Source organism: Xenopus laevis, chromosome 2S (genome assembly GCF_017654675.1).
Source record: "Xenopus laevis strain J_2021 chromosome 2S, Xenopus_laevis_v10.1, whole genome shotgun sequence".
In the NCBI taxonomy this organism is placed as follows: Eukaryota; Metazoa; Chordata; class Amphibia; order Anura; family Pipidae; genus Xenopus; species Xenopus laevis.
Genome location: NC_054374.1, coordinates 105,393,095 through 105,529,678, shown reverse-complemented (window position 1 = coordinate 105,529,678; position 136,584 = coordinate 105,393,095). Strand labels below are relative to the sequence as shown.

Here is a 136,584-nt window from a genome sequence, read left to right as displayed (position 1 = left end):
TGTTAGGAGAGTACTGTTAAGAGGTAATGCTCTCTTGAGTTGGTAGGATAACTTGCTAAGTCCTCCTGAGCCACCAGTCCAATACCTTCAGTGCAGGGCACAGTAAAGGCTCCCAGTAGCGAACAGATACCGATATAAACCATTATGTTTCTATGCCATTGGATTGGAGCTATCCAGAATATCAGAAGAAAAAGCATCAGAAGTACAATACAGAGGTAGCTCATAAATACTGAAAGAGAGAATGAGAGAATGTTACTACATGGCAGCACAGAAACCAGTGCAATTAGCATCATAGTTTAATAATCAGCCTTGTAGCATCAGCTTATATTACAGGCCAACCTAATTTTCTGCTTGATAATTTGCTACGACCCCTAAGCTTAGCTTCTCAACAGCTGCCCAGAGCCCACTGAGCATGTGAGTGTCGCAGAAACTTTCCAAGATGGTGACCCCCTGTGACAAGTTTGAAGTCCTGGATCATTGCTGCTATTGAGAAGCTGAAACTTTAGGCTGGTGCAATAAGTTCAGTATATAATATATGCCATTTTTAGCTATATTCTTTTTTTGTTTTTAGTTCTCCTTTAAAGTTGCTGAAACCATTTTGCTGTGTTATAGATTGTATTATCTAAACATTTTACAGAGTTGGAAGGTATAAATATTTTTTTTGCATAATAGTATCACTAAAGGCAATAACAAAAAATTTATTCCATACTTACCGTAATTTTTGTTTCCTGGTTACTATGGGCAGCACTCACACCTCTGGGTTATTCCCCGCCCTCGCTCTCAATAGGACAGAAACAATTAAGTTAATTAACCATGATTATATCTACACCCCCTTACCCTCAATCAGTGTCTTGTAAGTCCGAGCTCTTAACCTTTGGGAGGGTTTGGTGTGAGTGCTGCCCATAGTAACCAGGAAACAAAAATTACGGTAAGTATGGAATACATTTTTTGTTTTCCCTGGTCACTATGGCAGCACTCACACCTCTGGGTCTGTACCCAAGCAATAAGACAGGGTGGGAAATAAAGACAAACTACACAACCTCTAGACAGGCAGTATTTATTTTGCAGTCTTTACTGCTTCCAACACTTTCTTGCCAACTAAAGCCTCACTTGAGGAAAACAAATTAACATGATAATGTCTCAAAAAAGTCTTCGCTGAAGACCAAGATGCAGATTTGCAAATCTGCTCCAATGTTGCTTCTGCCTGCAACGCCCAAGAAGCACTCAGCGCTCTAGTGGAGTGTGCCTTTATCCCTTTTGGAATCTGACACCCCGTCGATTGGTAAGCCATGTGAATGCATTTTACTATCCATCTGCTCAGTGTAACCACCGAAGCTGCCTGTCCCCTTCTGTTACCTTCAGGGACTACAAATAGTCTCTTAGTTTTTCTCCATCTCTTTGACCTCTTCAGATACTCTGATATGCACCTCACCAGATCCAGAGTGTTCCACACTCTTTCCTGTTCTGAAGTAGGCTCTGGAAAAAATGCAGGTAATATTGATTCCTGATTTATATGAAAAGTAGATACTACCTTAGGTAGATATTCCGGAACCGGCCTCAAAATCACCTGATGTGGCTGAATGACTGTAAATGGAGGTTCAGTTGAAAAGGCCTGCAAATCACTTACTCTTTTTGAGGACGTTATTGCTGTAAGAAAAAGAGTCTTTACCGTAAGATTGATATCCGATATCTCCTGTATGGGTTCAAAAGGCCTTCTAGTAAGAGCCTGCAACACTAACGGTAAATCCCATGTAGCAGAAAAGACCCTCTTTGGAGGCCTTAAATGCATAACTCCTGACATAAATTTTATTATGTTCTCCTCCTTAGCCCATTGCCTTCCTGTTAGTGCTGATATAGCGGAAACTTGTAACTTTAGTGTTCTGAGACTTAGTCCCTTCTCAAACCCTAATTGAAGAAATTCTAAGATCTGAGCAATCGTAACTTGTTCCACATTTACTTCTCTTGAGGAAAGCCAAAGTGAAAATATCTGCCAAACTCTGTTATAAGTTCTGTTTGTTGACAATTTTCTAGCTGACATCATAGTCTCCACTACTGAGTCTGGAAATCCTTCCCTACTCAATCTACTCCTTTCAATCTCCAAGCCCTCAGGCATAACCTTTGTGGACATGGATGTTTGACCGGTCCCTGCACCAATAAGTCTTCTCTCTGAGGAAGTTGAAGAGGTTCCTCTATCATCAGTGACCTCAATAATGGGTACCATGGCCTTCTCGGCCAGTCCGGAATGATGGCTATCACATCCGCCTTGTCCGTTCTGATCTTCCTCAGTATTCGAGGAATTAGAGGTATGGGAGGAAAGATGTATAGGAGACCTCTGCTCCAGGACTGATGGAAAGCATCCACTGCTACTGCTTGAGGACACCGGTACCTCGAGAAGAATTTGTCTACCTTCTGATTGGCTGGGCTGGCCATTAAATCTACCTTTGGCCTTCCCCATCTCCTCACGATCTGAGTAAATATCTCCGGATGTAGTCCCCACTCGTGTTTGTCTACTACTGAACGGCTGAGGAAATCCGCTACCACATTCATCTTCCCTGGTAGATGTAGAGCTGAAATCTCCTTCAAATTCTCTTCCGCCCAACACATGATGGGGTACAGCTCTGTCATGAGGCTGTGGCTCCGAGTACCTCCTTGTCTCCTTATATAAGCAACTGCCGCCACATTGTCCATCCTTATCATCAATGACGTTCCTCTTACTAAGCATTCGCACTTCTGAATTGCTTTCCACACAGCCCTCAACTCCAATATGTTTGCTGGCAGTATCTGTTCCTCCTCTGACCATCGACCTTGGAAATACACATTGTCTATGTGTGCTCCCCACCCAAAAGGGCTGGAATCTGTGGTCAGAACTTTCCAAGTGATTTCCGTCAACACTTGCCCTCTTGCCAAATTTTCTCTTCTTAACCACCACTTCATCTCTTTCATTACTTGAGCGTGAATCCATATTCTCTGATTCCAATCTTGAAATCTTGGATCCCATTGACTTAAAAACATCCTTTGTAGGGGCCTTACATGCCACCTCGCCCATTTCAGCATCGGAAATGTTGAGATTAAAAGGCCCAATGCACTGCTTATCTCTCTGGCTGAACACGACTTTCTTTTTATTAGATCTTTTAGTGTACGCTCTATCTTTTCCTTCTTTTCTTCTGGCAAGACTACAACCCCTTGCCTTGTACGAAACCTGGCACCGAGATACACTAGATCCTGCGTGGGAACTAGTTGACTTTTCTGCACATTGAAAACCCAACCATGATCCTGCAGAAAATGAATAACATAGTCTCTTTCTCGCAGTAGACTGTCGGGATCCTGTGATCTCATTAGAATATCGTCTAGATAATGAAATATGTGAATTCCCTTCCTTCTGATTTCCGCTATAAGAGACTGAAGGATCTTCGAAAAGACTCGAGGCGATGTTGCCAGTCCAAATGGGAGGCACACAAATTGGTAATGCCTGTCCTGATCTATCGCAAATCTTAGGAACCTGTGATGAGAAGCAGCTATCGGAATATGGAAATAGGCATCTTTCAAATCTAAAGATAGGAGCCAATCCCCTCTTCGGATCTCCTTTATGATCGAAAAAATTGACTCCATCTTGAATCTCTCCACCTTCAAGAATCCATTTATTGGTCTTAGATCCAACACTGGTCGAAAGTCTCCTGTCTTCTTGCGTAGCATGAATAGTGCTGAATAAATCCCTTGTCCTTGAAACTGCCGAGGAACTGGCTGGATAGCTCCGTCTTGCAACAACTGCTGCACATACCTGCTTAATATTTCCCTTTGTTCCCTCATCTTGGGAATCTTTGACATTATAAATTGATTGTGAATCGGAGTAGTACTGAACTCCAGGTAGTATCCCCGACTGATGGTCTGTAATACCCATTGATCTGTTATAGACCTTGCCCAAACTTCTGCAAAATGTATCAATCTTCTGGGTATCTTTGAAGTTTGGACTGCCAAACCTTCAAAATTTTCTAGATGCCTTTGGTTCCATCCCTCTACCTCTCTGATTTTTAAAGAGAGAGTATTGTCCTCCTCTCCAATAGGATGATTGTCCTCCTCCTCTAGATGGTTTCGTCTGCCTCTGTTCCATCTTAGTGTCCTTGTCTCGAAAGGAAGATCTCCCAAATCCAAAGCCTGATGATCTAAAAGGCTTCTTTTCTTGTGGCAAAAAGACACTCTTTCCGCCAGTAACCTTTTTAATTATCTCATCTAGTTTTGCCCCAAATAACATCTCACCTTCAAAGGGCAAATTACATAGATTCATCTTTGAAGCTTTGTCTGCACTCCAAGCTCTTAACCACAAAGCTCTTCTTGCCGCCACTGATAAGGCCATTGCCCTAGAGGAGGATCTGACCAGGTCCACTGAAGCCTCAGATATGAAATCAGTTGATAATTTCAATTCCGCTAGAGCTTCAATAATATCTCTTCTATCCACTCCTTCCTTTAAAGCTGTCTCCAAATTCTGTATCCACATCTGCATTGCTCTTGATACCGACGTCAAAGCTATAGCTGGTCTACAAGTAGCTCCTAAAGCCAAATATGTCTTCTTTAAAGATGCTTCCATCTTTCTATCCATGGGATTTAGAAAAGATATCACATCCTCTACAGGTAATAGGGTCTTTCTCGATAACCTTGAAACTGCCGCATCCACCTTAGGTGGTTTATCCCAGATTACTTCTTCCTCTGCCGAGAAAGGATAAAGCTTCTGGAGCTTTGGAGGGATAGGAAACTTTGTATCGGTCTTACTCCACTCCTTAACCACAATCTCCTTTATTACCTGATGCAAGGGAAAAGTTGATTTCTCTCTCTTCAAGAATTTAAAAGGGTTTGAGGATGATACTTGTTGTTCTGGTTTCTCTGGAAGCTCCAACTGTTCTCTCACTGCCCTTATTAACGGTTCCACTAACGTGAACTGAAAAGATGAACCTTCTATTTCCTCTATAACATCTTCCTCCTCAGAATCCACAGGTGATTGACATCCACTATGGGAATAACTTGTGGACGGCCCATGTGATGAATAAACCATCTCCTCTCTGACCTTTCTAGTGGCTAAGTTTACTCCTTCCGTTACGGCCTCTCTGATCCACTTCATCACTTCTGCTGTATCTGCAGCAGCGTCGCCTGCCAATCTTCTGGTGCATCTGTCACATAACTTTGAATGCTTAAGGGCTTGATTATCACATGCCACACATATCCTGTGCTTCTCTTTAGAGACCGCTTTCCTTGGGATTGGCACACTGAAAATAACATGTAATCCCAAAGTTAGAAAATATGCACTCTTTTAGAACCGACAAAACTTACCTAATAGTGGCTCACCTCCTATTATCATTGGCAGCATTTTCTGGGCTACTAGGCACATCACGTAGAGATGTCATCTCTAAGAACAAAGATATTCATTTACTACACAGTAACGCCAAATAAACACTGCCCAAACAAAGAACAGCATTACCTGAAAAAAATTCGCTCTCTCACAAAGCTGCAGTCTGAACCGAAGCTGTAAAGTTAGAATCCTTCTGCCTGAATTAGCGTTTTCGCCAAACACCCTCCGCCAGTGACGTCACCGGCTGCTTCTTATTAGCTGTGGAACGCAAATCCACCAATACGCCTAACTTCCTGCTTCGCGCACATGCGCACATGCGCACATGCGTCCTCAGTGGAACGCAAACTCCTGCGATGCGATCGCTTCCTGTTCCGCCCCTCACATGCGAACCTGCGCACATGAGTCCAAAGTGGAACGCAGGACGTTTAACCTGCGCCACGCTGTAACTACCGAAAGAAATCCTCCTTCAATACAGTGCCGCCCCAAAGACCTGGTCTTCAGACACAGGTATAAGAACCTCCTAATGAACCCCGGGCTGCCTAATAACGGGGTATCGGCTAGCCGGTCTCCTCTGGGAGGAAACACTCTGCATAGCCCAACCAGGAAGAGAGGCAAACTTCCCAGGATATGGTCCCAAATCTGGGTCCTCGTGAGCCACAAAAGAAAAATACAACCCACAAAAAGGGCTTCTCTAAAAAGCGAGGACAGAAAAAAGACACTGATTGAGGGTAAGGGGGTGTAGATATAATCATGGTTAATTAACTTAATTGTTTCTGTCCTATTGAGAGCGAGGGCGGGGAATAACCCAGAGGTGTGAGTGCTGCCATAGTGACCAGGGAAAAGATGTTTTTTCCCAACGCTCCTCTTCATGCCCATTGTTTTCAGACAAATGATCAGCTGGTTATGACAAACGCTGCAAACATGTAACCCTTGAACACTTCCTATTTAGTGGCAATGTGGGCATGGGACCTTAACAATAAATAGCATGTATTCAAGATGCAAAGATAAACGGTAACTGAAACTCTGAAAGAAAGGAAAAACAAAGCATTTATACTATATGAACAAACCAAACATGAACAGAGCAAACATGTACATAAAACAAAGCAAGCCAATAAAAACAATCTGAAAGAATGTTGTCTCCATCGTTACAGGCTGTTTTTACTAGCTTTACTGAATGTTTAATGTTTGTGCTTTAAAGTCTCTCTCAATAAATATTGCCTTTATTTAACTGCATCAGACAATGATACCACATTCTTGAAGTGGCAACGCTTTTGCAACAACCTGTTCCCCAATACAACTTTAGGCGCTTGCATTCACACCTTAAAGGGCCTGGAATGTTGGAATGGCAGCGCGGCACTCAGTTATTGGGCTGAAGTATATTCAGTATTGCCTGTTCACCCACTTGCTAAAATTCAGGACAGTGGCAGAATCCTTCAGCAAAGGTGTCAGGGAGTTGCTATCTAGTTTGCTGGCCTTTGTTCTATTAATAGGCTGCTGATGAGCTGCTGGGGGGAGAGGAGGGAAGGGGATGATATCACTCTTGCAGTACAGCAGTAAAGTGTGACTGAAGTTTATCAGAGCACACAGCACATAACCTAAGGGCACCTGGGATACTGACATGATCAATAAACAACATTTTATGGTATATGGTGTTAAGTTGCTTCTCACTAAAAAATGGTTACATTTTATTTTTTCTGGGCAGCTATGAACATTCACAGTGGTTTGGACATTCTCAAGGGGTGTTTTCTTTGTTTGGATGCGTGTCTTGGAAAACCCAATGAGGGGAAGAAGGAAGCACTTGGCAGCACTTACAAACTAATTATACTAATTTACAGGGGTGGAGCTGTAAATGGGGGTTGGTTTTATAAGGTGTGTTTCTAAGGGCTCTTACACACGGCCGTTCCGACCTGCGCTCCCCTGCGTTCCGTTTTTTGGCGTTCAGCCGCAGGGGAGCGCAGGAATAGACGCAAGTCATTATTTGAAATGGGGCTGTACTCACTCAGGCGCGTGTAGGCGCCGAACGCAGGTTCAGACGCAACATGCTGCATTTTTCCTGCGTTCGGCGCCTACACGCGCCTGAGTGAGTACAGCCCCATTTCAAATAATGATTCCTGCGCTCCCCTGCGGCTGAACGCCAAAAAACGGAACGCAGGGGAGCGCAGGTCGGAACGGCCGTGTGTAAGAGCCCTTATTTTGTATTTCACTTGATAAAGGATCCTTGGGGTCCGAAACATGTTGTGATGCAATAAAGAATGTTTTGCGGCAGAGACTGCGTTTGATGTGCTCCATCCATACCTTTGTTTATTGAATTTGCCTTTGGGCTTCCTGGTGTGGCCTGACTGGAGAGTGAGCACGACTGCACAGGTGAAGGTGTTTGAACAAACCCGCTGAAAGATACTGACATGATATCTAGCCCCATTCCAAATTTCAAAATTACATATAAATAAATACAGTGGTGTGAAAAACTATTTGCCCCCTTCCTGATTTCTTATTCTTTTGCATGTTTGTCACACTTAAATGTTTCTGCTCATCAAAAACCGTTAACTATTAGTCAAAGATAACATAATTGAACACAAAATGCAGTTTTTAAATGAAGGTTTACGTTATTAAGGGAGAAAAAAAACTCCAAATCTACATGGGCCTGTGTGAAAAAGTGATTGCCCCCCTTGTTAAAAAATAACTTAACTGTGGTTTATCACACCTGAGTTCAATTTCAAAGGTTATAAAGCCATTTCTAAAGCTTTGGGACTCCAGCGAACCACAGTGAGAGCCATTATCCACAAATGGCAAAAACATGGAACAGTGGTGAACCTTCCCAGGAGTGGCCGGCCGACCAAAATTACCCCAAGAGCGCAGAGAAAACTCATCCGAGAGGCCACAAAAGACCCCAGGACAACATCTAAAGAACTGCAGGCCTCACTTGACTCAATTAAGGTCAGTGTTCACGACTCCACCATAAGAAAGAGACTGGGCAAAAACGGCCTGCATGGCAGATTTCCAAGGCGCAAACCACTTTTAAGCAAAAAGAACATTAAGGCTCGTCTCAATTTTGCTAAAAAAACATCTCAATGATTGCCAAGACTTTTGGGAAAATACCTTGTGGACCGACGAGACAAAAGTTGAACTTTTTGGAAGGTGCGCGTCCCGTTACATCTGGCGTAAAAGTAACACAGCATTTCAGAAAAAGAACATCAAACCAACAGTAAAATATGGTGGTGGTAGTGTGATGGTCTGGGGTTGTTTTGCTGCTTCAGGACCTGGAAGACTTGCTGTGATAGATGGAACCATGAATTCTACTGTCTACCAAAAAATCCTGAAGGAGAATGTCCGGCCATCTGTTCGTCAACTCAAGCTGAAGCGATCTTGGGTGCTGCAGCAGGACAATGACCCAAAACACACCAGCAAATCCACCTCTGAATGGCTGAAGAAAAACAAAATGAAGACTTTGGAGTGGCCTAGTCAAAGTCCTGACCTGAATCCTATTGAGATGTTGTGGCATGACCTTAAAAAGGCGGTTCATGCTAGAAAACCCTCAAATAAAGCTGAATTACAACAATTCTGCAAAGTTGAGTGGGCCAAAATTCCTCCAGAGCGCTGTAAAAGACTCGTTGCAAGTTATCGCAAACGCTTGATTGCAGTTATTGCTGCTAAGGGTGGCCCAACCAGTTATTAGGTTCAGGGGGCAATTACTTTTTCACACAGGTTTGGATTTCTTTTCTCCCTAAATAATAAAAACCCTTATTTAAAAACTGCATTTTGTGTTTACTTGTGTTATCTTTGACTAATAGTTAAATGTGTTCAGAATGATCAGAAACATTTTGTGTGACAAACATGCAAAAGAATAAGAAATCAGGAAGGGGGCAAATAGTTTTTCACACCACTGTATGTTTGCTCATTTGAAAAACTGATTTCAGTGCATAATTCTGCTGGAGCAGCACTATTAACTGATATGTTTTGGGAGTTTTTCCACAACAGCATCCCTTTAAAATCAGGGTACTTAAAATTGAGGTTTCACTGTATTAGACCATGGAGTGTCCCTGGCGAATTACCTCAGCATGACTGCAGGTGGCAGCCATGGTGGATAGATTTAGAATTTTAAGGCACATTTTCAAAGTGCTTCATGGTTTTATTAAATTATACTCAGTCTGAACATCTCTATATTTGGCTTCAAAAAGACTAAATACACACATAAAGGGTTTGTTCACCTTTAAAATAACTTTTAAGATGTTACTTGACATTTCTAAGAAACTTTTATATTTGTCTTCAATTTTACTGTTATTGTTACTTTTTTACTTATTTTTCTTTACATGTCCTCTTCTATTCAGATTTCTGTCTTTTCATTCAAACAATTCCCTGGTTACTAAAGTAATTTGAACCCTAGAAAAAAATTCCAGACTTAAGAGTTGCTTAAAAAATTTAAATAATTGTCTTTGAATAATATTCTTTAAATCATAGAAAAAGTTAACTCAAAGGTAAACAACCCCCTCTGGCCACACGGGCAGATTCGGGAAGATTAGTCGCCAGGCGACAAATCTGCTCTTCATCGCGCTGACTAATCTCCCCGATCTGCCTTCCTCTGCCTTCCGCAGGCTAAAATGAAAATTGCCTTGCTTCGTTGTGCAGCGTCTGCATCCGACAGTTGTGTTGCGTCGGATCAACGCTGCGACTTCATCCGACATTTCTATCTCTTACCTTATTTCTGTTGCATGCAACTTGTCGCAGGCGTTTTGACGCAGCTTGTCGGATCGCGCCGAAAACGGCCATGTAGTCCTACCCTTATATATAACATGCCTTATGGAAACAGTAGTATTTCAACAGTGACATAAAATTTATTTGATTAACAGAAAATATGCAACATGTATCATAACAAAATTAAACAGGTGCATACATTTGGGCACCCCAACAGAGATATTCACAATACTTAGCTGAGCCTCATTTCCAAATGAAACAGCCTCTAGAAGCCTCCTATAGCCTTTGATGAGTGTCTGGATGGCAGTATTTTTGACCATTCGTCCATACAAAATCTCTCCAGTTCAGTTAAATTTGACGGCTGCCGAGCATTGACAACCTACTTCAAATCATCCCATAGATTTTCAATGATATTCAAGTCGGGGGACATTCCAGAATATTGTACTTCTCCCTCTGCATAAATGTCTTTGTAGCTTTCCAAGTGTTTTTAGGGTCATTGTCTTGTTGGAATATCCAACCCTTGCATAACTTCAACTTTGTGACTGATGCTTGAACATTATCCTGAAGAATTTGCCGATATTGGGTTGAATTCATCCGACCCTCGACTTTAACAAGTGCCCCAATTCCTCAACTAGCCACACAGTCCCACAGCATGATGGAACCTCCACCTAATTTGACAGTAGGTAGCAGGTGTTTTTCTTGGAATGCGGTGTTCTTCTTCTGCCAAGCAAACCGCTTTTTGTTATGACCAAATAACTACATTTTTGTCCCATCAGTCCAAAGCACTTTGTTCCAAATTGACTGTGGCTTGTCTAAATGAGCTTTTGCATACAACAAATGACTCTGTTTGTGGCGTGAGTGCAGAAAGGGCTTCTTTCTCATCACCCTGCCATACAGATGTTTTTTGTGCAAATTGCACTGAATTGAAGAACAGATACACCATCTGCAGCGAGATGTTCTTGCAGGTCTTTGGAGGTGATCTTTGGATTGTCTGTAACCATTCTCACAATCCTCCACATATGCCGCTCCTGTATTTTTCTTGGCCTGCCAGACCTGGGTTTTACAGCAACTGTGCCTGTGGCCTTCCATTTCCTGATTACATTCCTTACAGTTGAAACAGGCAGTTTAAACCTCTGAGATAGCTTTTTGTAGCCTTCCCCTAAACCATAATACTAAACAGTCTTTGTTTTCAGATCTTTTGAGAGTTGCTTTGAGGATCCCATGCTGTCACTCTTCAGAGGAGAGTCAAACAGAAGCACACCTTGCAATTGGCCACCTTAAATACCCTTTCTCATGATTGGACACACCTGCCTATGAAGTTTAAAGGACAAGGAAAGGCAAAAAAATAAAATCCCATTTTTACTTTCTTTAATGAAAAAGAAACCTATCTCCAATATACTTTAATTAAAAAACATGTACCGTTTTTATAAGAAACCATACTGTATGCAGTGAAATTCTCTCTTCATTTACTGCTGTGGACAGAAATTGTCAGACGGTCCCTAACTGCTGAGCAGGGAAACAATCATACTTATGAACAGCAGGGGGAGCCCCCGCCTTACTTACCAGCTGTGCAGAATTCAAGCAGCTTTGTTTATGACGATCCCTAAGCAGCCCAGACCACACTGAGCATGTGCAGGGTCAGGGTCAGGCAAAGATGTTTAACAAAGTTCAAGATGGTGACCCCCTGTGGCCAACTTTGAAAGCATAAATCATTTGTTTGATTAGGCTTGTGGTGCAGTAAGTTCATGCTTATGTTTAGTATACAAAATACAGCATTTCTAGCCATATTCTATTTTAGACTTTCCTTGTCCTTTAAGGCTTAACGAGCTAATCCAACCAATTTGGTGTTGCCAGTAATCAGTATTGAGCAGTTACATGCATTCAAATTAGCAAAATTACAAGGGTACCCAAATTTTTGCACAGCCAGTTTTTCACATTTGATTTAATTTCTTACAACCGAATACTGTTTCACTAAAAATCTTTGTTCAGAAAACATCCCAGTACTCAGATGTTCCTGGGAAATGAAAGACATACCACCATTATCTTTTTTGTTGAAAGTGGAGTAAATTATTATGGAAGCTGAAAGGGGTTCCCAAACTTTTTCATATGACTGTGGGCCCCTAGGCAATAACCTAGGGTACTCACACACTCTCTGTCATTGCTGTATAGCGCTGTTCAAAGCATTATCGGAGTCTGGCTTGTTAGTATCAAATAAATGGCTTTATTCAACTCTGATGAAGTGTCAGGTTTACTGACACGAAACGCGTTAGATGTGAATCCCCCTCCTCAGCTATGTTAAAGCGCTCAATAAAGCCATTTATTTGATACTAACAAGCCAGACTCCGATAATGCTTTGAACAGCGCTATACAGCGATGACAGAGAGTGTGTGAGTAGAAGCCGGCTGGAAGGAGCCGATTCATCGCGAGAGCAGCAGTTCAGCAGGAGCTGGCGTGCAAGGGCAGAGCTCCGCCATTAGTCACATCGTATTTCTTCGTTTGTAAAATAACCTAGGGTAGCCTATTCATTAATCCTCCAGTTTTAAAAAAATATTTGCACATGATCTTGATGAGTGTGGCACTCTGTCCTGCTATTATGATGATTTGGTAGAGTTAGCAGAAATACAGAGCTGTCAACTGGCCTTAAAGTTTTGGGAGTCTTCCAACTCTAGTGAAATTCCCCTGGTCGCTTACTGTCAGATGACTAGCCATCTGTGAACTAAGGCAAATGTCCATTTTGCCGCTGTCAGTGCAATGTAAATGGGCCACACGGGCCTCTCTGCACAGCCTGCTGTCCCCATACTGTAGATTTAATGAGGCTGCTGTTGCTGACAAACGCCACTAGATGTCGCTTATTTTGTCTAGTGACTGCAGCTTCTCTGCAGTTCTTCAAAGTAACCACTAGATTTTTTTTTCTTTGAAAGCCCTGACCACCAATGTTTTTTTTTAAATTTCATTTTTTTAAAAAAATGTTAATTTTTTTTTTAAAATTGTAAAAGAAAATTTGTGTGGGTGGGGAAGCTATTGGTCGCCAATGTCACACATGTATACAGGTATGGGACCTGTTATTCAGAATGCTCGAGACCTGAGGTTTTCCTGATAATGGATCTTTCCAAAATTTGGATCTTTATACTTTGTCTAATAGAAAATCATGTAAACATTAAGGGGCAGATGAATTTTCAAATGAAAAAAAAAATTTGAATTTCAAGCTATTTTTTGTGTACTTCGACTAAGGAATAGTCCAAATTCGATCCGAATTTGAAAAAAATTCAAAAATTCGAATATCGAAATTGATCAAATTCAACTTCGACCATTCGCCATCTAAAACCTGCCGAATTGCTGTTTTAGCCCATGGGGGACTTCTAGAACCTATTTGGAGTTAATTGCTTTCAAAGTTTTTTTTGGGGGGAAAAACTTCTAATCTAATTCGATCGAATGCGCTATTCCTTTGATTTGTACGATTTGAATATGGACCTATTTGATCGAAAACGGACCTATTCGACCAAAAAAAAAACTTCGACTTAATTTCGGTTGTCTTTTTGAATTTGAATTTCGAAGTTTTTTCAATTTGAAATTCAACCCTTGATAAATATGCCCCCTAATGTCCAATAACTGACAAAGGACACTGGGAATCGTATTTCAATGAAATATGACAAACTGCAGTGTAATGTTGCCCCAAATAAGCTGTTTTGCCACAGTTCCGACACCTCTAAGGACAGGCTTGTGTGAATATGCAAATCCCTCTAATTCTGTTTCTGAGTCATATATGTCCAAGAGGAATTACATTTTTGTTACAATGTATTACATCACTTATTAACCACTGTTTAACTAGAGTTGCAAGTACATGGTTGGAAAACCCTGAGGCCAAGGAACGCACTATGCTCCCTAGAGAGTTATCCGAAACCCCTGAAGGCTCTTAACTGCCTAATGGGTATTATTTCAGTAAGGGCTAATTGATGAAGCCTAATGGCAGATGGCTGGCAGCTGGTGCTCACACTACCTTTCCTGTGAGCTCTGAGGATGCCTTTCCTTTGTAGTACAAAAGTTGATCCATTCAATAAACTAGATAAGACAGCAACACTCAGTCCTAGAACAGGCACATCAGCTTCCACCTCCGTCCTGTCTGCCCATCCTCTGAACATTGTCACACCGCTGTCCCTTCCCTTCCCACCAATACAATCCGCTTCCTGTCTTTTTACATCTGCCCACACATACACACAGAAAGGACTTTGACTGATAAAGACTTTTTTGAAATGAAAACTTTAGTGGGTGTACCCTACCTATGGGACACGTTATCATGTTCAAAGTAACAAAACAATTATATTTGCCACTTGTATCTGTGCCACTTGTCACTTGCTACTTTGTATTCGTCAGTAAAATGCAAGCTAAGACCAGTATTAAGACTTTACTATTGGTGTCAATGCCAGTAGATTTAGATACTTGTTATACTACTAATCTTCCTAGTTACTCCCTTGATTTAGCCCAATTTCTGCTGTCTTTACAGCCAGCTTCTCCATATCCACACAGATCTTCCCTAATCCTACCCCATTTCCTTTATGTTCCCATCCACTTTATGTTACCGTGTCCATTTTACAAAATTTGGCAGGTTATTAAAGTTTGAACACATTTCTGTGGTTTTTATGTGTTTGGCTATTGAAGGTGAATTGCCCTTTAAGTTATGAGTCTAAGTTCTCCCAAGAGCCCTTCTTATCTTAAACGGTTACAAAAGTATTTATTCTGGGCTCTCCTCTAAAAGCCAATTAAGTTAGAAACTTTGTATCTTTTTTGGGAAAGTTGGGACACGTCAGTAACAAACCCGGAACTGCTGGTTGAGCAAAATCGGGACTGTCCTGTGAAAAACTGGATTCTTGGGAGGTATGTACTATGTTCAGTGTGAGGAAGAGGGCCCAGACTAGAGGTAAGTCGATGGAAGAGGAACATGCCTGGTGCCCCCTTCACCTTTGCACCCTAAGCATGTGCCTCTTCTGCTACCCCTGGTTCCATCAATGGGCATGTTTACTAACAACTGGAGATGCCCAATCAGCAATTAGATTTCAACAGTCAACATTGAAAACATTGAATCATTGAAGTCAACAAGAACATTGTTGGTGGAATTAGCTTCCACTTAAGATACTTCTCTGACAGCCAGAGAACACTAGAGGGTGCTGCTGTTCCAAATTCAAAACAGTTAATATCTTTGAAACAACAAACAAATGAACTCAATATTATATTCATTTGTTTCAGTGTGTCTAGCTCACCTTTAATTTTGTTCGGGGCTAGTCACTGACCCACTAGTAGTCAAACTGTTTGTTATACATCACAGGTCAATTCCCTTTACCATTAATTGGAAAATCCACCATGCAGAATCACTGATAGGACACAGGATAGTTTTTAATATCAGGGTCAGACTGGAGCATTGGGGGCCCACCGTGTAACAAACTTCTGGGGCCCCAACTTACGAATGTGCAAGTGCCCCCCCACCACATTGCTTTCTTTTGGGGGCCAGCAGTTCATGGAAGCTATATCCACTTTCCATTGGATTTGGTGCACTGAGCTGTGGCCTAATGAGTGGAAGAAATTAGGCCTAAATTGTTTCCCATTGTAGCCACCCTAGATCTATGGAAAGATGAGCCCTTTACTCCTGTGCTCCTTGCTACATTTATTCTCTTTCCTCCACTCCTCTCTGAGCCACTGTCTTTTTACACCATCCATACCCACTGTCATGTCATCTTAAACTTATCTTGCTGCTTCTTACCTATGGAATTTCATCCCTAAATGTCCACATTTTTCAGCACTAGAACATTATTAAATCTAGTCCTGGAATTTGAGGGACAAAGTCCAAAGCTTGTGCAATTTTCAGAATCCTGAAGAAAGAATGACAACGTTTTTATAGATTTTTCATGGTCATGGTCATGTTACTTTGTAGTTCTGAACTCAAGGACATGGTTAAAGGAGAAGCTTGACTAAAGTAGGGCAGAAGTGTTGTACATTATGTTTTGGGCAGAAGTGTTGTTCAATATGTTTTGGGCAGAAGTGTTGTACATTATGTTTTGGGCTTATATACCAACCCAGGGCATCCACAGCTCTTTAGCAGAACGGCTCAATCTTCCACATGTAGCAGCTGCCTTTGACCTCAGGAGGAGCCCTCAGCTAGTCAGATGCCGCCAGGTCTTACCTTCAGAGGAGCAAAGCAGATGTTCTGAATGACCAAAGCGGCACATGTGTTTCCAAGGTTTTGGACGGAAGGCAACAGTTCACGGCATAGACAAAAAGCATAGTTAGGCAGGCTGGGGTCAGTACAGGCGGAGTTCAAGCAAGGTCAATCTGGCTGGTGTCGGTACAGGCAGCGTTCAAAGAGTAGTCAGGCAGACAAGGGTCAATACTGGTAGAGAATCATCAGGCAGGCAAGGATCAGGATTAACAGAGTTCAGAATAGTCCGGCAGGCAAGGGTCAGGATTGGCAGAGTTCAGAATAGTCAGGAAGGCAAGAATCAAACAGACAGAATTCGCACCCATATACTAAAGAAGTTAGATCTAACAACGGCCCATGAGTTTGGCAGCAAAGGCCCTTTAAATATTTGTATTATTCGAGGTATGCAATGATGTCATGGGTGCAGGACAATGACATTTGGGTAGGGCAGTGACGTTGCATGGGCAGGCCGGTGAGCGGAGCAATGTTGTGGTGATTGCCGATTGTCGCATCAATCTTACGGAATCCTGCCCGGTTTTCCAAATTAGGAAAACCGCCAGGCAGTTTTGACCTGAACAGTCCTCCTTAAAAACGGGCTGTCTGGGTCAAATCCAGACAGGTGCCAACTGTTTAGTGAGTTTGCAATTGATTGTAACCCGTAGTTCAGATTCAAAAGCAAACAGTTATGACCCATATGCCCCCTCAGGTCAATGATTGGTTATTGCCTTGTAACCAATCAGTGGAAACCAAGAGAGCTGCAAAGCAGGAAGTAGTTTTCTGGCTATTATGTTACACATCCAGTCACTCCTGCCTTTATACCTTACATATGTGGATAAATAACTATATTTGAAAAAAAAAAAAAAAAGTATTTTACACAGCCTATCTATTTACCGTTTTTATTTTTATATTAAACAATTCCTTTAAAACTGAACGACCCTTTTAATCAAGTATTGGAATCTGAATCAGCAGATGGCATAGTTAGTAGGCATCACAAAAACATTATTGTCGCTTACAAAAGGGGTAGCTGCGAGTAGAAAAAATAAAGAAAAATATAAATGCAGGTGCCCACAGCTTAATATAACCTCCACACCGTCTCTAAAGAGTAGAACTTTAATTTGCAGCCTATCTTATGCTTGCAGTCCACTGACAAAACTCTGTTTATATTTATTATTCCCCTCCCAGTACGTGTGACGTCACGGCGTTTATTGACGTTGTGTCGTGACGTCACAGTCTCGCGAGAAGAGATTTGTGATACCTGGCTTAGCTGTCCGGCTGAAGCCAAGGAGCTGGACTTTAACGGGGCTGCGGGACCTTTAAACAGAGATCGGGGACTGTGGGCTGTCTTTAGAAAACGGGACTGTCCCGCGACTATAGGGCGGTATGTATGTTGCTTGTTTGTGGATTGAGCTTTATGTACAGACACACATCCTTGCAGGCATATGCTCCTGTTTATTAATTCATGACTTGACATCACATATATTGGCCGGATATACATGCGAGAATGTATGGGAATATAGCCTGACTCTGTTTGGGCTGTACTGAGTGTATGTAAATGTGCTAGGTCAGGTTGGCACGGTGGGTCAGCTCAGCATTTGTTTATGTGTTTGTGATCTCTGCCCCAGGGGGGTTTGTGGTGTTTAACATAAGAGCAGCAGCAGGCTGGTGACACTTTTCCTAATATTTAATGATGTAATACACAAAAGCCATGAATATCTTGTAAATTATATCCTTACAAAAGGTGAGTTGTGATGTCATCAGTTATAAACGGTGAGTTCTGATGTCATTTCTGTCACATGACTCACTGAAATTTGTGTATTATAATAAATAAAGTGCCCCCTCTTGTAAAATATAAGGATATTAGAGGGGCCTTCGGCCTCGTTTTTTTATATGGTCATGAAAAGGAGGTGGTACTTTATTCACTAAATAATATAATGTGTATAGCTAAAGAAAACATAAAGTTTCATGATGTCAGATGTCTATATCTATACAATGAATACATTCTGTTTTAAGAATACAGTTGATGCAATTTAGTTGAAGGAGATTAAAAATACGCATAAATCGCATTTAAAGCACAGTGTTATTTACATTTTTCCCACTTGACTATTTGGCTTTCCACAGACTATGCTATGAAGGAAGGCGGGCAACACTGGGCAATTGGCATTGCAGGATGTTAGCCATTTTGTGTCTTGTGCCCTGCCAAACCTCAAAGGAAACTGCAAGATATCTTACCCTGTGTGAAGTTGTGATTGGATAAAGGGCAAAACACCCAAGATCCTACAGTGCTTCTGTGTTGCAAGTGACAGGTGGGCATGTCCTAAATCTCATTCCTTGAAACCTGTAATGTTTATATAAATGATTTTGCAAACACATTCATTTTTGCCTCTAAAACAAAACCGTACATAAAGTAGTAATAATTATTTTGGTGGCAACACTGTACAGTGAGTGCACCTAGAAAGTGACCACAAAGCATTGTGGTTGGACTGGTATTGTCAGTGTCAAAGGTGATGTAAACGCCTCTGATTTCCCAAAGAAATAAAATAATATCCTCTTTCATGTATACATTAAGTATAGATTTGTAATTTTTTTTTAAAGGGGATCTCCACCCAAAGAGTGTTTGTTGCATAATAATTGAAATGAATTTAGTGCAACTGTTCAAAACAACAGAAGTCCGCTCACCTACAAGTCTTTTAAAGGAACAGTAACACCAAAAAAGAGAAAATGTTTCAAGTAATTAAAATATAATATACTATACTGTTGCCCTGCACTGGTTACGCTGTTATTTTTGCTTCACTGCTATGGTTATGTAGTAGTATATAAATAAGTCCCTGTGTAGCCATGGGGGCAGCCATTCAAATGAGAAAATACTTGGGTTATATTGCAGATAAGCATTGTAGAATATAATGGTGTTCTACAGAGCTTACCTGTTATCTGCTATTCAACCTGTGTGCCAGGTTCTTTCATTTGCCTGCATTGCTACCCGACTATACTAGTATTTCTGCTGTTTTACTGGTGCAGGGGACTGTCCTGGACTGTACATCATATATTTAATTACTTTAAAACGTGTTCATTTTTTGGTGATACTGTTTCTTTTTATTTTTCTATATAGGCTTTTAGGTACTGTTTCTTTATTGAGCTGACTTCTGCTACATTCTTTGAGGAGCCCAAAGTGTACAGAATATAAAGAGACAGATACTGATTTCAACAGAAGTTACATTTACAAATATATTTAAATCATTAGAATTATCACTTAATATAGATTTGAATATTGAATAGAATAGCATTTTCTTTCATTGTGCAAAAAATGTTTGGGTGGAGAAGAACCCCCTTTTAAAGTTATTTCTATGCAATTGAAATCAGCATCTGTCTTTAGCCTCTGTTCTCTGCACTCATTGCTGCCTTTGACTATTGATGCAATGAATCGGAAGCCTGATCTCCAGCTAAGACTGCTTTTTTTTCCAGGCACAGCTCCAGCCCACACAATATCTTTCATACTGCTTCCTCATAAGTGTGTTTAAATAGTCATTACCACCAATGCAAATAATAGCACTGCAAGGGGCAGACAGACAATGCTTTGAATAGCAATTGCATTTACAATAACTGAAATCATTATAACTTTTAAATGAGCGTGTTGCTTCAAATTACTTTAGATTTCTCCCCTTTAAACTGTGGCACTTTCATTTTGGATTGTAGTGTCGCCACAAATAATGAGAACACAGCAATAAAATTGATAGTGCTTGTTCAGTTGATAATGTCCAGAAAAAATTCGAGATATATTTTGCATTGTCATGATGGGTGTTGTGTGGCAAAAAAAGCAGCCATATATAGATATGCTAAGTGGCATTCTAGAGCAAATTGCTATTGTTGTTTGGTTTATTTTCTTTCTGGTTAATTAATGTTTTACCTTTTTGTTTATAAGCTCTCCTGTTTATTACTGTATCTGTTTGCTAGGTCCCACTTACAATAGCAACTAAGCAACAATGACAGGAAGTGAGGATAAGTAAAACAATACTTTTAAAGGGCAGTATCCCAATACCCAAAATTACCAATAACAATAGAGCCTGGATATCTGTCAGTTTTTGCAGACCAGCCTACACACAAAGATAATCACACAAAACTTTCTTTGGACAAATACATTCTGAGAAGATTTGCTGCTGGTATTTATTTATTTTTTACTTCTTATTTTTGTGACTTTTTAACTATTTGCCTTTTTGTTTTTGCTTTCCTGCAACCTGACATCTGATTACTCCATTTGAAAAGTAGTATAATCCTTTGGCTAGTTTTTATTGTTATTTGATATTCCTTATCAGGCCCTCTCATGTTTATTGTTCAGTTTCAAACCACTGCACAGGTTACAAGGGTAAATGGCACCTTAGCAACCAGATACTTGTTCAATTTCCAAATCAAAAAGAAGCGGAGCAGAAAGTAAATGAAAAGCAAGAAAATTGGATCTTTGAAAGGGTGCCGTAGATTTTTAGAACAGTAATTTCCATGCATTAGTAGTAGCAAGAAGTATATTTGCTTCTCACTGGAAAATATTTAGATTTAGCAGGATCCTAAATCCCCCCAAAAATATCCGACTGAATACCAAGCCAAACCCAATTCTTTATCTTCATATTCAATTTGAAAAAAAAAACAAACAGGTTTACATTGATGAAAATGCATGGATATATGGAAATGCCAAAAAAAATTGGCAGCCGGGAAAAAAAAAACTATTTACTTGCCATCCCTGCCTCTCCTGTCTTTTTGGAACGGTTTTTACAGAAGCTGGTAGGACTGTATGCTTCTTCAGCTTTCACACACAGTCCCAATACAGCACCCAAGGTAGGGGCCGCAGGGGAACTGGGGCTGCGGAATGTCGGCGATCTGCCAGGCAAAAAGGGCCTGAGGAGAATAGTGCATATGCTAAAGCATTTATGTCAAGTTGAGCTTGTACAAAACAGGACAAATAAAAGTCCCTCATATCTGGTTTTGACCCAGTTTTTGGAAGGGATGTTAAGGTCAAAACTGCCAGGCTGATTTTCAAATTCATGCAATTCAGACAGGACTCTCCTTAAACTCATGAGGCAATCTTCCAATCTTTGATTGACGCAACAATCAGCCAATTACTTCCCCTATCATGCTATCACTACCCCACTCTCTGTGACATCACCACCCTCCTCCTGTCTGGAGTGTAACTAACAGAAAGGTAGCAACCCTAATGACAAGGTAATATAAAGCTGTATTCTGTGTCTGCAAGGACTTCCAAAAAGTATCCCCCCAACTCCCTTAACCATTTGTATGCTTATCCTTTTTTTGGTTATGTTGGGTAAAAATCAATAAAAATATTAAACATAGCAAACAATGAATAAAAAAACAAATACTAACATTTATATTAAATATGATTTATATTAAAAAATAATTTACTGTCTAATTGCAGTGGTCATTGGTAGCTGAGGGCTTATCTTGCTTAGCGTTAGATTTAATTTATTTGCTATCCTGGTTATTCCTGGAATCCCAATCTGAAAGCCAGAGTGAGATTTAAGAAGAGTACTAATTTGCTGTTCAGGATATTCTTGGAACTAGGGATGGGCAGAACGTCACCTCAGAAAGTTTAAACACAGCTCCTAGTCCTGGAGGGCTTTGGAGTTTGAGGATCTGAACCTGCTCAATGTTTTACTTTAAAATGTTGTTTCTCTTGTGCTAACTGCAAATGTTCACCTAGATGTAGTGGTACTAAATGCATTTAATTGCCAGCGTGCTTTAGGTGATGCCAAAATTATGCTATACCATTAAAGGAATTGTTCAGCATAAAAATAGAAACTTGGAAAATAAATAGTATGTGCAAAAGAAAAATTAATCTTATATAGTTAGCCAAAAATGTAATGTAAGTGACTAGATGTGTAACATAATAGCCAGAATACACTTCCCGTATGCAGCTCTCTTGGTTTCCACTGATTGGTTACCAGTCAGTAACCAATCAGTGACTTGAGGGGAGGTCACATGGGCTATTGCTATTGAATCTTAGCTGCATGCTTAGGATCAATTGCAAACTCACTGAACAGTTATGTCCCATGTGTCCTCCCCTTTGTTGGGTTCTGTTAGTTCTGTTATGTTAGACACTTGCTCACTCTAGCTTTTATACATTACATTTTTGGCTAACTATTCTATATTAGAATCAGCCTATCCTTTTACCCAGTTTTTTTTTTTATACAAAGCTGTTCCTTTAAATGCCAACAGGACTGGGGTTAACCCTGTTTGTTATGCTTAGCAACATTGTATCGTGTGTCTTATTTTTAAGAACATAGATGGCGTAAAAAATTGGTGTGTACACAGCCTTAAACCATTTTGAAAATTGCAGCTGTCAGTCCACATTATGTTATGGTCTTACTGTATGCTGATCTAATTATGCAAAAATATTTAAAGGTATTTTTAAAGGGGTAATTCATATTAAATTCATATTTTTTGTTGTGCAGCTGTCGGGTAATGCCTTCTAACTTTTATATGAATGCTAAGGCTTAACTAACATAGCAACCAACAGTTGGAAGCCTGAACTGAAAAATAATACACTTGATAGATCGATAAGCCATGAAAATAATACATAATAATACTGGTATGGGACCAGTTATCTGAAAACCCAGTATCCAGAAATATACAAATTATGGTAAGATCATCTCCCATAGACTCCATTTTATTCAAATAATCCAAAGTTTTCAACATTATTTCCTTTTTCTCTGTAAAAATAAAACCACACCTTGTACTTGATCCAAACTAAGATACTTAAAGGGATACTGTCATGGGAAAAATTTTTTTTTTCAAAATGAATCAGTTAATAGTGCTGCTCCAGCAGAATTCTGCACTGAAATCCATTTCTCAAAAGAGCAAACAGATTTTTTTATATTCAATTTTGAAATCTGACACGGGGCTAGACATTTTGTCAATTTCCCAGCTGCCCCATGTCATGTGACTTGTGCCTGCACTTCAGGAGAGTAATGCTTTTTGGCAGGCTGCTGTTTCTCCTTCTCAATGTAACTGAAGGAGTCTCAGTGGGACATGGGTTTTTACGATTGAGTGTTGTTCTTAGATCTACCAGGCAGCTGTTATCTTGTGTTAGGGAGCTGTTATCTGGTTACCTTCCCATTGTTCTTTTGTTTGGCTGCTGGGGGGGAAAAGGGAGGGGGTGATATCACTCCAACTTGCAGTACAGCAGTAAAGAGTGATTGAAGTTTATCAGAGCACAAGTCACGTGACATGGGGCAGCTGGGAAATTGACAAAATGTCTAGCCCCATGTCAGATTTCAAAATTGAATATAAAAAAATCTGTTTGCTCTTTTGAGAAATGGATTTCAGTGCAGAATTCTGCTGGAGCAGCACTATTAACTGATTCATTTTGAAAAATTTTTTTTTCCCATGACAGTATCCCTTTAATTAATCCTTATTGGAAGCAGAACCAGCCTATTCGTTTTATTAAATGTTTACTTGTTTTCTAGTCGACTTAAGGTATGAAGATCAATGTTACGAAATGATTCATTATCCGGAAAACCCCAGCACCCGAGCATTCTGGATAACCGGTCCCATAACTGTACAATAAAGCAGAAGCCTAGTATTTAGTGACTGCAACTACCACATAGCACTTTCAGTAGCATGCAAGAAAAAGGTAGAATAGAAATATTCTCTATAACGTTATAATATTTAATAAATTAAATGTGGACATTTAATAAATTAAATGTGGACTTCCCCTTTACCAAACACCATATTGTGATTATATAATGCTTAATAATGGTCATGGCAGAAGTCACACTTTTGCAAAACCATACAGTATTAATGGAACAGTAACACAAAAAATTAATATAATGTATATATAAATGATATATCTGCAGGAATAGCGACACTCACGGGACTCTTCTGAAGCTTAATAAATGTGATACTTTATTGGAGACTCAACGTTTTGATCCCCCACAGAACTTTGTTCTGTATTCTCCTGACAAAGATCCCTGTGGGGGATCGAAACGTTGAGCTCCAATAAAGTATCACATTTGTTAAGCTTCAGAAGATTCCAGTGAGTGTCGCTATTCCTGCATATATATCATTACACGTTTGCTGGCACCCGGGCATTTACACAGGAAACAGAGTGCAGCTTTGGGACTTGTTTATATATATATATATATATATATATATATATATATATATATATATATATATATATATATATATATATATATATATATATATATATATATATATATATATATATATATATATATGTAAACAAACAAAAAATCCCACATCAGTCTGTGCAGATCCCTATGTGATTCAACCCTTTCCTCGCTTTTGTGAAGTGATCCATTCGGGTCTCGCTGGTTTTCAGAGAACATGTGCAACACTTGCTATAAAAATCAAAGGCATTTTTAAGTTCTAGAATCCTTCAGTTAACAATGAATTGGATTACATTGTGAGGTCTATTCATCATGCTGTGTAAAAAGCGAAGTGAAGCGATGATGTTGCTCATAACAATCAGAACTTTGCTTTTGTTTTCTAACTGTTGAAATCTGATTGGTTGCTATTGGCAACATCACCAATAATGGTCTACTCCACTTTTTACACAGTATGATAAATAGACCCCTATGTGTTGGGGAAACATTAGATCAGTGATGCCCAAAAAGTATATCAGGATCTACCAGTAGACCTTTAGCTCTGACGATCAGTAGATCGCAAGACACTGCCAACAAATAGCTTGACTAAGTTACCCTCCTTTTTCACTCTTCATTCAGATATTTATTCATAGTTGTGTGGTAAATATGGCTTTATACATTTTCTCAAAAATCAATACAATATTGAAGTAATGTGTTCCATGAAACAGAATGATAATGATTTTATGGATGTAGATCATAATTGGACAACATCACTTAAAGTAGACCCCGCATTAGTAAAGTGTGGGCACTCCTGCACTAGTGGGAAGGTACATATCTTCCATAATGATTCTATGAGAATAATTATGGAGCTAAATTACAGAGGGAGGATGCAATCAGCAGGTAATTAACTGCTGAAGGGATGTCACCTCCTGTGGGAAGTGGAGGGAAGCAGGAAATAGGAAGTCTGCGGGGCTTGCTGAGTGCGTGGTACTTTCTAAAGCAGAGTTGAAAACCCTTGTGGAGAACCAGGTCTGGTAAAGACTTTACTAAAGGACTATAGAAAAAACTATGGTGAAGACTAGGCTATAGTTTTACTAAGGAGCAAGTATGCAGCCATCAAGGGAGCCAGCTTGTATGGTTAGCGGAGATTAACTTGTGAGTTTCTATTTGCGCTATGTACTCTTTCACTGTTACAAAAGCTCTGTTGTGAATTTAGCACAGATTTATGGTTTAAAGTTCACCTGGATTCCTTTTACTTTCAGTAGTTATTATCAAGTCTGTCATTTCAGTGAATCCCCACAACTGTCGGCTTAAAGAGCGCTGATCAGAGTAACATGGCTTCCTTTAAACCTATATATAGGATATATATATAAGTTTAGAGAGTGAGTGTAGGTATACTGTCACAACATAAGCCTTACTGAATGAGCTTATGTCAAAAAGATGGGTTGATTTTCTCCCTAGAATTACTTTTTTCCTCCCTCACTCTCTCCAGGATTTCACTGTACCAGTGTGAGGGTGCTAGATTGCTAGAGGAAAACAATAGGGAAGCACCATCAAACCTCTGGTATAAGACAGGATATATGAGAAAAAAAGGTCTGCCATTTTCAACGGGGCAACAGTGGGGTGCTTTATTTTAAAATGTTGGATCTGGTTCTAAACTGACCAAACACTTCAAAACATGTTGCCATATATTTTTGAGAGCTTGAAGTTACTTGAAAAACTCATTCTTATAGCTCTTAAAGGAGAACTAAACCCCCCTTTAGGCAAAAGTCCCCACTGGCCCCCCCTCCGTGCCTACTCTGCACAGTTACCCCTGAATTGTGTCCCCTCTTTGAAATACTGACCGCAAATGCAGAGTCAGCACAGCGGAGCTCACGGACGCCATCTTCTTTGCTTCAGTATTCTTTGTTACATGAGCACCGTATTGGTGCATGCGCATTTGGAACAATGTTCTGGTTCGTTACAATTGTGCATGTGCTGAAAGTAACAGAAATTTCCAAAGGGAACTAAGAAGCCACGAATGATACCAAAGCACCGGAAGATGGAGCCCGTGAGCTCCGCTGCACTGACTCTGCATGTGAGGTCAGTATTTCTAGAGGGGACACAATTCAGCGGTGCAGGGAGGGGACCAGCGGAGGGGGGCCATGGAGACTTTTGCCTAAGGGGGGTTTAGTTTTCCTTTAAAGGGCCTCAAACTGATGGTCATAAATAAGGAGGACATGAACAAATAATATAGGTTAATATATGTGTAGCTAGTTTAAAACCCATTTAGTTAAAGTGATTGCACCAAAACTCAAATGTGCAAATATGTTTTTATATGGTATGAACTGCCTTTTAACATAATGCATGTCCATTTAGTTTATAACCAGTGAAACCATGGACCAGCACTGGACTGTATTAGATGCGCTCTCTGAGAGTAATGGTCTAAAATTGTTTTTTAAAATATATAAAAATCTTTTTTTTTTTTTTTTTAAAAATACCATCATTTTTTATTCATAGGCTAAGTTCGACCAAGATGTCTTCTGAATGTTTCATCTTAGTTGCACAATCAAGGTTTGATTCCAAATGGCTGAAGACAGACTTGCAGGTAAAGTATCTTAATGGAAATGATTTTCATACCATTATTTTGTGCATGAAGCTGTGCAGCTGAGCTCGTTCCAAACTCCAGTCCCAGCAACCTTTGTGTAAAACCTACACATTCTGAAGTTGCCCAATGTTTCCTTGAGAGGCAACTTCAAGCGACTTCGTTTTTACCACTAGCAATTTCATTTATTGCTATGGGAGAAGCATTTTTGGGAGACGCTCACAGTTATGCATTTTTATCGTGGGCGACAAGTCTCCCCGCCAGCCATCCCCCTAATGGCGAATCTTAATTTCAAAGAAATCTATAATTGCACAGTAAAGGCACTCTTAACATCCGCTTACAAGTAACTGTAAGTAAAAACATTAAGGAACCAATATATGTCATGTGATGACCATTGATATCGGTTTTGTCTTTAACTATGCATATTTCCTCACAGCAGGCATATCAGTTCACACAGATTTTTTTGGAAGTCATCCCTTCACAGTAGAAATCTAGTTAACTGCTCCCTATAATTCTGCAATTGAACAGCACTGAAAACACTGCCAAATTAGAAAAAAAAACAGGCAGTTGGACAGAACTGGGGGGCAGGTCCAAGGTGTAACAGGGCATGGCCAAAGTCTGATTAGCAGGGCTAGAGTTTGAACTTGGTAACAATTGGTACATTCCATCTGAACTACTTAATGGAAGCAGCTTCATACTGATCCAAATCAGAAATTTGATTTATTTTCCCTGGTTATCTCATTTCCTATAATTATAAGGACTAACTATAACTTTTTTTTCTTTTAGCTTGCATTTACAAGGGATGGATTTTGTAGCCTGTGGAATGAAATGGTGAAAGATGGAGAAATAGTTTACACTGGAGCAGATGCTACACAAAGTGGAGACCTTCCATCAAGAAAAGGTATTTTGTTCACCTTACACCATTCTATATTGTCTGCACGATATACTGTTTTTTCTTGTAGGTGATAAATTAAAGAAGAAAATTTACAGGGTGCTTGCTAAAATATTTAAGTATTTGTTGTTTCCTATGCCTTTGCTCATTTTAGGAAAAAAAAAAAGGTGCATTGGCAATGGTGAAAAGAAGCGCAGACCCATGCTGTTTTTTTAACTTTTTCCGGGCAACTTGCGCATGTGCAGTAGCTTAAACCCAAATATGTAATTGTATAGCTGTTCAAGTCTGATGAAGGACAGCTGGTAAAAAGGTTGGCTGAGCAACAGTCTTTTCCTTGCTTTGTTTCAGTGAATGTTTGTTGTGGCTTCTTCCCTTGTGCATCTCAATCAGGTATTCAGGTGTCTTTGAAATATGATATATGCATGCAATGGCTACGATAGGAAATGAATCCTGATTGGCAGGAGTAATAGAAAAGCCTCATGGCTACCTGGTCATTGCCTGAAGATTAGTTGGTATTAAAACAAATTGCCAGCCCAGAAAAATAACCTATCTGTATTATGAGCTGATTATTCTTCAATCCTTGCAAAGATTGCAACTTGGGAGTTTGTTTATACTGAGCTCATTATGTCCCTTAAAACAGGGAAAACCCCCAAACTATTTTCCTTAACTACTTTATAGTATCAAAAAGACTTATGTTGGAAATGCATTTTGCCATTTATTCAACATTCACAGAAAGGAAGATTGCAGCCTCCAGCAGTCATTCTTTTAAAGTCATAATAGCAGACAAATTATGTCTAATGGGAACATTGTTGTCAATATTATTCAGTTCTATTAAAATAACATTTTCAGATGTTTCTAAATAGACCCCCCCCCCCCGTCTAAATTCCAGGTATAAAAGTGAAGCGGAAAACTAGTAGATGCATTTAGATCAAAATCTAAATGCCCTCCTACATGAAGACAAACAAAAAAAGTAAAGCTTTTTCAAATTGTATAATTTAATTTTCAAAACCATTTAACAACATATTTGAATTAAGCTTTATTACTATTAGAATGGGTTTACATGTTGCAGCAGCAGCGGCTAAATCTCCACGAATATGCCCATGTGCCCTTAGTCATTCTCTTTTCTGAATGTTTATTTCAATGATTCCTTTCATTTTTGTGTAATCGCTTTCAAGCAATTGTCACATTGTAGTGGAAAACTCAAATGCTCTGCAGTTCTCTGTAGTTAGGAAAATGCTATGAGGAGTGACGTAGATTACAGCTATCCTAAGTTTATTGTTAAAATTTGTAAGGTTTTGTGGATGAAAAATAAATATTTTCCCAGATGAAATCAATGAAGCCCAGAGCAGCTCCAAGAAAGAGGATCAGAATGATAAAGAGAAAAAAGAAGATGATGAAATTCTAGCTCCAAATTACAAGGCCAAAACTATTATGGAGAGTTGGGTGTGGGGCAGGCAACCAGGTAAACATCCTTTTTTTTCTTTGTTTCTCAGATTAATTATTTTTCAACTCTGGCAAAGATGCATTTAAAAAGTAAAATACTTTTGATGTGTCTGTGCACGTTAAATGCCCTTGTGAATTCCTTTTTTTCATTACTTTTGTATTAAAGGTGCTGTCCACCTTTAAATTAACTTGTAGTAAGATACATATTTATATTCTGAGACAATTTGCAACCGGTTTTCATTTTTTATTATTTGTGGTTTTTGCTTTAAGTAGATTTTTATTCAGAACTATTAAATTTTCAATTTCAGTAATCTAGTTGCTAAGGTCCAAATTACCCTAGCAACCATGCATTGATTTGAATACGAAAGTGAAATATAAATAGGAGAGGGCCTGAATAGAAAGATTAGTAATACAAAACAACAATATTTTTTTTAGCCTTATAGATAGCATGTGTTTTGAGATGGGGTCCGTGACCCCCATTTGAAAGCTATAAAGTGTCAGAAAAAAAGGCAAATCAGAAACTGTAAAAAAGAAAAAATGAAGGCCCATTAAAAACTCAATTATAATGATCCATTCTAAAACATACTAAAAGGTGAACCATCACTTTAATATAAAATATATATCAATAAGAAATGGTGCACTCAAGGTGCTTAAAAATAATGCAAGTCAGTGTCTCAGTCCTCTCTGGGACCTTTCTCAAAACAAATATGTTGTGAATAATGTACCCTCTATTTTAAAATATAAGGGTATTATAAGTTACCAATGAGTTCTGTGACCATATAAAGGCACAAGGCCAAACTCAAAGGTGACTTCTTATATCCTTATATTTAATAACAGAGGGGCACATTATTTATTACAATACGCAAGTTTCAGTGAGTCATGTGACAGAAATTGCAATGACCTCACCAGGCACCATTTCTAAGTATATCATTTTAGAGGATATATATGGCTTTTGTGTAAATTAGAAATGCAAGTTATTATTTGTTGCCATGTAAAGCTATCCTTGACTCCCCCATGGTGACAACATGAATAAGCATGAAAAATCTAATTACTCTGCATAAAAGAAAATGGATATTAAAAATCAATAACATTTCTGTCTTATGCAAGTTTCAGTCAAAGTTTTTGTATGTTGATGGACTGAGATTTAGGTTTTCTTCATTACTTCCTTCCAGACTGGTAGCAAATATGATACATAAACACTTAGGGGCAGATTTATCAAGGGTCGAATTTCGAGGGTTAAAAAACCCTCAAATTCGAACCCTCGAAGTAAAATCGTTTGAATATCGAATTTAAAGGATTTTAGCGCAAAAGGTTCAATCGAACGATCGAATAAAAATCGTTATCAAGCGATCGATCAAATGATTTTTATTCGATCAAAAAAAAACTTAGAAAAGTGCCCTGGAAGGTCCCCATAGGCTAACATTGCACTTCGGTAGTATGAAGTTGAAGTTTTTTTTTAAAGAGACAGTGCTTCGATTATCGAAAGGTCGAATAGTTGAACGATTTTTACTTCGAATCGTTCGAATCATTCAGTTCGATCAAATTTGACCAATTCGATGGTCGAAGTACCGAAAAAATTACTTCAAAATTAGAATATTTTTGCATTCGAACTATTCACTCGAGCTTAGTAAATTTGCCCCTTAATCTCAGCGTAGCAAAGCTAGTCTATGGATTGGCTTTACTGGAAAGACACCCTGGATATATCATGTACCATTTTCCTACTCGACTGTTATTGCCATTACTTTAGAAATGATAAACAATTATAAACAAGTCATAGAACAACAAGGACATGTTGTAAAGACATTTATTTAAAGGAATATTATCTATCTATCTATCTATCTATATGACAGATCTGGCTGAGTAGCCATGTGGGCAGTCATTCAAAGCCGTAAAAGGAGAAAAGGCACAGGATACCCAGCAGATAACAGATGAGCTCTGTAGTATACAATGGGATTCTTCAGAACTTATCTAATGTGTATCCTGTGCTTGAATGGCTGCCACATGGCTTCACAGCAGCTTGTTTATATAAACTATAGTAGAGTTTCTGCAGAAAACACACCATTTTTACCAGTGTAGGGCAACACGACAATATATTGTCATTCCTTTAAAACACTTTTATTTCTAGGTGTTACTGTTCCTTTAACTGATTTGTGGGGTTATTCAAGTTCAGAACAAAGTAGTCTACTTTTACCTCTACTTTTTAACACTAAATTATCCCAACATCTTCTCATATTCTTTAGGTGCATAATGTTCTATCAATCATGGAGCATTATAGATTGCAGCTAAAGGGAACATCATACTTTAGGCAACTAAATGAGAAATTACATTTCTAAAAAGGAAGTTCTTGTAGTGTTTGATTTATTAGATAGAACAGAGACTTACTGCCTCAGTTAAGTGGTTTAGAACAAAGCTCTTTTGAAAGATTGTACTTTTGGATGTATTTATGCTTATTTATGATATAATGAAAACAAATGCTTTGAATGTTTTTACTTTAAGCCAGCTTCATGCAGAGGTGCAAAAATAGCTAACCATTTTTTTTTTTAAATTTCTGAACCTTTCTTTTAAAATATTATAAAGTTAATTTCTCTTGCAGAGATCTGTGGGCTAGAGGGACCATGGGTTAAGTACCATGTACACCTTGGGCTCCCCATCCAACTCTTCCCCAACTTACATTTCCTCCATTTCCCCTGGCAGTGCTTCTTTATGGCCTCCACTGCTCTTATTTTACTTTCAAAAAATTCTGACTGGACTCCCCAGGCAGCATGCCTTCATCTGCTTTATTTACTTTTCTCCGGGACAACAGTCTCTACCTTCTGCTTCCACTCTCCATCTGGGGCCCATTTTTACCTGCACTCCCCATCTGAATAGGCCATAGCAATCCAGGGACATCTATCTTGACCTAAAAATTACATTTAGCATCACTAACGCATGGAAGGGACCAGGGGACAGCCCATTCTGCTGGGGTTAGTGTAACCTGTTAGGCTGTTGTGCAACTGTATAGATACTTTACATAGATCCTATTTGTTGAAAGCAATTTGGATGCTACCGCACACACAAACCAAGCTAAAATATTTGAAGTGCTGCAAAAGCATGCCCTCAGGGTGCAATCACCCATTGTTTTACTCGTGTACAAAACTTTCCACTTTCTTCTTGCCAAGCTCAGGAACGTGCTGGTTCTTCTTCCACAGAACGATCCAGGGGTGGAAAGCATCTCTGAATGCTGCCCAAGTCATTAGCACTTCTAATCGACATAGGGTGCACCGTCTTAACTTATTGTTAGGGCAATGACACAGAGCTACTAGTAGCCAGCTACTTGTCTCGGCTTTAAAATAGACAATACTGAACATTGTCTATAATTCTCTTCACTGTCTATCGCAGGATATTTTTTTGGCATTTTGTAGCCACAACAAGCTGTTACTAGTAACTCCGTATGAAATAGCCCATAGCAGACTTATAATCAAAGAGGGTGCTTACCACCCATATATTTAAGAGCAAACTGCTGTTTGTACAAGAAATGGGAAAAATTAGCCAGACAACAGGGGGCAAGAACAATTTTCTCTGACAAAGCAGACCCCTAGAATCGTTTTGTAGTGTTGGAAATTGTCCTCCACCACTCTTCCTCCATGCTTCTTCTTTCTCGCTTTCCCAAGGATCCACAAAAGCATGAAGTCTTCCTCTTGGGGGTACACCTACTTTATAAGCAGGTGATTTTATTCAAACCTCTTTATTGTTTCCAAAAAGGATGATTCTTATTGGCCCGTGCTGGACTTACAACGTCTCAACCCCTTGTGAGTTGTTCCCTTTTCAGATGGAATCCCTGAGATCGGTCATAGCCAAATCTAATCCAGGGGTCTTCTTCATTGCCTTAGACATCAATGAGACAGACACACTTGCACATCCCCATTTTCCGTCACCACCAGAAATTCATGAGCTTTTCCTTCAACAACTGCTTTTCAAGGCACCCTTGTTCCAGGAAGCAGAAAAACAGCTTTCATTGGCAGCGACCACCTAGTTAATCTGGACTGGAAAGTTAACTGGGTGAAATCTTGCCTTATTCCAAAGCAGCAGATGCCATTCCTTTGCATGTTATTCAACACTAAGGGGGTGATCTATCAAGGTTCGAATTGAACAATTTGAGGTATTCCAGTTTTTTGTCATGATTGTATTCAATCATGTTTTTCACATGTTTTTTATTTTCAATGAAAAAAAAAACCTCACAAATGTCCAAAAATGTTTTTTTTGATAAATAAGCTCATAAGTCTCATAAAGACACTTATACATCAGATTGTGGAAACGCTACCTCTGTCTACCAAGTTTGCAATGAGGATACTCTATACCAGTGGTCCCCAACCAGTAGCTCGTGAGCAACATGTTGCTCTCCAACCCCTTGGATGTTGCTCCCAGTGGCCTCAAAGCAGGTGCTTATTTTTGAATTCCAGGCTTGGAGGCAAGTTTTGGTTGTATAAAAACAAGTGTACTGCCAAACAGAGCCTCAATGTAGGTTGACAATCTACATAGGGGCTGCCAAATGGCCAATCACAGCCCTCATTTGGCAACCCAAGAATATTTTTCATGCTAGTGTTGCTCCCCAACTCCTTTTGCTTATGAATGTTGCTCTCGGGTTCAAAAGGTTGGGGATCCCTGCTCTATACCAATTATACCATAATTTTCTGTACATGCCATCAGCTTCAATGCTCTGATTTGGACAAGCAGAACTGCACCAAATCCTTTTTCTTTGAGATTCGGCCAAACATTTAAAGCAGGAATTGGCCAAGCCCTAATGAAACCTAATGAGCACTATGTAACATCCCTAAAAGTAATTTTGCCTGACAATATTGTGTGTACATAATTATGTTTCATCTTCAGTTCCCGAACAGGCGCATTTGTATAAAATCGCATGAACACTGAGCTGATGACCAGAGCAATAGCAAATACCGGCTGGAGACATCACTGCGTGAGGCTGGATCGTAAATTGAATTTGATATTACTCTTGCTGTCATCTTGGATCAGATAAGGTGTTTGTGATTTTATACAAGTGCTGCTGTGTAGGAATCTGGATTTAAACTTAATTAAATACCCACATTATTCTCTGGCTTTTTATAGGGGCCTGCTGTTTGAAATTGGGTTCAGCCAGGCACTTGGATTTTGCCGAATAAGAAACCTGCTGAAAAAGCTCAGATTCGGCTGAATCCCAAACATAATCCCTGGTTTGGAGCCTACTGACAAGCTTCATACTTTTGCAATCAGACAGCACAGGTTACTAAGTCTGATATTTACGTTATTTGATTTAGCTCTATAGTTACTGATGGATAGATTTCTTTGTAACAGTTGAATTTCCTCAACAGCTATACCCCAGATACAGTATATTCATGCATGGTCCTGAACGCGGATATTATGTTAATAAAATAAAGGGTAAAATAGTTGAAGTACTGCTGGTATCCCAACTTTATAGATAGGCAGTTTTAGGGATTGCACACAGATGTGCTAAGGGACAATTGGTAGTGTATAAAATTATATAAGTATGTGCCAGAGGTTCTTTTGGCCTAGGGTGTCTGGAGTTGATATGTGATACTGGAGATATTGGCTTCATAGGGACATTGTATACACAGGGTGTGTATTTTGTCCCTAGTCAGATTTTATAGCACCTTTGCCTTCACTTAGTATGACTATAATTGGTCCTGTTTTTGAAATCCTTTTTATTTTGTATTAAGTGAGATCTGAAATGTTATACTTGTTTCCCAATAATTTTCTGTAATATTTTTGGTCTGACATTGTCAGGACATATTGTGCTTCCATTGTAACGCCTGTGTTATGCCTTGGCACATTTTTTTAAAGCTGCCAATATTGTTTCCAGCTTGGTGAAATTTTATATGCTATTTATTTTAAGGCAACTGCCCAATTTTATGTTTTGTATTTCAAGGAACCGTGAAAAGACTTTATATGGACATTAGTTATTTGTCCATTATCTATTTGATTTCAGTAGTGCCGTGGGCTACCCTTAGAAGACTCTGTGGTAGATTAGATTGAATTTGACCACTTTTAATTTAATTATTGTCATCACTTGGCAGTTTTTGTAGGCTGCCAGCTCTGTTCCTACCTTAAAGTCTACCCCAGCCTCTCCTGCCTTAAAGGGGTTGAAAACACTTGTTTTTTTTTTTAGATAGTCTACCATAAATAAAGACTTTTTCCAAACACTTTTTTTTCTATTTGTTACTGTTTTTTCTAATATTGAAGTGTAAAGTTTACTTTTTCACATTATTTTGTCTTTCTAAAGCAGTTCTGGCAGGGGGGGACATTGCTCCAAAAAGTGTTGGAAGGTGAATAACCCCTATTAGTGGAAAACTGTTACAGAAGCTAGTTGGACTGCTTGCTTTTGCAAATTCATTACATGCTGTAATTGCAGAAGCAAATAGTGTCATGCATGGCAAACCCAAACTGTGGAGTGACTGGATTCCTTTCTAGGTGTGCTCATCTGCCATCTTTGGCTTTAGGCCTGGCCCTCAGCTACTCGGGTGCCTCTAGAACTTACCGCATGAGAATCCAGTACTCCCACAGGGCCAGGCAAGGGAGCCAAATGTATACTTTGGGAAGGAGCTTGTAAGGAAGGAGCTGTCATAGTCAGATGTGCAGAAACGGAAAACACAAGGAACCATGCCTACCAGGAAATTCAAGGATACCAGCAACAGTGAGGCAGGACATTAGCTTCTGTATAGAGCACAGATATAGGATACTGCATAGCAATCAGCAGGTCGCTGGTTCGAGTCCAGGCAAAATGTTACAGATAGTAATACCAGTTTCTGTAAAAATTATACAGTTGTAGCATTGAGGGGGGTGGTCAAGCTTTGTGGTAGGATCAGAGATTGGTGGCTTAAAAATAAATGCTGGGAGATGCACCTGGCTAAAAGGGTTAGAGAAACACCAAGGGGCAGATTTATCAAGGGTTGAATTGAAAATTAGAATTTTCTAATTTTTTTATGGTCAAAACTGTCAAATTCGACCAGGGAGTTATCCAAATCTGATTAGCGTTTTTAAATAAAATTCGAATTCTATTTCCGAGATTTATCATACTCTGGCCCTTTACGAATTCAAATTCAACTATTCCACACTTAAAACCTGCCGAATTACGTTTAAGTCAATGGGAGAGGTGCAGAGATCAATTTGGAGATGTTTGCAGCCTTCCTGACATTCAAGTTTTTTTTCGGAGAAAAAACTTCAATCAAGTTTGATCAAAATCGAAAGCCTTTATCCTGGAAGAGAATAATGGGAAGAACTGTTTTTTAACCTAAGAATGCAAATAGTGCTACAACAGGTAAAACATTACTGCAATAATTAATGAGACAAATTGCTGACAGGAAAACTTCATAATAGAGCAGGCACAATTCATTAAATATTTTTGCAAAAGCAAATAATGTCAACAAGTCTGTCAACAAGCCTATTTATCATGCTGTGTAAAGCACTGGAAAAAAAAAAACAACAGTGATATTGCCCATAGCTAGCCACAACTTAGAAAACAAAAGTAAAAATCTGATAAATAGGCCTCTTTTTTTCATAGAGTGCTAGAAACTTTTCTCCAAGCATACAGATTAGATTTGCAATGCTTCTATATATGTGTGGGTCGTTTGTTAGCACATATTTTTAATTTGCTCCAGTCAGTATTGAGGTTGCAGTTTCCCAGTTCCACTCTATTTCTATAATAGACATTGACATGAATACTGGCTTCCCATTTCTTTATGTCTCCAAGTTGGTTCTCATCCCTGACAATGAATTTACTCCCCTTCATTCAGCTTATTCTTAACCCTATTTCTTAGAGTTCTTCCACATTCTTTCAATCCTTTGAAATCCATTTTTAATATTGCCCCTTCCCTACTGCTTTAGTTTCACCCTCATATTCCAAGTTATCATGTGTCCTACACCCTCTTTCTTTATGCAGCATGAATTTGCGCCTCCTTTTTTCATTGACGTTTGCTCACACACTTTTTACTGTTGCCAGATATGGCATATGGCATATCCTGTATGCATCATGGGGATTGGGTCCGTTTGCAAGATTCCATATCTTATGATCATAAAGTGTGAAGAGCTTTCACTCGTTCCCTTTATCAGGATCATGTGTTTTCTTATAATCTGTTGTGCATTAGGACTTTTCCCTCACGTACATTACTTACTTTTGTTTCCAGTTATGCCACCTTTGTTGGTGATACTTTGATACAGGCTAACGGCTCTTTGTAGGAGAGGTACCAAATTAAAACGTCTGATCTCATTGTTTTTCCAAATGCTAAATCAGTTGCAGGCAATCTCATGTCTACTTTCTCCCTTATAAATCGCTCCTAAAACTGTCACATTCCTATAAAAATCATAGGAACGCGTCAGTATCAAGTATGTGCTGCACCCGGAATAGTTCCCCTCAAAGCCCCAATCAAAGCCGCCCCCGTCCGTGAACCTTTGTGCAACAGTCCCGCTGACACTACTAACGGAGTAACTGTTTTATAAATGTGATGTTTTTCTCTCTTAACTCTTCTAGATGTGAATGAGTTGAAGGAATGCCTCTATACTCTTGTCAAGGAACAACAATTGCTAGCAGCTCAGACTGCCAAAACCACACTTTCTGCCATAAGGCTAAAACAGAGACTTGTGATTCTGGAACGATACTTCATTGCACTCAACAGGACTGCTTTTCAGGATACTGTCAAAGTGAAGTGGAAAAGTTGCAGTATACCTCAGCCTGCTGCTGAAAAGAAAAGGTAACTGACATATATTGATGTTGTACAGTTCCCTTGTAGCTTTTTTTGTGTGTTTTGACTTCCATGTTTGGTTTTTGTGAATTAGATGATTAGATTACAGTCTATATCCCTCTTCCATTCACTCTTGTGCCTGATTTTTGTTTTTTTAGCAGGAGTCCATTATACAGGGATACAGGGGGATTATCTGTGAATTTGTAATCTAATCACCTTACAAATAACAAACATTTGGTAGCTTGTTTCCCTGATTGACCTGTTTAGTTTAAGAACTAAACCATAAAAAATTTTTGTGACACAAGAGGCAAAAAGTATATTCAGCACAAGCCCATTCAATGAGCTTCTGTCATCAGAACTGACGCCAGGCAAAAATATTCTGTGCAACTGCCTCTGGTTTGTGACTAGGATTGCCACCTTTTCCTAAATTTTTTACCGGCTGGTGGGGAGGGCCGTGATGTAAAAGGGGGCAGACCGCAGCGAAGAGCAGAAGGAGAACAAAAGTTACGTTTGCAGCGGATTGGGGGCAGGCCAAGGGGTTTTGTTAAGAGTATTACAAATTTACCTGCAGCTTCATTGCTGGTAAATTTGTAATACTGGCCCCAGCCTTGGCAGGTGTTTTACCGGCTGGGTGGCAACCCTATTTGTGACGAAGTGCAGTTGTGCCCATGAATCTGATGCATTTGTTTTGGATGCAGTGCAGCTGAGTGAGACACAACTCAATTGCATTTGATTTGACACCCACAGTGTTAGGATTCTGTGAAAAAAGCAGTACTTTTTCATGATTGCACTTAAAATTGCTCTTTGCAAACAGCATCAAGGTAAGTGAATGTGCCCTTGTATATAAACATGATACAGGAACCGCCACTTTGTCTGAGCCCAAGCTCATTTAAGATGGACTGAGGGGAAGTGAAAACCATAAACATTCAAAGGCAGTATCCGTTATGATATCCGGGAAGGAACTTTCGATGCTAAATAATATATACAGGTTTTGGAACAACATATGCGAGCATCTAGACAACACATTTTTGTGGAAAGCTTTGCTGTATATATTGCACTTATTTCAACAGCATGGCTCCAAAAATTTGAGCAGCTGAAATCCTACAATCCTATCAGACAAGAATGAGACAACAATTCACTTTCAAAACTACAGCAATTGGTCTCATTAGTTCCCAAATATTACAACATTAACAATATTGAAAAAAGAGGTGATGCAGCACAGTGGTAAACATGCCCCTTTCCCAAATTTGCTGAAACATCATCCCTCTCCACTTAAATCATTCTTAATTTATTTTACAGTGTCACAATTTATTTCGACATTGGTGGAATTTGAAAGAAATGTTTGGAAAGAGTAATTAGGTTTCGGTTTACCGACCGAATGTGCAAGGAGAAATGAAGAAAAGTACATTATGACAGTTTCAGCTGATAAACTGTGAGGCAATTTCGAGCGACTTTGAAAAACGTATCGCCGCGTGTGAATAGGCGCAGGCGACTTTAGCGCTAGCGGGTGCAAGATACCAGCAAGCCATTCAGGGAGATTAGTCGCCTCAAAGACGCAGCGATTAGTCGCCAGGCGACCAATCTCCCTGAATCTTCCCGTGTGGCCCTAGCCTTAACTGAATACATGTGAATAGTTATGTGAATGGAAACCGTCATAATGTACTTTTCTTAGTTTCTCCTGGTACATAGGTTCAGTACTATTTATATGTGGATGGCAACATTTATCATAGTACATTTGTAAAGATAATGTAGCAAAATATATATATATATATGAAAGATTGACAACACTAGTATCTCTAAATGTTCCCATAGCACATCTATTTGGTTTTAATTTACACCATAGCGCAGCTGTTAACAGGTTTCCATGGTTACACACTGGCACCCGTTTCATTTGAAATCTGGATGGGGCCTGTGTACACACTTTGTTTGCTTCTCTTGAGCAAAGGTCACGCGGATATTAGATACTCCCTAATCTGCATATAAACACAAATAAAATGCATTGTCTAGAAAAAAGGCAATTTAGGAGACTCTAAACCAGGTATCACCAACCTCTTTTTACCTGTGAGCCACATTCAAATATTGAAAAAAAGTTGGAGAGCAACACAAGTATGCAAAAAGTTCTAGGGGTGTCAATTATAAACTGTGGTCAACTACTGGTCACCCCTATGTGCCTGCAGAAGGCTCTGTTTGGCAGTGACCTATGGTTTTTATGCAACCATAACTTGTTTCTAAGCCATGAAAAAAAATAAGCACCTGCTTGGAGGCCACTGTTGGAAAGCAACATGTCTCTCGCAGGTCATTGGTTGAGGATCAATGCTCTAAACCATAAAAATACTTTACATTCATACACAGTGGGGATTGTCACCCTCTGTTATACTGACAAAATAGAAAGTTACCCGAGGATCTCTGTAGTTAAAAATTGATTGTGTCACTTATAATCAGATGCAGATGTACTTGTAAATTGGAAGCCAAATTTAAAGGGATACTGTCATGGGAAAAAAATTTTTTCAAAATGAATCCGTTAATATTGCTGCTCCAGTAGAATTCTGCACTGAAATCCATTTCTCAAAAGAGCAAACAGATTTCTTTATATTCAATTTTGAAATCTGACATGGGGCTAGACATATTGTCAATTTCCCAGCTGCCCCAAGTCATGTGACTTGTGCTCTGATAAACTTCAATCACTCTTTACTGCTGTACTGCAAATTAGAGTGATATCGCCCCCTCCCCTTTTCCCCCCTGCAGCCAAACAAAAAAACAATGGGAAGGTAACCGAATAACAGCTGCCTAACACAAGATAACAGCTGCCTGGTAGATATAAGAACAACACTCAATAGTAAAAACCCATGTCCCACTGAGACACATTCAGTTACATTGAGAAGGAAAAACAGCAGCCTGCCAGAAAGCATTTCTCTCCTAAAGTGCAGGCACAAGTCACATGACTGGAGGCAGCTGGGAAATTGACAAAATGTCTAGCCCCATGTCAGATTTCAAAATTGAATATAAAAAAATCTGTTTGCTCTTTTGAGAAATGGATTTCAGTGCAGAATTCTGCTGGAGTAGCACTATTAACTGATGCGTTTTGAAAAAAGCATGTTTTCCGATGACAGGATCCCTTTAACAGCATGCTTCCATACAAATAGTTGCTTTCATGTTTCTGTGTAGCTCTCCAGGAGACTGTACTGTCTGCTTTGCTACATATTACACTATTAATTGGTTTCTTTAAATAGATGTTCCCGCCAGTGGTTTTAGCATGTGTCACTTCATAGCAGAGCTATGGCTGTTTTCGGAGTCTACAAACTGGTGTACTATTACATTGTTTATTTACAAGTCACTCATTTATTACGCTTGTGAAATGCCAGGGAGAGTTTATTAAAGTGTTAAAGAAGAAGATAAATATGTATGTTATCTTCCTTATTTGCCTTCTTCGTCTGATACTCTCCAGCTTTCAAATGGGGATTATTGATCCCATCTAAAAATGCTCTGTAAGGCTACCGATGTTTTGTTTTTGCCAATTTTTATTTCTCCTCTTTCTATTTAGGCCTTCTCTTATCCAGATTCCAAATGCAAGCCACAGGAAATTCCCTTAGTAGCTAATGGAAAGCTGTGAGCTTTTGGCCAGATTTAGGGTAAAAAAAAAGTCCTTGGAAGTTAAGTCTTGTGGGGCTTTATTTTGACAGCCCTAATCTGCAAATTTATTTATCTGCTGATTTTGTTACAAATGTAAACTTTGTTTTGTGCCTCTGTTGCTACAATGCACTCATACTTTTTCATTTGTTTGTTGTCTAAAATTAGCGACTTCATCCCTTGCAGTGAGGACATTTTTCATGTGCACAGTTCCCGTCCTGTTGGCCAGGGGGTGGAAGGACTTGCCAGGGTTGGCTCCAGAGCTGCACTATCATTTGCATTTGCTTTTCTGCGTAGAGCATGGAGATCTGGTAAGCATTAAACTTCACTGCATAGAGTTACTATAATTTAAGTCAGTTGGTTATGGAGGGCATTGAAGATGGAGTTTTTGCGAAGAACTTGTTGATACAGTAGAAACAGTTTGTACACCGAATGCATCAGCCACCCTTCACTTATTTGCCAAGAACTCTGACAGCTCACCCCCTCCAACTCCCTTTTAATTACTAGTATAGTAAAACACACAGGAATGGAGGTAGAAAATATATTTTCCACTTGTTATGCATCGACATGTTGGCTCCTTGTTAGACCCTATGGGGCAAATTCACTAACCATCAGAGTTGCGCCAGCGAAGGCTTCGCCGCACTTTGCCTGGTGAATTTTTGCCAGCGCTCCGCAAATCTACTAAAATGCAAAGTTGCACTCAGCGAAGCAAAAGGTAGCGAAGTTGTACTAGCAAATGAAGGGGAATTTGCATGGAAGTTTGAATGGACGTATATGTTAAAGCAAATACATAAAACTACACAAGCCTAGGGAGCCTTATTAAATGCAAATAGAGATGTTTTATTGCTTTACACATGTGTCCAGAGTATAGTTTATGTGCCATATGTTATGAAAAGTAGGGGGGAAGCAGGGTACCCAAAAAAAATTTTTTTTGGGACTTAAAATAAATTTGACTTTTTTTTTTTTTGAAGTCTTATCTACTCTATTGCACTTCGCCAGGTCTGAGCTGGCGAAGGCAAGATTGGCGTAAGAGGTAACGTTTAGTAAAATCAACTTCTTAGTGAATTTGTTTAGTAACGATCTTTAGCCCTGGCGAAAATTCGCCTGGTATTAGAGTGTGAAGTTGCGCTAGAGCAGGGGTAGGCAACCTGCGGCTCCGGAGCCTCATGCGGCTCTTCATCCTGCTTGCTGTGGCTCGGTCTTGCTGCTTTGCCTGTGACGTTTTGCCTATCACGTTCTTGAGTGTGCGACCGCAGTAAGCTAATGGTTAGCTTACCGTGGTCGCACACTCAGGAAGCCACCAGCAGGTGCTGTATAGACATCCCAGGAGTGACAGGCAAGACTGAGCCGCAGCAAGATGATTCATCATGGTCCTTACAGCGGTCACACACTCAAGACAAGACAAGGAAGATCAGCATGGAGCTTCAGAAACAGAAGTCACATTAAACAGATGAGAACACTAGCATTTAATAGGGCTATTTAGTGTTTAATTTATTTCAAAGTAGGTCTGCACATATACACTGCACTTTTGTTTGTATTGTGTTATGTGTGTTATGTTTTGCGGCTCCAGACTATTTTTCTTTAGTGAAAGATGGGGAAAAATGGCTCTTTTGATATTAAAGGTTGCTGACCCCTGCACTAGAGTCTATCTCCTTCGCTAGCGTATTTTCACCAGCGCCCATTAGTAAATAGGCGAAGTATCGAACTTAACGCTGGCGAGTTTTCGCCAGTGTTCACTTCGCAACTTAGTGAATTTCCCCCTATATCTGCTTATTCAACTTTATGATACACCAAAAAACACACACACACACATATATATATATATATATATAAATAAAACTTTGTTCTTCTTTTGTGAAACATGACCAAATGCACATTTGCACCTCTTTCTTTTTTAGGTGAGGATGCAGACCTTTGTAGTGAATTGTTACAGGAATCCCTTGATGCACTTCGAGCACTTCCAGAGGCCACGCTCTTTGATGAAGGCACTGTATCTTCTGTGTGGCTCGAAGTTGTGGAAAGGGCTACCAAATTTTTAAGGTCTGTTACAGGGTGAGTTGTCTTTGTGTTTTTTTCAATAAATAGATTTTTTTTTTAAATTAAACCTAACTTTATTGCTTATGGTACTCATAAACCTGGACATTTCACTACTGTTGCCAGTCGTACCTACCCGTCATGCACCTTTGTGACACCTTTGTAACCGAACAGTTCTGTGGTTTTGTTTCTTTTAAACTCCTACTGTGTACCTCTGTCCCCCTGCAGCCTCGTTTTTTGCTTCTTCTTCTTGTAGTTGAATATTATAGCAATATGTTAGAATATATGAAAGTGTATACAGAGCATAAACCTGTGTTCCTGTTTTTCTCTTGGGAACCTCATCTGCCTCATCATTTATTCACTGTATATGTTACTTAATCTACCAGTGTTTGAATTTCTACACTGCCTGATTTGTTATCAGAGTACAAAAACAGAAAAATATCTTATGCAAATTGAATCCCGTTTGAGAATTTCTATAGGAGGTGTTTAAGCGCTGCATTAGTGAAACCTTCTCAGAGGCGTGGATGAACAAAGAAATGGACAATAAATATACATATTACTTTTAATAAACCATAGAAGAAATGAAAAGGAAGAAATTATTGCCCTTTTAAATCACAAATATTTGCTTAATTGTCTTAATTACTGTATTTAACTACCGTATATACTCGCGTATAAGCCGAGATTTTCAGCACCCAAAATGTGCTTGAAAATCCTACCTCGGCTTATACGCGGGTCAGCTGCCTTACCTGTAAATTTGTAGCGATGAATCCCCCTCCCAGCCGCGAAGAGCAACAGCGCAAGTGTCATCTAGGCGTACGTGCCCCACGTGACAGCTTTGTTGAACTGCGCTTGCGCGTCTCCTACTCCATTCCGTGATTCGCGAGTGCACGTCTTCTCGAGTCCCGTGAGTGCGCGTCTTCTCTAGTTTCTGTTTTTTAGCAGGATGAGGTAGAAAACGGATTATTGAACTGCAAATATGGAAGTAGAGATGTGGCATTTCTAACAAAGAGGTGCAGATTTGTGAACCTTTCTTCATGGAATTTAGGCATCTAATTATTATCTTTATTCAGAAATTATGCCGGTGCATTCAAAACTGATGTAAAGCAACAATTCTCTTGAGGCATCTCAAGTGCCCCAATGTTTGTATAACCACTGGCCCTCCTGCACAGTCCCTTGCCCCCTCCCTAATCTCATTAAATGGGTTGTTGGCTAACATGTTCTGCCATGTCATGCATGACTTCAATGGAATGGGCACTCTTTTTCTGTATTCTCTTTGATACGCTCACTCACATTCACACTGCTATATTGTAGCTAGATTCCGGTTAGAACAAGCAGCATCTGACCACATAGCTATAAACGAACAAACGCATGTACACTTGCTCATAGCATTCACGGCTCTTGCATGTTGTAGTGAGACATCCCAGCCGCGAAGAAAGAACAACATATATAACATAGTTGTGTCTAGGCTTATACGCGAGTCAATACGTTTTTCTGGTTTTCATAGGTAAAATTAGGTACCTCGGCTTATACGCGGGTCGGCTTATACACGAGTATATACGGTATGTTGTTTTAGGGTTTGTTCGATGGACTAGTGAAAATGCAAAATGTGAACATGACTTAAAAAAATGTAAAATTGCCAAGACTTCACTATTACTTTTTTTGCAGGGATGTACATGGTACCCAGAGCCCCAGAAGTCCAGGCAACATTCCACTGCAAGACCAGCACCTGGCACTTGCGATTTTGCTAGAGCTGGCTATACAGAGGGGAACCCTAAGGTATGCATGTTAACCATCATTTTCATGTGGATTTAAAGGGGAGCTTCAGCCCTAAGATACCTTAGCCCACTTTGTCTTTCAGATGATGATCAATAAAATACAGTACTCTTATAAAATCGTGCTTTTTAGATAACTTTCAAATACCAATATGCTGTAGACTGTTAGGATATTGAATAAGTCATTTAAAGAGGTTGTTCCATTTCAACACTTGTTTTCAGTTTACTTATTTTCAGGTTGTTTGCCATAAATAAAGGTTTTTTTTCTACAGTAGCTTTCCATGTTTTGTTTGACCATTTTTCCAAAAATTAAGTTTAAAGTTTCATGTGCGTATGTCTTGTGTTTCAGTCTGGCAGCTCGGCAATCCTGGTTCAGATTCTTAACTGTTAAAATTTGCTGCATTAATTGATACATTTCTCAGCAGAATGTTGTGGTATGTTAGCAACTATTGTATCATTAATAAAAGCTGCATTTAATGAACCTCAGCAGGGCAAAAGATAAGAAATGTATCCACACCTATCAATTTAGAACAGTTTACAAAAGGGGCGACTCCCCTTTCAGATAAACATTAGAAAAATTATACTTTAAACTTTAATATTCGGAAAAACATTGACAAATAGAAAGTAATTGAAAAGGTTTTTATATCTGATGAACTATTTGAAAATAACCAAAATGGCAAAAGTATTGGAAAGGGTAGAACCCCTTTGAGTTGTACATTGTTTTAATGCTATAAACATATTATGCAAATGGTTTTAAAGTTCTTAATAAAATAAATATTTTTATTTTATTTTGCCAGCCAAATGCTATCTGCTGTTATGCTTCTGTTGCAACTGTGGGAAAATGGCACAAAAGAAACTGATAACGAGAGATCTGCGCAGGGAACAAGTGCACCTCTCCTTCCTTTATTACAAAGGTTTCAGAGTATTGTCTGTAATAAAGAAATCCATAACATGGAGAAAGAAATGCAGGTATCTGTTGGTTGCAAATTACGTTCTGTACACCTATGAAATCCTTTCTTGTACAATGTTGGACTGTTGCTGCTAAGATATATTTAATTTTGGTTACAATGCTAAAATAAGGTTGCTTTAAGGTGCCAATAGATGTTACAATTACAATATTCACAGGAAAGATTGTTCCTTATCAATACTAACTGTTAAAGAGCGGAATTGTCAGATATATAGGTAGAAACAATAGAATTCTACCTGTATCTGACAATTCAGCATTAATAACAGTGGCCGCTGTTCGGGTGCTTTCAAAAGTGGGCAATCAACATTTTTTGGCCAGGCCGATCAACGAGCCAAACAATATCCAAGTCTTCTTCCGATATCGGCCGGGTCGTCTCCCAACAAATATTGTGCGTCTGATATTATCGGTGCGTCTAGGACCACCTTTATTGTTTTCTGAATTGTGCATTACTGTCTAATGGTATTTGTGTCTTAAAGGTGGTGGTTTACCTTGGTTGTTTTCATTATTTTTCTTTTTAAGTTTAATTATTTGGCTCTCTCTTTTGCCTCTTTCCAACTTTCAAATGGGGGTCACTGACCCCGGCTGCCCAAAACATATTGCTGAGGCTAAAATGTTATTGTTATTATTAGTCTTTATTACTTAACTTCCTGTTCATCCCCTTTCCTATTCCACTGCCTGGTTGCTAGAGTAAATAAGCCTAAGACCCTAGCAACTTTATAGCTGCTCAAATAACAAACTGGAGAGTTGTTGAACATACTAAAAAGAAAAAAAAACACTAATGTCAATTTCACATTGTTTCAGAATATCAATGACTATTTATTTTAAGGTGAATTGCAAGAACCTTAAGTAAATATATTTTCCCAATATTTCTTTTTCAGATTCTTTCTTGTCAGCTGAGTCCAAATGAAAACTTTCTTAGATACCTGATCTTGCCTCAGGACAATGAATTAGCTATTGATCTCCAGCAAACGGCTGTAGTGATCATGGCTCACCTCGACCGTTTAGCTGCACCATGCATGCCTCCTCAGTGCAGTTCACCAACCTCACTTAAGGTATCTTACTCCTGAATGTACTTCATTGCCATTTGATTTAGGGTTGCTTTATAGCTTGGATGTAATGAATGCCTGCCTTACATATTTACAATGTCCATTTTTAATCGTACATTTCTATGTATAAACCGGTGTCATTTTCCCCCCCTTTTTTTACTAATAAGTTGTCTCTTTGATTTTTCTGATAAGTGTGCAAGTTAAAGGGGTGGTTCACTTTCAAGTTACCTTAAAATTGGTCTTTATTATTTATTTATTTTTTAGAATTATTTGCCTTTTTATGCTGACTCTTTCCAGCTTTCAAATGGAGGTCACTGACCCCATCTAAAAAACAAATTCTCTGTAAGGCTGCAAATGTGTTGTTGTTGCTACTTTGTATTACTCATCTTTCTATTCAGACTTTCTTCTATTCATATTCCAGTCTCTTATTCAATTTAATGCAAGATTGCTAGGGTAACTTGGACCCTAGCAAACAGCTGAAATTCCAAACTGGAGAGCAGAGAAATTAAATGCTAAATAACTCAAAAACCACAAATAATAAAAAATGGAAACCAATTGCAAATTGTCTCAGAATACTACTCTCTACATCGTACTAAAAGTCACAGATTAACAAGCCTGTAATATACAGTTATTTGTTATGCTTGGGACCTGGATTTTTCAGTAATTCACCATAACTGTGTAGTAAAAAATTGTTAATAGGATTGTATTGCCACCAATATGGATTTGCTCTACCACTTATACTATTAGGTGCAAGGTACTGTTTTATTACAGAAAAAAAGAAATTTAAAAACATTAATTCGTTTCTAAAAAGACTTTAGGTGGTCTTCCTTTAATTCAGATCTTTATTCATATCAGGTTTCCAGATCCAATATCAGCTTTTATAGACTGTATGTACAATTCTTTGAATGCATTCTAAAAAATTTAATTAACTGGCTAATCTGTCCAAACATATATATAAACCTACAATGTTTATGTGCATAATGTGGTAAAATAATTTCTGTATTAGCAAAATGAAATCATATCCCTCTTTTGGTTTTATTTATCCTTTAATGTGGTTGTAAAGCTGTATTATAGTTATCCAGGATTTGTTTTTATTAAAACCGGTTAAAAATATTATTATTGGTCTCTCCCCAAGGGTGCACTGCAGGAGGTTATCAGCTGGGGTTTGCTAGGATGGAAGTATTATGCTAATGTAAGTGGTCCCATTCAATGTGAAGCTCTTGCTAATCTTGGAGTTACACAGATTGCATGTGCAGAAAAATGCTTCCTATTACTCTCCAGAAATGGCAAAGTATACATGCAAGCTTACAACAACAATACACTGGTAAGTTGTTCTTCTGAGTAACATTTTCTTTGTATAAAATACTAAAAGGGAAGTGTGCCTCCCTTGGTGTTTGGTTGAAAGTGTATAAGATAATTATTATTAACATATTATTTTAGATTAGAAAATGTAATTGCTGTTGAAAGTAGTAGCTGCCTGTCCCTGTTTTCTGCAAGTGCTGGTTTTGACTCTTGACTCAAGGTAGTAGAATTCAGATGCTAGATTGTTTTAAGAGTCAGAACCAGCAGTACAGGTTCAAACACGTTCTGCTTTTCAGTTGTATTGGCAAATTACTTTAAAATTCTTCAAAATGTTAAACTAATGTTTAATGAAAATATTTGGGTGGGTTTTCCCTTTTAAAGGAACTCTTTTCTCCTGTCAACTGAAAAAAACTGTAAACTTTTGACTATGTTTAACTTTTATTGATCTTGGAACATTGCTTAGAAGTACCTTTTATGTAAAATAAATGTTTTTGGATGGATATCTTTTTTTGATCTTGGGGTTCAGCAACCCCAAGTGGAATCTTTTTTTAATTAAGTGTTTCTTACTTCAATTAGAATTTAGAACGGATAATATATTAAAGGGCACCATTTTAAAGAGCACCATGTGATATAGATCACATGGACACATTTATAGGAATTGATCTACCTTTTAAAGGTGTGTTTTAAGTTGACTATTTGTATACTGTAGAATGCCCTATTCTTAACAACTTTACAATGATTATTATTATTAAAATGTATTTTTAGAGCGCCAACACATTGCACATCGCTGAATGATGCTTTATTATGTATTTTTTTTATAGTTTTATAATTATTTGCCTTCTTTTCCTGGCTCTTTTCTTTTCCAAACTGACTCCTGAACACAAAGCTAAATAAATAAACCACAAATAGCAATAACACAAGTATCTACATCCTACTATACATTAATTTAAAGGTTAACTACCCATTATGGAATCATGGAGGATGCTTTCCCATTAACTTTGTTTGATTTATTTTGTATGTGTTCCTGTTTCTTAGGGACCACAGCTGGTACAGGGTCTTACATCTCGAAATATTGTGAATATTGCAGCACACCCTGATGGGCAACATTATTTGGCCTTATCTGCAACTGGTGAACTTTTTTCATGGGGTTGTGGTGATGGCGGGCGATTAGGCCATGGCGACACTGTGTAAGTTCTATTTTATTTTGCTGCTTAAGAATATTAAACTTAATATAATTAGATTCCAGCTTATTCGAAAATGGTAGGTGGTTTTTAGTTCATTGTTTAAATAAGGCATATAAAAATGGAAGTAGGGCCTCTTGTTGAAAAGTGGTTGAAAATGAGGCTGAAAAGTGTAATGTTATAATTTCCTTTCAGTTGTGGTATTTATTTCTTTCTTTTTATGTGTGGATACAGAATAGTCACTATGATTTTTATTTGCAAAGACTCTGGTATCCCATGTTAATATTAATCATCTTGTAGATCCAGACAGTTATGAGTGGGAGGGATAATTTTGGTGAAAGATTTGGTGCAGTGGGGGCACCACAGTGAAAACTTTTACTCTGTCCCACAGGCCTGCAATAAAAATCAGAACAGGGGTCCCCTGGTTCCTATGCCGAGGTGCTGACTAAATCTTTTATATTTTCTACTTTACTGAAATACACCTTTGTGTCCTTATTAGATCTCTGGAAGAACCAAAGCTAGTATCTGCTTTGAGTGGTAAGCAGACTGGAAAGCAAGTGATTCTTATTGCATGTGGCAGCACTTACAGTGCAGCTATCACAGCTGATGGAGAACTGTATACATGGGGTCGTGGCAACTATGGAAGGCTAGGGCATGGTATGTATGTCTTAGTTTTTCAGTGTAGATTTCTTTCTGTAAAGTATTTTTTAAATAATTTAAGGGAGTAATTAAATGAAAATGAATATCTGAAAAATTTCTGTTCCCATGTGAATATTATCTTGGGGAGTGAAATGTTACATCCAAATCTAATGTCATTAAAGGTGATTTTGTTTTTCCTTTATATACTGGGTAGGTTCTAGTGAGGATCAGACAGTTCCAATGTTGGTGACAGGATTGAAGGGTCTAAAAGTGGTTGATGTGTCCTGTGGTAGTGGAGATGCGCAAACTGTTTCAGTGACAGAGAATGGTAAGAAAATAATGCTATTTATGAGGATAAATCTGCATTGTGTGTTTTATATATTTGTATGTAATTGTGTGTTTGTGTGTGTGTGTGTACGTATATATATATATATATATATATATATATATATATATATATATGTGTGTGTGTATTATACTTTATATATAATGTGTGTGTGTGTGTGTGTGTGTATATATATATATATATATATATATATATATATATATATATATATATATATATATATAATTTTTTTTTATTATATATATTATTTTTTCAGGTCAGGTATGGTCTTGGGGTGATGGAGACTATGGAAAGTTAGGAAGAGGAGGCAGTGATGGCTGCAAAACACCTAAACTAATTGAAAAGCTTCAGGACCTTGATATTGTAAAGGTGCGCTGTGGCAGTCAGTTCTCCATAGCAATCACCAAGGATGGCCAAGTTTATTCTTGGGGTAAAGGAGACAATCAGAGGCTGGGGCATGGAACAGAAGAGCATGTTCGATATCCCAAGATCATGAATGGTTTACAGGGTATGTACTCTTGCGGTTTACAGACTCTGCTTATCAACAGTGCCTGTTTAATATCTGAGAAATCAACATAGTTACCCTGGTGTCTGGTTTTATAAACTTTCACTCACTTTCAATGATTATAGTTCATCGTCACCATCTGCCAGGTTGTGGCAGATGGCAAAGGATTTTATGGACATATATTCAGGGGTATGTTTGTCCTAAATTTAGATGGGTGTTTGGGGGGCTGTGAAAACAATATTGTATATTATTATTTAGAATATAAGTATATACAATATATTGTATATGCAATATAACTATACATTCAAATGTTGTATACTGAATGTTTTTTTCATCTTTCTTTTCAACAATTCCTACCTGTGTGTAAGTTCAACTGCATTGCATTAAGTATAATATTTCTGTTAGTAAGGGTTTCAATGAAAAAGTAAGAAAAGAAAAGAAATCTACCTAATGTGAATCTTTTTATACTTTAAGATATACACAGTGCTTTTTCCTGTATCATGTGGCCTGAATGATTTTTTTTAAAGCTCTCCTCTCTGTGACACTGCTGTGCAAAAATATAACAAATGACTAAGGCTCCAGCAGGAGTGCCCATACTTTACTAATGCTTGGTCTACTATTAGTGATGTTGTCCCATTAGGATCTACATCCATAAAAGCATTGTTAGCGTTTGGTTCCCTGGAAAATGTTACTTAAATATTGATAAAATGTATATTGATATATTTAACAAGCAACTATTTCTTATGTCACCTTAATGTAATAAATATCTGAATGAAAAGCATGAAATAGGAGGGTGATTAAGACAAGAGGTTTGCTAACAGTGTCTTGAAATCTACTGATCATCAGCTAACGTTCTATGGGTAGATCCCCTTTTGGACACCCCTGGGCTACAGCATAAAATATAAGCTCCTTGCAAAGAGCTGCATCACTTTGCAGAAAGTTCTCAAGTATAAGATTAACATTGATGTCTTTTTAAAGAGAAAATATAGACTTTATATATGGTTCTTTTACCATGGCCTCTCTCTTGATTGCCCTGTGTTTATGGTTATTGGAGGTTTTCTTATGTTAGGACTTAGGCTTTCTCTCGCTCCATTTCTTCTCCAGTACAATGAATATTTTTTTTATTTTTTTGGGGATGTATCCATTGAACATATAATTATATTTTATTTTCCTGGTTACTGAACTATGACAGAATATTTTTAAATGTTTTATGGTCTCTTTCTTTAGTAAATGCACTGTTAAACAGGAGCATTTCTGTCCTCAAGTCCTGCTGTCCACACTGAAAAAGCCAGATTTCCAGTTAATAAATGGAAAATAGTTCTTAATCATGGCTTGTAAAGTGCCGTCTGTGGCATGTTCATGACAAAAGTGTCTGTGCAGTTGAGTAACTGTAAAAAATTAAATCTTTTTTAATTTAAACTGTTAAAACCTATAAGAGTTTATGTCAACCATGGGTTTTGTTCTTTGTGTAATCTTTAAAAGAGTGATTCATTTTTGTATGTGTCTTTGTAAAAATTTAGTAGACTATAGAAAACTATTAGTAATTGTTTCTGCCATTGTATTTTTGTGCTTGCTCCACTTTAATACTGAGTAAAGATCTTGTTTTTTTGACAGGTAAAAAAGTAGTGGACGTTGCAGTAGGCTCCACACATTGTTTGGCTTTGACTGAATCTGGTGAAGTGTATAGTTGGGGGAGCAATGATCAATGCCAGCATTTTGACACTTTGCGTATTGCCAAACCTGTACCCTCTATACTTCCAGGACTGGACTCTAAACACATAGTTGGGATTTCTTGTGGTCCTGCTCAGGTATGTCTTCTGGAATACATAATTTGTGTTATTAGTTGTCCTGGCTGTAAATGAAAATACCTGCCAAATAAAGGCATATGAAGAGCATAGTGTGTGCACATTTTAGACAGATTTGTGCCTCATTGTGAGAAATTGAAAATAAAGAAACAAGGTTTACTCACTGTGTTTAATAAATGTTTTTCTTATGTGTTTGTACAGAGTTTTGCATGGTCATCCTGCTCTGAATGGTCTGTTGGTCTCCGTGTTCCTTTTGTGGTAGATGTCTGTCCTTTGACATTTGAACAGCTTGACCTCCTGCTACGACAAGTTAGTGAAGGAATGGATGGGACATCAGACTGGCCACCTCCTCAAGAGAAGGAGTGCATGGCAGTGGCCACACTTAATCTGCTACGATTACAGGTACTACAATGACTGTATGGATTACAGTTATTATAGTTATTTGTTTATCCTCCATGAACAAGATTTCAGTTTTTATCATGTGCTGACTGTCCAAAAAGCCTTACTTACTGATTGCATTTTTAAAGTGTTATTATACCTTCAGTTTTTTTGCAGTCTTTTTTTTTTTCCTTCTTAACACTGCAATACTAATCATGTAATATTACAGGAATTAAATCTGTTATCCAGAAAACCATTATACATAAAGCTCTGATATATGGTAATGGTATTTCCCATATATTGGAGTAAACCATTCTTAACAAGGTGTCAAAGTCCTTGTGGCATAAATAGAGAGTTGTACGATCAAAGTCCATTTTCTTAGTTTCATTTGATGTAGTCTAGTAATATAATCTCTGGTCCTAATAATATGTAACACTAGTAGATATTGGATAGTTTTGAAGAGAGGTTAAGAATTGATTTAGAGCAAACCTAAAAACTACACAGCCAAGCACCACCTACAGCCACGTTTGCTTGGGGTCTTAAAATGATTCTGTCAAGGGAAAACATGTTTTTGTTTTTTTTTCAAAACGCATCAGTTAATAGTGCTGTTTAATCAGGAGTCTGCACTGAAATAGTTATTTCAAAAGAACAAACAGATTTTTACATTTAATTTTAACATCTGATATGGCTAGACATGACTTCTCTAGTTAAAAATCTTGCTAAAGAGCCGGGACAGGCTTAAAACTTTGCTGTGACTATTGCCCTGCTAATGAGAATAAAGGCTTTTTAATGAAATTGTGGCGTGCTGCGCATTTCAGATCTCTACAAATCATTCCAAGTGTGGAAGGATATTGAGCGAGGTGTACCCAAATCATTAATCGTTGTTTGAAATTGATAGACACAACTCCTCCAGTTACACTGAATAGGAGAAACAACAGAATTTTTGAAAGCAGAGAAAGAGCAATAGTGCTGGCTCTTTCTGGAAGCACAGGATAAGGCAAAATGACCAAATATGGCTCCCTACACACCAATTTTAAAGCTAGAAAATACATTTGTTGGTTCAGGAATAAACATTTTATATGGTAGAGTGAATTATTTGTAATACAAACTGTGTTCTTCAGAAAGAAACACTACACTTTAAAAATCATGACAGAATCCCTTTAAATCAGCTTTCTTAATTTGATGTGTGATGTAGTTATGTTATGTTATGTAGTTATCTGGGAAATTGTCTCAGCATGGTTTAATATTAGTCTGGGTCCTGGTAGGTATTTATCTATAAATGCTTTGTAGTGTACTAAGATCTCTTCCTTTCAGTACATTTTTGTTATTTTTTTGCCTAATTTTATTTAGCTTGAGCCACCATTTTGTGATGGTCCGTGTGCTCCCTTGGAGACCAACCTACACGAAATCAGACCGTGTACCATTAAGAAATGTGGGAATGAAAGACATACATGTAACCTAGCATGTATGCGTGCCCTTGGTTTGTTTATGTGCCCGGTGAATGGTACAATCCAGGAGATGTCCCTCAGTACTTAATATTTTATAGTACCCAACAACCATTAAAGTAAATCTTGTCAAATTGAGCAAAAATGCCTCCTGTGTAACTGCTATTGTATCCCGAATGCCTGCTCACCATCTGTAAATGAACACATAGATGCCTTTTAATTAAAGGTCCCATTGAGTTCTATGGGACCTCAACTTGGCATTTACTTGGCACAGTTTTTAATATAAAAAAAACACCACAAATTTTTAGACAAAATACGACGTGAAAAAAAATTAAAAATGTTGGTAAATTGGTCTCATAATGTAAGACTTTCATATCACCACCAAAATCTGGCACCCACCCTAAATTTGCCTTACAGTCAACTGTACTCTTACCTTCTTAATCCACATTTAATCCCTTAATCCCTAGTTAGAACATGCAACCTTTTTTTGGCTTCTGATGAAGTGACCTTGTAGTCACGAAACGCGTTGAGCCATGCTCTCCCCTGCCCTGCTCATCCGGACTCTTGTGATTTTAACCAAGTTTGATCAATAAAGGAAGATTTTATACAGTTCTTTCATATAGTGTCTTCAGTATAGTACCCACCCTAAATTTGCCTTACAATCAACTGTACTCTTACCTTCTCAATCCACATTTAATCCCTAGTTAGAACATGCAACCTTTTTTTAAGTATAAAAGTATATCCTTTTTTTGTACCCATCTACAGCTGTTCTTGTTTGGTTCTATGCTATATTTTACACCTGCTACTGACCAGGTGGTAATTACATGCTTACCCATGCTCATAGCACCCACACACAACTGATTCAAAATTTTGTGCTGACTTTTAGATTGCAGAATTATACTATAATTATGAGCCAAAAATGCTGCATTGTGGGAAAATCATTGTAGAATTACACTGATGTTTTTTCAGATTTTTTCTGGCCATATAATACAAAGACTCAATATGACTTTAGAAAAAATGTTATAATTCTTCAGCCAAACTTATATTGCTTCATCTTGTCTTTCATACAGCTTCATGCTGCAATAAGCCATCAAGCTGATCCAGAATGTTTGGGCCTTGGTCTAGGCAGTGTTTTGTTGAACAGTTTGAAGCAAACAGTTGTTACGCTGGCTAGCAATGCAGGGGTACTAAACACTGTGCAATCAGCAGCCCAAGCAGTCTTACAGAGTGGATGGTCCGTTCTCTTGCCAACAGCTGAGGAGAGAGCAAGGGCACTTTCAGCTCTCCTACCAAATGCAGGTATGTTTCAACTGATTAAACTATCATGCATGTATGTATGTTAGTAGCAACTGAGGGAAAATCAGAAAGCATATCTGGTACAGAAATGAGCCATAGTAGCTGGGTAGAAGAATATGCAGTTAGCTTATTTGTCACTTATCCAAGTCAGAGCAAATAAGATTTTAATGTGGCACTGCATTTGCCTGATGGATAGGAATATTGTTTTATAATATCTTTTATACTTGAGTAACTGCTTTGTACAAGGTCTAAGGATCTATTACAGAACCAGACTTGGATCTTTCTTATCTAGAACAAGAGCTTGTAAATTTCTCTTCCAGAGGTCTATGGGACACAGGGACTACGGGGAATACCTTTTACCATCAGGAGGCAGGACACTAGTAAGAAGAAGCTGACTCCTTCCCCCTCCTGCTATACCCCTGTAGAACTATAGGGAAGCTCAGTTTTTCTTATGTCCTCAAGGAGAAAGGACACATATCATTGACAGGAAAATTCTGCAGGTAGACTTAAAGTTATTGGCACCAGGTTTTGTCATCGAGTTTTCCATTAGGTGAATCTCCCTTTAGGCTTTCCCTGTCATGGTACACCTGCTCTGGGGCAAGTAAGTCTCCCTGCGAGCGAGCCATACAACACTACTAGGCTTCATGACAACATGAGCCATGGATGTCCTGAATTAATATGGACTGAGTTAATTACATCTCGAGGGGGCAGGCACCAAGGGGCATCAATCACTCAATCTCCAAGGTGAAATATCTAGCATGCTCCAATTGATGCAAATACCTCCCTGCTAGTTGCAAAAACCCGCATTGTGTTAGCTGAACACCTGCTTCTTTGGCTGAGTCCCCTCTACTGGCTCAGGAATTTCAGGATTTCGTTACTGCAGTGGTCCCTCTAGATGAACCTCTCCCACAGGCAACTACGGCTGTAGTCTCACAGCCATATATTTCCCATGGGTGGTCCAATTATCCTCAGACATACCCAAGCTGGCTGCCTTGGGTATGTCTGATTTCTAGATATAATGGGCCTAAGGTGTTGTAGAATCTAGGAACCAAATCCACAAAAGCCAAGCTCCTTCTTCTTTTGGAGCTAAGCCACATCCATGGTTAACTCTCCAAGTAGGGGCAACCATTCACCATTCACTTAGTAAAGGAGAAATTTCAACAAGGAGGACACCTAGGACTTGTCCACACCACCTTCGGAGTCTCTAGATAGATAAATCTCCTTAGTTCTCAAATGTTTGGATCTCAAGGAGTCAGAGGTTACCTCTGCCTTTTGACATTCATTGTTTAAACGCCAGAAGAAATCCTTTTTATCTCCAACGTAACAAAATTATTCTGTCGGAGTGGGTTCTCCCTGAAAGGAGATTTCAGACTAACCATAGCTTTCAAATGCTGCACTCTTTCCCTAAAGAAAATAGACAAATGAGTTTCTCCCCTTGAGTGGGCCCTCTGCTATCCCGGATGTCCAAAAACACGGCTCTACCAGTTCCAGATGCAATTTCAATCAAGGATTCAACAGTAGAAGGCCTACAGTATTTCATGTTCAACTCCTTGGGGGAATCTGTACGACCCATCGTTGCATCCGCAAGTGGGTCTCCTCACTTGTGGATGGTATTTCTACAGATCAAAGATGCATCTGATTACATCTGTGAAGCATCCTTAGATGCTGCCCAGGTGCTGGGTCGCAACTTGGCTCTGTCAGTGGCAGCATGCAGATCTCTGTGGCTAAAACTCTGACCAATCTTCAAAAAAAAAAAAAAAAATTCCCATACCACACTTCCCTTCAAAGGAAGACTTCTCTTTGGGCTGGACTTAGACAAAATTATTAGCCAAGCTATTGGCGACACTCGGCTTCCTCAGAATACACCACATTCCCGTTTTCTCCGGGGATGCTTTTACTGTGTAAGGGAGAATTACCTTCCGCATCCACGCCGACGCTGCTCTGCTATTCAAGATGGCGGCGCCCAGTCCTTCCACGAGGTTATTCCCGGGCGCGACGCTGTGACGCCAGCACGTTTTCGCCGGCGCATGAATGGACACCAGCGTCGGAACGCCTGCACAATAACGCCAGCGCAGTGACGTCATCACGTCCTTCTTTTGGCGCCAAAGGAGGCCTATTTAATGAGCCTGAAGGTCTGCAAACATCGCCCAATTATAGGTTCTACTTCGTGTGTTCCTGGGTGTGTTAGTGTGTATTGATTCCTGTTCTTTATCTTGACCCATTGCCTGTTTATCGTTATTGAACTCTTGCCGCCTGAACTGACCTATTTGCCTGGACCTTGACCATTCTTTTGCCTAATCCTATTGTACCGTGATCTGTGCTGGACTTCAGCTTCCTCTTTGGTCCGCTACTCCAGTTTGAGCCTTCCGGCCCTTACATACTGGTCCCCAAGGACTACCAAAAGTGAGAATTCTAGAGACTTCCCGTAACCGTTTTCTGGAACCAAGAACCAGTTCCAAGGTACATTCAAGAACAACTGGCAAAGCAGACATTACCAATACAAACCTTCAGACTAGTTTTCTTCAGCCTGACTACCAAAGCACTCAATCAGTCCGTAGTTTCTGGTTGGGGGCAGACTGCTACACTTTCAAGAGGTTTGGCCAAGAACCACACAGGATTCTTGGGTTAAAAAAAATGTATCCCTCGGTTATCATCTGGCGTTCGGCTCTATCCCGCCTTCTCGTTTTTCACATCCAGGGTTCCCTCCAAACTTCAAAAGGAGAGGCATTTCACTCTGTGATTCACAGCCTACTCAGAGAAAAGGGCATAGCTCCAGTTCACCCGAAAGAAAGATTTCAGGGGTTCTTTTCAAACCTCTTTATCGAGCCCAAAAAGGACAGGACCTTCAGACCAGTATTAGATCTCAAAAAGCTCAATACTTTTATTTGACCAGCCACTTCAAGATGGAAGCCTTATGCTCGAGCATGACAATGAATGAATATGTTGCTCCGCTTGATATCAGGGATGATTAACTTCACATATCCATTTTCCGACCCCATCAAAAATACTTGATGTTTGCCTACCTAGTACACCACTTCCAATTCATCACTTTGCTGTTCTTTGTAACCTGAGAGCCTTGGGTTTTCACCAAGGTCATGATGGCATCGGCCATCATGCCCTATCTGGATGACATCCTTCTGAAGGCACCATCTCAGCAAGAAGCCCAAACCAACCTGACTCATGTGTTGCACTCACTTACCAACCTTGGTTGGGTCGTCAACACAGCAAAGTCAAAACTAACCCCCAGTAAACGGTTAACGTTCCTGGGCATGATCTTCTATACACAAAAAGTTTTTCTGCTCCCCCGACAAGATAGCCAACATCCAATCCCTGGTATGAATACCAATAAGTCACAAACTTAGTGTACACAGTCCAACAATTCATCAGGTTCTCTTGTACCTCCAAAAGTTCAGTTTCATAAAGAGGATTGCTGTGTCCCTCAAAAGAGGTTTTGGGGTAAAAACAGAAAATATATATAGTGCAGCAATTTGGATATAATCCAAACACACACCTTTAGTGCTTAAATCACATTTTTAAATCAGTGTTATAAAAAAACGTTCACCTTCTAACAACATTAGCGTTAAGCTGTTTACCATAAATCAATTTCAGTGAATGGTGAAAAGAGATTAAGGGTAGAATTTACACCAACACTTAAAGATGCAGTTGTCCTAATGATACATTATACTCACAAACACAGGAAATATTTCTGCATTTCTCAAATGCAAAAGTAGAAGTCACCAGCTTCCAAGGTTACTTTTTCTTTATGGGCAATAAAGAGTGGCATGTGCAGAAGTGCTAAATAATTAAAAACACACACAAACAATTCTACATATAATCATTTTTTCTAAAAACAGTGCAAGCTCCCACGGCAGCAGCCAAGTCTCTCAGCATCTCCCGGACCTCACTGTGCAAATCCCCACTTGGTGTCTGCACACTTCCCCACTACCTTGTCACCACTGATGCGTTTCACCTGTTAGGCTTTTCCCAAGAGCGATGATGTCTCTAAAAGCAGTCACTCTTTATTGTCCCACATGATTTGAAACTCAAAACTTACTCAGGTCATATTTGTAACATCAAAACTCCACCGATATCCAATTTTAAGTTACAATCTTAATGCCTTTTCCATACTTCTCAATTCCCAATTCACATTGTCCAGCAAAAACAATACAATTATTCTAAAAAGGCTCTAAGATTATCATCCATATTAAGACCATGGGGAGACAGAGATTTAAATTTATATATCCACCAACTTTTCTGTCGCAAATTCACCAGATTACCCCCCTCCAATTAGCTTTAACTATTTCAATTTTAAACCAACACAGAACTGTTGAGCAATATAAGTCTGATTAGTAATTAATACAGATAATTACTACATGGCAGCACAGGAACTAATGCTACTAGCATGATAATTTAATAATCAGCCTTGTAGCATCAGCTTATATTACAGGCCAAGCTAATTTTCTATGACGACCACTAAGCTTAGCTCAGAGCCCACTGAGCATGTGAGTGTCGCAGACACTTTCCAAGATGGTGACCCCCTGTGACAAGTTTGAAGTCTTGGATCATTGCTGTTCATGTGATATTACAGTTCTTTGTTATTTAAAATTGAGCTCCCCTACGGTTCTATGGTGGTATAGCAGGAAGGGAAGGAGTCAGCTTCTTCTTACTAGTGTCCTGCCTCCTGATGGTAGAAGCTTCACCCCATTGTCCCTGTGTCCAGACTGTTTAAGGCAAAATGATTTAACAGTGAGTTTCACAAAATCTCCTTTGTGTGAAGTCTTCACTGTTCCCATTGCAATGTAGACAGCCACAATTAGCCTGTATTATGAAGCATTGTTGCCTATAAGTAACCACAGTGTTGTTGTGATTGCTGGCATTACACAGATATCCAACATTTGAACCATCAGGAGTTAGAAGTGTAAACAGTACAGGACTAAATTGCACCGCAGTATTTCATGTTTACAGAGTATTATCACAGGGCAGTTTTTAACAACACTGGGACTTTTGCAATAAAATAAACTGTCCATATAATGTGTATTGGCCTCTGCTCATGTGCAGTTGGATGGGTTGCATTTGAAGCTAGATGGCATCCCAGGGAATGATAAAGTAGTGATCTTCTATTTATGCATTTTTATTATGTAAATATTTTAGCTTCTGGAAATGAAATGACTATAAGTCCTGGGCGACGCTTTATGATTGATTTGTTGGTGAGCAGTTTAATGGCTGATGGAGGCTTGGAATGTGCACTGAACACAGCAATAACAGCAGAAATTCAGGTAAACAATGAAATTAACCCAGTGTCAGTGTGAAAAATAATTAATCTTTTCATGCCATTTACATCTATTCATAAGCCAAGGCAATTTTTACGCTCTGTGCGGTTTCACATCGAAAACTTTGTTTTGGTCTCATAATTACATATCTTGTGCCTTTATGTCTTATTGTGTCCATTTTAGAAGCCATTTACCTGTCTAATATATAAAATAGGATCTATTAACTGTCACAGTCTTCTAAAGTCAGAGTATTAAAAGGATTACAATGGGTATTTTATACAGCAGTGGTTATACTTAATCCTCAATATTTATTATTTCTATTTAAAGTGCACTATTTTCATTTACTTCTTCTGTAAAAAATCTTTTCACCCTAGTGGCCTGCCATTTTGGAATTTCAGTTTTAACAGTTCTAGATAGAAAGAAGTCTACTGCAGTAATGTCTTTGTATCATGCAAACAAACTATTACAGGTTATTTGTTGACCACAGTTGTATTGAAACCCAACTATATTTAGCTTTACAGTATATTGCATCACAAGCTATATTTTGTAAGTAAAGATTACCTTTCATCTATTGACTTTGTTTTTGTTTTAAACTTGTAGGATATAGAAGCCAAAAAAGAAGCCCAGAAAGAGAAAGAAATTGATGAGCAGGAAGCCAATGCTTCATTGCTTCACATAAGCAGTACACCACTGGATAAAGATCTAATCAATGCAGGAATCTATGAGTCTGCTGGAAAGCAAACCTTGCCTCTGGTGCAACTTATACAGCAATTACTAAGGTAAGGGTGTTTTTTCTGTTTTCTACTTTTCAAGTGACATTAAAAGTATATATACAGTATATATTGGGTTTTATATATTACTGTAACTTGTTAAATGTGGTAGCTTTTAAACGGGTCACTTCATTACCCTTATAACCTTATTCTAGGCTGCATGTTCACTATTCTGTATGGTTGATCTATGCTTTGGACGGGCTCAGGCTGCAGATTGCAAATTTAATGCATCATTTAGGCATTGTAGCTTGTGGTAAGCAAGTGTCTCTGGTATGACTTGTCTGGCTACAATCATAGTTAGGCTGGGAACCTTGAACAAACTAAATGTAGCTTTGCACTGGCTGATCCTTTACTAAATCTGCATGCTTTTCAGGGATTGATACTTTATGCAGGTCCCTATATGATATTTCCACCTGTCTTATTTTTCTTTTCTCTGAATCTGACTCAAAACTATTTTAGTTCTTATACAGGTTTTTTAATCTGCTTTAAATCATCTGGGCTGGAATATTGTTTCAGAATTCAGAGCCAAGAATGCAGAGGTCCTAATAAACCACTTGTAAAACCATTTGTTTTTAATGTAAATGGGCAGAGTTGCTTAGAATTACATTTTTTGCTCTTGCTCCATGTTTGTTATACGATTTTCTTGTAGGAGCCAGAAACTCCAGCTCTGCTGGCCAGGTAAATTACATTTTTAAAACAACTGTATTTTCAGTGTTGCATAAATGTAATAGTTATGTATAGATAATTTCTTTATGCCTCTTGCCTGGCTCTGGAATTAGATGAGATAGAAACTCCCTGATTATACATGAATCTATAGATAAAGTGACTTATTAAAGTAATGCTTTGTTTTTGTTTTTATTTTCCCCACTTGTAATCGGTTGATATTTTCTCAGAAACATAGCTTCCCAAACAATATCCAAGTTGAAGGATATGGCACGACACATTTCATCTTCCTTAGAACAGGAGCATTACAGTAAGGAGAGGTCAGCTTCCATGGACCTTCTTTTACGTTTCCAAAGACTACTTATCAGCAAGCTATACCCTGGGAATAATGTGGACCAAACAGTAAATACTCATGGTACCTAACCTCAAATTCTGTCTTTAAGTATTGTCTCATTGTCTGGAACAACTTTTTTGACCGTTTCCTTTTATTGTTTTTTTTTTCACTGCCCATCTCACCTATATAGCACCTGAACTTTTAGGAGTTGGTTCTTTGTTGAAAAAATACACAGCTCTGCTATGCACCCATATTGGAGACATACTTTCTGTTGCAACCAATATTGCATCGGTGTCTCACAGGCATTTTGCTGAGGTATCTCGTATTGTGGCAGGAGATCTTACAGGTACTTTAAATATGCATACTGCCAATCCACTAAAAATCTAGATTTATATAATGTAGTTAAAAATGTTATGTTGTGTTGTTAACTGTGCAACTGAATAAAGCAAACAAGGTAGTGGTCCTGAGGGTTGGGGTTGGGGGTGCATGAGAAAATTAGTTTACTTTCGTTATTTATTTTACACTGTCCCTTCCACAAAAATAATCTGCTAGAGCCTTGTTCTTCATACATAGGTTTTAAAAATGGAAGGAGGAAAAATGTAACTTATACAGACTGCTTAAAACCCATTGCTGAATACTGATATTTATAACAAAAACACTGATAAAAAGAAAGATTGTGGTTAAAGTCATTTTGGTTCCATTTCAATTGATTCAGGTGTTCTACTCCCAGAGCTTGTGGTATCCACAGTGCTGCTACTCTGTAAAAATACTTGGCTTATGCAAGAGTCTGGTGCTATCCCTCTTCTTGCAAGTCTTCTGGAACCATTAGATAAGTTCAACCATCTGGCACCAGGAAAGGAGAGAGATGACAATGAGGACTTGGCTTGGCCAGGCATAATGGGTAAAGTCTTTGATACTGCTAGGAATGTCTTTAGAGGTTTTTTGTTTTTCATATATATCCAACCCTTTATTTTGTTTTCCAAAAAGGGTCATTTTTTAATGGGCAGAACTCAAGAAACAATGAGGAGGTGACACTGATCCGGAAGGCTGATTTGGAGAATCACAATAAGGATGGAGGCTTTTGGACAGTCATTGATGGAAAAGTATATGACATCAAGGACTTTCAAGCTCAGTCACTACAAGCAAATACTATCCTTGGTATGAAGTTTTACAACCCTTAATTTGTGTATATATATATATATATATATATATATATATATATATATATATATATATATATATATATATATATATATATATATATATATATATATATATATATATATATATATATATATATATATATATATATATATATATATATATAAAGTGTTTAGACAGAGAGAGATAAATATGCCTTTTTTCCTGTAGCACACTTTGCTGGGGAGGACCCTGTAGTTGCCCTTGAAGCTGCTTTGCAGTTTGAAGACATGAGAGAGTCAATGCAGGCCTTCTGCGTGGGCCATTACATGGAAGTGAGTTACCTCATGTACTGAAAAAAAAAATACACAAATATATATATATATATATATATATATATATATATATATATATATATATATATATATATATATAATAAATTCAATTTGCTGAGCGCACTCTTACCGGATTTCTTAAATGGTGGGTGCGTTGGTCAAGTTTTTGCATACACAGTAGTAAATGGACCCGCACTCCAATATTCTAGTGAAGAAAAGTAATGTGCTTTATTCACAGATGCATATCCAACGTTGGACCGAAACGTTGGATATGCATCTGTGAATAAAGCACATTACTTTTCTTCACTAGAATATTGGAGTGCGGGTCCATTTACTACTGTGTATGCAAAAACTTGACCAACGCACCCACCATTTAAGATATATATATATATATATATATATATATATACATACATACATACATACATACATACATACATACATACATACATACATACACATATATATATATATATATATATATATATATATATATATATCTCTTTTCCAAACATGTTGTTATTATAGTGCATGTAATTTTGCTTAACATGAATGATACTCAGCATTTTGGAACATTTAATAATTTTGTACTGTGTATAGGCAAGTTTTAATATTAAATGCCTGTATCCTTAAACAGCCAGATCAAGAAGTTATTGCAGCACCAGACCTCAGCAGTTTGTCTTCCCCTCTCATTGATATGGAGAGAAATTTGGGTCTGCTTCTTGGACTTCATGCATCGTACCTCTCATTAAGTACCCCACTGTCACCTGTGGAAGTTGAATGTGCAAGTAAGTAAGCACTATACTGTACATTAAGCCAACCACGGAATGTCAATGTAAAAGTAAACAAATCTGATTTTAAAAGTCCTGCAATAAATATGAAGAAGCTGATGGTGGTGACAAAAGGCTGTTTTTTTTGGTGTGTTTTGATGTACACAACATTTAGTAGCATGGCAGGTGGTAGCTGAATACAAAACAACTTTGCACCAGTTCACTTCTGTTACAATTGCCTGAAAGCAATAGTTAAGAAAAGTTTTTTTCTCCATTTGTACTTGTTGTTATTGTCTTTTAGAATCTGTTTTCTAAACTGTTTCCTAATTTTGTATAGAGTGGCTAAGATCTTCTATATTCTCTGGAGGCCTACAAACCAGTCAGATTCATTACAGTTACAATGAAGAGAAAGATGAAGACCATAGCAATTCTGGAAATACAGCTTCCAACAAAGCCAAAATGTATGCACATAAACTCTCTATGAGTGATCATTCGCAACCCTTCCTTCAGGCTATTGCTGATAACAATACTCAAGATCACAATGTTAAGGTGGGTCACGAGCTCTCTGCAAAGAATAATTTGACTTAAAAATCTTCTTTGGATCAGGTTATATTGCTAAAACTAATACAAATGTATTTTCAAATAACTTATAGGGTTTTTTTTTTTTTTTTTTTTTGTAATTGTCCTTTACAAATAATGTTGAGACAGAAACATGGTTCATAGGCAGAAGCTCCAGAAATTCACATCATATCTATCTGGAATGTGGGTCGATTGGTCTGATAACACAATGGTTGGTACATGGATGGCCACCTTAAGGCATTTTCATATAGCTACTAAGTTGAAAGAAAAATTTAAATACTACAAAAGGGAATCAACAAAAAACTTGGAATGAAGATATAAGGCACAGCGAAGTGTGCACGAGTGGAGTGAATGTGGAAGCTGCAAGTTTCAACAAGTTCTGCAATTGAGCCTAGTTTATCTTGTACAGGCAGAGAACAAGAAATTACAAGTTCATGATTGAAAAATATATACCAGATATTGTAGCCATTGTAGACTATACTTCAGACAAAGTTTAACTGGTATATCACTTATATTTATGGAAGCTAGAACATCAATTTTAATATCTATTGTGTCTTTCAAAAATACACCTACACCTAAGGTTTGTTGTTCCCTTCCCTTTGTAAAATGCAAATCTTTGTTTTTGTTTTTTAGGAATTCCTCTGTCAGATAGAAAGATATTGTAAACAGTGTCACTTGACCACACCAATTACATTTCCTCCAGAGCATCCTGTGGAAGAAGTAGGCCGCTTGTTGCTGTGTTGTCTGCTGAAACATGAAGATTTAGGTAAACATTTATCTTTAAATGCTTGACAGTTACTTGCAGGATTATTATTTAAACATCTCCCATCTTTTCAGGCACTGTAGCTTTGTCTCTCGTTCATCATGGAGCCCTTAGTGTGGAACAAGTCAAACACAAGACATTACCCAAGTCTGTTGTAGATGTCTGTCGTGTTGTTTACCAGGCTAAGTGCTCCCTTATAAAGGTAAGTTCTGAATATGCATTTCATGAGCTGCTCATGATCTATAGTATACCTTTTTTTCTAATTAACCTACCTTTTTTTTTCTTGCAGACACATCAGGAACAAGGCCGATCTTACAAAGAAGTTTGTGCTCCAGTCATTGAGCGCCTAAGGTTCTTGTTCAATGAACTTCGGCCTGCAGTATGCAACGATCTTTCCATTGTTTCAAAGCTTAAACTTCTAAGTTCTGTTCCCCGTTGGAAAAGAATAGTTCAAAAGATTATACGTGAAAAAAGGAAAAAGAAAGGTATCATTTATAATGCAAAACTGCCCCATTTTGCACCTCACTGTTTTTTTATGCCATCATTTGTGTAATCATTTGTTATATGTAAAGTAAATATAACTTATTAGTCACGTCTCCTTATTTTGTTTTATAGTGCCAAAAAAATCAGAGTCAGCTGATGTGGATGACACAAAGCTTGGAAATGAAGACGGGGAAATGGAGGAATCATATGTTGTCCCTTCTAGTCCTGTATCTGTGGATAAGAAGACTATACCTTTAAAATCACCAAAGGTAAACAGCAAAGTGTTTTTATTTCTGTGTACAAATCTTTTAAATGAGTTGTACATCAATGGATCTGGTCAGCTGGCCCCATAACCCTTAAGCAGGGAGTCATTAGTTAAAGGAAAACTATACCCCCAAAATGAATACTTAAGCAACAGTTTATATCATATTAGGTGGCATATTAAAAAATCGTACCAAACTGCAATATGTAATTTACATAAGTAAATATTGCCCTTTTACATCTCTTGCCTTGACCCACCATTTCCTGATGGTCTGTGTGCTGCCTCAGAGATCACCTGACCAGAAATACAACAACTCTTAACTATAACAGGAAGAAGTTTTGAAGCAAAAGACACAACTCTGTCTGTTAATTGGCTCATGTGACCTAACAAGTATGGTTTGTTGGTATGTTTGTGTGCACAGTGAATCGTATGATCCCAGGGGGCGGCCCTTATTTTTTAAAATGGCAATTTTCTATTTATGATTACCCAATGGCACATACTACTAGAAAAGTATATTATTATGAAAATGCTTTATTTACATAAAGCAGGGTTTTACATATGTGCTGTTTTATGCAATGTTTTTTAATAGAGACCTACATTGTTTGGGGGGCATAGTTTTCCTTTACTAGTATTGTGCAAAAAAGTTTGACTACTAAAAGGTAACGTATGTTTGATGCTGCATTAGGGCAGTCTTTTCCTATGCTTGTTCTAAACTGTGAAGACACAGGAACCAGAGAAACCAGTCATTGGCAGTCTATAGAAATTATAAAAATCTACATCATTGAAAAAATATATTGACCACTTTTTATTTGAATGCTGCAAGGTGAGCAATTGTCTTTCTGCTCAATATAACACTGTACAACACTTCCTGCAGGAATTAAAGATTTATTATAAAATAAAAATGTTGGTATTTGACCAATTGTACATATGCTTCTTAGAGTGGTTAATTTATTTCTTAAAAGACTAATAATAAATATATAATCTTACTGTTCTTGTAGTATTTGTTTTGTCATTAAAAATTGTATCTTTATTTCCAGGATAAATGGCAACCCATATTAAACACGGTAGCTGGCGTTCACAAATACAAGTGGTTCAAACATAATGTGCAGGGGACATACCTTCAGTCAGCGCTGCTGGGCACTATTGTTGAATTTGTTCTAAAGGAAGAGCCAGTGGATGTTGAAAAAATGAGAAAGTGTTTGTTAAAGCAGGTGAGTTGTGTAGTTGACTCCATGTCTTTGTATATGTAAGGGTCCACACAATACGTCCATGTGTTGAATATTGAATAATTTACTAGAAAAAAATGTCTTTGATGTAAAGGTTTATTTTTTTTTTTTGGTATTAAGGTCAGTCCAGTCTTTTTTGTATGTCAGGTACATGTCACATAACAACAAACACATCAAGAAGGCCAAAGGGTGTTAAAGGACATTTAACAATAATGAAAATTTGCCCAATGTCCTTTAATTTTAGGCTGTTTCTGTGCCAGCGTGGAAACAATAAAAATCGATTGCAAGCTAATCCACTACTTTGTACAGCCAGTGCACATTTTGGCACAACAATGCGTACATTCGCATTTTCTCACTGTAAATTGTTCCCTGATGATGATAAATGCATCTGCTGCCCTTGCTTTTTGAGTTGGCAGTTTTTGTTAGTATCTATTGTTACTGTGGTGAATATAGGCAGTTTTCTGCATTTGCGTTAAGAAAGCATGGGGGGACTAGAATAATATTTCAGTTGTGTAAGAAACATTATTATAAAAAACAAACCTGCTTTTTGTTTGCATTATTAGTTGGAGAGAGCAGAGGTCCGTCTAGAAGGAATAGAGACCATGTTAAAACTTGCAGCAAAAACATTTTTACTCCCTTCTGTACAGTGTGCCATGTTTTGTGGTTGGCAAAGACTTGTTCCTGAGGGAACCAACTTAAGGTGAGCCATTCTCAGCTTCATTGTGTCTGATATTGTTGGGTGGGAAATAGGGAAAACAGGGGTAATTGTGTTAATATATTTGCTTATGGTAGTTGATATACAGGAAGAAAGTGCTGAAAATTTAACGTGGGTGGAAAGAAGGGAAATGAGTGATTAAACAGCAAACATTTTAGCTTTATTCGACAGCTCCCTGAATCTGTCATCACATAATTTCCCCTTCCCCTGTTTAATGCTTTATACAGCAATATAGGTATTTAAAGGTGTGGTTCACCTTTAAACAACTAGTTGTTTCCAGATAGATCACCAGAAATAATTACTTTTCCCAATGACTTTCTATTTTTTATGTGTGACTGTTTTTCTAATATTGAAGTGTAAAGTGTCATTTTCACCTTCTGAAGCAGCCCTGGGAGGGGGGGGGGCGTCAACCTGTAAACTGTTCTAAATAGATACATTTAGTTGATACATTTCTTATCTTTGTCCCTGCTGAGCAGAATCCCTGGGTTTCATTACAGGCAGCTGTTAGAATTGATACAATAGTTGCTAATACTCCAGAGATGCTGCTGAGAAATGTATCAATGTTGCAAAATTGTAACGGTTCAGAATCTGCACCTGAATTACTGATCTGCCAGACTCAAACACCAGAGACATGAACATTCAACTTTAACCTTAGATTTTGGAAAAACTGTAAAAAATAAATAATGGAAAGTAATTGAAAAAAGTCTTTATTTCTGGGGAACAATCTGAAACAACTGAATTGAAAAAAGTGTTTGGAAGGTGAACAACCCCTTAAAGCCTGTATGAATAACGAAATAGGATTATGAAAGTAAATATTCCAAAACATTCAACTTGCCATCTTAGCTAGCATAGCATACAGTTACTCTGATCAACAAGTTGACACCAAGCACTTGGAATATTTCCAGAGTAACAGCTGCTTGCTTTAGTATTTTATAATGCAATATAATCACCTGTTAAATTTTTAAGTCAAAGCAATGGTGGAAGATGAAGGTAGTTAATTATTCTTTCCAGTGATAAAATACAGCAGTTAAGAGAAGAGAGGGATTACCTCATCCTGTCTTCCTTAAATCTCAGTCTTGATCTATATAACAATGACCCAAGCTAAAGTTCTTACTTATCCAAGCACCCCTCCCAACTGGAACACTGTAAACATGTAAATCGCAAGTAAGGCGTCAGTCAGATTCAGGCCTTGATTATTACTGCTTTACCTTTAATCTTTTTTTATTTATCCTATTCTACTCTCTTCCCCTCCCACTTTTCACTCTTTTTCTCGCAATAATGAGACATTGGAAATTGTCAGAACTGATGTAAGCTTTATTGTAGGTTTTGCAAAACTGTGTAAGATTATTATTTTGCAATGCACCTCTGCCATGTAACCTGCTATCGTTAATAAAAATCTTGTCAAAAAAATACTAAAAAATAATGACAAAAAAAAAAGGAGAGGCCTTCATCTCTACAATGCTTTTCATTCAATTACTTATATTATACGTTATTATACTTTTAAATTAAAAGCATAGGCAAACACTTTTTCAGTATGTTGGATATAGTGATATACTGCCCCTTCAAAAGTTCTTGGTGGTATACATTCAGGTATTGAAAGATTTAAGTAATTTGTCAGCAGAGTGTTCAATGTAATGAGCTGTGCAATGGCACTGCTATCTTGTATCTGTGGTACTAATTTCAATTCTAGCCAATTCACTCTACACTGCAAACTGCAAGTAGTTTGTTCTGTCTATGATTGAGTGAGTTTTCTCTGGTTACTCTGGTTTCCTTCCACACTCAAAATACATACAAGCAGGTTTATTGGTTGTCTGCTACTCATTCCAGTCAATTCTATTCTTTGTTGTAGTGAGCCACTGACTGACTGCTTAAAGGATGTTGACCTTATTCCCCCCTTTAACCGAATGCTGCTGGAGGTGACCTTTGGGAAACTATATGCTTGGGCTGTCCAAAACATAAGGAATATATTGATGGATGCCAGCAGCCGTTTTAAAGAAATGGGTGAGTAGTGTGTCATGGAGTTATAAGTGTTTAAAGGAAAACTATATCCTTCAAATAATGTAGGTCTCAATAAAAAGATATTGCATAAAACAGCTCTTGTAACCCTGCTTCAAGTAAATAAACACTTTTCATAACAATATACTTTTTTTTAGTAGTATGTGCCATTGGGTAATCTTGCAGAAAATTGCCATTTTTAAAAATTAAGGGCCGCCCCTGGGATCGTAATATTCACGGTGCACCCAAACAAACCATACATGTTTGATCACATGAACCAATTAACAGACAGAGTTTAACTTCTACGCTTCTTCCTGTTACAGTTAGGGTTGGAGTTTTTCTGGTCAGGTGATCTCTGAGGCAGCAGAAAGACCATCACAAAATGGTGGTTCAAGGCAAGAGATGTAAAAGGACAATATTTATATAGTCCAGTTTGGAAAGATTCGTTAATATGTCACTTAATATGATATAAACTATCTGTTGCTTAAATATTCGTTTTGGATGTAAAGTTTTCCTTTTACTGGTTATAGCTCTTACTTTTTACATGAATTAAATTTGATTCACTGCTGTTCTTGATTTGTTTTTTTTCTAGGTGTTCAGCCTGTTCCCCTACAGACAATCACTAATGAAAATCCTTCTGGACCAAGTTTAGGTACTATTCCTCAAGCACGTTTTATGCTGGTAATGTTAAATATGCTTACATGCCAGCATGGAGCAAAGAGCCTTAACCTTCTTCTTAACTCTGGAATGCTAGCACTTACACAGACCATTTTGCGACTGATTGGTAAGTAGTAAACCTATACTATCCCTCTTTCTGTTAGTCTGTCTAACTGTAACTGTGAATCTTACTTATAGCACTGAAAAACAAAATGTTAGAATTAAATAGTTGCATTAATACTCCATCAGAATTTCTACTTTCTCACCAATTTGCCTTGACCAGTATTTCTTTATTTTAAAAGGTCCAAGCTGTGATAACAGTGAGGATGATACTAGTGTGTGCATCATGGGTGCCTCAGCCACTGTACTGGAAGAGTCCAGAAAGGAGACCACAACAGTGCAACTCCCTGCGTCTGGGCCAGAACTAGCTGCCATGATGAAAATTGGTACTAGAGTTATGAAGGGTGTGGATTGGAAATGGGGGGACCAGGTAAGCCGAGATAAAGTAATAAACATCCAAGATTGATTGAATCGCTTTAACTGTAACCTGATAGAAGCAAATGTACCTGTTAATTTCAAACAATAAAGGAGATATGAAGCAAAAAATACAATGACAGAAAATGTCATTCTGATTACTTTAATTATTAATTTTCAGTGGTTTTAACATTATTTGTAAAGCTGAAGCTGCTATGGAAATCAGTAGTCTGCCCCTTACTGCACTGCTTGTCCTGACTAATAAAGGATGTGTAAACCTCCCCTCCCACAAAAATGTAATCAGTGAACAGCCTCTTTAAAATTATTATATACCTGCCACTCTGCTTGTTAAAAGTTTAACAGTAAGGCTGCAGCATCCCCATAATGACTTAGAATTCCTTCTACTCCTCTAACCCACTCTGCCACCTCCCTCAGGAATTTGCTTTGGCTATTGGCTCATGAGCATGCTCAGTTCTTCTCAGTTTAGATTAATAAACACACCCTCCAGTCTAGCAGCCAATGAAGAGAGAGCATTGCTGGATCCCAAAGAAATTCTAGCTGTCTGATCCAATTTTTTTCTCCTAACCACTCCTGAGTTCAGCTTAACCATTGCAGTGCTCAACCCCAGCAGAACTTTTTATCAGAGTATGTTGTGCCTGTGCAAACCAGCACAGCATTGTATGAACAACAGCATACATAGCATACATGTCATGCATGTCCTGTTTGCAGATGTCAATGTTACTTATGATGTGTCAGAGGGAAAATGGCAGCCGGGTGAAAGCTGCTATTTGTTTTAGGAAAATGTGATGGCACTGGCAAATGGAGGGAGTTGATGTGGCTTGGGTGGGGAACATATGCCCAACTTATACATGGTAGGAAAATGTAGGCTTTACATGTCCTTTAAAACAATATAGTAGAAGTTAGCCTAGTGATTGGCAAGCTTCTTCACAGGTCTCTTAATTAACTGGCTTTTGTTAGGTGGGCAGTTGCTTCAAATTACATTTTCTTTTATCAGGCAAATTTTATTTTTGGGTTTACCTCCCGACTGATTGGGCCAGCTATTTAATGATTTCATTATGGGGTTTTTATTAATCGCAACCGTCTATTTTTAATATTTAACTATGGAAAAGAAATAAATAAATAAGTGGAACGTTTCACAAACAAATGATCACCCTTATGAGAGCAATGTATATTTAGTGTTACTGGTACTTTACAGATTCTGTTACTTTTGCCACAGTTTTATTTTCCAACAGTCTTTGTGACCACCCTGTAATTCTGTCTGTAGATTCTTTAATTTATATTTCTGATTGCAAAGATTATCCTACAGTGCTAACCCTTGCTTACAATTAGGATTGGCATGTATGATATTGATGGATCCAGTAAAGTATAGCATTACTTTATGTATTTTCCTTTAAAAAATAAAGTGTTTCCTTGGTTGCAACTATGTTTATTCTTTATTCACCTAGGATGGTCCCCCTCCTGGATTGGGTCGTGTGATTGGGGAACTGGGAGAAGATGGCTGGATAAGAGTTCAGTGGGATACAGGCAGCACAAATTCATACAGAATGGGGAAAGAAGGGAAATATGATCTAAAACTGACAGAGCCACCACCAGCTACTCATACTGTAGCAGATGAGTCTGACACAGAGGATGATTCAGGTTTGCAATGGATATTCTTGTTATTTTATACTTTATTAATGTTGTGGGTATTGTCATACCTAGCGAAACATTTTTTTATACACTGTTTAATCTCTGTGTGTTCTTCAAGAAATTGCAGAACTTCCACTTAACTATCTTGCTTTAATGTCTAATGCAGATTGGTTAGCATTAAGTGCGTTGTATTTGTGATTTCAGAAGGAGAGCAAGTGGACAGAAATCTGCACCCAACATCTCTGATGCTAATGAGCACAGTAAATCTGCTCCAGGGTCTATGCCTTTCAGCAGGAGTCAATGCTGAGGTCATGCAGCCTGAAGCAACTAGGACCCTATGTGGTTTGCTGCGCATACTGGTAGAAAGCGGAACCATAGACAAAACAAGTGAGTGTTTTTTTATGTATTATAATAGTGTAAGAATCTGCAGTTTCTAACTCTGTGAGCACTATTTTGTGCCTTACTGCAGTATTCACTCAAATTTCAGTTGTGCTGCTGATTGGGAGGAAAAACAAAATTAGTTGGTATACCTTATATAAGAATATCATAATTTTCTTCCACACACACACCAATACTGACTTTACTCATTATTTTATTTATTTATTTTTAATCAGGTCAGGATTTGATTTGATTGCATCTTTGCCCTTGTGTGTTTGTGGGAAACCATTCTCTGAATTATCTACTACATCAATTCATATGTATTATTGGAAGGTGCAATCAAATATATAAATCGCCCTACCTCCCTACCTCCCACCATGTACGGAGTGGCCAAATTATGGTTTTTTTTTTAATTTTAACCATTCGTGTTTTGAATTTCCATACAATCAGTGCTCAATAAACTCAGTGCCTAGTAGCAATCAATGAGTTATCAATAAAGAAAAGGAAAAGAAAAAAAGGTGCACAGAAAATAAACACCTAATAGCATAGTAAAAATAACTAACATTACCTGTGAATTTTGCTTCAATGTTTTTCACCTTATTTCAGAAATTTATCTCTGCATTATTAGTCTTGGAAGGCATAATCAAGCCTTAAAGGGGTTGTTCACCTTCCATCTTGTTCACCTTCCTGTGCATTTGGTTTAAGATAGTTCACCAGACAAAAAGACACTTTGCAATAACTTTCTATTTTTTTATTTGTGTTTTTCTAATATTGAACTGTATAGTTTCATTTTTCACCTTCTTATGTCATTCTAAAGCGGCTTGGGGAAGCGGCACCAACTATGTAAACTGTTCTAAATTGATACATTTAGTTAATACATTTCTTATTTTTGGCCCTGATGAGACCTTGAGCTGCTATAATTGAAACAATAGTTGCCAGTATTGCACAGATGCTGTTGAGAAATGTATCAACTAAAAGTAGAAAATTGTAAAAGTTTGGAATCTGCGCTTGGATCTCTAAACTGCCAGACTGAAACACCAGAGACCGGAACATCTTTAACCTTACATTTTGGAAAAACAGCGAAAAGTAAAAGATGGAAAGAAATTGAATAAAAGTTGTTTCGTTGAGCAGACAGAAAAAAAGTGTTTGGAAGATGAAAAACCCCTTTAAAGGAACAGTAACAACAACAACAAAAAAAGAGTTTTAAAGTGATCTCATATCCTGTTCCTCTGCACTTGTAAAACTGGTGTGATTGCTTCAGCAACACCACTAGAGTTTATACAGCAGCTGTGTTGCCATGGGAGCAGCCATCCAAAGCTGAAAAAGAAGAAAAGGCACAGGATACTCGGCAGAAAACAAATAAGCTCTGTAGTATATAATGGTATTCGTCAGAACTTTTATGTTATCTACTGTATATCCGGTGCTTGAATGGCTGCCCCCATGGCTACAGAGCTGTTTGTTTATGTAAGCTATAGTAGTATTTCTGAACACACCAGTTTTATCAGTGCAGGACAACACTAAATTATATTGTCATTCCTTTAAAACACTTTCATATTTTGGTGTTGCTTTTCCTTTACGTGAACACATATAGGTTTCTTCCTCAATGCTTTAATTGTCCTTTATGAGAAGGGTAGGAATCCGTTACTTACTGTACATGATGTATTGTAATTTTTTTGTAGGCAGCCAGTCTAATAAGCTAGTATATAAAGAGCAGAACCGAAATTGGTGCACACTGGGGTTTATTAGGAGCATTGCCCTAATGCCACAAATGTGTAGTACACTCAGCATGCCACAGTGGATATCACTACTCATGAAAATTGTTGAGGGACCAGAATCCTTTTCTGCTGCTTCACTGCAACGACAGGTAATTGTACAGTCCTTGTTATACTTACCTGCATAATAAACATGAACATGAATGCTTTCTGATATCTTTCAAATGACCTTTTGGTACTTAAATGTTTTTATAAGCAAACAAGCTCGGCCTTTTCAAATGGTTTGTTCCCATATCAATTATCCACTGTATTTGATTGTCTGCAGTGATACTTTATACAATGTGTTTTTGAAATGTGTTTTTGGGTAAAGCCTGAATCATTGCCAGTGGCACTTCATTAAAAGTTTTTCTACTTTTTTCAAAAATTACAGATGTGTAGCATTTTTTTTTTTTACTGATTGATACAATGTGTTTAATTTTTTTTTATGTTAAAGAAACGTGCTTGTGGTCGAGTATACCATTACAACAAATCAGCAGCTAGCATTCACTGGACAGTTGTTTGAAAACAAACATCTTATAGCAATCATCTTTACTCTAGAATTGTGATTTGACAGAAATATAGAACTTAATTTTTAATAGGTTTTTTTGTCTTTTTTTTTTCTTGACTAGATTCTTGCTGTAAGACTTTTGCAAGCAGTACTTCCATCATGGGACAAAAATGAAAGATCATGTGAAATGAAAAACCTTGTTGAAAGACTTTTCAGCTTCCTGGGAAGCTTGCTGAGCACGTGTTCTTCTGATATTCCTCTCCTTCGTGGTAAATAACTTTACCTTATTTAGTAAGCTAAAACAAATTTGCTAGAACACTGACTAATGTCTACATTTCTTTGTTATAAATGTTGAGAAGTCAGCTGCTGACCATGTTGAATTGGCATTAGTTGGCCATACATGAGCTAAACTATTAAATAATTGCAAGTTTGAATATATAGCCGGTGAAGCAGTACTCTTTTCTCAAAGTGCATGTATTTGCCTATGTTTTTTTGCTGTCCATTTTTTCCCATCCATGTAGATATGCTGATATCACTGATTCGCTTATTAGGAAGCAAATACAGAGCCACACTCCATACTATATAATATTATAATGCATCATATATACACTTGGGTAGTGGTATGCAGCAGATTGAATGGAAAAGCATACAAAAGACTGTGATAAGTCAGTTATTCATTTGCTACAAATGTGGTTGTTAGGAAAGTTACAGCAAAACAATTCAATTCAAATTTGTGATTTTTGTGGAATAAAACCTGACACGGCAGTCCAAAGTTACTTAAAAAGAACAAAACTATTTTCATAATGGTCAGTAAAATAATTAGGTCTTTCTTTTATCTTTTCTTATGATTCTGTCTTTGTAGAATCTACTTTGCAGAGAAGGAGGGTGCGGCCACAGGCGTCTTTGACTGCTACCCATAGCAGTACCTTGGCAGAGGAAATTGTAGCATTACTTCGCACCCTTCATTCACTGAATCAGTGGAATAGCCTAATAAACAAATACATAAACTCACAGCTCAACTCCGTCACCAGTATTTTTGAAGGAAAACATTTTGACATGGTAAGAAACTTACATATTAAGGCCAGTTTATAAGGCCAGTTCAGCCAAGTACTGCCGAAATAGGTGGAACTGTAAAGCTTCCTAGAAATTGTTCAAACCTGAACTTAAAACACAATGGGATTTTGAAGAGAGAGAATAGTTGTTTGTGTATATTATGTAGATGTAGAATGTAGATATTGGTATTAATTGAAAGTTAAAGCAAGCATTTCACCAATTTTTTGTTGGCATAAGAAAAACCAACATAATTATTTACCCTACAGACTGTAAGACATCTGGGAAATATAGATCCTCAGACAGCCTGACCCTACAGGTCTAAATAAATAAATAAAATAATAATTGCCGTTAATAATAATCAAAATTGTATTGCCTGCAATTCTTTTATTCTTTAAAGGATGATTATATATTTTAAAAGAGAATGCACTCAATAGATGAATTATATCTTAAAAATTACATCTTTTACCATGGGCCGTCATAAACCTTATTTATGTTTACATTACACTTTACTAATTTACAAAGTGATATTTTTCTAGACTGTTTTAGAAGATTATTTTCCTGACTCAGAGGGTCCTGAAGTGGGCAGTCTTATGGCAGTACTTGCAGTTATTGGTGGCATCGACAGTCGCCTACGCCTGGGAGGACAGGTTGTCCAAGATGAGTTTGGAGAAGGCACTGTGACTAAAATTACTCCCAAGGGAAAAATCACAGTACAGTTTCATGACGTGCGGACAAGCCGTATTTGTCCTCTAAATCAGCTCAATCCAGTAAGTAAATGGTATTTGGTAGAGCTTCGGTATAAAGAGAGCCTGTTTTTCTCCCCATGCCCACTCCATATGAATATAGTGCTGTTAAATGCAGGTAGTGCTGTATTTATTGGTGGGTGGGGGACATTGCCCTCCATTTTGGAGGTCACAAACCTGTGGCTGTAGGCTGTCATCTGTGGTACAGGGGGCAAAGTGTGAAAACTTGCTGACTTGTGCCTGTTTTTGCACTTTGCATGACAAATTTGCTTCACTGTATTTCACTTGATACTTTCTTTTCTGTGTTCAGAAAACAAATATTAAATATTCATGTCCACAAATAACGAATGTTTCTTTCCCCAATAGATGCCTGTAGTGCCATTTAATGTGAACAACTTACCCTTCACTGATTCAATGCTTTTAGTGTGGGCCCAGCTTGTGAACTTGGCAGGATGTAAGCTAGAAAAGCACAGGCTAAAGAAGTCTCTGAGGCAGGGCCTCACAGGTATTGTCTCGTGTTATCTTCATTAAACGTTTTCTTTCACCACTTTACTGTCCATTTTAGAGCTGTTCTTTCATAGTCACTATAGACCACTTCCATCAGCATTAAAAGCACTCTCGGCAGAAACCAGGAAAGGCTTACACTGATAAAGTGTGATTATGACACATAATTGCCAAAGCTAATGTAATCACAGAAAGAACTATATTTAAGTCTATTCAATAAGCTTTTAAACAAATGCAGTTTTTATGGTACCACATAATTGTTTATTTTATAAATATTGATCAGGTATTAACAGTAAAGATTTTTGCATTCTTTGCAGTGTTCATGTAGCCTCAATATGCCACTTTTCATAAAGAAATATGTTATAATAGATTTTATATTGTTACTTGTCACACTGGCCAAGAATGTTGATCTTAAGCCCTCTTACAGGTGTTAAGAATGAGGAACAGAGTACTGCTGAATTAAAGGTTACCTATTCTTATCAAATGCTTGCTTAATGCCACTTTTACAAATGATCCATCTATTTAGACAAAAATAAACCTAGCCGTTTAAATCAAGACTTTTAAAAATGTCCATGTGCTTTGTATGTAGTGTTAATTTAAGACAACAGATTTATTTACCTATCCGTTCATCAGACTTTAAGTATAAATTAACTCTGGCAGTTTAATACCCTGATGGTCCATGGTGTGGGATTCTGACTAATTTAATGTATTAAGTAAATGCATACATAAACCTAGACTCCTACATAACACTAGCTACACATATTTAAAAGGGGACACAAAAATGAAACTTTAATTTGAGCCTTATGCAATCCATAAGCTTTTACATGTAATCAATGGCAAATTCAGTGTTATTTCTGAATAAAATAGTTGCCTGGAGCAGCATAGTAACGCTTTCCAGGCTTCTATCACCTTACAAGCACTGGTACGAATACTTGCTTTGCTATATTCCTTAAAGTCTCTGACAGACTGCTTCAAGCACTTGGAACATTTCAGACTACTAAAAAATGTGGCCCTAAAGTGGCCCAAACTAGCCTTAGGTACCATTTCCCTTAAAAGCAATACTATCCAACCTTTTGTATGTAGTGGGCAAATTCTGATTTTTATTTTTGAAATCATGTCTTTTGAAGAAGTTTAAGGACAACTTACTATTGGCATTAGTGATTCTATCAGCAGAAAACGTCACGGGGGTTCTTTACAGTAAACACCACAGAGCGACTCTCTTTCTGTTTCCTCTTTCTTCACATGGGTGTGCATGCACAATAGAGAGAAAAGCCTAACTTTAACAAAAAAAACTGGCCTTTTCACTCTACTGCGCATGTGCCGACCCGGGATTTTTAAGAAAGAAGAAGTCGAAAAAGATGATCACTGAGAGGAACCCTGGGCTGGGTCAGTTTTCTGTCATTAGCAGCACCGCCTTGGGGGTGCCTAACTGTTTAAAACCCACTTTTATTTCCACCACAAATATTATGATTGTTTTTTGTTTGTTTTTTTAGACCAAGTGGACTTGGACCGGTTAAGATGCCAGCAGTTAAAGCTATACATATTAAAAGCTGGACGGGCTCTTCTTTCTCACCAAGACAGATTACGCCAAATACTATGTCAGCCTTCTGTTCAGGAGCCAGGATTGACTGCAGCTGGTACTCAATGTTAAGATAATTTGTGTAGATGGGAGAATAATAGTCCTTTTTCTGTTGTTGAAATAGTGTATTTCACTCTATGCCAGTTTTTTTTTTGCTATGTTTTTGGATGCTTAGAAATGTCCATTCTCGATCTCCCTGATACAGACAGACTAAAACATTTTCTCTTAACAATCCCTATCTAAACTCTAGTGCCCAACAATAGCACGTTGTTCTTATACTGGGTACTATAACAACCTGGATTGTATCTTGCAGATGAGGCAGCTGCTGCTTCTCCTGAAATGGTCGATATGTCTCCAGAAGGACCTCAGCCACCCATGATACTTTTGCAGCAGTTATTGACAGCTGCCACACAGCCTTCTCCAGTAAAAGCTATATTTGACAAGCAAGAACTAGAGGTAATATATTATCTTTCATTCTGGTATGGTGCTAGCTATACAAGATGTATAAAGGTTTCATTTAAGGGTACTATCATAAAAAAACACTTAAATAAAGCATCAGCTCATATTATCTAAATATAATAAAATACCCGTTGTATACTGCTTGTGAAATATGGACAAAGTCCATTAAGTTCATCCCCCTCCAAATGCAACCCAGCATTCATACCTACACACACCCACGGAAACTATATATACCAATATCTATATTAATTGTAGATTTTAGTATCACTATAGCCTTGGATGCTTGTCCAAGAAATCATCCAATCCTCTCTTAAAGGTATTAACAGAATAGGCCCTCTCAACATCATCCGGCAGTGCATTCTACATTAATAATTGCTTGACCTAGTTGTGAAGCCGCCTCCATTTGTAATAGTAGTTGGTCCTCAAACTCATCACTTATTCAAGTTGGTTTGTAGTATACACCAATGAAAATTTTCTTTGTAGCTTTTTGCCCAGTCAGAATCTCAATACAAAGGGATTAGACACACTCCCCAGTGTCATCCATGGTTCAAAGCATGGCTTTAATTCAGGTTTTACATAAAGACAAATTCCACTCTTTTTAATCCCTCTGTCCCTCCTAAAAAGGGTGTAGCCATTTAAATTGACAGCCCAGTCATATGTTTCATCCCACCAGCCAATTGTATCATAGTTTTTAGTGCATGCAATTAAATCTAACTTTCCCATTTTACCTGACAAACGCAGTGCATTTGCTAGCATACAGCAGAGGTCACTTCTTTTCCCTCTGATATTTACATTATTTAATGGCTACTTAAATTTAAAGTTACTATTAGTCTGTTTTTCTTGTAACAGAGGGATCTCCCTAGCTGGAAGACTGTTTGCCCCCTCACTAATCTCACTGACCAGTCTACCCTAGGTTCCCCATAATACTCTAACTCACCCCTAGTTTAAACACTCCTCCAACCTCTTAGCCATTCTTTTCCTTAGCACAGCGGATCCCCTTCCATTGAGGTTCAATCTGTCACAACTATATCGATAGCAGGACTGTCTGTCTTGGTCTCATCTGTGAGTAACATAGTAACTTATGTTTAAAAATATCCAGGCTACTTCTGTGGAGCCCTCTCTTCCAGTCCCAGAAGTGCACAATAACAATATCACCGTGGCACTGCAGGAGGAAACTCTCCCTGTGGCCACTAATATAGCTCTGCCTCAGCCTTCGGCAGCCGCAGGTGTAGCAGCCCCCGCTTGTGCTCTTCATCTGTCCTCAGGAATACCCAAATTAGCTGCTTGCCTTGACAAGCTCTTAGACAAGCTAGAACCGGGTACCCCTGCTGCAAAAGCTAAGTCGCAAAAATGGCCACCCCACCCTCCCTGGAGGAAGGGAGTGAATGTGAATTACTCAATACTCCATGAGGTGACGATAACTCGCTTAGTGAGAGTGAGATTCCTTCAGACCAGGAGTAGAAGGAATTGTCAAAATCATCCTCAGAGGCCATGGATAACTTAGTTTTTGCTGTCTTAAAATGCATCTACCTTAAAGAGGCTGAGGCATTGGCCGAATCTCCTCAATCCTTATTTAAACACCAAAAAAAGTCGGTTCCTATTTTCCCTTCTTACCCACAGTTAGAAAACACTATCCAGACTGATTGGGATCAACCTGAAAAAGATTCCAAGCTAACCGCCACTTTCAGTGCCTATATCCCTTTCCAAAGGAGAGCACAGACAAATGGGCTACTCCTCCTTCAGTCGATGCGCCAGTTTCGCACCTAAGAACTCTAAGAACACAGCTCTCCCAGTCCCAGACACATCTCTTTCACCTTCAAGGGTTCCATGGTCTAAAAACTGGAAGGTCTCCATTCTATATTTACTGCAGCAGGGGAGGCTCTACATCCCATACTGGCTGCAGCATGGGTAAGCAGGGCACTTCAATCGTGGTCTAGCTCGCTGATAGAGAATATTTTAGCAGGCAAACCAAGACACACTTCTGGAAACCTCCTTACTAATTCCGGAGACCTCAGACTATATGAGGGAGGCCACATTAGACATGGTCCAAGTAATTGGACGCACGTCCGCTCTTGTGATAACCGCACAAAGGACCCTATGGCTTAAGCTGCAGACAGCGGATCTATCATCCAAAAAGTCTCTTACAACAATTAACAGGGGGCAAGAGCATTCTCCTTCCACAGTCCAAACCATGGTCCAACTTCTGGTGGGGCCGCTTTTTTCGACCATCCCGAACGACAAAGGGCTCCAGAGACTATAACACTCAAGCCCCTGAAAGCGGTCCATCCACCTGATTACTGTACATAGTTCAGGTTATGGTTAGAGTTCTCTTTTTTTGGTTATTCAAAACTAAAGTCCTTCAGTACACTGGGGGGTATAGCAGGAATGGGAGGAGTCAGCTTCTTATTCTAGTGTCCTGCCTTCTGGTGGTGGGAGCTATACCCCAAGGACCCTGTGTCCCATAGAAGTCTGAAGAGAAAGGGATTTAACAGTGAGTATCACAAAATCCACTTTTCCTGACTCCAAGATGGCAATCGGACTAGTCCCTGGCTCAACTCGTACTATGAGCTTTCTTCCATAATCCTGTATTCCCTCACTTGCTAAAAAGCAATCCAACCCCTTCTTAAAGCTATCTAATGTATCAGCCAGTACAACTGATTCAGGGAAAGAATTCCACATCTTCACAGCTCTCACTGTAAAAAAACACTTTCCAAATATTTAGACGGAACCTCCTTTCTTCTAATTGGAATGGGTGACCTTGCATCAGCTGGAAAGACCTACTGGTAAATAAAGCATTACAGATATTATTATATGAAATGGATATGTATATATTTATACATAGTTATGTTCACCCCAGAAGCGCCTCTTCCCCAGTGTGAACAACCCCAACTTGGCCAGTCCATACCTTTTACCAGCTTGGTTGCCCTTTCTCTCTACCCTCTCTAATTTAGTAATGTTCAGTTTGAGCATTGGAGAACAAAACTGTACGGCATATTCTAGATGGGGCCTTACCAGTGCTCTGTACAGTCCAATAATGACCCCCTCCTCCCGTAAATCTATATGCCCCTTAATGCTGCTGACTGGCATTGATTGCTACAGCCAAAGTTTATTATCGCTAAGGACCTAAGGTCCTTTTCCATTATGGATTTGCCTAGTGCAGTCCCATTAAGGAACTTGGATATTTTTACATCCCAGGTGCATGGCTTTACATTTATCCACATTGAATATTATCTGCCACTTAGCTGCCCAGATTGCCAGTTTGTCAAGATCCTGCTACAAGGATGCTGCATCCTGGATGGAATTAATTGGGCTGGATAGTTTTGTGTCATCTGCAAACACTGATACGTTACTTACAAAACCCTCCCCTAAGTCATTAAAGGGGTTGTTCACCTTCCAAACACTTTTTTTTTCAGTTCAGTTGTTTTCAGATTGTTTCCCAGAAATAAAGACTTTTTTCAATCACTTTCCATTATTTAATTTTAACTGTTTTTCAAAAATCCAAAAAGTTTAACGATGAATGTCCTTATCTCTGGTGTTTAGAGTCTGCGCCTGAATTACTGAGCTGCCAGACTCAAACGGTTAAAATTTTGCAACATTTAGTTGATACATTTCTCATCAGCATCTCTGGAATATTAGCGAATTTCGTATCAATTCGAACAGCTGCCTGTAATGAAAGGGGACAAAGATAAGAAATGTATCAACTAAATGTATCCTTTTAGAACAGTTTACAGGGTCGGTGACCCCCCTCCCAAAGCTGCTTCAGAAGGTGAAAAGTAACACTTTACACTTCAATATTAGAAAAATGGTCACACATAGAAATTAGAAAGCCATTGTAAAAAGTCGTTATTTCTGGTGATCTGAAAACAACTGTTTGTTTGAAGGTGAACCACCCCTTTAATGAACAAGTTAAATAAAAGTGGACCCAATACTGAGCCCAGAGGGACCCCACTAAGAACCTTACTCCAAGAACAACCACCATTAACAACCACCCTCTTTACCCGCTCCTGTAGCCAATTTCCTTACCATGTGCAAACATCCTCATTAAGCCCAAGAGATCTTCGTTTAGAAAGCAGTTGCTTATGGGGCACGGTATTAAACACTTTGGCAAAATCCAAATAGATCACATCTATTGCTCCCCCACTGTCTAGCATCTTACTTATCTCATCATAAAAAGCAATCAATTTCGTCTGACATGACCTATCCTTTCTAAAGCCAAATTGATTGCAGCCTATAATGCCATTCACTAGGTCAAAATTTTTAATGTGATCCCTTAAGCCTTCAAATAATTTGCACACTACAGATGTCAAACTTACTGGCCTATAATTGCCAGGCTGAGATCATTATCGCTTTTAAATATTGGATTGACATCCACTTTCCTCCAATCAATAGGAACCATACCAAATGAAAGAGAATCTGAGAAAATCACAAATAGGGGCTGGTCTATAACTGAACTAATCTTTCTTAGAACATGGGCGTGTATGCCATCTGGCCCTTGCGCCTTGTTCACATTCATTTTCACTAAAGCTTTATGAACCATATCCTGAGTCAGCCACTGACTAGATTGAGCTGAGCAAACAGTGCAGCTATGAAGTGAGCCTGGGAACTCTTGACTCCTCTTCTGTATACAATGAAGAAAACTGATATAGCACATTGCCTTTTCTATATCTGTTACAACGATATTTGTACCATTATTTAAAGGAGCAACAACACTCTCAACAAATATCTTTTTACTATTAATATACTTAAAAAACTTTTTGGGGTTAGGCTTAGCCTCTGCCGCAATGCATTTCTCATTTCCTATCTTCTATATTAAGCCACATAGGGTGCTTCTAAATTTACATCCCAAGGGAATAAATTGAGAACAGTAACAATTTAAGTACATCTGGGATATTTGCTTCGGAAGACTGGAAATAGTTTCCAGTACCTGTTTTGTCAGTATAGATTGGCTGTTTAATTTAATATTGATTTAGGAATGGCTGTTTTTTTAATTTCACATTTATTTGGGAGATTTTTTTTTCAAAACATACTTTTTTTTTAACAATAGAAGGGGGAGTGCATATAGTTGATATAGAGCTACACGTCATTTATTTTTTTAAATATTTTATTGCTTTCTTTCTAGGCTGCAGCTCTGGCTGTCTGTCAGTATTTGGCAGTGGAATCAACACATCCATCAACTCCTCTGTTTGAGGACATTTCCAGTTCAAGTGAGGCCTCTTCTCCAGTAACGATGCAACACGTCCATCCAGCTAAAGTAAAGAAGCGCAAGCAGTCATCTATTCCACCAGTTCCTATTGTGGTACAACTGATGGAAATGGGATTCCAGAGAAAAAACATTGAATTTGCCCTTAAATCTCTTTCTGGAGCTTCAGGGACTGCTTCAATCTCTCCAGGTAGTAGAAAAAAACTTTCAGGATAAATTAATTCCTGTAGGAGGCTTTGTCATTAAGCTATTGAATTTAATGAAACATGGCACTATAGCTTTCCCTCCCTGTATTTTCTTCACATAATAGCATTGGGGTAATATAAGTATTGAACATGGCAAAAATTTTTTTTAGTAAATATAATTCTAATGGCACCATTGACATGACATTTACACCAGATATCAGAAACAACCCAAGTAATCCACACATACAAAGAACTCAAAACACACAAGTCCATAAATTTAAGTTATGTGTAGGAAAGTGGTAAGACACAGGGAAAAAGTAATGAACACATGAAGAAAAGGAGGTGCAAAAGGCATGAAAAGCCAAGACACTTGCTTAAATCTGTCAGTTTTTAGATCAGCTGGTTAAGTCCTAATTGATGGCCTATAAAAAGGTTTCTTATTCCAAGATATAACACAAGAAGCATCTTATGATTGGTACAAACAAAGAGCTCTCTCAAGACCTTTGCAACCTTTTTGTTGCAAAACATACTGATGGCATTGGTTTCAGACGTATTTCTAAGCTTCTGAATGTTCCAGTGAGCACCGTTGGGGCTACAATCAGGAAATGGAAAGACCATCATTTTACCATAAATCGGCCACGACCAGGTGCTCCTCGTAAGATATTTGACAGAGGAGTCAAAATAATAACTAGAAGAGTTGTCCAAGAGCCAAGGATCACTCACAGAGAGCTTCAGAAAGACCTTTAATTAGCAGATACAGGTGTTTCAAAGAAACCAATAAGTAATGCACTCAACCAACATGATTTGTTCTTGTTTGTTCTTTGTGAGTGTTGATTACTTGGGTTGTTACTGAGATCTGATGTAAATGTCATGTAAATAGCACCATTAAAAAATATTTTCTAATTAAAAAGTTGACATTTTAGTACTTCTTTTCCTTGCTGTATGTTTTCAATAATTCTAAACTGGTCTCCCACCTAATCTAGGCACAGACAAGGAAAAATGCATTTTCTTTCTACAAATAAACTTTGATTAGACATAAAAAGTTAACAACTGAACAACATATATTGCTTATGGAAATATGCAAACTTTAGTTTCATACAGCTGATTTTTTCAGCATTTTCATTTGGGCATGTCACCAGTCGCACATTCTTTCTTTTGTACTGTGAGAATATTTTGCTGATTAAGCCTGAGCTCTTCCTGTTTTCATGTACTCACCTCCGTTGCGTATACAGAAATGTGTACAGTATAAAGTAGAATGAAATGTACCTGATTGCACTAACAATTCCATAATTTAACAGGAGTGGAGGCCTTGGTTGGTTGGCTGCTGGATCATCCTGACATCCAGGTCACAGAATTGTCAGATGCTGAAACTGCTTCTGAGGAGTCTGATGAGGAAATTGCTGAAGAGGTTGAAGAAATTGAGGCATCTTTCCAAATGGTTTGTTTTATATTCCTTATCTGATTCAAAATGTATTAAGAATGAAGACGCTTGCTTAATTCCTCTTATTAGCTTTTCAACAATTATGTAATCATATCTAATTAACCACCTTTTGGCAATATATAATAATTACCCTTTTTCAAACTGGCTGCTATAAAAATCTTTTTGAGGGTCACATCTGACCCATAGGCTTCTGTTGATCATCAACAATTTAAGGGTTAGGTTTCTAAACTTTGGGACCTGTAACACTGGAAGGGGGCACAGTCTTTAGGTCAGTTAGGGTGTGATATGGGGTAAACACAGATATACCTAGAACTATAGCACTTTTTAACAATCATTTGTTCCTTTTAATCTCGTTGTTCATGCTTTAAGATATACATGTTCATTAGTTCTATTCTGCTTTTTTCTCTTATTCTGTGCATTCCAGACTAATGGTGCTGTTGTGACAGAAAGCCAAACCTACAAGAAAAGAGCTGATTTCTTAAGCAATGATGATTATGCAGTATACATAAGGGAAAATATCCAGGTATAAGCTTCTTTGCAGTGGTACATTATCTATGTTCATATTGTATATTTGTTTAGATACGGCTTTCTTATGTGAATGTTAATTGTTTAAAAAAAAAAATAGTTTTGTTTATGTAGCGATTATATTGAGATTTTTTTTGTTTTTCCTTTTTTTACAAGGTTGGAATGATGGTACGGTGTTGTCGTACATATGAAGAGGTTTGTGAAGGTGATGTCGGTAAAGTTATTAAAATGGACCGTGATGGGCTCCATGACCTAAATGTCCAGTGTGATTGGCAGGAAAAAAGTGGAACTTATTGGGTTCGATACATCCATGTTGAATTACTTGGTGAGAATTACATTCTTATATAGATGAATGGGTAAGGTGGTAGTAAATGCGTAGTTTTTACTTTATCTCTTATTTTTAAATCCTCAGGTTTTCCACCACAAAGTTCACCATCACACATTAAGATTGGAGACAAAGTCCGAGTGAAGGCTTCTGTTACTACACCAAAATACAAATGGGGCTCTGTTACACATAGAAGTGTTGGTGTTGTAAAAGGTAACTTGCTATTTAAAATTAATTTAATTTAAGCAGGAATGTCACATTTGTGGCCACACAAGTGATCTAAACTAACTCATAGTAGCTAATGGAGGATTTCAGCAGTAATCCTGCGTTTGTCCTACAGTTCCTTACTATCTGTTTCCTGGAGGAGTATTTTGGTGCTAAAAAAGTATTGCCAGCGAGACTCTTTTTCACTACTTGTCTCTAGCGTATACCTTTTATTGTGAAGGACATTGTGCCTGCTATTTATTGGTGCCTATATGGGTTTGAATCAATATTTGATCATTGTTTAAGTCGCTATCGATTGAAAGTGAGTGGAGAAAACTGCCAGTTGAGGACCTTATTTAACTATAGATGGGATTCTCTCTTGCATCAGTGCTGATGTGGAATTTTCAAATCTGCTGTACATAATAATTGGTTATGTTTTACCTATACATATATAATTCTACATACATCCTCTCCTCCACTCATATAGCATTTAGTGCCAATGGAAAAGATGTGATTGTAGATTACCCTCAGCAGTCACATTGGACTGGATTGTTGTCAGAAATGGAACTGGTCCCAAGCATTCACGCTGAAGTAACGTAAGAGAGTTTTTGTCTTTTGTTTTTATGAGCTGTAGCATTTTCCTTAGACAAATGTTTTTTTAAAAAGGGGGAAGTTCACCTTAAAATTTCCTTCAGTTTAGTAAAGACAGTGATTTTCTGAGACAAATTGTTACTATTTGCCTTTTTAAACAAAAAATTGCATTTTTTTTTTATGGATGTAACCTAAAAATTTCTGAGGCTAAAGTTTTGATAACTCCTATTTCTATGGCATGTTTTTCTGTGTTTTCTTATTCAACTGCATTGAAACCATTGTCAGTATAAGTAGGACTAGGACTGTAGCAAACCGATAACACTTTAAATGATAAACTGGAGAGCTGCAGAACAAACACTTGTGAATATTTTGTCAGCCTCTTTTTTGACATAGTGTGCCTTGCAGTTGGATCTGTGCACTGTTGAATATACTACTTATTTGTTGCTGTTGATCTTTTCTTAATAGGTGTGATGGTTGTCAGATGTTTCCTATTCATGGTTCAAGATTTAAATGCCGCTTTTGCGATGATTTTGATTTCTGTGACACTTGCTTCAAGAATCGCAAGCACAATGCAAGGCACAACTTTGGGAGAATAAATGAACCAGGTAACATTGTTACAGCATATGTTCTAGATACCAAATAAGAGTTACAGAAAATCTGTGTGTATGAATGCTTTTTATATAAGCATCTAGTACACTAAATCTTGTGAACTCTTTTTTTTGTGTGATTATTTAATTGCTACACCATTACTTTCACATTTCAGGACAGTCTCCTGTGTTTTGTGGCCGATCTGGAAAACAGCTCAAGCAGCGTCACAGTGGGCAGAGAGGGATGTTACTTGATGATTGGTCAAGGATTGTAAAAAGCCTGACTGTTTCTTCTTCTGTGAATCAAGCATCGCGTCTAATTGACGGTAGCGATCAGTCCTGGCAGTCATCTGGTTCACAGGGAAAGGCAAGTTTGATGTGTATTGCATGATTTTCTTGCCCTGCCTTGCACAACGTTCGGCAAAATTGGAAATTATGATCCTTCTAAAGTAATAGAAATTAATAACCAAAAATGTAGTTTTCATAGTCTATTAAAATACATAAAAGTTATATTAAAGTTGGTAATTGCTGAGTTAGGTAAAGAACTGAAGTGAAATACCTTGATTTTCAATGACTATATATTATGAAGAATTTAGTGTTTCTCCCCATATTCTGTATGCTTACATACAGTCATATGAAAAAGTTTGGGAGCGTCTCCACTTCAACAAAAAAGATAACAGTGGTATGTCATTCATTTCCCAACATCTGAGTACTGGGGTGTTTTTTGGACAAAGATTTTTAGTGAAGCAGTATTCAGTTGTATGAAATTAAATCAAATGTGAAAAACTGGCTGTGCAAAAATGTGGGTACCCTTGTAATTTTGCTAATTTGAATGCATGTAACTGCTCAATACTGATTACTGGCAACACCAAATTGGTTGGATTAGCTCATTAAGCCTTGAACTTTATAGGCAGGTGTGTCCAATCATGAGAAAAGGTATTTAGGTGGCCAATTGCAAGTTGTGCTTCTGTTTGACTCTCCTCTAAAGAGTGACAGCATGGGATCCTCAAAACAACTCTCAAAAGATCTGAAAACAAAGATTATTCAGTTTCAAGGAGAAGGGGAAGGCTACAAAAACCTATCTCAGAGGTTTAGACGGTCAGTTTCAACTGTAAAGGTGGCCATAGATTTAGAGATCCGCTCGTTTGGCGATGTCACCACATGAGCGAATCTCTCCCCGATATGCCCACATTGAAGTGGGCGATAGCCTGATCCGATCGCGGAACCGCATAAATAAATAAAAACGGCCTGAATTTTTTAACCTGCCCAATCGAGATTTGCCCGACTTTTGGCCAGATATCGATCAGGGAAGCCCGCCGGATGGCCCCACACACGGGCCAATAAGCTGCCGACTCGTCGGTAGTCACCTTTTATCGGCCCGTGTATGGGGGCCTTAAGGAATGTAATCAGGAAATGAAAGGCCACAGACACAGCTGCTATAAAACCCAGGTCTGGCAGGCCAAGAAAAATACAGGAGCAGCATATGCGGAGGATTGTGAGAATGGTTACAGACAACCCAAAGATCACCTCCAAAGATCTGCAAGAATATCTTGCTGCAGATGGTGCACTCACGCCACAAACAGAGTCATTTGTTGTATGCAAAAGCTCAGTTAAACAAGCCGCAGTCATTTTGGAACAAAGTGCTTTGGACTGATGAGACAAAAATGTAGTTATTTGGTCATAACAAAAAATGCTTTGTATGGCGGAAGAAGAACACCGCATTCCAAGAAAAACACCTGCTACCTACTGTCAAATTTGGTGGAGGTTCCATCATGCTGTGGGGCTGTGTGGCTAGTTCAGGGACTGGGGCCCTTGTTAAAGTCAAGGGTCGGATGAATTCAACCCAGTATCAAAAAATTCTTCAGAATAATGTTCAAGCATCAGTCACAAAGTTGAAATGACCCTAAACACACTTTGAAATCTATAAAGGCATTTATGCGGAGGGAGAAGTACAATATTCTGGAATGGCCGTCACGGTCCCCCGACTTGAATATCATGGAATCTATGGGATGATTTGAAGCAGACTGTCCATGCTCGGCAGCCATCAAATTTAACTGAACTGGAGAGATTTTGAATGGACAAATGGTCAAAAATACCATCATCCAGAATCCAGACACTCATCAAAGGCTATAGGAGGTGTCTAGAGGCTGTTACATTTGCAAAAGGAGGCTCAACTAAGTATTGATGTAATATCTCAGTTGGGGTGCCATAACTTTATGAACCTGTCTAATTTTGTTATAATGCATGTTGCATATTTTCTTTTAATCCAATAAACTTGATGTCACTGCTGAAATACAACTGTTTCCATAAGGCATGTTATATATTAAAAGGAAGTTGCTACTTTAAAAGCTCAGCCAATGATAAAACTCCAAAGAATTAAGAGGGGTTCCCAAACTTTTTCATATGACTGTAGCATTAGAAATCTGTAGCTTTCAGCACAATTGGTGGTCATTGTTAAAAATACATTTGTACTCTGTTTTCTAATACAGCATTGGATACGCCTTGAGATCTTTCCGGATGTCTTGGTGCATAAACTAGTGATAACTGTGGATCCAGCAGACAGTAGTTACATGCCATCTCTAGTTGTGGTGTCAGGTAACTACACCTCATACATACTGTTTAAAATTTTACTTTGGAAAGACATTCGTTTAATTTAACACTTCTATTTGAATCGGCCATAGGTGGAAATTCACTTAATAACCTCATAGAACTGAAGACAATCAATATAAACCCTACAGACTTACATGTTGTACTCCTCACTGATTGTACAGAGGTAAGCTCCCAGTACCTGATTGTGACTTTTTTACCTGCCATATAACAATAGAAATATATTGATGACATTTTTTTTTTTCTGTTTTGTTCATATGTGAAGTATCACAGATATATTGAAATTGCTATAAAGCAGTGTAGAAGCTCTGGCATTGATTGCAAAATTCATGAACTGAATATCGTAGGCCAGATACAAGCAGAAGATGAACATATGGCAACTGTCCCTTTCCTTGCATCAGATAATGATGAAGATGATGATGATAAAGCAAGCACTGGCAGGTAGATGCATAAAACATGGTAGCAATACATAAATATCTAAATGTTGCAGTGGCGTTTCTCAGCAAATTAGTTGTCCACTTGTCATTACATTTATTTATTTTTTAAAATTGTACCAACATCTTTAGACTGTAAAAAAAAATCATGCTAGTTATTAAAGGGGCAGTATATTCTTTTTCAACATTGGTGCAATGAGTTGATCTTGTGATAAACATTTTTGCCTAGTCTTTTAGATAGTAAATATCTAGGTTTTTTGTTATATATTGCTCTAAACGGTGCAATTTGAAAATGGAATTAAAGCTATATTTTATTTTCTGATCCCAAAATGGAAAGTCAAAAAAACTAGGGATGTACTGATTTTGGGATTTAGCTGCATCTTTCTTGAAGAATTTATCTGAATCCTAACACAAATCTGAACCCTTATTTCCATGTGCAAGTTAAAAAAATATGTGTGACAAAAAAAAAAAGATTTTAAGGATTTGGTTTGGCCCAGAGAGCCTGGCCAAATCCCTATCCAAATCCTGAAGTCTATTGAGAATCCTCTGTATAATATGCTGCTCTGTATGTAAAAAAAGATAGGCTGTAGTAGGGGAAATAGAATCATTTGTTTGACTTGCTGTTTGCAATCAGTAGAATGTGGCCTACATTTTATTGTCAAATGTTGCCCTGTTAAGAGCAAGAAATAAAAATCATAGATATTTCCTAATTAAAAGACTATTAAAAATATATATTCAGAGTAGGCTTTAATCATTGCTCCAATGTTTAAGAAGGGTGTATACTGCCCCATTATGAATTGTATCTGAAAGTATGCATGAACGTTTCATTTGTTGTTAGTTTAGAAGTAGGAAAAACAAAGTATGCTTTCATTTACAGTTTTATCAGAAAGAAGGCCGCTGGTTTAGAATCTGCTGCAACAATCAGAACTAAGGTTTTTGTATGGGGATTAAATGACAAAGATCAACTGGGAGGTCTGAAAGGATCCAAGGTAAGGTTATACCTGATGTAAACAGGCAAATGTGATTTTTATTAAGAACCCTTATTGCTTGAAATGTTAACCACGCTGAACCTATTCTGCATTATAAGAAATCCTGAATAAGGCAAAGGCAGTGAAATATCAAGGTCTCAATTTCTTCATTCTGATCAATAAAATGTCATGTTAAAATGGGTCTGCCAGGGAAAATACAGTTAAAGAATCCAAACGTGAATGTTTCTTTGCTTTTGAATAGGTTATGCTCATCTACAGTTATAGATGTCTATTTAAACAAAAAAAAAGGAATGCTGCAAGGGTCAGTGTAGTGAGAGTTATCACACTGACTTGCACATGCACGATAAGTTACTGCCGAGAGAGAGAGAATATGAATTTTTGGGGCATCTTGGTTGATTGTTTTAGAAATATTCTGTAAGTGAACATGACAAATTAAGTTATTGATTGGTTATAAGGACTAGGGGCAAATCAAAAATAATTTCAAAGCTAGGGGTGATAGTTGAGTAAATAGCTGTTATTTTAAAGATTTCGGGGATGTTATCAGTGTTTAAGGGGATAAATAAGGCCTTTATATAGGCTTTTTTTATTTAAAGCAAGCTTAAAATAAACGCAAATTTATACTGTATAAAAAAAAGCACTTATGCTACCAAGCTTTAAATAGTAATGCTATACTTTCACTTGAGTTACTGCCCAAAACAGAAAACTGTCAATTTGCTTAAAAGGGTTTAACTTCTCTTTTATTATTGCTGGTCAGATAATCAGTCAGCGTTTATAATAAATTCAGTTGTAATGTTGTCACTTATTGATTCTCAGGGATTTATATTTCTCTTCCTTGAGGGGAATACAAAATTGCCTGTTAGATAGAATAATATGAAGTAAGGAGTTAAAGTTAATCCTCTTGCTTTGGGACACTTCAAATGCAAATGTTAAACACAAGCCCGTGTTTGTATTCATATATTTAAAACACAAGGTGGTCCAAGTAAAACATCTTAAAGGAGAACTAATCCCTTAAAATGAATATGGCTAAATGCAATATTTTATATACTTAAATTATTGCACCAGCCTAAAGTTTCCGCTTCTCAGTAGCAGTAACAATCCAAGACTTCAAACTTGTGACAAGGGGTCACCATCTTGGAAAGTGTCTGCAAAACTCACATGCGCGGTGCCCTTGGAGCAGCTGTTGAGAAGCTTTAGGGATCATCGCAAATTATCAAGAAGAAAATGAGTCAGTCATACAAGCTGTTGCCACAAGGCTGATTATTAAATTTTGATATGAGTTGCACTGGCAAGACCACAAAGATCCAGACCTAGGGTGGCAAATTTGTAGGGGTGGCATGCCGCCCAGGCGCATCTATATTTCCAGGTTCCAATAGGACAACCAGAGCGGAGTTACAGTGCTCTCACAGTGTTCACCAGTTGTGAGTTGTTGTCATTGTGGGCTGCGGTAGGAGGCACTCGCGCAAGTGCATTGGTGGTGCATGTGTGTGTGTGTGTGGGGGGGGGTTGTACGTGCTTTGGGGTAGGGGTCACAAGAGGCACCTGGCCTAGGGGCGCCTTTTTTGCAAATCCGCCACTGCTGGTTTTATTACCTGTAAAAAGTACAAATCAGCCTTATATTGTGGCATTTATATTCTATGTGTACTGTACTTTATATTTTGAGTTGGTCCCTAAGCTCAGGTAGTGACAGCAGTACAGAGCATATGCAGTGAATCAGTAGAAAAGAAGATAGGGAGCTACTGGGGACTGGGCTGCAATGGTACAGAAACCCAAAACTTAATGTACAACATTTCTTCTTTAGTTAAGGATTAGTTCTCCTGTAATGTTTTCTCTGCTCAAATTACAAGTTCGAATCTCCGGAGCGTTGTATTCCCAGTCCAGCGATCACTAGGGCTCTCCTCTGCCCGAGAAAAAGACAATATCCAAGATTGGATTGCTGTATACCTCAAAAACCCCAGATTATTGAGAAGAAAAAACAGAAAATACAAATAATATAGTGTAGTATTTTATAAAAAAAAAAATTGTGACACCCTTGGTGCTTCTTATATATTTAATTTGTGCTTAGTCAGCTAAAAAATATCCTCCATAAGTGAAAAAATAGTATCATATAGTGATTTTAGTAAGTGAATAAAAAAATTGCAAAAAAAAAAAAAAATATATAAAATGTAATATTTTTTAGCTGACTAAGCACAAATTAGCAGGCAGCATTTACTAGTCAGCTGTTTGGAAACAAATCTGATTGCTTGTTGCTTGTGGGTTACTTGATGTTGGCAAACTTTTTACTCCATTAGTCTATGTTTTTTTTTTCACAGATCAAAGTTCCTTCATTTTCTGAGACACTTTCTGCTCTAAATGTTGTACAAGTCGCTGGTGGATCCAAGAGCCTTTTTGCAGGTTACTATATTAGTTAACAGTTATCAGACTAGAAAACTTTTGCTGTGGTATTTTTTTCCTCATTCTTCCTTTTAACTGGAATTCACAGTAACTGCGGAGGGTAAAGTGTATGCTTGTGGAGAGGCCACCAATGGAAGACTGGGCTTAGGCATTTCTAGTGGTACAGTTCCCATTCCCCGCCAAATTACAGCTCTTAGCAACTATGTTGTCAAGAAAGTTGCTGTTCATTCAGGTAATTGCACAAAAACACTGATCTGATGACTATAATATGTTTAAAAGGGTTGTTCACCTTTGAGTTAACATTTATTATGGTTTAGAGAGTGATATTCTGAGACAATTTGCAACTAGGTTTCATTTTTTATTATTTGTGATTTTTGTGTTATTTAGCGTTTTATTCAGCAGCTTTCCAGTTTACAATTTCATCAATCTCATTGCTGGGGTTCAAATTGCCCTAGCAACCATGCATTGATTTAAATAAGAGATGACCATACATACATGTGTAGCCTTACAGAGCATTCATTTTTAGATGGGGTCAGTGACCTCCATTTGAAAGCTGGAGACAGAAGAAGGCAAATAATTAAAATAACATATAAAATAAATAATACAGATCAATTGAAAGGTTGCTTAGAATTGACCATTCTATAACATACTAAAAGTAAATTTAATGGTTAACCACCCATTTAATAGAATATTATTATTTATAATATATCCACTTTTATTTAATATTCATTATTTCTTATTTGGATTTTTTTCTCATTACATTTGTTTACTTTGCTCTAAATCTATAAGTGTGTTTTTGGGAATGTTTGCAGTTAACTATTGTTCTTTAAAGGTGGAAGACATGCAATGGCTTTAACTGTGGATGGTAAAGTTTTTTCCTGGGGAGAAGGTGATGATGGCAAACTGGGACATTTCAGCAGAATGTGAGCAAAACGTTGTTTCTATGGTTTTTTTATTGTTAGTTACATGAGCATTAGAAATACTAGCAGAAAACTGTGTATAATTCACATGGTACTAGTAGCGTTCATCGTTTGGATTTATTGTGATTGATAACAGCAACATTTAAATTAGAACATGGAAATAAGTCATCAACAATGCTAAAATTCTAGGTTACTGATAAGCCATGCATATTTGTTTAGGAATTGTGATAAGCCACGATTGATTGAGGCACTGAAAACCAAACGCATCAGAGACATCGCCTGTGGCAGTTCTCACAGTGCTGCCATTACTTCTAGCGGGGAATTGTACACATGGGGACTTGGAGAATATGGCCGACTAGGACATGGAGACAATACTACACAACTTAAACCAAAAATGGTAAAAACGGAAAGTTATTCCTAGCATAACAGTGAGCTGCCATTTACAGTTAGTCTTTTTGCTAACAAATCACAAATGAAATGTGTTTTGTGCATGTAAAAATAAAAAACTAAATTACAATATATATATATATATATAATGTTTAATCTGGAAAAATGTAACATATCTCTGTCCTCTTAGCATCTCTAGTTTTTTTGTATATTTGGTATTATTTAAAATAATACATATAATTAAGTAAGAAGTGTAGAATTGAACACATTAAGGAGGATTTGTAACCTTTACATTGTTGATTTTTTTTCCTTCTCTCCCTGGCAGGTAAAAGTGTTATTGGGACACAGAGTGATTCAAATAGCTTGTGGAAGCAGAGATGCACAGACTCTGGCACTAACTGACGAGGGTATGTGTATTTTTTTTAGCAGTAGGAAAAAAATTATGTGAACTAAGTCTCATTTGTTAACCAGTCCTAAATACTGTCAGTTTGTTGTGTGTGTAAAGTTCCATGTATAAAAGTTCACATTTTACATCTATTTATTTGGAAGAGTGAGTTAAAATAACTAATCCAAGTCAGTTCTATGTAAAAAAAAATAAAAAAGTTTAACATAAATAAAATGTTTTCTTTGCACAAGGTATTGCCCAAAAAGTTCCATTTATAATTCTCACCACCAGTAAATTCTAGTTGTGCTCCCATAAGAAATGTAGATAAATCCTTTAGTGGTTTGCCTACTTCAACTAGTTGTATTTTTGCTTCCTCTAGTCTTGTTAAAGAACAGGTGTAAATTATATTGAGTTTAATTCTGTATTGCTCTCTCTGTCCTTTTTAACATATAAAGAGGAAGAATCACTTGTGTATTGTTAATGAATGTACTGAAATGAAATTATACAAAGAAAAACAAAAACCTTGTGGATAAGAAAGATTCGGCAAATATGTAAATATTCGATTGCAGAGTATACCTATATTTCAGCATGCCTTTTGATTTTTCAGGGCTTGTGTTTTCCTGGGGTGATGGAGATTTTGGAAAGTTAGGCCGCGGAGGCAGTGAGGGCTGCAACGTTCCTCAGAACATAGAACGACTGAATGGACAGGCTGTCTATCAGATCGAATGTGGTGCTCAGTTTTCTTTGGCACTGACTAAGTCTGGAGTAGTTTGGACATGGTAATATATGCTATTATCTCGGCTTTATATTATTCACTGGAATGATATTTAATTGCGGTTAATGTTAGATTTGTACCTTTGGTGCTGTCATTTATAAACCAGTGCAAAACATTGTATAACAAAAAAGTGTTTAAAAAAAGTGCTATGTACCAACAACATTTTTCCCCGAGAGAGAGGTATTTTCAGGAGATCTTGTTCGATAGTAGTGCAGATTACCTGACACTTTCTACTGTGTGCCATCGTTTTGAGATGGCTGCTAATATGCTATGTGGTAAGGATTATTGAGCAGCAAATTTCGGATAGGTGCATGAAAATGTAAATGTTGTATGTACCACTAAATGTAAAGTAATAGCAAATCTATGGTTCAGCATTATACATTATGTAAGATAATCTTTATAAATTTAGGGGGAAAGGTGATTATTTTCGTCTTGGCCATGGAACAGATGTCCATGTGAGGAAACCACAAGTGGTTGAAGGGCTCAGAGGAAAGAAGATAGTTCATGTGGCAGTTGGAGCTCTCCATTGTCTTGCTGTGACTGATGCTGGACAGGTAAATTATATGTTTTTCTCCATCATCAGTTAGGGTGTCCATTTATAGATTAAATCACCAGAAATAAAGACTTTTTCCAATTATTTTTTATGTGTCACAGTTTTACTAATATTGAGGTGTAAAGTGTAGTTTTTTCACCTTCTAAAGCAGCTCTGGGAGGGGGGGTCGCCGACCCTGTAAACTGTTACATTTAGGTGATACATTTCTTATCTTTGTCCCTGCCCTGCTGAGCAGAATATCTGGGTTTCTTTACAGGCAGCTGTTAGAACGGATACAATAGTTGCTAAATACTCCAGAGATACTGCTGAGAAATGTATCAACTAAATGTTGCAAAACAGTTTAGAGTCTGCACCTGAATTACTGAGCTGCCAGACTGAAGCACCAGAGGCAGGAACATTCAACTTTAAACTTAGATTTTGGAAAAACAATAAATAATAAATAATGGAAAGTAAATTTAAAAAGTCGTTATTTTTGGGGAACAATCTGAAAACAACTGAACTGATAAAGTGTTTGGAAGGTGAACAACCCCTTTAAGTACACACGTAATTTGTGCTTGTATAATTGAATGCTTATAAAATCTTAAATATTTTGCCTGTTTTTTGATTTTATATTTTGTTGTTTGATTATTTGCAAAGTACAAAAGCTTCAAACTGTACTCCTCTCTGTAGACATTGGAAAAACCCATAGACAAGACCTTTTTAATATAAAACCAGTATTACTTCAATAAGGTTTAGATGACTTTGATAGATATTCTAGACAAGAAGTGCAAGAGTGTTTTACATTTTACATTATTTTCTAACTGAAAAGCCAACCTAAATATGCTTTGATTTCTGCTGTGCTTGTGGCTTTATAACAATGCTGAATCTATGGTGATATTGCAATTATAGGTTTATGCATGGGGTGATAATGATCATGGGCAACAAGGAAATGGAACTACTACAGTCAACAGGAAGCCTACCCTTGTTCATGGTTTAGAAGGACAGAAAATTACACGTGTCGCTTGTGGGTCATCACACAGTGTGGCCTGGACTACTGTGGATGTTGCAACACCATGTGTTCACGAGCCAGTCCTGTTTCAAACCGCAAGAGATGCCCTTGGAGCCTCTTACCTTGGTATGAAGACTCACATAAAAATGATGTAACTTTTGTTCCAGTAGTGTATGGGCTAGTAGTCTTGGTAGTCAGCCCTCCTCCAGCTAAAGCTGGCCATTCACTATAAGATCTGCTCATTTGGCGACATCGCCAAACGATTGTATCTTTACGCGATATGCCCACCAACGGCAGGACTATATTGGGTAATTAATACAAATTATCTGATTACAACTAGTAGTAATGGGCTCTGATGGGTCGATTGGCTGAAAAATTAAACCTTCCCGATCGTGGGCAGGTATCGATCGGGAAGACACGCTGGAAGCCCCCATATATGGGCAGATAAACTGCCGAATTGGTTTAAAGGATCGATACGGCAGCTTTAATCTGCCCACGTATGGCCATCTTAAAGGACCAGTAACGTCAAAAAATTAAATTGTTTTAAAGCAAGCACACAGTGAAGAGAATCACAAAGGCAAGACAAACTGTTTTTTGTTGTATTTACATTTACTAATAATTTTAGATTCATCTTAATATGCAAAAACATTTTTAATGCTTTTAGCATCCTTTTCATTTTTTTATTTAGGTCATTCTTTATGACAAATGCTAATATTAGCATATGTCCTAGTGCTCAGTTAGGGGGTAATGGAGCACTTTTGCATATGCACAAATTGATCTAGTTATGTGCATTCTGCCTGTGAACCCTACTTGTCAAGTGATGAGGTTTAGGTTTGGCTGAGCGTAAGTCACTGCAAGTTGCATTTGAGGAAGCAAAAGGGTTAAATGTACTAATACAAGCATGTCATTTTTTCTCATAATGATCAAAAGTATTTACATATTCCTTGTCTCTTTAAGGTGTACCTTTCGATTCAGAGTCTTCTCCCTCTTCCAGCAACAAAATCAGTGGGGTCAGTAGCTTAAAACCTAATCGGCCTTCCCTTGCAAAGATTCTTCTGTCTATTGATGGCAGCCTTGCCAAACAGCAAGCACTCTCGCACATACTGACTGCATTACAGATAATGTATGCCAGGTAAGAAATACATGGTAAACTGCCAGATACAACACAATATGTAGCTATATTGCTGTATCTCTTGCTTCAAGATAATTTTTCTTATTCATTTATTTTCTAGTTTTTGCTCTTTGCTGCTGAATGTGGCCAGACTCCTTTAGCAGATTTTGAGGGCCTAAAAGGAGTCCTATTGTTTACCCATGTTTCCATTTATCTTGTAGGGATGCTGTAGTTGGAGCCCTAATGCCAGCCAGTATGATTGCACCAATGGAGTGCCCATCTGTATCTTCTGCCCCTCCATCAGAAATGTCTGGAACATCTAGCCCTGTTAATGGAGATGATATAGTGCTGGCAATGGATTTGGAAGACCGGTTAAGTCCAAGCCCATGGCAAGAAAGGAGAGGAGAGGTATGGAATACACCGTGAAACTTCTATAAAATATAAGTGCTATATCTTGGGCAAAGCTGATAAGGGGAAATGCTGTGTAATACATTTTATTGATTGTATTTTTTTTACCAAAAGTTTCTTCGTTATGCTCAGTTCATTGGGTCAGGTAAAACCTGCATAATCTTAACATTGCTGAAGAGAATTAATTTTTTAAATAATTTTCAAATTTACTGCAAAGATACACTAATTTGAATTGGAAGTGTTTACAGATCCATTTCCTATGCATTTCTTACTAGGCCAGTTTTCACTTTTAAATAGCAGTCTTTCGAAACTTTATAGAAGCTTAAGTCTTACTATAAAATACTTTGTTTCGTAGTTTCCTTTTCTTTGGAACTGTTCAAAATTACTCAAATCGTCTTCATTCTTAAATGCCACAAGTGGAGTAGTACTCTCTGACTACTTGTCATGTGCATCCCAGAAAAACTACTCTGTAGTACTTGTGAAACTGCTCAAAACTCTAAAACTATTCTTCTATAGTATTAACAGCTAGGGTTCAGGTCTGAGCAGCATCTGTCATAAAAGAAAGGCTCAGTGTAAAATAATAGCTTATGTTCTGTGATTGTTAACTTGTTGCTGCACTGTTTCAAGCCCTCACTGGTATTTTTCTAAAATACCTGGAATCGAATCTATAAGTTGTAAGGAGACGAGATTACTGCTAGGTTACTTTGTTCCTACCCCACCAATATCATTATTGCATTTTGAACAGATGACTTCATCAGAAGATGCAGTTACCCCTGCTGTAACTCCATCTGCAGCCTCATCCAGGCCTTTCATTCCAGTTACAGATGATCCTGGAGCTGCTAGCATCATTGCAGAGACAATGACTAAAACAAAAGAGGTAGGTTGGTTTCTCCTTTATTTTGAAGAAATGCTTGTAGGCAGTTAACAGTAGTCTTTATTTCTACACTTCTGAATTTTCACTCCTGCTCTGTACAGGACGCGGAAAGCCAAAATAAGGCAACTGGTCCTGAGCTCCAGTGCCTGGATGAATTCACAAGTTTGCTTGTCCCAGATGACACAAGAGTCATGGTTGAACTTTTAAAGTTGGCTGTTTCCAATAGAGCTGGTGAGAAGGGAAAGGAAGTGCTATCGGCTGTACTCTCTGGCATGGGCACAACCTATCCACAGGTCAGTATCATTTTCTGATTGCATTGGTAGTAGAATAAAATAATTTTTATGTTTGCTGCTAATATTAGTGACAGTTGCATATACGATTTGTCTTGTACTTGTTGATGATATTTGACAATTGCCATTTAATTAATTAATTAATAATAGCCTTTGTGACTAACACATACAAAAATAATGCTTTGTGTGGATTAATCTTTTTATTGTGGAAATTCAGAAATTGGAAAATAAATGGTAACATTTATTTTTAATGGAGTGAAATATTGGGATTTTCTAAAACAAACTGCCTGAATTCTGCAGCATTATGTGTTTGAATGCAGACTTCTTTAATCAGAGATTATGATTAATAGCTCTGCTATGTCACTTAATAACCCTACAGGTGCAATAAAGAAAAGAAGGCAGCAAATAATCTTTAGGGAGCAATAGAAATGTACCTGGTTGCTGGGGTAATCCCCCTCAAGCAAAAAAGTTTGAAAACAGTGTGGTGTTGATCGCTGAGAGATTATCTTCTAAAATGGGAACACGTTTTGACATGAGATAGTTTAGTTGCACTTATGTAAAAATAGTGTGCATAATCACGGTCTGAACTTTAGAATATTACATTCTTTTTTTTTTTTTTTTTTTTTACACGGACCTAACTGATTCCTCAGATTAAGAGGAAACATAAGTGGTCTGCCTCAGATTTCCTCACCCCACCCTTAGGCTGGCAAAGATCATTCAACTCCACCCTCCTGTTGTTCCATGCTGAAGAGATGGATTATGGGAAGTGTCTTCATTTTCCATGAAGGGCAGTGCACATATTCTCTGGAAAGCAGAGGAACTTCAAGTCCCATTATACATCTCTTCAACATGAAACAAGATGAGGGAGGGGTTAAGTGACTGCCATCCAACTGTACTATTGAGTATACTTTAAAGGAAACTATGCCCCCAAAATAAATACTTAAGCAACAGATAGTTTACATCATATTCATTGACATTCTAAATAAACTTACAAAACTGGAATATATATTAAACTATATGGTGACCTTTTATATCTTTTCCCTTGAGCCCCCATTTTGTTTTATTCTCTGCGATGCCTCGGAGATCACTTGACCTGAAATACTGCAGCTCTAGCTGTACCAGGAAGAAATGTAGAAACAAAAGACAGAACTGTGTCTGTTAATTAGTTTGTGACCTAACATGTTAGGTTTGTTTCATCTGCTTGAGTGCATTGGGAATTATGATCCCAGGGGCTGGCCCTCATTTCTTAAAATGGCAGTTTTCTATTTAGGATTACCCAGTGGCAAATACTACTTAGAAAGTATATTATTATGAAAATGGTTTATTTACGTGAAACAGGGTTTTACATATGATCTGTTTTATGCAATATCTTTTTATGGAGACCTACATTGTTTAGGCATATAGTTTTCCTTTAATTTTATGTTATGGAAAAAATACTGTGTTTTACTATGCAGTTTTTCAGTTACTGTAGCTCTCAGACATTTCATTTAGCTGTGTGATATGCTATGACCAAACAGTTTCTTAATTTCCCATCAATGAGCTTGACGGATTATAGGTAAAAGACATGTTCTTTCCTACCCCTTTTTAACCAGGGTCCGCCATAGGTATTTTTTGTAAGAAGCCACCGAAAATCTGCCCTGACATAACCGACTGTAATAGAAAACTTTTTACAAAAAAAATGTAATTTGCAAATTTGGCACATGCCATATTTGCAGAAGCAAATGCTACCAGCATAAAAGGTTGGTTGAGGTTGTGGCAGACTAAGGCAAATTTTTAACTTTTCCTCAGCTGATGGACTTTTTTTTCTGGTGAGAACACTGATTAAAGGGTGATTCACCTTTCAAAATATGTAATGTTTTCAAATTGCTCACCAGGAATAATTACTTAATTATATTTGATCATTTTTTATCAAAATGTAAAATTCTAGAAGCAGTTCGGTAAGGAGCTCTATAAACTGTAAAACTCTGATATATTAGTTTGAAGGAATATTAGTTTGGGGAAAATTTGCAACGAATGCATCACTTCAGTAATAGTAGTGTGTGTGCCATCGAGAGGAACGTTAGTTTAAACTTAAATCTTAGAAAAACAGTCAAAAATTTAAAAATGGAAAGCAACGAAAAAGAATCATTATTACTGGTGTACCATGTGGAAGTATTTGGGTGGAAGACTACGCATTTAGAGACCCTGAAACTGCACGAGACTGACTGAGGGGTTTGCATGGCGCTTCATACTTCAGAAGAATTTCCCATGTTTTTTATGATATGATATTGTTGTTTCAGTAGAAAACCAGCTCACCACATTGGAGAGCATCAGTCTAGAGCCCAAGTGGGATTACTGTTTATTTTTTAACAAATTTGAATTGAGAGTCCTTTTGTGGTGCTGTTATTTCAGGTTGCTGACATGCTTTTCGAGCTATGTGTCACAGAATTGGAAGATGTAGCCACAGACTCTCAGAGTGGACGTCTCTCCTCGCAACCAGTTGTGGTAGAAAGTAGCCATCCTTATACTGATGATACTTCAACTAGTGGCACTGTAAAAATACCAGGTTGGTAAAAATGATATTCATGATATCCTGTGCCTGTCTGCATCACTCTCCATTGTCCTATACAGTAATTGGCAGGTACATTCAGTATTAAATTCTGAGAATTATGGCTAAGCGATATAATTTCCACTATACTAACCTGTCTAACTTAAATACTAGTAGGCAGTCTTGATTTAGGAGAATGTCACTGAATATCATTACAATTAATTTTCTCAAGTTATATACAAATATACATAAACACTTTTGCATGAACACCACCTGCATATTTAACTGTAATACTAGAATATATATGATTACTTGTTAAAAATTGGGAGGTTCTTGCCCATGAAGTTACCTTTCAAGATATTGTAATTAATGTGTATAAGCTGGATTTGTTTTCTTTGTTGTACTCCCTTGTGTATTTTCATGTTATAGTTCAATACAACTTTTTGTTCAAGATGGTCTGTATGCCAGAAGGAATCTGTTTTGAACTCCTCATGCATAAAAGCTATTACTGTTGAATCGTGTGAGTGTAATAACTCTCTTTATGGCTGTTTAGGTGCTGAGGGCCTTAGAGTAGAATTTGACCGTCAGTGTTCTACAGAGCGGCGTCATGACCCACTCACCATAATGGATGGGGCCAACAGGATAGTTTCTGTCCGATCAGGTGACTAAAAATAAAGTAGCACCTCTTTAATTCGCTTGTCTAATATTTGTACATGTGCGGAATGCGTTAGTGGCAGTATCATGATAATCTGACCTGTGTTTGAGCTTTTGCATTTGGTATTCAAAATAAGCTCTAAGTACTTTTTGAAAAAAATCAAAATGGAAGCCTAGATTAGTATTTTAGCAGATCTGTTCTTATAGAATTTAGAATTATAAATTTATATGCATGCTGTTCTTATTCAATACACACAGGACAATTCAACTTATGCCATTTTGTGCTCATGTGGCAACATACTTTACTTGTCTTGTGATTTTTTTTATGTTTAATTTTTTTTTATCATTTTATTTTCTATCTATGCCATTACACATGCCCTAAAACCAAAAAGCTGTGGGACAATTTATCTATTCCAAATATACAATTGTCCTTAAAATCACTTAATGCTATAGAAATGATACAATGATGGGAAGGCATACAGTACTTTTTTATATCTGTAAACTTTCCTTAACATGTAACACAGGTAAGGGCTTTTCTGTCTTTCCAAGGTCTCTGCAAAATTGATTAATTGTTTTGTTAAATAAAACAGTCGCAAAGCATCTTTTTTCCTGTATTGACAAACATTTTTTTTAGTGTCTTCTGATCACAGGAATTATGATAGGGTTGTGCTTACTCTTGCTATCCTAGACTAAGCTGGCCCTGAGATGGAATGCGACAATGGTTAAATTTTTTCTGATTTAACCATTGTCGCATAAAGCAAGTTTTTAATGATTTAAGTTAAAGGAAATTGTAAAAAATTTGGAAATGCTTATATTAACTATGTTTTTCAATGTTTGCTTGACAGGTCGAGAGTGGTCAGACTGGTCTAGTGAACTGCGGATTCCAGGTGATGAACTAAAATGGAAATTCATTAGTGATGGATCTGTTAATGGATGGGGCTGGAGATTCACTGTTTACCCAATAATGCCAGCTGCAGGTAAGCTGTGACCATTTGAATTCTAGCTATTTTGACTAAGGAATCTCTTGTATTTATATGTATTTTCAAAGTCTACCTTTTCCCAATGAGCCCTGAAGAATATTACATAATATTATTTCAGGCCCTAAAGATCTTCTCTCTGATCGGTGCATACTGTCTTGTCCATCCATGGATCTGGTCACCTGTCTACTAGACTTTAGACTAAATTTTGCATCCAACAGAAGTATTGTTCCCCGCCTTGCTGCTTCCCTCGCAGCTTGTGCTCAGTTAAGTGCTCTGGGTAAGTGTGCTGAATTTTTATTTTTCAGAGTAAATGATTAACTTAAGTTTAGCCATTGGTCTTTATTTGTAATGTAACAGGGACTAACAAAATGCTCTTCTTAAAGGAACTGTCCTATTTCAACAAATATATGTAGAAATGCATGGTGCTGATCTAATATTTTAAAATGTACACCTCAGCTGCAGGTCACAGAATGTGGGCTCTTCAGAGGTTGAGGAAACTTTTGACAACAGAGTTTGGACAATCAATCAACATTAATAGACTACTTGGTGATGGAGAAACAGAAACAAGAGCAATGGTGAGAGCAGTCTTTAATGTTGTAAAATAAAAGAGGATGCAAATGCTGTGAAATATTTACCCAGAATGAACTATTACAAATTCTCCTTTAATGCTTTCTCCAGGTTCAAACCAAAGCATGGAAATATAAAACAAAGGAATAGGGCTTTTACTACAAAAGTATTTACAATATTAAGGAAATAGCCACTGAAATATTGTTTTAATATACATGTCCACAACCTTGTACCAACAATTGGCGTATTCTCTTTCACTGGGGCATATTTATAAAAGAGAAATTCTGCCACACCCTATTCACTCTATTCATTTTTATGGGATTTTGAGAGGCATATTTACCAAAGGGTGAACTCTTACTTTCACGCCTCGATAAACATGCCTGCAAAAATGCAATAGAAATGAATGGAGTGCTGAAGTAAGTGAAAATAAAGTACCTTCAGCAATAAAATATAAAGGCATTAAGCATTTCTAAGATTAATGACTCGGCGTCATTGTAATTCCTCGGAACTTCTTATATCAATAGAATTTAGTGGTGACCAGCTAAGTTAAACTTCGGGTATTTGCCATCATTTTTATTGTTATAAAGAAAGTAGGAAGGCACAATGCAAGGTTTAATAACTTTCAAGCATTTTTGTGTGTGGTATGCATACATTCAGTGGTTTGGTTACATGCTGCAGGGTTTGTCTGCATGATAAATTCTTATCATAAATTCTTGCTTTATTATGTGTTGGACCCAGTGGAATCAAGCATCTTTACCCCTAGACATTTTATGCAAACATATGTTTTTGTTTTCCAGAGCCTTAGTGGCAGTGCTTTAGCTGCCCTGGTCAAAGGTCTTCCGGAAGCATTGCAGAGACAATTTGAATATGAGGATCCAATTGCAAGAGGGGGAAAGCAGCTACTTCACAGTCCTTTCTTTAAGGTATTTTTTATACTTATGAACCAACCATTCTCAGGGAGCCTAATGTATTCGATTTGATTTGTTAAGCTAGTAGCATACAGTTGTGTTCAGAATAATAGCAGTGTGTTTAAAAAAGCGAATAAAGCTCAAATTCCTTATAATATCTTTTATTTCCCATACACACAATTGCACTAGGAACACTGCACATTCTATTCCAAATCAAAACAGGCAGAAAAAAATGTGTTATTCCTTTACAGAAAATGAAGAAAAACGAATATTAGGCTGTAAAAAATAGTAGTCTGCATTCTTTTTTACAAACACAAACTGTAAAAAAAAAAAAAATGTCAAGATTTGGCTTTCTTTTGAATCACCAAACTAATATTTAGTTGTATAATCAGTGTTTCTGAGAACTGTTGCACATCTGTGTTGCATGGAGTCGACCAACTTCTGGCACCTGTTACATTCCACAATTCTACAGCATTTCTCGGTTTTGCCTCAGCATTTTTGATGTCACCCCATAAGTTTTTTATTGGATTAAGGTCTGGGGGTTGGGCTGTACAATCTATAAAGTCAACCTCATTGGTCTGGAACCAAGATGTTACTTGCTTACAGGTGTATTTGGGGTTGTTGTCTTGTTGAAACACCAGTTTTCAAGGGCATTTCCTCTTCGGCATAAGGCAACATGACCTCTTCAAGTATTTGAAACTGATCCATGATCCCCGGTATGTGAAAAAAAGGCCCAACACAACAGTATGAGAAACATCCCCATATCATGATGCTTGTGCCACTATGCTTCACTGTCTTCACACTGTACTGTGGCTTGAACTCAGTGTTTGGGGGTCGACTGGCAAACATTCTGCGGCCCCTTAACTGAAATAGAACAATCTTGCTTTCATCAGACCACAAAATATTGCACCATTTCTCTTTATGCCAGTAAAGGTGTTATTTGGCAAATTGGACCCTTTTCAGTACAAGTCTTTTTTTTCAACAATGGGGCATACAGATGAAGCCACTTGGATTTGTGAGTTAAATGCGTCATGACTCAGAGTTAATTGAAGAAACTGTGTTATCTAAAGTTATCTTAACTCATTTAATGCATTTAACCTTTTCATTAGCATACCAAAGCACCATTGTTCACAATGGTGAATGCTTTAATTAGATGGGATGTTGTGACACAGTTTTCTGTGTTAAATGAGATAAATGGGATATCTGTGTTTAGTTATTCTGTGTCAAACAGACAAACCAAAGTGGCTGCATCTGTAGTTGCCGATAGCTTGGTTTCACATAGGTGTCTTCTAATTGTAACAGTACTCCCAGGTAACTTTAGACCTTCTTTGATCTTCTTGGAGCTTATCATTGGTTTAATCTTCGCCAATTTGTCTATTCTTCTATCCATTCAAATGGTAGTTTTGCATTTTCTTCCATTTTCTTCCATGACTGTTGGGTCTGTAGGTTTTCTGCTCTACTACACCTTCTAGTAAATTATTTGTCATGTAGAAATATAATTTGGAAGCAACCTGCAAGATTAAGTGCTGTTGTTTTTTATATTATATTTAAGGTGCTGGTAGCCTTAGCGTGTGACCTTGAACTGGATACCCTTCCATGCTGTGCTGAGACGCATAAATGGGCTTGGTTCAGGAGATACTGTGTGGCTTCCAGAGTGGCTGTTGCACTAGACAAGAGAACACCTCTACCTCGCCAGTTTCTTGATGAGGTACCAATTTTGAAGGGACCTTTCAGGTAAATGTTTACCCTTTTTGACATTTATAACAGTACTGTTATCTTGTGTAAAAGGTGACCAAGAAAATACGGGAATTGATGGCAGATGATGAAAATATGAATGCTGTTCATGAAAGGCATGACATATTCAAGAGAGAGCAAGATGAACAACTTGTCCAGTGGATGAACAGGTTAGTAAAGTTTTTATATTGGTTTTTTGAACTAAAGTTATTCTTACATTTTAAGAATTCATTCTTTAATACATGTTTATTTCTATTAGACGGCCTGATGATTGGACTCTGTCAGCTGGAGGAAGTGGAACCATTTATGGCTGGGGTCACAATCACAGAGGACAGCTTGGTGGCATTGAAGGTGCAAAAGTTAAAGTTCCAACACCTTGTGAGGCACTTGCAACCCTCAGACCAGTGCAGTTAATTGGGGGAGAGCAAACACTATTTGCTGTAACAGCTGATGGAAAGGTAACTAAACAAAGCAATACATGTTTTTACTCACAGCACTTTTGTAGCATTGTACAGTATAGTTTGTTTAATTACACTGAATAATAATGCACATGAGTAATAAAAGCTCACAGCAGAGTTCTTTAGAGTTTTACCATCATGCTTACACACTTTGTTTTGATGGGGTTTCATTGTTTTTTGTTTTTTTTAAAGATGTTGATAACCATTGTCTTGATATCTGTCTGTTCTGGCTGTTAAATAAGCATGCTATGTTTTTACCCTTTTTATACCTTTCTTAATGTTTAAGCTATAATGTTTCACATCTAACCCAAGAGAGACAAGGCTATTTCATATGTTAAAGACCTTAAAAACCCCAACAACATATTTGGGAAGATACTTCACATTGTTGCATCTACAGTATATTTTCTTCTTAAAAAATTAGGGATTCACGGAATCCACTATTTTGGATTCGGAACCCCCGAATCCTTTGTGAAAGATTCGGCCAAATACCAAACCGATTCCGAACCCTAATTTGCATATGCAAATTAGGGGTGGGAAGGGGAAAAATGTTTTACGTCCTTGTTTTCTGACAAAAAGTCAAGCAATTTCCCTCCACTTCCCTAATTTGCATATGCAAATTAGGATTTGGTTTGGCTGGGCAGAAGGATTCGGCCGAATCAGAATCCTGCTGAAAAAGGCCGAATCCCGAACCGAATCCTGGATTCGGTGCTTCCCTATAAATAATTAAAGAAGTGTTTCATGAGGTGGTATATGGTTCCTTCAAGCCTGGATAAAATATATGGAATTATTGACATGTGAATTGACAACACTTTTGATTTGTTCTGTGTGGCACTTGAGTCTGCACTTTAATAAACATCTATATGAAGTGACATATGTAGGAGAGTTTTTTTTCACCCATAAATATTCTTTTACTGAGTTATTCCAACATGGCCCCAGGATAATTTTGTTTTCTTATACTTTTATTTCCCAGCTTTATGCAACAGGTTATGGAGCTGGTGGAAGGCTGGGGATTGGTGGGACAGAATCTGTGTCTACACCTACACTTCTGGAGTCAATCCAGCATGTGTTTATCAAGAAGGTGACTGTGAACTCTGGAGGAAAGCATTGCTTGGCTCTGTCATCTGAAGGAGAGGTCTATTCCTGGGGGGAGGCTGAAGATGGAAAATTGGGCCATGGAAACAGAAGGTGAATAATAAAAATATTGTGATTAAATGAGATTGGATTAAATATGTGGTGTGCAATCATTTGATATTTAGTTTGACATTTAATATTGTGTGTAACCATTTTAGTCCTTGTGATCGGCCTCGTGTTATTGAGTCTTTACGAGGGACAGAAGTAGTTGACATTGCTGCTGGAGGAGCACACAGTGCATGCATCACTGCAGCTGGTGAACTGTATACATGGGGAAAGGGACGCTATGGGCGACTTGGTCATGGAGACAGTGAGGATCAGTTAAAGCCTAAACTGGTGGGTGATGCTCCATTCTTAATGCAAAACATGTTTATTCATTGTTTACACATGAAGCAATATAAATATGCATTTGTTCAGCACACATAATTTAAACACTAATACACTTGAACACTTAACAATATGGGTTATTGTAAGGTTTTAAAAGTAAATCTATGTTTTGTACCTTGCTATCATATTTTTAAAACTGATTTTGTATTGTGTTCATATTATATTTTGTGTATAATGCTGATTGGGTTACCCTTCTCAGTTTTATCCTTTATATCCCCCACAGTTAACTAATAAGGCTGTTTTTCATTGAGACACAGCACTGGTTTACATTTCAAACACAGTCTAACCTCAAGGAGCATATTAACACTAGCTACATGAGAATTGCGATTTCAGAAGTGCAGGTACAGTACAGGTATGGGATCTGTTATCCGGAAACCCTGTTATTCAGAAAGCTCAGAATTATGGAATTGCCATCTCACATGAACTCAGTTTTATCCAAATAACCCAAAATGTTAAAAATTATTTTTCTCTGTAAATACTTGATCCAAACTAATATATAAAAAATCCTTATTAGAAGCAAAACCAGCCTATTGTGTTTATTTAAAGTTTACATTATTTTCAAGTAGAATTAAGGTATGAAGATCCAAATTACAGAAAGATCCATTATCTGTAAACCGCAGGTCCCAAGCATTCTGGATAACAGTTCCCATACCTGTATATATCATCTGCATGGATCATATTCTTTCACTTTGCAAATACTTTAAGGGTGGCTCTGCATTGGCGCTGTGCATAGTAAACTGCTTTAGCTACTCATGCTATCAATTTAAAACATTTTAACACTTTTAATTATTTTTGCAAAAACTTTGTTTATTACATAGATTTTTGTAAAATTCTGTAAAACGGTCGTCAGTTTTAACTTGAGGTAGAAGGTTAAGTTGTATCCAGAAGCAACACAGGAGCTGTAGTTGTTGTCTTGTGACCCAGTGGATATACAACTCATTGTGCCCAGTAGCCTAGACCCCAGTATTGTTTTGAGACCCAACTTGTTTGATTATAAACTTTTTCTAATTCTAACTGTGGTATAAATGAATTTTCAGGTGGAGGCCCTGCAAGGATACCGTGTGATGGACATTGCCTGTGGTAGTGGTGATGCACAGACTCTCTGTCTGACTGATGATGATACTGTCTGGTCCTGGGGAGATGGAGACTACGGGAAACTAGGACGTGGTGGAAGTGATGGTTGCAAAGCTCCCATGAAAGTATGTTCTATTTTTATGAAGCTTCATGAGCAGGGCCGGCCTGTGCCTGTGGAGGCACTGCGCCATAGGTATCAGAACCCTTTCTAGCGACGTGTTCCCAGTTGAAGTATAACAATATTTTGGCAATATATAGCGATACTCGCTATATACAGCAATGAACGATCAGGATAGGATAGTGCAGAAGAAACGTCTTTTAAAGCAGTAAAGCCCCATTCGGCAGCTCAATAATGGGATAGGCTGCAGAGTGAATGAGTGACCATTCCTCCAGCCTATTGTATTCCTGCACAGATGATCCAGGGCTTAAATGCTTTAAAGTGATACTGATGCTAAAAAAAACCTGCTTTTTAAAATATGAATGTACATTAAACGTTACCTATAGGTCATGTCAAAGGGGGCAAGATAGCAACCAAGAGGGGAGAGAAGAAAAGTAGATAAAAGTGAGGAAAATGATGGTCAAAAAGCAGAAATAGTTGAAGAGAAAAGTAAAAGGAATGTAAGCGTTAAAAAAGAGAAACACAAAATAAGTAATATGAAAAAACAAAAGAATAAAAAGCCAAAGAATGACAGAAAAGGACTTATGTCACAAAATATGAGAAAAATTAACTAATCATGAGCAAAACTGGAAACAATAGTGGGAATAGGACAGAAAACAGCATTAATATATTATATAAAATGGCACAGAAAAGATTTGGGTAGATGCAAGATGTGAGAATTTTATGGAGAATGTATGAAAGTGGGAGAGATTGGGCAATAAAGAAAGGGAGATACAACCAAAGATGAATGTTCAACTAGCAAATATCCCTTCACCAAATATTTTTTCATTAGAGATATGTCCCTTTGTTTGTTTTACCCTGTGTATGTTTATAAATTCTAAATTGTACACTATTTATATGCTTTTAAAGCATATATGCATCTTTTTTTAAGTAGGTATATTTTTTTAAAATGTTCTACTTTAGCCCAAAGGTATAGACCACTATACAGCACAATCTCTAGTGCCCTAAGTTAAACCAGCAGGTGTTATAGAGCATTGTTCTATTAGAGATAAGTAATATGGCAGCTTCTGTTCTTATACACTTTTTGTTTTGTGGACCCTTACATTTTAATATCCATTTCTGGAGAAATAAATGAGTGATAATGTCATGTTTTAAAAAGCTCTTTTCCCTTAAAGGAGAAGGAAAGCTACGGAGGCATTTTATTGCCAATAGATTAGCCGCAATAGTGCAAGCTAGAATGCTATATTTATTCTGTAGAATGTTTTACCATACCTGAGTAAAAAGCTCTAGAAACTCTCTGTTTGTTTAGGATAGGAGCTGCAGTATTAACATGGTATGACATCACTTCCTGCCTGAGTCTCTCCCTGCTCTGGGCTCAGATTACAGCAGAGAAGGGAGGGGGCGGGGGGAGAGGAGCAAACTGAGCATGCTCTTGCCCAGGGCAATGAGGTTTAAACTGAAAACAGGAAGTCTGATACAGAAGCCCATGTGTACACAATAGAAGGAAAGAAATGTGCTGTTTCTTTTGACAAGGGACTCAGAGCAGCACTATTTTGGGGGTTTACTGGTATATTTAGATGGACCTTTCTGATAAGGCTTACTTAGTTTTAACCTTTCCTTCTCCTTTAAACAGTTCTTTCTTCCTAAAGAATGCATGCCTTTTTGTGCAAAATTGATTGCAGCCAAGATTACTTAGTATTGTAAGTTAATTCGGCATGTTTACAGGGAGCACAGTACTTTAATGAAATATGTGACAGCTGAAGGTAAGGAACAGAATTACATTTTAATCCATTTGCTTTTTTTGTATTCTTTTAAATGAAGAGAGGTTTGACATGAGTGAGATTCATATTGCCTTTAACAATTCCTTCCCTTTATATTCCACATAAAACATGCCTGGAGCTTTGAAATGCCATTTTTCTTTGCAGATTGATTCTCTTACTGGTGTTGGTGTAACAAAAGTGGAATGTGGCTCTCAGTTTTCAGTGGCACTGACAAAGTCTGGTGCTGTGTATACATGGTATGTTTGTTATTGCAAAGTAATTTTTTTTGTAACCACTGTGAACCTTACCTGGTGTATTAGTTTTAATTTAATCTTCTGTTTTAAGCTGTTTTCTGCTACTTGCAGAGCTTCAAGGAAGTAAGTGTACATAAGGTTACTATAGAGCAGTGATCCCCAACAAGTGGCTCGTGAGAAACATTTTGCTCACTAACTCCTTGGATGTTGCTCCCAGTGGTCTTAAAGCAGGTGCTTATTTTTGAATTCCCGGCTTGGAAGCATAAAAACCAGACCAAACCAGTACTGCCAAACAGATTCTCCTGTAGGCTGCCAGTCCTCCTAGGGGCTACCAAATAGCCAATCATAGCTCATAATTACCTGGTTTTACTTCAAACCAGGTAATTATCAAACCCTCAGGGACTTTTTGTATGCTTTTGTTGCTCTCCAACTTTTTATTTATTTTTGAATGTGGCTCAAGGGGAAAAAAGTTTGGGGATCCCTGCTATAGAGCATAGTGGGCCAGTAATGGGCATCTTTGCTGGGTACCACTATTCAGTGGTACCCAGGAAAATATGACAAATTAATTGGGTGAACGTTTCTGAAGTAGGTCCGTTTTCAAAGGTCATAAATGAGGTCCTTGAATTCATATATGTTACATATAGCTACACTAAACTTTGTCAAAAAAAAGTTATACTGGTAAAATCTGTCTTGTTTTTAGAAGCCATTGACAAAAGAAGACCTTTTATGTAGTGATGGGTGAATCTGATCTGTTTCGCTTCCCCGTAAATTAGTTGAAATGCATTAAAGTCTATGGGCGACATTTTTTGATGCGTGACAAATTGCGCAACAAAGTTTTTCACCCATTAGAATCTATGGTCGTCATTTTTGCGGTGAAACTTGGAGAAAAATTTGCTCATCACTTTTTATTTATTTTAAAAGTATTTTTAAGTTCTGCTCTTAGAGTGCCCTAGTTTCAAAGTACCCTAGTGCAAAGAAACATGTACTTTCAATTTCAGGGGGAAAGGAGATTACCATCGTTTAGGTCATGGTTCTGATGACCATGTAAGGAGACCACGACAAGTCCAAGGGCTGCAAGGGAAGAAAGTTATTGCCATTGCCACAGGATCATTGCACTGCGTTTGCTGCACAGAGGATGGTAAACTATCATGTCATGTCTTTTTTCTGCCTTTGTGAATAGGTTGACATTTTTATGCGAGTTGTGGATGGGAGGTAAACTTCTCTGAGTACGCTGGCTTTAAAGTTTATATATGTTACTATTGTGTTCTTTGAATCTGCTTCTGGTAGGTTGTACTGAGAAGACAATCACTGCCGCCTTAAAAGGCTTTTTAAGCAACATCTTTAGGCATCTAAGTGAAAGTCTTTTACTGTGTGTTGATGCTGCAAGCTTGATCCAGAAGGTAGATTATTAAATGCTGTGCTTTGCAATGAAACCAAAAGCCATACTCAATGCATTTTACCAGGGGGGGAGAAACAGTGTGACTTAGTTTGCCAATTATATTCCTTTTCATTGTTGTGGGCAAAGATGCCAAAGAGTGCTAAAGTCACTGAATATCATGCAGTGTTTAATAAAGGCAATAAATCCGCATTATTTGTTCTGTGTTAAAGTTTATAGATATAAAATAGATCCCAACTAGTGTTTAATCAATCTGTTTACAGTATTCTATTATCTGTGCCATTAACATTTTCCCCATGTTGTTTGGCAGTGGGATATGCCAGTTCTCCAATATTCTGTTTGTTAGTTTTGGGAAGATGTATTTGCCAGAGTGCTGTTAGCATTTTCCCACTAGGCTGCATTTTAATTGGTGTCAATTTAAAACGGGCTGCACTGCAAATGCAAGTAAAAACAGCTCTCTGCCACATAAATCTTTGGCCTTACATAGAACTTTGTTGCACATACACTGGTTATAACTCACTAACATATAAACATCTCTATTAATTAAAAATCGCTAGCAATATTTAAAATGGCGTTTTTGCAAAGGTTAGTGTTAACACCTGCGCTGGAGTTTCGTTAAATATTATGTCACAAAATACAGGTTTTGCAATTGTGAAATGTTATTACAAACACTGCGAATGTTTGCAAAAGCCATTTGCTCGCAAACTTTGTGAGGAAGCCGTTGAGGTCTGCAAACGGTCAAAAAGGACGCAAGCATGGTCGCTAACATTCGTAATGATCTTTGCAAATGTTTTTGGTTTTTTTGCGCTAATGAAACATATTACATTCCCCTATTTGTGCTTTATTAGCCTTCTTTAGCTGCTTCATTCTTCATTTAGCTTTAACCTTGAAGGAGGTGAATACAATTGAAATATTGATGGACTTATGTTGTTTATATTTTGACATAAATGTTTTGGCAGCTGTGGACATTATTAAAGGGAGAGTTCATCTTTAAGTTTAATTTAGTATCTCCTGATATGGGGCTATTTTCAGCAACTTTTCAAAAGGTCTTCATTATTTTGTAGAATTTTGGAGAATTTGAATTATTAATGTTTCTATTCTTAGAACCTGCAGCTGAAAATACTATCTAGATCACTAACCCCAGCAACCAAATAATATTTTGACTATAAGGCTTTTCTTGATGTCCTCCGGGTTTTTTTTTATATCTTTCTTTCAAGCCCTTTCCCTTTGTACTTTATATTGAGTTCCAAGCTGCTGCCTTGTCATTATGGTAATTAATCCAGAGCAACTGTATGACTATCATTGAATCATTAACTATAACAAAAGTGAAAATTCTGCTCACCACTAATTTCTAAAACATTAAGCGGGTGTGCAATAAAGCTGGGACATCAAAATTCATACAAACAAATACAAGAGTTCCTCTGCACTCAACCCATTATCAAAATATTAAGGATATTGAGACATTTTGATACTTATAGATAAAATGCATATGAATCTGTGATACATTAGAGGAGCAGAAGGGACAGGGTATGCTGAATGAAATTAGTTTTTTTTTTCTTTTAGTAAATTAGTTCAGTAATACAGACAAATACAAGAGGTCTTCTGCACTCAATCCATTAGCAATATATTAAGGACATTGTGTGCCTTGATCTGCTAAAAAATGCAATCAATCCTCTTTAAATAAAACAGGGATTGTTTGTCCATATATTGCAATATATTTAAGCTGGCCAACTACGTCAAAGTCATCTCTGGTCTGGCCAGTCCTACACTCTTAATTGCATCTAATTCATTTAGAATTCCATTCCATTTTTTAATGAAACTACTTTCTTTAAATCTTTTCTCCATTCTCCTTCTCAATGATGAGGAAGGAGGTTTGTTAGTGCACAACTGTACATAATGAATAAACAACAAAAATAATGAAGATTATTTGCAAATTGCTGTCTACATCATATTTAAAGTTAATTTTAAAGGTGAACTAGCCCTTTAACTGTATTACCCTGGATTTTTACTTTGCGTTAACCACACCCACACGTTTTATTTATTTATTTATAAATATAAAAAATATTATATTTATATATGCACTTTTAATTATATATATACATATAATTATTATATACATATAGTTATTAATAATGTCATTAATACTCTTTACAGACTTACAGACTACAACTACCTGCTAGGAAACTTTATTTAAAAAGACTTTAAAACTTCATAAAAAAATCTTTCATAAGGATTGAAAGTCATTTTATAATTTACCAACATCAAATTCACTGATTATAATTAAAGAATATAACACTATATTTTAAGATTTTGAAGTAAAACCAGAAACAAAACTATGTTATGTTTTGCTGCTTCATCCCCTCAACTATTTATCTTTATGCTTCTGTAAAGCACATTTGCTGAGCAAATTAGCAGATCTAAGATGCTGCACAGTTATTTTTCACCCTCTCCGTCTCTCTTCATCCTGGGGAGAATGCATCATTTACTTCCAAAAGTAGCTCAGCTCACACTGTGCTCTATATCTGAGTATAACTGTATAACATTAATTTCTATAGCACAGTATGAATAAAGCTGCCTTCCTTTTAGTTTGAAAAGAGCACAAGAACGTTGCTTATAGTAAGAGACACTATTGTCCCTTAAGAAAAACACTGTTTGGCTCCTGCCAAATGGGAGATAACTTTTATGTTTTGAGATTACCTACTGAGGTTAATGTAAGATAGTAACATACCAAAGAAGAGGGGCTTAGTTTCAATAATAATGACACTGAATTATTTAAAATATACTTTACTAGTGAATTGAAGAAGTGACAGCCATCCGTTAATCCCGGACCATCAAATTATCTAGAAGAAAATGTGCCTGCATGTGGATTGTTTCTGCCAAACAGGATGCTTGGCACTCAGAAGAGAGTTGGCAAGCTTTTATTTAAACTGACACTTAGATTGAATGACATTTATGTAGTTACCTTACTGCATTCTCTCAGTCTTATTTTGAAAATTAAATCAGCTGCGTTGGCCCGCTTTGGAATCACAGCAATCGTCTACACAACAAAACAATTTGGAAATGTATTGAAAAACTAAAAATGCACTTTCACTTTCTCCAGGAGAAGTTTACACATGGGGTGATAATGATGAAGGACAACTGGGAGATGGAACAACCAATGCCATTCAAAGGCCAAGGCTAGTCGTTGCTCTACAGGGTAAAAAAATCAACAGAGTTGCTTGTGGATCTGCACACACATTGGCCTGGTCGACGAGTAAGCCTGCTAATGCAGGCAAGCTTCCTTCACAGGTAACAATGTTTGGAGGCTTGCTGTTTATTTATAAAGTGGCTAGATAATAGCACTAGATAATGCAAGAATGTTCAAAACAAGGTTCATAAAGTAAAAAAGGATAAAAGTAGCCTTCCCTTAAGAACATTGACTGTGATGGAAATAGACGACTGTATAAACAAAAGGAAATGTCTGTGTTGTCATGCTTTTGTATAATTGTTTTGCTGTTAAATAGGCTAAAGTTAAGAAAAGGACAACAACCTACTTCCTGTTAAAGGAAATTGGTTGTGTATGGAAAAACAATGAATAAACTTATTTTTTTATCATTTGTATAAAAACAACATATTCTTGCAATGTTGCAAAGAGGTACGAGGCAAGATTTATATAGGATTTGATTATGTGGCATTAAGGGGATCATTAATTATAAGAGGATGCACAATGCAGCTCTTCTGTAATTTTAGTGACATAAGGTAGTCAAAGAGAAATTGCAGATAGAAAAGTAGATTTTTAGTTGTATCTGCAAAGAGATGCTACTGGAATACAAGCAGCGGGGGAAATGGGGTTATGTAATTATAGATATCAACCAATCAGCAGGTAGGTCACCTATTTAAAATCAAACATTCTATTTGTCTCTGTAGGTTACTGCCCTTGAACAAACTTATCTTTCATTACATATGAGGAACAGAATCTTTAATAAAAAAATGTCCTTAGATGTGGCTGCAGAATGATATTTGAGAGTTTGAGCTGGGTGAAAAGATTTTGGATGGTCATGTGGGAAGTTAGTGGGTACAGAAACATGCAATTGTACAGAAATAATTCACTCAGCCCAGAGCAGAAACGAATGATGGTAGTATGTAGAAGAGGAGGCTCTAGAGTTTTGAAGTGTTACCAAAGTGTTTTGTGTGAGCCATGATTTGTTTAACTTGTAAGTCAATTGTATACAATCAGTGTTGTCCTGGGGAGTGATCATCATTTATAAATGGGCAGGGTGTGGCCAAATTTTGTTCTAGCAGAAAATCATTAATTTGCTCTAAAGATTTATTTATCATGTCTTTGTGATAGCAGGGTCTTCTTTTTCTTTTTCTTGTCCTTTTTTTCCCTTCTTATTGTTTGTACAACATAATGCAAAATATTTTATGCATAATCTTACCCTTGATTTTTTTTTTTGGGTTGCTTAGATAAGTATGGATGCACTCCATCCTTCTATACATTCTGTATAAATGATTTGTTGGCTAAATACAAATCTAGGGGTTAGCAAATTATAGTTTTGCTGTATCCAGTGTTCTTTTCCTTTGTGTAGGTTCCAATGGAATATAATCATCTGCAGGAGATCGTGATAATAGCACTGAGGAATAGATTGCTTTTGCTGCACCATATCTCAGAGCTGTTTTGTCCATGCATCCCTATGTTTGACTTGGAGGGGCAGCTTGATGAGACTGGACAGGGTCCTTCAATTGGGTTTGATACATTACGCGGAATCCTCATTTCTCAAGGAAAGGTAAAAGCTTTTGTTTAATTGTCCAAGTATGGGTGGTACCATTGCTAGGTATTACCTTTCCTCTGACCTTTAGCACATCATCAAATGGCATGTACATACCTCCTGGATACTGAATTACCTGTGCTTACCAATTTAGTTTAAAAAAGGAAAATGTTGAGACATTCAAAAGTTCTTCCTACTTCTCATTTTTGTTAGCATGAAATACTGGTTTATGGGTAGATAAGAGCTAAAAATGTAAATGTTGTATCTGCAGGAGGCAGCCTTTCGTAAGGTTGTTCAAGCCACTATGGTTCGGGATCGGCAGCATGGTCCTGTGGTTGAGTTAAATAGGATACAGGTGAGTTTGTTTTTTGTAAATAATAACAATAAAAAAGATCTAGACTTATCAAGTTCATCAGATGCCAATTAAACTGCTGTTTAAAATTAAAACTCTTAAGCTGGCCATAGACGCAAAGATCTGATCGTACGAATCGAGGATTCGTACGATTTTCGAACCGTGTGTGGAGAGTCCCGACATTTTTCGTCCGGCGGAGATCGGTCGTTTGGTCGGTCGGACAGGTTAGAAAATTTCTGTCGGCTGCCGATAATATCTCTGCGTGTATCGCCGATCGTACGATTTTCAGTGGGAGACTGTCACTAGCTTTGGTTGGACATAGATATCGTACGATTGCTGTCAGGGGCAGAACATTGCTGATCTGTACTTTAACTAATCTGACTGGTAAGACTTTGATCTGAATGGTTAGTGGCGGGTCGGGAGATGGGAAAGTCCGATCGTACAATGATTTGTACGATCGGATCTTTGCATCTATGGCCAGCTTTAGAGGCTGATTTAAACATGCTCAAGCCCTCCGCTACTAAAGCATACAAGAGTTCCTTCATTTGAATACCTTGGCTTCCCACCAATCCGTTTCCCCCATGAGTGGGTTTTTTAAATAAATAAAAACTCTGCCACCTGCAACCTGCCAAACATTTTATTTTTTTTGTTGGGAGGGGAAAAAACATCAGCAGGAAGCCAAATGCTTCATTACAAAGAAGAAACCATGTGAGAGACCAGGAACTCTTGTCTATTTTTAGTAGCAAGAATGATCAATCCCAACGGTCCAGACATTCTTAAATCAACGCTTATGTGCTACATAAATAGACTATCTATATTCTGTCAACCTGTGACATGGGTCGCAGGCTTTGTTCATTCTAATATTCCTTGTAGCTTCTCTATAGCTAAGATTTCAGGGGACAATGCAGCCTGAAGAGGTTTTCTCAACCTAATGCCATATATAAGCTCCATTTAATAATGGTCGAACGATTTTTAGTTCGAATCATTCGATTCGTAGTCAAAGGTCGAAGTAGCCCAAAAAACGTTTCGAAATTCTAAGTATTTTTTCACTCGAGCTAAGTAAATGTGCCCCTCGAAATCGTGCACTGGGTTCTCTTAGGGTTGCCACTATTTTGCCCTGTGGAATCCGGGGAGGGGGCGGGGCAGTGACGCGACAGGTGGGCCATGGCGTCAGGGTTGGGGCTATGACGTAGCAATTGTGATTGCCTGGTCGCCGCGTTCTGGAATGGGCCATTTAGAGAGAAATGCACCGTAACCAGCATGCACAACATTTGTAGCCTTAATTAAATAAGGGCCATAATTGACACCTGTTTTTATTACCGAATGAATGACTATTGAACTCCACACTGCTATTATTTGTAAAAATCTATTATTTTGAACACTGCTATTATTTGGAACAAGCTAAAAAAAATTGAACAAGCTATTATTTTGAACAAGCCTCAATTAATGATTCAATTACACAGAATCAGCAGCATGTCATGACTGTTGGGTCTGTTAGTTTTCTATTACTCTACTACACCTACTAGTAAATTGTTTGCCATGCAGAAAAATAATTTCCCCTAATACAGTGATTTATCAGGTTAGTGATGTTGCACTGCTATTATTTTGCACACAACTGTATATGTAGTCAGGCAACATAAAATAAATGCAAATTTGGCAAAATCCTCAAAATGTGATTCACAGGAAGCAAAGCAGTGTTTTAACATGGGTTGAGTAAAAAGGAATACTACTGAAAATAATGATCATATTAATTTACTTCTCATCTCCCAAAGTTTTAAAGATAATAATTGAGATTTAGAAACGCTCTGATCAGGCCTCCTGATATATCAACTATACCAGCCTCTGAAGCTGAAAAGAAATACAGCAGTGAAAATAAGTACTGAACACGTCAACATTTTTCTCAGTAAATATTTCTAATGCGGCTATTGACATGAAATTTACAACAGATATCAATAGCAACCCAATTAATTCACACATACAAAGAACTCAAAAGAAATAAGTCCTTAACTTAAGTTATATGTAATAAAGTGGAATGACACAGAGAAGTATTGAACAAATGAAGAATATGAGGTTCAAAAAGGCATGGTAAGCCAAGAAACCTGCTGAAATCTGTCAGTATTTAGAAAGCAATACTGCCTCCTATCAGTGCAAATTAATATCAGCTGGTTTAGTCCTATACTAATGGCCTATAAAAAGGTTTCTCGTTACCAAGATATCACACAAGAAGCATTTCATGATAGGTATAAGCTCTCTTAAGACCTACACAACCTTATTGTTGCTAAACATTCTGACGCCATTGGTTACAGACATATTTCTAAGCGTCTGAATGTTCCTGTGAGCACTGTTGCAGTCATAATCCAGAAGTGGAAAGAACATAATTTCACCCTAAACCGCCACAACCATGTGCTCCTTGCAATATTTGACAGAGGAGTCAAAAGAATAATCAAAAGAGTTGTCCAAGAGCCAAGAATCACTCGCAGAGAGCTTCAGAAAGACCTTGACTTAGCAGGTACAGTTGTTTCAAAGAAAACAATAAGTAATTCACTCAACCGACATGGCCTTTATGCACGCTCACTGCTCAAGACTCAACTGCTGAAGAAAAAGCATGTTAAAGCTCTAAAGTTTGCTGCACAGCATTTGGACAAGGCAATGAAATTCTGTGAGAATATAGTCTGGTCGGATGAGACCAAAATTGAGCTGTTTGAATGTCATTGCACACACCATGTTTGGAAGAGAAATGACGCTGCACATCACCCCAAAAACACCATATCAACAGTGAAGTCTGGAAGTGGGAAACCATGATGTGGGGCTGTTTTTCAGCATATGGTACTGCCAGACTTCATATAATTGAAGGAAGGATGACTGGAGAAATGTACCGGGACATTCTTCATAAGAACCTGCTGCCATCTACCAGGATGCTGAAGATTTCAGCAAGACAATGATCCCAAACACAGAGCCAAGGAAACTCTCAACTGGTTTCATAGAAAGTAAATAAAGCTTCTAGAATGGTCCATTCAATTGCCTTGACTTGAATCCAATTACAAAACTATGGAAAGAAATGAAGATCTGCGTTCATAGAAGAGGCCACCAAAACCTTCAAGATTTGAAGACAGTTTGTGTGGAAGAATGGACCACACTAAGTATTTCAGGATAAATTTCTGTAAGCGTGTTCAGTACTTATTCCCTGTGTCATCTGCTTTACTGAGAAAAATTGACGTGATTAATACTTATTTACCCTGTTGTATATTTAGAAGCTGACAGGTTGCTGACCATTCCATCTGTCTTGATTATTAGATAAATTACAAAATGAAGGGAGGGAACAAAGCCTTTAAGGTTGGGTTTTATGCAGGTATTTGTTTTAACTGAAAACTATGTTGTTTATTCTGTTTTGTGTTAATGTATTTAAAGATTCTTTGTATTGTCAAATTTTATTTTCTGGCATCATGGTTTAAATTTTATCCTTTATTAGGTTAAGCGTTCAAGGAGCAAAGGAGGATTGGCAGGGCCTGATGGTACAAAATCTGTCTTTGGCCAAATGTGCGCAAAAATGGCTTCCTTCAGTCCTGACAGTCTTCTGCTACCTCATCGAGTCTGGAAGGTCAAATTTGTTGGTAATGTATTATTTTTGATGGTATCATTTAGCAGCCTTTACTGCTTATAGGACATAACTATGTACTGTACGTAGCATATATGGATTTATTATGTTTTAAAGCTGCAATTTGTTTTCTATTTTCTCTCATTACTTTGAATCTGTGAATTTATTTCAAAGAATGGTTTTTTTTTTAGACCTTTGTCTGCTGAGTAGTCTCAAATCCACTATTTTTTTTTTGAAGATATTGTGGTACCTGGTGCATCTTCTTTACTTCTTCAAGTAAAGTGTACTTGTAACCATCACTTAGGCCATAATTAAACATTTTCAAAATCTTTCAAACAGTCCCTTAAATGATTTTAATGGTTTGTCCTAAATCTATGAAATCTTCGCACACAGGGTTGTACAGTTAAAAGTACTTTTAATAGAACAAACAGTAATTACTACAATAAAGTACAATTAATTGAGATATTTTCATATCAGCAGCCACTTCAGTAGCTTATGTTTTCTTTTCTCTGTAGAGTTAAAGTTGTTAAATCATAACAATGTACACAATGGTTCTTTCTTAGGTGAGTCTGTAGATGACTGTGGTGGGGGCTACAGTGAATCCATTGCAGAAATGTGTGAAGAGCTTCAGAACGGACTAACGCCTCTTCTTATTGTAACTCCAAATGGAAGAGATGAGTCTGGTGCCAATAGAGACTGCTTTCTCCTAAACCCAGCTGCGAAGACTACTCTACACATGAACATGTTTCGTTTCCTAGGTAATTATTCTAGAGTGCAGTCCCCCAAACTTTTTTTTACCCATGAGCCACATTCAGATGTTTAAAGAGTTGGGGAGCAGCACAAGCATAAAAAATGGTCATTGGTGGTGCAAAATAAGTGCTGTGATTGGCCATTTGGTAACCCTTATTTAGACTGGCACTCTACAGGAGGCTGTTTGGCAGTACACCTGGTTTTTATGCAACCTAAACTTGCCTCTAAGCCTGTAACTAAAAAATAAGCACCTGCTTTGAGGCCACATGTTCACTGACTGAGGACCACCTAGCTTTCATTCTTCCTCTATTAGAGCTTATTAAACTTATATTAAAAACAAAACAAAAAAACACGTGTTATAAGATGGATTTCATTTCAGTCCTTGGTAAAATTTCTAGACACATTTATTCTGTAATATTAGTAAGATGCGTTTATATCATGTTCTATGAGAGGAGCATTTACTTTTTGGTTACTGTAAGATCTACTTTTCAATTTCCATTAATAAATACAAGTTAAGGGTTATAATATAATTATCTAATATCTTCTTTATGAAGATTTTAGTTAAATATATTGAAAATCACCAGGACGTAGTTAGGCTAATATAAAATTCCTTCAGAATTTAAATAAATCACATGACCATATAAAGGCACATAACCACAGACAGTGTACTTATATAGCTCATGGAACGCAGAGTTGACTTGAACAAATTTCAGTGAGTTCTATGACACATGACTGTATTCACTCTACCAACTTATTCCTACCAACTTGTTTTCCTTTTCAGCTTTCCTTTATTTTTTGTGATAATTAAATATTTATGGTTTTGTGATAATTATATATTTATAGTCTTGAAACTGAGACAGTGAGAGAGAATTATTGCTGAATTTGTTGCTTATACTAAATAATATACTTTGCATTCTAGGTGTGCTACTTGGGATTGCAATTCGAACTGGGAGTCCTCTGAGCCTTAATCTTGCTGAACCAGTGTGGAAGCAGCTGGCAGGCATGAATTTAACAATTGCTGACCTTAGTGAAGTAAGCACTGACACAGTAAACTATATTATGGCTTGAGGAAAAGAGAGACAAATGAGTTTGCCAAATAAAGCTGAATACATAGAAAAAAAGGATAGCCAACCTGTTCTTTAGATTTCCAATAAACTCGGGAAACCAGAAATCTGAGATTTAATTTAAATGATACTTTTGCAAAGATTTTTCATGGTAATGCTTTAAATATATTGCATGTTTTTTGCATAGCTATTTGTGAGTTTTTATAAATTTGCCTCAGCTAAAGCATTGTCTGTATATGGCAACTGAACAGCTACTCTAGTAAGTAAACCGTGTTCCATTAAAATCTATGGGAAATGCTTAGCAGAGATTAAAAAATACGAATATTACCCAGGGGCAGTAGACGGAAGGAGATGGTAGACTATAATTTAAGCCCTGTGATTTAATGGCATGCCTGTAGGGTGTCTGTCTTTGGCTTGCCTTGGTAAAGAAGGAACAGGTGTGTGCTATGAGGCTTAATAAAGGCCTAGATGATGTTGTTTTGCAGTTAATATCTCTGTTGACATTTTGAGCAACTTCACTCTGTGATAATCGCAATTGTAATTATATTTGCTTTGAAAAAAAATCTGAGGCTGATGATTTTATATGGAAGGACATCCAACTTTTCATTCCCCTTCCAGGTGGATAAAGATTTTATCCCTGGTCTCATGTATATAAGGGATAATGAGGCTACGTCTGAAGAGTTTGAAGCAATGATTCTCCCTTTCACTGTACCAAGTGCAAGTGGACAAGACATACAGCTGAGCTCCAAGCACACCCACATTACATTAGACAATCGTGCAGAATACGTGAGGCTTGCAATCGGCTACAGGTTGGTACAAGAAACTATATATGTGATATGTTTTCTTTTCTTCTTTAGTGACCAGAAAAAGTGCCATCATTTTCTATATATACTATTCTATACCTTTTTAATACCCATATTATAAATTTTGGTAAATGTTCATCATACTGTATTTCCACTTCTTTATGCAACAAAATGTGGAATTAAAGAAATAATCATGCCAAAGCCATTGCCCGAGCACTCTACAAATCTTCTTTTGGCTCTTCACTAATTTACGACACTTGTATGGGTTATAAATGGGTGACTCAATGAGATAAGAAGCAGGGATGGATCATGAGTCCTCGGTTAACCTGTAGATCACTAAATGATGGCTCTGTTATTCTCTTTTCCAGATTGCATGAGTTTGATGAGCAAGTTGCTGCAGTTCGAGAAGGGATGGCACGTGTTGTTCCTGTTCCACTCTTATCACTATTTACTGGCTATGAGCTTGAAACAATGGTATATTTTACCTTAACCTAATTTAAGTGTATTCATTTATGTTTTGAAAGTTTGTTAGTTTGTCTGTTGTTAAAAAGGGCCCCTTTTACCCACTTATATTGCTCTCTCTCTGAATTGTGCTAATAATTTCTAGGTGAAGAAGAATAAAACACATTATTTCCAGTTGACCTGTTATCACACCCTGTGCTTCAGCAGTATAATACAATCATATATATGTTTGTCAAAAGAGCGAGCTCAGGCATTAGCACTAGAATTCATAAAGTATACAGAGGTTTATACATTTCACATACATAGGTTATCATGGTACCATCACAAATTACTAAAGGTATGTCTCCATTTTGAAATTGCATACTGTACAACATTGTTTAAAAGGGAACTAAACCATCAGATCCCTTTTAAACCCCCCCCCCCAATTTTCATCTGAGATTCCATACCTGTTTGGCAGCTTAATGTTGACTGATGCCTCTACAGTTGTACACCCTGTACTACTGAAATGACAGTAAACATAGTTATTATACCTACTCAGAATACATTTTACAATCTAGTTAAGCTGTCAGCAATCTACAGAGAATATTTTAAAGATGGACAGTCCTAGACAGTACATGCAAACTATACTGAACGTTTTTAAATTGTATGTTTGGGAAATGATCTGATTAATTTCACATTGACACCAGGTCTGTGGCAGTCCTGATATCCCACTTCATTTACTGAAATCTGTAGCCACGTACAAAGGTATTGAGCCAACTGCATCACTCATCCAGTGGTTTTGGGATGTAATGGAGTCTTTTTCCAACACCGAACGTTCTCTTTTCCTTCGGTTTGTGTGGGGTAGGACCAGACTACCACGGACCATAGCAGACTTCCGAGGACGGGACTTTGTTATTCAGGTACTCTATTCATTTACTTTTTGATTATGCTTTCTCTTGCTTTTTATATAATTGCATTAACCATAGCAAAAGATAGTCAGGGTGTTTATGGGTCCTGTAAATACTATTACTAGTGCTTTTCTGGTCAGTTCAAATCCAGCAAGTTATCTGGGCATCAGAGAGTAAACAGCAATAAAGTGTGAAACATAGGATACGAAAAATTAGGATATCAAAAGCAATAGGAGGACAGCACATGACATAACACAATAGAAAGGGGTAAAAGGGGATACTACATGGTATTATCGTATTAGTTTGTAGTAAATAATGATGAACAAGACAGTAGGCAGTAGCAGAAGGATGAGAGTTCAATACGTTGGCAACAGACAAAGAAACAGCTCATAGAATTTGGCATTGGAATAAGGAGCAACACATGAGCCAATGCGCAACAGCAAAAGGCTGACAGTTTGCCCAATAGGGAAAGCATAAGGGCACTAAGCACATGCCAATGACCATTTGTAAAAGCAGAACTAAACAAAGCAGTATGTTTGGTGAGTGGTTATCACTGGGAAATATTTGAGAAGCAAAGAGAACGAGAAAAGAAAATACAGAAACTGAAGGAAGAAATAATATTGGGTATAGCATTGAAATGATATAAGGGATGAAGATCTACGCCAGGTTTACAATGTGACTATTGCTTCTCTATTGTATAGGTATTGGATAAGTACAATCCTCCAGATCACTTCCTTCCAGAGTCCTACACATGTTTCTTTCTGCTGAAGCTCCCCAGATACTCTTGCAAGCAGGTACTTGAGGAAAAATTAAAATATGCCATTCACTTCTGCAAGTCTATAGACACGGATGACTATGCACGGATTGCACTAACTGGCGAGCCAGCAGCAGACGACAGCAGCGACAACTCGGATAATGAAGATGCCGATTCTTTTGCATCAGATTCTACCCAAGACTACCTAACAGGACACTAAATGAAGAGAGCAGGTGTAGCCTCTCATGCACTGAGAACCCTGGGGATAGAAGGGAAATAGGCAATCCAAAGTTAGGAGTGGAACCTACACGAATATGTTAAGAAATTTTATGTGAATTCTGTGAACTTTTTTTGTCTATAAATAATTGGTTGCCTATTCCTAAATATGCTGCGCTGCGTCTATATAGTGTTTTATTAAATGTGTTGTAAATTTTTATTTAAAATAAGTGCAGTGTCAAAGGCAAGAAGCCTGAACATGTGAGTGCAATAGTTTCCCACCCCTCCCCCTTATGTATTGTATCATTGTATCCTATGGTTTTTCTTACATGTGAATAACAGTCCTGTGCAGAACAGAATAGTATTAAGATCTCACTTTCCTATCTTATTTCAAAGATCTTATCAGTATTTCTTTAATGGGAAGTTCACATTAAAACCAACTTTTGATATGTTATAGATCAGCCTATTCCTAGCAACTCTTCAGTTGAAACCTGTAAATGGTCTAGGAATAACATTGTTTACATCACACCAAAACTTAATTTTAAGGTGAACTTTAATGTTACAATGACATCACACAGAAGAGAGAATGCCTCTTTATGTCTTAAAATAGCGATCTTCAAAATGTGATTCTACAGCTGCTCTCATACTACAATTCCCAGAATCCCAAAGACAGCCATTGGCTGTTACTATTTAGCAACAGCTGAGAGAGCCTTAAGTAAAAGATCTGTGTCCTAAATAGTCCAAACTGTATATGTTATCTTAGACAGATTCATCCAGTGGACTTCTTCTGCAACTGTTACTTTTCATGAAAATTGTATATAACTGATTAGTGCCACTATATATATATAAAATCTAAATTAAATAATTTCTCCCTGAATCAACTCAAACAGTGTGTGTGTCTTTTATTTATTTTTTTATTTTTTCACTGCACATCGGCCTGCCAGGAACTATAAAAAAAAAAGATGGAAGAAGCCAACAAAGATGGCAGCAAGGATTTTCTGCAGAAACAATCTGGGCTGGTGCCTTTCTCTGCTAATAGAAGCAGGAGCCCGGGAAAATAGTAAACACAAAAAAATCTCTTGACTAATCTTAAAGGGATACTATCATGGGAAAAGACATTTTTTTCAAAATGAATCCGTTAATAGTGCTGCTCCAGCAGAATTCTGCACTGAAATCGATTTCTCAAAAGAGCAAACAGATTTTTTTTATATTCAATTTTGAAATCTGACATGGGGCTAGACATTTTGTCAGTTTTCCAGCTGCCCCAAAACTGGTGCGTTTTTGAAAAAAACATGTTTTCCAATGACAGGATCCCTTTAAAGGTGTCTAATCTCCTCTTTGTGAGTGACTAATCTCCTCCGAATACTTTTCTACGCTTTATCATCGGCGATAAAGCAAATTGTTGGTAGTAAAACATATGTGGTGCTTCGTTTTTCCAAAGTTTCCTCTCAAGGCAACTTTGATAAAGCGCTTGATATATATTTTAGTTTGGGTGGCAATTCACTTTATCGCTGGTGGAAAAGCATTTGCAGAAGATTTGTTGTGGGCGACTAATCTTCTCATGTGCCATTGCCTTTTAGGGGATGGCCTCTGGTGCACTGATAGTTTTTATGGAAAAAAAGGTCCCCTGATATAGTTACATAGTTAAATTACATAGTTAAATTGGGTTGAAAAAAGACAAAGTCCATCAAGTTCAACCCCTCCAAATGAAAACCCAGCATCCATACACACACCCCTCCCTACTTTCACACAAATTCTATATACCCATACCTATACTAACTATAGAGCTTAGTCTCACAATAGCCTTTGATATTCTGTCTGTCCAAAAAATCATCCAAGCCATTCTTAAAGGCATTAACTGAATCAGCCATCACAACATCACCCGGCAATATATTCCACAACCTCACTGTCCTGACTGTGAAGAACCCTCTACGTTGCTTCAAATGAAAGTTCTTTTCTTCTAGTCTAAAGGGGTGGCCTCTGGTACGGTGATCCACTTTATGGGTAAAAAGGTCCCCTGCTATTTGTCTATAATGTCCTCTAATGTACTTGTAAAGTGTAATCATGTCCCCTCGCAAGCGCCTTTTTTCCAGAGAAAACAACCCCAACTTTGACAGTCTACCCACATAATTTAAGTCTTCCATCCCTCTAACCAGTTTAGTTGCACGTCTCTGTACTCTCTCCAGCTCATTTATATCCCTCTTAAGGACTGGAGTCCAATACCAGGGACCTATAAAGAGGCATAATTATGTTTTCATCCCTTGAGTAAATGCCCTTTTTTATGCAAGACAGAACTTTATTTGCTTTAGTAGCCACAGAATGACACTGCCCAGAATTAGACAACTTGTTATCTACAAAAACCCCTAGATCCTTCTCATTTAAAGAAACTCCCAACACACTGCCATTTAGTATATCCCTTGCATTTATATCATTTTTTGCCAAAGTGCACCATAACCTTGCATTTATAAACATTGAACCTCTTTTTCCAGTTTGCTGCCCAGTTTTCCAACTTAGACAAATCACTCTGCAAAGTGGCAGCATAATGCATGGAACCTATAGTTCTGCACAATTTAGTATCATCTGCAAAAATAGAAACAGTCCTTTCAATGCCCACCTCCAGGTCATTAATAAACAAGTTGAAAAACAAGGGACCTAGTACAGAGCCCTGTGGTACTCCACTAACAACACTGGTCCAATTAGAAAATGTTCCAGTTACCACCACTCTTTGTAGTCTATCTCTTAGCCAATTCTCTATCCAGGTACAAATACTATGTTCCAGGCCAACATTCCTTAATTTAACCAGTAACCTTTTGTGTGGCACTGTATCAAATGCTTTAGCAAAGTCTAAGTAAATCACATCCACTGCCATCCCAGAATCAAGGTCTCTACTTACATTCTCATAAAAAGAAATTAAGTTAGTCTGGCAAGATCTATTACGCATAAAACCATGCTAGCACAAACTCATAGTATTATGATTTGCTATGAAGTCCAGTATCTTACCCTTTATTAACTCTTCGAAAAGCGTTCCTACCACTGACGTCAGACTAACTGGCCTATAGTTTTGAGGCTGAGAACGGGATCCTTTTTTGAATAGAGGCACCACATTAGCAATTCGCCAGTCTCTCTGCACTATGCCAGATCTTAATGAATCCTGAAAAAGTAAAGAGGTTTGGCAATCACAGAGCTACACTGGGATGAATACCATCTGGCCCCGGACCTTTGTTAATCTTAACATGTTCTAGTCTCTTTTGAATTTCCTCATGTGTGAACCATGCATTATTAGTTGTATTACTAGAATTGGGACTATTAAGAAGGAAACCTTCACTTACTGGTTCCTCATTTGTGTAGACAGATGCAAAATATGAGTTCAGAATCTGCGCTTTTATTTTGTTTTCATCAACCAGCTGACCCCCCTCTGATAGTAAGGGTCCCACCCTTTCCTGCTTAATTTTTTTACTATTAACATATTTAAGAAATATCCTTTTCTATATCAATTTTAGCTTGCCTTATAGCTTCTTTGCATGATTTATTGGCCTCCTTGTACCTTATAAATGATTCGGCTGTCCCAGCTAACTTGAAAGCCTTAAAAGCACGTCTTTTCTTACCCACCTCAACACCAACACTTCTATTGAACCAAAAAGGTTTTGCTTTGCAACGACGTTCCTTGCTTACAAGTGGAATATACTGACAAGTATATTTATTAAGCACTATTCCCTAAATGCTCACCCACACATATGATGAGTTCATTATTATTAGTTATTAGAAGGTCCAAAAGAGAGTTACTCCTAGTAGGTTCTTGAACAAGCTGGAATAAAAAGTTGTCATTCAGCATATTTACAAACCTACTAGCTTTTTCTGTCTTAGCAACCCCATTACCCCAGTCAATGTCTGGATAATTGAAGTCACCCATAGCAACAACTTGACCCAGCTGTGAAGCCGCTTGTATCTGCAAGAGTAGCTGGGCTTCGTACTCGACACTTATACGAGGTGGTTTATAGCATACACCAATGATAATTCTTTTTGTTACCTTTTGCCCAGTCAAAATCTCTACCAAGAGTGATTCTACACCCTCACCAGTGCCAGCTATTGTTATTTCTTTAGCGCATGGCTTTAATTCAGGCTTTACATACAAACACCCTCCTCCACTCTCTTCCTAAAAAGGGTGTAACCATTTAAATTCACAATCCAGTCACATGTGTTTCATCCCACCAAGTCTCCGTGATACCAATTATATCATAATTTTTAGAGCATGCAATTAATTCTAGGTCTCCCATTTACCTGACAAACTCCGTGCATTTGCCAGCATACAGCGGAGGTTACTACTTTTACTTTTGAAATTAGCATTACTTAGTGGAGAATTATATATTAAATTAGTATTATTCTGTTTTCCTTGTAACAGAGGGACCTCCTTAGCTGGTAAACGATATGCCCCCCTCACTCCTCCCCCATGACCCCTTACTAATCCCACTGCCCCGTCTACCCTACCTTCCCCATAATTCTTTATCTCACCCACCCCCCTTGCCTAGTTTAAACACTCCTCCAACCCCATAGCCATTCTTTCCCCTAGCACTGTGGACCCCCTTCCATTGAGGTGCAAACTGTCATGACTATATAGGTTGTACCCCAAGGAAAAATCAGCCCAGTGCTCTAGGAACCCAAACCCTTCCTTCCTACACCACGACTTGAGCCACGCATTTAGCTCCCTAAACTCCTGAAGTATTCCTAAACTTGCACGTGGCACTTGCAATGTACTTGTAAAGAGCAACCATGTCTGAAGCACCAAAAAAAAAATTTCTACAAGCGGTGAGTTGAATTTTATGAATCCTTTAAAATGTTCTATATTTTTATATGAATGTGACCTAAAACATCATCTGATTTTCAAACAAGTCCTAAAAGTACATGTGTTTAGAATTAAAGCAATGCAACATCATTAACCTGATCAATTGCCGTTTTTGGTTGAAATTATATTTCTACATTGCAAATAATTTACTAGTAGGTGTAGTAGAGTAATAGAAAACCAACAGGCCCAACAGTTATGCCATGCTGCTGATTCTGTGTAATTGAATCATTAATTGAGGCGTGTTCAAATTAATAGCTTGTTCCAAATAATAGCAGTGTGGAGTTCAATTAGTGAGGTCAAAAACAGGTGTCAATTATGGCCCTTATTTTAGGAAGGAAGGCAGCAAATGTTGTGCTTGCTGGTTATAATAAATTTCTCTAAATGGCTTGTTCCGGACTTTGCTCAGAAGAACAGTGTACTTTAAAAAGTTGATTAGAGAGGGGAAAACATACATAGAAGTGCAGAAAATGATAGGCTGCTCAGCTAAAGTGATCTCAAATGCTTTAAAATGGCAACCAAAACCTGAAAAACGTGGAAGAAAACAGAAAATTACCATTGGAATGGATAGAAGAATAGCCAAAATGTCAAAGACTCAGCCAATGATCAGCTCCAGGAAGATCA

General features: G+C 37.7%; 1 protein-coding gene across 3 annotated transcripts; it reads left to right on the top strand.

Moving 5' to 3' along the window:
- Window positions 1-17,433: 17,433 nt before the first annotated feature.
- Window positions 17,434-132,004, top strand: herc2.S (HECT and RLD domain containing E3 ubiquitin protein ligase 2 S homeolog). Of its 3 annotated transcripts, XM_041584231.1 has the most exons (95): window positions 17,434-17,592; window positions 18,333-18,517; window positions 20,163-20,368; window positions 26,822-26,909; window positions 27,693-27,807; window positions 29,123-29,260; window positions 37,760-37,979; window positions 41,766-41,908; window positions 43,496-43,649; window positions 45,297-45,407; window positions 46,201-46,372; window positions 47,249-47,422; window positions 48,552-48,740; window positions 49,754-49,905; window positions 50,399-50,556; window positions 50,753-50,866; window positions 51,141-51,392; window positions 53,004-53,197; window positions 53,396-53,596; window positions 56,088-56,316; window positions 61,465-61,589; window positions 62,184-62,362; window positions 63,247-63,431; window positions 63,541-63,696; window positions 64,066-64,251; window positions 64,338-64,508; window positions 64,722-64,825; window positions 65,463-65,613; window positions 65,933-66,144; window positions 66,808-66,940; window positions 67,012-67,139; window positions 67,227-67,422; window positions 67,553-67,689; window positions 68,720-68,893; window positions 69,472-69,608; window positions 71,473-71,624; window positions 72,211-72,402; window positions 72,578-72,765; window positions 74,216-74,408; window positions 74,604-74,786; window positions 76,457-76,641; window positions 77,158-77,305; window positions 77,899-78,095; window positions 78,626-78,856; window positions 79,199-79,337; window positions 80,830-80,973; window positions 81,229-81,371; window positions 86,494-86,764; window positions 88,058-88,197; window positions 88,625-88,723; window positions 88,882-89,050; window positions 89,138-89,263; window positions 89,742-89,850; window positions 90,311-90,450; window positions 90,609-90,799; window positions 92,922-93,027; window positions 93,114-93,205; window positions 93,305-93,480; window positions 94,351-94,462; window positions 96,772-96,853; window positions 96,942-97,085; window positions 97,686-97,776; window positions 97,993-98,170; window positions 98,486-98,567; window positions 99,153-99,324; window positions 99,730-99,874; window positions 100,762-100,987; window positions 101,819-101,993; window positions 102,194-102,380; window positions 103,126-103,257; window positions 103,356-103,547; window positions 105,936-106,089; window positions 106,625-106,732; window positions 107,571-107,702; window positions 107,824-107,982; window positions 108,162-108,280; window positions 109,070-109,195; window positions 110,733-110,888; window positions 110,969-111,084; window positions 111,174-111,372; window positions 112,343-112,557; window positions 112,662-112,839; window positions 113,928-114,089; window positions 116,008-116,099; window positions 117,095-117,234; window positions 120,593-120,780; window positions 122,061-122,258; window positions 122,512-122,595; window positions 126,062-126,203; window positions 126,751-126,945; window positions 127,857-127,969; window positions 128,620-128,810; window positions 129,173-129,278; window positions 129,953-130,165; window positions 130,855-132,004. In XM_041584231.1, the coding sequence occupies exons 4-95, from the start codon at window positions 26,838-26,840 to the stop codon at window positions 131,125-131,127; spliced, it is 14,553 nt and encodes a 4,850-aa protein (XP_041440165.1). In that variant the 5' UTR covers window positions 17,434-17,592; window positions 18,333-18,517; window positions 20,163-20,368; window positions 26,822-26,837; the 3' UTR covers window positions 131,128-132,004. The 3 variants fall into 3 exon arrangements, with proteins under 3 accessions (XP_041440165.1, XP_041440166.1, XP_041440164.1); XM_041584232.1 differs by lacking the exon at window positions 20,163-20,368 and having other exon boundaries at window positions 43,496-43,637; XM_041584230.1 differs by lacking the exon at window positions 20,163-20,368.
- The last annotated feature ends 4,580 nt before the right edge of the window (window positions 132,005-136,584 follow it).

Excerpts from the sequence above, each read along its gene's own strand:
- herc2.S (XM_041584230.1), top strand. The coding sequence starts at position 26,838 with ATGTCTTCTGAATGTTTCATCTTAGTTGCACAATCAAGGTTTGATTCC. Across the intron at positions 81,372-86,493 it reads TTGACAAGCAAGAACTAGAG|GCTGCAGCTCTGGCTGTCTG; the intron begins GTAATATATTAT and ends CTTTCTTTCTAG. Across the intron at positions 120,781-122,060 it reads CAGGCAAGCTTCCTTCACAG|GTTCCAATGGAATATAATCA; the intron begins GTAACAATGTTT and ends TCCTTTGTGTAG.